This window comes from Carya illinoinensis, chromosome 9, assembly GCF_018687715.1.
Source record: "Carya illinoinensis cultivar Pawnee chromosome 9, C.illinoinensisPawnee_v1, whole genome shotgun sequence".
In the NCBI taxonomy this organism is placed as follows: domain Eukaryota; kingdom Viridiplantae; phylum Streptophyta; class Magnoliopsida; order Fagales; family Juglandaceae; genus Carya; species Carya illinoinensis.
Window position 1 is genome coordinate 6,874,190 of NC_056760.1, and position 141,174 is coordinate 7,015,363.

The 141,174-nt window shown below is 36.7% G+C and overlaps 14 protein-coding genes, 1 long non-coding RNA gene, 1 other non-coding gene and 1 pseudogene across 22 annotated transcripts; 8 read left to right on the plus strand and 9 right to left on the minus strand.

The window, feature by feature from the left end:
• Positions 1–2,885: 2,885 nt before the first annotated feature.
• Positions 2,886–5,495, minus strand: LOC122276013 (annotated as a pseudogene).
• Positions 5,496–24,387: 18,892 nt separating this feature from the next.
• On the plus strand, positions 24,388–27,223 carry LOC122277568 (pathogenesis-related genes transcriptional activator PTI5-like). The gene is made up of 2 exons (XM_043087598.1): positions 24,388–25,025; positions 27,071–27,223. Exons 1-2 carry the CDS (start codon positions 24,506–24,508, stop codon positions 27,115–27,117), a joined length of 567 nt encoding a protein of 188 aa, XP_042943532.1. The 5' UTR covers positions 24,388–24,505; the 3' UTR covers positions 27,118–27,223.
• LOC122277567 (ethylene-response factor C3-like) lies at positions 26,951–27,966 on the minus strand. The gene has a single exon (XM_043087596.1). The coding sequence runs from the start codon at positions 27,924–27,926 to the stop codon at positions 27,087–27,089; it is 840 nt and encodes a 279-aa protein (XP_042943530.1). The 5' UTR covers positions 27,927–27,966; the 3' UTR covers positions 26,951–27,086.
• Positions 27,967–29,555: 1,589 nt separating this feature from the next.
• LOC122277566 (GDSL esterase/lipase At5g45950) lies at positions 29,556–32,559 on the minus strand. Its single transcript, XM_043087595.1, has 5 exons — positions 32,176–32,559; positions 30,983–31,113; positions 30,652–30,885; positions 30,081–30,327; positions 29,556–29,929 (listed from the first exon to the last, which is right to left on the minus strand). The coding sequence occupies exons 1-5, from the start codon at positions 32,471–32,473 to the stop codon at positions 29,739–29,741; spliced, it is 1,101 nt and encodes a 366-aa protein (XP_042943529.1). The 5' UTR covers positions 32,474–32,559; the 3' UTR covers positions 29,556–29,738.
• A 3,264-nt stretch (positions 32,560–35,823) lies between these two features.
• LOC122277660 (uncharacterized protein At4g04775-like) lies at positions 35,824–38,528 on the plus strand. Its single transcript, XM_043087745.1, has 2 exons — positions 35,824–37,946; positions 38,054–38,528. Exons 1-2 carry the CDS (start codon positions 37,776–37,778, stop codon positions 38,402–38,404), a joined length of 522 nt encoding a protein of 173 aa, XP_042943679.1. The 5' UTR covers positions 35,824–37,775; the 3' UTR covers positions 38,405–38,528.
• A 1,961-nt stretch (positions 38,529–40,489) lies between these two features.
• On the minus strand, positions 40,490–42,815 carry LOC122276014 (protein FAR1-RELATED SEQUENCE 5-like). The gene is made up of 3 exons (XM_043085421.1): positions 42,780–42,815; positions 40,556–42,692; positions 40,490–40,503 (listed from the first exon to the last, which is right to left on the minus strand). Exons 2-3 carry the CDS (start codon positions 42,597–42,599, stop codon positions 40,490–40,492), a joined length of 2,058 nt encoding a protein of 685 aa, XP_042941355.1. The 5' UTR covers positions 42,600–42,692; positions 42,780–42,815.
• Positions 42,816–42,823: 8 nt separating this feature from the next.
• On the minus strand, positions 42,824–44,630 carry LOC122275560. The gene is made up of 4 exons (XR_006228592.1): positions 44,254–44,630; positions 43,200–43,274; positions 43,060–43,134; positions 42,824–42,914 (listed from the first exon to the last, which is right to left on the minus strand). It is a non-coding gene; the product is annotated as an uncharacterized LOC122275560 (long non-coding RNA).
• Positions 44,631–50,326: 5,696 nt separating this feature from the next.
• On the plus strand, positions 50,327–50,399 carry TRNAE-CUC. Its single transcript has one exon. It is a non-coding gene; the product is annotated as a tRNA-Glu (tRNA).
• Positions 50,400–52,442: 2,043 nt separating this feature from the next.
• On the minus strand, positions 52,443–55,476 carry LOC122275434 (peroxidase 19-like). The gene is made up of 3 exons (XM_043084486.1): positions 54,863–55,476; positions 54,476–54,676; positions 52,443–53,110 (listed from the first exon to the last, which is right to left on the minus strand). Exons 1-3 carry the CDS (start codon positions 55,130–55,132, stop codon positions 52,526–52,528), a joined length of 1,056 nt encoding a protein of 351 aa, XP_042940420.1. The 5' UTR covers positions 55,133–55,476; the 3' UTR covers positions 52,443–52,525.
• Positions 55,477–59,234: 3,758 nt separating this feature from the next.
• On the plus strand, positions 59,235–63,817 carry LOC122275094 (ATP synthase mitochondrial F1 complex assembly factor 1-like). Its single transcript, XM_043084043.1, has 4 exons — positions 59,235–59,859; positions 60,754–60,833; positions 60,980–61,038; positions 63,088–63,817. Exons 1-4 carry the CDS (start codon positions 59,542–59,544, stop codon positions 63,390–63,392), a joined length of 762 nt encoding a protein of 253 aa, XP_042939977.1. The 5' UTR covers positions 59,235–59,541; the 3' UTR covers positions 63,393–63,817.
• Positions 63,818–64,130: 313 nt separating this feature from the next.
• LOC122276506 (apoptosis inhibitor 5-like protein API5) lies at positions 64,131–70,773 on the plus strand. Of its 2 annotated transcripts, none has more exons than XM_043086290.1 (16): positions 64,131–64,529; positions 64,631–64,792; positions 64,987–65,086; positions 65,791–65,862; positions 66,220–66,317; positions 66,394–66,468; positions 66,609–66,758; positions 67,197–67,262; positions 67,351–67,416; positions 68,035–68,145; positions 68,379–68,468; positions 68,555–68,661; positions 69,477–69,591; positions 69,688–69,753; positions 69,840–69,943; positions 70,197–70,773. In XM_043086290.1, the coding sequence occupies exons 1-16, from the start codon at positions 64,440–64,442 to the stop codon at positions 70,384–70,386; spliced, it is 1,662 nt and encodes a 553-aa protein (XP_042942224.1). In that variant the 5' UTR covers positions 64,131–64,439; the 3' UTR covers positions 70,387–70,773. The 2 variants fall into 2 exon arrangements, with proteins under 2 accessions (XP_042942224.1, XP_042942225.1); XM_043086291.1 differs by having other exon boundaries at positions 64,132–64,529; positions 65,735–65,800.
• A 3,285-nt stretch (positions 70,774–74,058) lies between these two features.
• Positions 74,059–104,767, plus strand: LOC122276157 (probable pre-mRNA-splicing factor ATP-dependent RNA helicase DEAH9). 3 transcript variants are annotated; one of them, XR_006228774.1, is made up of 24 exons: positions 74,059–74,321; positions 74,392–74,536; positions 75,346–75,420; positions 77,748–77,837; positions 78,056–78,135; positions 78,545–78,614; positions 78,728–78,813; positions 79,439–79,508; positions 79,680–79,775; positions 80,700–80,805; positions 94,073–94,119; positions 94,228–94,311; positions 94,410–94,463; positions 95,896–95,996; positions 97,122–97,212; positions 97,831–97,995; positions 98,837–98,926; positions 101,268–101,339; positions 101,490–101,588; positions 101,873–101,959; positions 102,541–102,594; positions 102,768–102,847; positions 103,694–103,983; positions 104,492–104,767. XR_006228774.1 is itself a non-coding variant. In XM_043085684.1 (23 exons), exons 1-23 carry the CDS (start codon positions 74,215–74,217, stop codon positions 103,839–103,841), a joined length of 2,097 nt encoding a protein of 698 aa, XP_042941618.1. In that variant the 5' UTR covers positions 74,059–74,214; the 3' UTR covers positions 103,842–104,379. The 3 variants fall into 3 exon arrangements, 2 of the variants coding, with proteins under 2 accessions (XP_042941618.1, XP_042941619.1); XM_043085684.1 differs by lacking the exon at positions 104,492–104,767 and having other exon boundaries at positions 103,694–104,379; XM_043085685.1 differs by lacking the exons at positions 74,059–74,321; positions 104,492–104,767 and having other exon boundaries at positions 74,473–74,536; positions 77,752–77,837; positions 103,694–104,379.
• A 133-nt stretch (positions 104,768–104,900) lies between these two features.
• Positions 104,901–107,835, minus strand: LOC122276158. 2 transcript variants are annotated; one of them, XM_043085686.1, is made up of 5 exons: positions 107,203–107,789; positions 106,336–107,050; positions 105,614–106,159; positions 105,350–105,527; positions 104,901–105,214 (listed from the first exon to the last, which is right to left on the minus strand). In XM_043085686.1, the coding sequence occupies exons 3-5, from the start codon at positions 105,823–105,825 to the stop codon at positions 105,038–105,040; spliced, it is 567 nt and encodes a 188-aa protein (XP_042941620.1). In that variant the 5' UTR covers positions 105,826–106,159; positions 106,336–107,050; positions 107,203–107,789; the 3' UTR covers positions 104,901–105,037. The 2 variants fall into 2 exon arrangements, 1 of the variants encoding a protein (XP_042941620.1); XR_006228775.1 differs by having other exon boundaries at positions 104,916–105,214; positions 107,203–107,835.
• A 672-nt stretch (positions 107,836–108,507) lies between these two features.
• Positions 108,508–111,275, minus strand: LOC122276159 (RING-H2 finger protein ATL40-like). 3 transcript variants are annotated; one of them, XR_006228777.1, is made up of 3 exons: positions 110,273–111,275; positions 109,938–110,081; positions 108,508–108,720 (listed from the first exon to the last, which is right to left on the minus strand). XR_006228777.1 is itself a non-coding variant. In XM_043085687.1 (1 exon), exon 1 carries the CDS (start codon positions 111,036–111,038, stop codon positions 110,328–110,330), a length of 711 nt encoding a protein of 236 aa, XP_042941621.1. In that variant the 5' UTR covers positions 111,039–111,274; the 3' UTR covers positions 110,087–110,327. The 3 variants fall into 3 exon arrangements, 1 of the variants encoding a protein (XP_042941621.1); XR_006228776.1 differs by lacking the exon at positions 109,938–110,081 and having other exon boundaries at positions 108,511–108,720; XM_043085687.1 differs by lacking the exons at positions 108,508–108,720; positions 109,938–110,081 and having other exon boundaries at positions 110,087–111,274.
• Positions 111,276–113,766: 2,491 nt separating this feature from the next.
• LOC122276161 (protein IQ-DOMAIN 9-like) lies at positions 113,767–119,146 on the plus strand. The gene is made up of 6 exons (XM_043085690.1): positions 113,767–114,119; positions 114,884–114,996; positions 116,023–116,133; positions 117,636–117,863; positions 118,274–118,387; positions 118,478–119,146. Exons 2-6 carry the CDS (start codon positions 114,922–114,924, stop codon positions 118,829–118,831), a joined length of 882 nt encoding a protein of 293 aa, XP_042941624.1. The 5' UTR covers positions 113,767–114,119; positions 114,884–114,921; the 3' UTR covers positions 118,832–119,146.
• A 3,798-nt stretch (positions 119,147–122,944) lies between these two features.
• On the plus strand, positions 122,945–125,174 carry LOC122276162 (nudix hydrolase 15, mitochondrial). Its single transcript, XM_043085691.1, has 4 exons — positions 122,945–123,357; positions 123,529–123,671; positions 124,615–124,734; positions 124,828–125,174. Exons 1-4 carry the CDS (start codon positions 123,057–123,059, stop codon positions 125,050–125,052), a joined length of 789 nt encoding a protein of 262 aa, XP_042941625.1. The 5' UTR covers positions 122,945–123,056; the 3' UTR covers positions 125,053–125,174.
• A 2,078-nt stretch (positions 125,175–127,252) lies between these two features.
• LOC122276160 (magnesium-chelatase subunit ChlI, chloroplastic-like) lies at positions 127,253–129,447 on the minus strand. Its single transcript, XM_043085689.1, has 3 exons — positions 129,160–129,447; positions 128,808–128,920; positions 127,253–128,447 (listed from the first exon to the last, which is right to left on the minus strand). The coding sequence occupies exons 1-3, from the start codon at positions 129,260–129,262 to the stop codon at positions 127,395–127,397; spliced, it is 1,269 nt and encodes a 422-aa protein (XP_042941623.1). The 5' UTR covers positions 129,263–129,447; the 3' UTR covers positions 127,253–127,394.
• Between the last annotated feature and the right edge of the window lie 11,727 nt (positions 129,448–141,174).

The window sequence follows — 141,174 nt, forward strand, 5'->3', positions numbered from 1 at the left end:
TCCATTCCATTTCCCCACACTGATCAGTGATCACTCGCTTTAAATGTTTGCAGTACGTACTGAGTGGGATCTTCTGCTCCTCGGTACGTACACTCCTTGTATTTATTGTTTTCTTCCTATTTTTTTGTCATTTTCCTTATTAATGATCACCTCCTCTTTTCCGTTCCCACCAATCTGTCTGGATGGGAGTAGAGGCCTTATGTATTATACTGTATATGATATTATGCTGTTTCTTTGATGCATCAACAATAAGCATCGACATTTAGTTTTTCCTGCACGAATTGCCTTGTACGCTGCCCGTTGGGTGGAGCTAGATGCTTCCTACGAAAATAGTTTTGGGTCTATGGGTCATTCAAAACATACTGGCAGCTCTAGAAACAGATCGTCTTAACTGGGAGTACTTATAAGCACAGCTTATTGCATTAATTTTGGGTTTTGATGACCAGAAAAATCAATATATATCTCGAGTACTTGGTAGCTAATTTTATACAATCGAAACATGATCATCTGGCGTCTAATTGTCATGAAAGCAGGGTTGAACGGTTCACTCTATTCCGAATTTAGAACCCCTGCGCGCAACCCCCGTCTCCTGCACTACTACTCGGATTGTTCATGTGGAAATAAAACCAGCATATCTATGTTGTTTTGTTTGCCCTGAGACAAATGTCTCACCTTTAAAATCTTTATATATCCATAATCCAAACCGAATTCTCACTAATCTAAGCGGAACATGAGTACTTGGAATTAAAATATAGATCTGACTCTGGATTACGACCTTTCCTGACAATAATTAATGTTGGTATATATTATTTGTCTGATGATACAAAGAGGAAGTGGGTATCATGTGTGTGTCTTAGCTAAAATTGCGGCAATAACAGCAATATGCAGTAACTATATGAGAACGTGCAAGCAGTAAATGTACAACATGCTCCAAATAAAAGAAGGAATTTGGTGCACATGCAAACTTCATATAATATTATAGTACTTCGTTGAAAATTCTTGGGACCGTTCATATATAAGTACTAAGACACAACATTGGCACAAAAACTAGTGGAGCTAGCTAGAGAGATCTAGAGAAATGCAGATATGTTTGAATTCGGTTGTTAGCTTGTACTCCCCCTTGAGCAATTTCAATCCACTATCCAAAATCAATTGGGATTCTAGCTACGAAAGGAAGACTGTTTGAAATTATGTAGAACTTTAAGCTCTCCTTCTTGGATATGCCTTTTCAATTTGCTACATATAATCCAATGCAACCGAAACGATCATGTTTGATCATTAATATAATTAAACATGCTATAGGACTACTTCCTTCGGGATGAGTCATGGATTTTTTTTATCTTTTATTTTGGGTATTAAAACACACTTATCAAGTGCTTAATTTAATGCTGGGAATCCCAATTCTTAGGAAAAGAATGGAAAGAATGTCAACTGTAATTCACACTGTATTATTGGTAGTAGTGGGTTAAGATCCATATATATAATGTAAACTTAGGATAAGAAGAGAAGTGATTGGTGGTAAATACTAAATATTACTTTTAGTACTTGAGACATATTTCAATTAAGTGGTTGAGGAACCTTGATTCCTATGTTTCTGTAGATCATGAGTTAGAAATATCGAATTAGGAATAAGGAAATTAGCGTTAGCCATGCACCATTATTAATATTGGAGGAAATAGAGCTGCATGTCACGGGTTGTCAAACAAAACAAAAGAAAGCAACGCCAATAATATCCCACATATCATGCAGTCGATACGCGCGGTTCAGCATCAACGTACATACGTACGTGCATATCCTGCCAAACCAATGCGTACTTACCCTAATAATCAATCGGATGGGTCGTATTCTCATTGTTGCAATTCCAAAGCTAGCTAGGTATTGTTCAAGAATTGTCCAATATATTAATCACATCATAAAAGTCGTATATTTCGAATTCAACGACCTAGCTAGCTAAAAGCCCAACAAGTCAAAAACAACTGCCTTTAAGAGCCACATGATTTGACCATTTATTTTCGATAACCATGCTCTGAATATAGGTAAAACAAGCAATGGGAAACTCGATGTCCTGTTGATCGGTCCCTCTTTCTGTCTGACAATTTGGGCGGGTTAAAGTATCTGAGCTTTTTAATCTATTAGTAACAAATCAGTTTAGTCAAAACAGTACTTATAAACCAGGTCCAACATTCCCGAAATTGTGATTTTTTTTACTACTACTGATGAGTAATAACGGACAAAACTTGTTTAAGGTTTATGCTATTAATATTTCTTGGGATATTTTATTATTTTAAGATAATTTAATTAGAACATAGGGAGGCCACGAGTGTGTACTGTATAGCACAGTTTGGGCTGGTGATCTCTAGTAGATTATGGACTAAATAGAGCCCTTCTTTGTGAAAAGCTAAACGGGCCTAGAAAATGCATGCATGGGTAATAAACACAGTAAAAACGAACAAATCTATTCATTATTTTTTTTAATAATCTCCTCATCATCTCATGATATGAAATTAAATGATAAGTTTATAAGTAAAATATAATAAAAAAATTTTAATCATTTAATACCACATCATAAAATAATGAAAAAATAGATGATTAGTAATATCACTCCGTAAAAAAATAGTTGATCCAGTAGCTCTTGTTTGGCCATTAACATAAAACAATAAACTAAAGACTAAAACTCATATAGCAGCATAACAATGAGACTAGGATTTATATTGAAATCCCATCCCTATAGATTTTCCATATATAGCTCCAATCGGAAATTATATGAATCCATATATATATAAATATATATATTACATTCATGTGAGAAACAAAAATATGCTCTAATTGATCAGTGACAATGTTGGAGAAGAGAATTTGATATCGACGCTGATTTATATGTAGCATTAGAGGAAAGAACACGTTCTTTGCTTTCGTGGCTTCTTCTTTGGTTTTGGTGGCCTTAAAGCAACCTTTATTGCACTATCAAACATGGCCTTCATGTTTTGAAAAACCATAAGCGAGACATAATAGTTTATCAATAGCTTTGTAGGTTGAGGCATTTTACTTGAATTAAGGTCCTACCAAATGGCCTAATGTGTCCAATGATACATGATAGATGGGATAAGATTAGAAATCTGATTGATTTTCAAGAAATTTTGGTACCTGCTGAGTTTTGGAACTGCACTCTATATGTAGAACGACTGCACCAATCATTTTCTTCAGCTCCTCACCCTAATCATCATCAATCTCACTTTAATCCCACTGATATTTGAATGCAATATGTATATATAGTTGTAATGTGATTAACCATATTCCATCCCTGAATGACTTGCCTGAGCTGATGTTATTGGTGTTGCTCCAGGATGATCAACAAGAACAACTTATCTTCTTTTAAATCTGCCATTAGAAGTTGTCCCATATATAGAGGTACTTGATTTTAAGTCGAAGAAATTACATTGAAAATTTTGATGAACAATAGAAGGAAAGGAAAAATTGGGTTGAGGGAAAGTTTTGAAAGATTTTATTGTGTTTTCACTTGAAAGATCTGCATTCCAAGATGCACTACCTGGAGTCGAAGAGAAGTCATGAGAAGCTCATAAGGCCGCGGAGGCACAAATTGGGGGAATTTGACAAAAGTCTTAGAAAAACTTCATTGACTTTTTTTCAATTTATTGTGGATTCTCATTTGTTTAGGTATTAATTTTGCTTCAAAATTTGGGGAAAAATGATCAAATTGTCACAAATTCTACTCTTATATTGCTTAGATAATAATTTCAGGCTTGATCTCATCAATGCCTACCTGAAGAGAGTGACAAGGAGAAGAAGATCGAGTTGCTAGCATGTTTCATTCTTTTCTGACACGATTAACAAAATAAATATAATTTCAGCAGAGAAAGTTGTGCGTTAATAAACATTATATTAGTTGTAGAAGTTTTCATGCTTCTAGAAATGCTGAAAATGTAGTCAAATTATCATTAGATAAGCAGAACAGTGCGCAGCACCTTTAACAATTTGGGATTTTTCTCTTCAGTGTTGATGGCAACTTAGGGAACACCTCATGCTTGTAATGCTTCTAAAATTGGACTGTCTTACCTAGTTTGGTGCCCCCGAGTATGACTGTCACATTGGGTGCATAATGCTTTAGCTCAGGGATCCACTGCTAGACACGAATCCATATATCATTTGAATGTCTAGCAGATTGTTGATAACAACAATATTAGGAAATAAAATTTAATAAAAAGGGACTAAAACCATAAACCTTTTTAGAGATGTTCTCATAACCGGCCTTACTGATGAGGCCGAGAAGGCCAATAGAAACACATCGGCTCCTCTATAACTGAGAGGTCTTAGCCTATTGTAATCTTCATGTCCTGCAAATGCACAGATTCTACAGACTCTCTAAATTTGTGGAATCTCAATGTAATATATGCTAGAAAGACATGGAATCACCTGCAGTATCACATAGGCCAACATTCACAATACTACGATCAACCACCACATTGGCACTGAAGTTGTTGAATTGGAACATAATCCTACCAAGAAACAAGAACAAACAAAATAGACATCATGATTGTTGTACACAGATCATTATAATCGCTGGTTTCTAAAGTGAGCACCAGGAGGAAGAATCATACCGTTGGAAAGGTACTACTAGTATGGGAAATAAGCATGCATGTCTTTCCCACTGCCCCATCCCCTACAGTCACACACTTGAGAAATCTTAAGAAACTTTCCAGTATGAAAAGAAATAAAAGGGGGAGGCAGGAACTTAACTACCTACAAGCCCTATCACGTGCCCCACCCTGATTAAAACTCATCCAATTTAAATTGATTGCGTTTTTCCTTTAGGTGCAAGGCCAATGCCAGAGGGGTTAGCAAAGTAGGTTTGGTGCTAGTGTTGGTTGGTTTTTAAGTGTTGGAGAAGGGAGGGAAAGCATGATGAAGAAAAATGAATTGGTTAGTGGCTCTTCTTTTAAATTGCCTTCCAAGTGCAGGAGGTGTTCAACTTGAGTATAATGGGAGTCCAAGGTCAATTTCATAGAGATCAAGGCAATTCCAGTTTTGTTTGCAATTAATAGTCTTGGAATAAACAAAGTCAAGGAGGTGGAGTATTAGCTGAATGAAAATTCTTTAGAACCACAAGACAAGTTTAAGTAACAGGAATTGCTAGATTTAAAAATAAAACTTGCTACCCCTCTATAAATGCTTAATGAGAACAAGAAGTGGTATATTTTGAAACACTATGAAGTTTTTGGCCAAAATAGGTGAGAAACTAAGCTATATGCATGGACAAAGGAAGTCAAGTGAAGTTAAGTCTCTCAAAAAGAACTTTAAACAAGTACCTAGGCTATGGGTCCTCTTTGCACCAAGGGACTTCAATGGGGTTTCGGCATTTACAATGACCATCACATGCAATTTCAATCAAGAATAAAACATATGGAGTATATATATGAATTCAGTACTGATAAACAGTTTCTGAATAACCTCTCAGTTTTCATATCAACATTAGGCATTTATTAATCCGAACTTAGTGTTTGTGTCCCTTAAGCACCCACCGTGCCCAAAGTCAACAATGAGTCAAAAAGGAATTACAGATGAAACCCTAAACTCAATTTCTATGAAATTGATAGACATTCATAAGAGTTCAAATTAAAACCGAAAGAAATAACCAAAACCACCAAGCGAAACCCCACTGTGCAAAGGATTCCCTTAACCTAGGTCACTCAAAAATTACCCTTACATCAAGTATGAAAATAAATTGTTAAAATCCAAAAAGAGATGATTCATCACACCAGAAAATGAAAATGGATAAAGAAAATCCAGATTGGAAACGAAATCCTCTTTGAGTAATGTTTTTTAGCTTTGCCAGAAAAATCCTGCATGCCCTTTTCACACCCCATCACTCTCCTTTTAGCCTCTCCTCCTCCATCCTCTCCAATGATTCTACTGCACTCTCTCTCTAGGTTGTTACTCCCTCCAATTCCATGCGGTTATCTGAAGGGTGAAGTTTGCAATGTAGAGCAACAAGGGTTAGGGCACTCGAGAGGTTCTATTTTCCCATTTCTTCTAAGTGTCGGGTGAGAGTTAAGTGGCCGAGTGAATATTTCTCATGCATTTTTTTCCCATTTTGACCCTGTGATGCTTCTTATACAATGTAGGATATAAATGTGCATAAGTGACTTTTTAAGACCAAAAAAATCTTAGTTTTCATGCTCAATTTTCATATTATTTCCACTCAATCAGTTAGTTGGTTTACCAATATACAATGATGACTGAGATTAGGAATAGCCTAAAAAGAGTAAAAAATGTTATGATCTTAAAGTGTTCCGAAAAATGTTGGGGTGCACCAACGGTTAGAATTAGGGAATAAAACCAATTGTCCCAGTAGTAGGACCAAGTGTTATCATAGGCATTCCCCTTTTTATTGCTCGGCTTTGTGCTTCTCTAGGTCACTGACAATTACTTGTTTATTTTTTATTTCATGGAAAAACATCATTAATTCACTACAAGAAAAATGATCATTTGTAACAGATTATATGTAACAATAGTGACTATTAGCAACAAAAATAGACTCATTTTGACATAAAATAGTCATTTTCGTAAGAAATAACTAGTCACAATTGACCAATTTTCTTGTAGTGATATTCGTTCTAGATGAAATTACATCTATGACTTGAGGTATATTGGGAAATTCCTAAATTACAAGCCAACTATTTCATTCGAAGCTCCCTAGTACATAAATTTCTTTGTAACTGACATGATATTAACTGTTGTAAACTCTCTACAGACAAATTGTCTGAGATACAACATTTTGTCTAAAATAGAGTTTTCAAACTCCACACTCCAAAGAAGTTGAGGACATACACTCTACAGTCCAAGAGACAATTTTTTTATATTTACCTAAATACAAAAGGAAATAACAGAAAACAAAAAGATAGATGGGAAAATAACGTTTTACAGCTTGGATAACTGTAGATCTATCTTGTCAACCTTAAAGGAAATAAAATAAAACAAAAAAAATAACAAAAAACACTAAGCAAGGAGACTGTGGAGGTGCGTGTGGGACATGCGCCATGCTAGGAGTGTGGCAGGCAATCGAGTATGAAGAAATCAAAATCCCTGACCCAGAAACAATGCACACGGTTGCAACACAAGCTTCCAATATGATGACACATGGATGTCACATGCGAACTTTGACCCACGTGCGTAGCTTACACGCTGCTTTGTTTGACAAAACTCTTCAATCGTCTGAAGGATCGATGGTTTGAGAATCCTGTTGTGGGGTGCGTGGTGGTCATTGGGCTTCGAAAAACAACATATTGACTTTTCTCCATGCTTTGAACGGAAAATAGACAAAACGAAGGCAGAAAATACAACCTACACTAGTTTTGGTCTAACCAAATGGGAGGAAAGAGGGAGAAACTGAAGCTCCACCCCACCATTCTCTATTTTTTAAAATATCATTATTTTTAATAATTTATATATTCTTTTATTTTGTTTCTTTATTTTTGTGTCTTAACTCAATTTTGTGATTTTTTTCAGCATATATTCATTTTATAAATATTCAATTCTTCTATATATTTACACATATACATGATACACACTTACATATATATGTATTTATTTTATTAGTTGTTAGATTATATATACATATAAATATTTATATATAATATATAATTAATTTCGAAATGGTACATCCAAACATACCGGTATCGAAATATTTCGTTCCAGTACTTTAACCGAAATGGTTACCAAAATGGTATTCAAAACTTTGGTTGAAATCCCCACCCCCACATGGTGTGAAGCAGGGTGCGGAGAAGAGTCCCTCTGCCTGCATCATGCCGGTATCACCCTAATATTAATCAATTGATAATGCTAGATACAAATTACAATTTTAAGAAATGTAAATTTTATTTATTCCTTTTAAAAAAAAATGTAGTTTACTATTTTTTACTGCAAATTATAAAACTGTAAATATTATTTCTCTTAATTATCAGATAAACATGTAGACCTATCAAACGAATGATATTGCGAAGATTAGTTAAATTTCCAATTAAGATTTCCTAGAGGGCAGCTATCAGAATCAGATGATACCGCCATAAACCCTTGCTTCCTTTTAGGATTTGCGTTGCAAGATTACTCGTTAATTTGCTAATGTATGCTTTACAGACAGACTTGATAGATTACTTTATTGGTGAAAGAGTAACCAAATTTGGGTTTAGATTGGGTTCAGTATAAGGCGTTCTAGTTTTAATAAAAGCCCAACTTGACTCCATGCTAGCTGCTTAAGGTTAGCCGAGAACAAGGTTTCAAATTTGAAGTTACGGAGGCTTGAAGTCATGGAAAATTGGGCCGAATACCCAAAGCTTTATAGGCAGACTTGAAAGATTGCTTTATTGGTGAAAGACTAACCAAATTTGGGTTTGAATTGGGTTCAACGCCCAACTTGACTCCATGCTAGCTGCTTAAGGTTAGCCGAGTATAAGTTTTCAAATTTGAAGTTACGGATGCCTGAATTCATAGAAAATTGGGCCGAATACCCTAAGTTTTACAGGCAGCCTTATTTTAATCTCCACCACCCACGAGGCTTCCACGAAGAAGATTGTTGGGAATAGAGCTTTTCCCACAAAAAGGATGCTTTTTGCCAGCAAAAGCATTCATGGAAAAACATGGTATTTCTTGTAGTGTGCATGGTGAAAGAGTAACCAAATTTGGGTTTGGATTGGGTCCAGTAAAATCCGGCGTTCTAGTTTTAATAAAAGCCCAACTTGACTCCATGCTAGCTGCTTAAGGTTAGCCGAGAACAAGCTTTCAAATTTGAAGTTACGGAGGCCTGAATTCATGAAAAAATTGGGCCGAATACCCAAAGACATGTCCATACAATATACATCATCAATTCGGATTCAAGTATTGCAATTTAATTGTAATTAGGCTTAGACTTATTATGTAATTGTCTCCTAACCCAACTAAAAGTCCATTAAATTTCAAACGCGCGTCTTGATATCCCTTAAAAACCAATGGCCACGATATGCCTGACAGCGTTACATGTGATTCGGGACTCTGTTGATCTATTTTAAAACCTAGCCACACAAGTTTACCCACCGCCTCCTCCTTACTGCAATTCGGATCTATCACGGTCTTCCTAATCTATAGTTTTCTTGCTCCTTGCGAAGGGCATTGTACGTATTGGCTAACCATGTCTATGCCAAGGGATAGAGCCGAGGAGCCTAGAACCAACAATTATCGCCATGCATGCGCTTCGTGCAGGCACCAAAGGAAGAAGTGCGACAACACCTGTCTTATGGCGCCGTACTTCCCAGCGCATATGGTCGAGAATTTCCAAACGGTTCAGAGAATTTTTGGTGTTGGCAACGTGTCGAAGATTCTCATGAATCTTGATGTGCAGCACAGGGAACAGGCTGCTGAGTCCATCAAATGGGAAGCCTCGATATGGAGGCAGGACCCTGTTCATGGACCTTTGGGGAAATACCGGCAACTAGAACGTGAACTTCGGGTTCTTAGGAAGCAACTGATCACCCAACAAAAGATTTTGAACCAATGGAGTAGTAATAGTAGCAACCAAAGTGAAGTTGGAATGATGTTACCCAATTCTGAGGGTGGTTTAAATTCTGGTTTAACCTGTTCTTTACAAGGAGAACAAGAGATTGAAAGCCAAGGAGTAGTATCTTGCACTGGAATTCCTTATAATACTGAAGGTGGCCTTTTTGCATTCCCAACAGTCCCAGCGCCATCTCATCAGCCATTGCCACTGTCAGGAAGCCATGGTGAAATTGCATTTTATAATGAAAAGCTTCTACAGGGACAAGATAGAGCAAGACAATTAGGAAGGAGTGAAGCAGTATGTCAGGATCATATGATTGTAGGAAACATGGGAAATGATGGAATAGGTTGTCTTGAAGCTATATTCACTCAAGGGGTAGGTAACTTTGGAACGGCTCAGCCTGCTGTTGGCCCCAGCATGCGACAAGGGCAACCTAGAAGAAACCAGGCAGGAAATCATATGGCAATGACTTACAGATCAGATAGGGGAGTGTCACCATTTGGTCTGACACCTCATCATCATATGAATCCTCCCTAAAGCAAAGATTTAGACTGCCTCAGCTATCAATGGAATTTGCAGAGCACAGACTTGAACTCAAATTTACATTGTGTAAAATTTTTGGGTCTGTTGTAGGGTACCTGACTAGGATCTCTTAGGTTTTTTTGTTCGAATTATAATATTATGAAATCAGAGCAAAATATATACAATGCATTACTAACTACTATAACTATATAGTATCATTTCAAACACTTTTTATGTTGTTTTTAATTTTTGCCTATACTTTTGATTGATTTGTTTATGATATACTGTTAATTTAATAACTTCATGATTATTAAAAACATATAATTTTTTCTCATGTCAATCCAATGAATCATGTTAAGGATGTGTTATGCACCCCATCGTGCTTCGTCGATCACCTAAGGCAGAGAAGCTTGATTGACCCAGAGTGCTAGGAAGTGACTATAATGCCTAAGTTAGTTTGAGCGGGTGGGTTTGGGTGTTGAGAAGTGTTGAAGAGAGTTGTGAATAGTAATAAAAAGTAGGTGAAAAGTAATAATAAAGTAATGAATAGTAATAAAAAGTAGGTAAAAAGTAATGAATAGTAATAAAAGTAGGTGAAAAGTAATAATAAAGTAATGAATAGTAGTGAGAAGAGTTGAGAAGTGTTGAAGATACTTCAACACCCAAACACACCTTGTAAATTTAAAAGTTAGCTAGGATTAGATGATTAAATGATAAGATTTATCTTATCATTATATTTCTAATTTTTTAATAAATATAAAATAATTATCGACTTTATCTTTAAACAATATTGAATTTATTTAGAAGTCTTAAAAGTTGTTTAGATAAGTTATTTATGTAAAATTCAAGCCCATTAAGATATGCACTTATCTAGAATATAAGTTAAACAGAAATTAGTTACTACAGTGCACGAGACAGATTCTATCCGTCAGCAGAATCATTTTAAAATTGGAACTATTTTCAAATTATTTATTTAAAAGATCCTATTGGTTAGCATCTATATAGATTCCAATCTATATACTCTCTAAAGCACTTTCTAGTGAATATTTTGACGAGAAAATTTCTTGACAAGTTTTTATATTTTTATCTCTTATTGAGTGTAATCGTGCTCCAAGTTTAGAGAATCTTTTATTGGATTTCAGCCACTGGAGTTCTAGGAGAAAAGACAATATTTAAAAATCGCCAAATATTCTGACTGCTACCGCATTAGAAGACAGACAAACGAGTCTATCTTAGCAAGTAAGAGAGTCAAGTTGCAAAGATTTTGTAGTTAAGAATTATTTGTAATTGATTTTTAAACAATAAATTTGACTTTCCTATATTTGACTGTACCATAAGGTTTTACTTTTAAAAAATTCTTTAAATGGTTTTTCTTCATAATCAATCGTTATGTTATACAAGATTGTTTATTTATTTAAAGTATTTGATTGGTTAAATAATTACAATATTGAAATTTAACTAATTTATTTTAAAAAAATTGATAGATAATTTCATAAATTTAGATATATTGGAAATCAGATTTAGGATAAAAATTAAAAAAGGAAGTCGAGTTGGGGAGAAAAAATTAATGGAGCTTTTATAGTTCCCTATGTATCCGGAGCATCAAGTCCTGCCTCAGAGTGGGGAACCATCGCATTCAATGCAGTGGCTCCTATCAAGGATAGGATCCCCGGTCGGAATGCCAAGCTGACACCCCTAGTCGGCACAATTAACGTGGCTCCATCTATCTCTATGCTAGATGGTGGGCGTGCGATAATCGAACCTTGGGCGTTGCCAACCATACTCTGGGCCTAGCCCAACTAAGGGGGCATATGTCCCTCCAAATCGAATGGACAATTCTTATCATGTGTTAATTTGTCAATCAGGAATGAATGGTATATTAAGTTTGGGTTTTTTCTTATTTGGCAAATTCTATGAAATGTGAAGTTGGCAGCTTCTTAATTTGGTTACTTCTTTGTTCGATCTTTTATTATTTTATTTTTTTCAAAATCAAACAAATTTGAATGTTAGAATTGGTTCGTCACTTCATGTGGTTCCAACAAACACTCCTTTAGAGTGGCTTTTTAACCTTTTAGGTCTTATCCTTCAAAGTGACTCTTTAAATTATTATTAACTGAGTAAGATTCATTGTTTTAAATACCGTACCGGTATCGGCCGATACGCCGGTATATGTTGTACCAGTCACTAGTTTGGTATAGGTATTATACATGTTTCGTACCATCCTAAATACCGGCCGGTATTTCAGCTTCTATTTTCTTTTTCATTTCTTCAAACTGAAAGCTCATTTTTTGACTCACAATTCAGACTAAATTATTTATAATTTATATATATATATATTTATATATAATTTATTCATATATAGACTATTATTAAATTTATTCATATATAGACTATTATTTTAGAATATAATATATATTTATATGTATAATTTATTCATATATCGACTATTCCAAAACGGTACGGATATCGAAATATATGTATTTATATAATTTATTCAGACTAGTCTATTTATAATTTATATATATGTATTTATATATAATTTATTCATATATAGACTATTATTTTAGAATATAATATATATTTATATATATAATTTATTCATATATCGATTATTCTGCAACGGTATAGATATTAAAATATTTTATTCAAATATCTTGATCAGTATGATATTTGATATGGTATTCAAAACTTTAGTAAGATTACTTAGGAGAGAGAAGAAAAGAAAAATGATCTTATAACGGGCCTTATATAATACATACTATCTATGCCATTGCATTGGGTTGGGCCGCTACACGACGACAAGAAATTAATTAGTGATCCAGTTACTGCCTTCGAAAATAACCTCCGCAGAGAGATATAATGATTCCTCCCAAAAGAACTTCATGAATAGATAATAAGATATTATATTTTTCGCATAAAAATGAGAAATCTTCGAATTAAGCATTATCTAGCCCTTTGTGACCCAGCTCATCTTGAATTTTTAAGCCTTGACAACGTTACAGCTTGCGTTGTAATATTGAGTAATATTATATAAAGTTGCAAACTATGTATACGTCGTATAATAATTTTAAAAAAGAATATAATTTATTATTAAAAAATTAATTTTCTTTTTATATAGGTCTCGTATATATTTAATTTTTTTCAAATAATTGTACAATACTTACATACTCATGATTGCAAGATCATTTTCCTGTAATACTAAGATATTTTATTTTGTTCGGTTCAATTTCATTAAGGAACAAAAAACATAACAAATAAAAAATTGATTTTTTTCAAAAAATAAATGTTGCTTTTTGTAACAATATTCGAAACATTTGCTCAATCATCACGTAAACAACTTATCTCTAGTGTTCACCAAATCTTTCAAGGTATGCCCTACAGAATATATAGCTCCAACTTGCTTTTCTTTCTCGATTATCAATTAAATTCAAAATTTGAACTAATTAAGGTTAATGATTTGCCTGAGTAGAGACTTAGAGAGGTTTTTTTTATAGTTAAATGAGATGAGATAAAATGATTAGATGAAAATTGAAAATTAAATAAAATATTATTATTATTTTTAAAATTTAAAAAAATTAAATTATTTATTATATTTTATATAGAAACTTAAAAAATTATAATAATTAAATGAAAGGAGAATATTTCTCAATCCAATTGGCGTGATCTAAATGTGTTAATGAAAACGTTTTCCCAAAAGTAAAGATGCATAAAAACGGCATTGATCGACTATGAAGTTGATTGGTTTGGATCACTTAAAATGCTTGCTTTTCTACTCGATTTCCATTCCAATTCTCCTCCTACGAATTATTATATTACCTGTCTGCGTTGCCTGTGTTTCCACCATACCTTCATTGTGTATTTTATCACTTTGATTTCCTTTTCCTTTTTAAGTGCTACGAGACATCAGCCCACTTACGTATACATCTTGGTACCAACCACTTATTTTGCTAATAGCATTTTTATTGGATTATACACATATAAATTCAATGAAAAACGTAGTTAATAGAACTTAAAAATACTCTAGATTAGATTATCTAACTTCAAAATTTTTAACTTTTAATTAAAGTAAAATTAAGGTTTAGAATCAAATTTGATTGTTACTATTTTACATCCAAATGAATAAAAAATAATATCTTTATACACTTTCTCTCCCTCTATTCTCCATCCACATTCTCATTTTTTCTCCTGTCTTATTTTTTCATATTATTTAATAAAAAATAATAATGTATTTCCATATAAACTCTTAATTTAGAAAAAAAAATTAATAGAAAAACTTTTTTAAAAAAATATTATTCAATTTTTAATATTTTATTATTATTTTAACTAATAGATTGATAATTCAATGTAAAAATAAGTTTTGTGTGAAATCGATAAATGTAAAATCATATCATATTATACAAATTTTAAATTTATATTGGGATAATCTAATAAAAATGCTCTTACCGGCCTAAAAGTTTTCCATTGCCAAATTTCTACCTAAGTTTCATATCATTTTTCATTTTTAAAAAAAAAGTCAAATCTATAACTTATTGAAAGAATTTATTTTTTAATAGTAAATTCTATTTTTTTAATAAAAATGCGTGAGGCTTATACTCTCTAATATAGTAATAATATATTTAATAATAATATTCTTGAATGGGTCCAAAAAATCTTTGAAAGTGTGTATGTATACTCTGCACTTGTACGAGAATGTTTATGATCAAAAGATAAATCATAACAAATCAACTATGTTCTTGGCCAAATAGACTTATGCTTCATGCAAGACAATTGGTCTGCATGCTACTAGTTTTCAGGTGGGCTCCTTCCCCTGTTTATACTTGGGCGCCCCTATTTGTATAGGTAATACACGAGCTTCTCATATTGAGTTTTCAATTCATAAAATGCAAAAGAAATTAGCATCATGGAAAGGGGCATTGCTTTCCAAAGGAGGTAGACTTATTTTATTGAAGTATGTATTGTCCAGTATTCCCATTCATCTCTTAGTAGTGCTGAACATGCCTCGCAACGTTCCTCACAAATTAAATCAGCATTTTTTTGTGCCAATTATAAAGTTCAACATCATCCTTTCATTTTTCGTCCATGCTCTTATGAATCTCATTTCTAAAAAACTTTAAAACCGTTAGTAAGGTTGGTTCTTAGAGGTGCGGGCTGGATCGTTAATGAATGCAAGATATTTTTTTGGTTTGAGAATTGATCCTCATTGGGTATTCTGGGAAAAAATTCGGATATTACTTATACCTTGTTAATTGTGGCAGATTTATATTCAAATACGGGAGAAAACTGGGAGAGAATTCAAGGGCTTGTTGGGAATTCTCTATGTCAAGAGCTTAAACTTCAAATCGTAGTTGGATCACTCGTACTTGTAAGACTTTGGATCACTTGCTTCTTTTGGGTGAACTTTCCGCTTCAGTTTGGGGCATTTTTTTAGTTAGTTTTGGGTCTGAAATGCTGGCCAAATCGTACTTGAGGTGAAAAAATATAACAATGGTTCTCCAAAACTCAGGCAGTATCCCAACTCAGTGTGGTGGTTGGTCTTCTTCCTTCTTTAATAGGCCTGGGCTCCGACTCCGACGGAGTCGGAATTGCCAATTCCGAACTCCGACTCTGACTGGAGTCGAAAACGGAGTTTCACTCCGACTCCGATACCTTATTCGGAGTTCGAACTCCGATCGGAGTTCCGATGGATTCCGAACGGAATCGGGCTCCGACATCCGCCCGATTCCGATTCCGATTCCGAGTTTTTTTTTTTTTTTTTTTGAAAAAAAATGATATATAGATATATAGATATATATATAATACATATTACATCTTTAAGAAAACTCTTATACAATTGTCCAAAACATTGATAATAGTTTAAATGCTATTCCGAACATCTTCCAAATTCCAATACCAAAATAAAAACATCTTCCAATACAGAGGTGCTCCAAAACATCTTTCAATATATCGTGGTTTGTCGTTGACTCGTTGGTGATACCTGAAATTAAAATAAAAAGTCACAATCAATAAAAAGAAAAAAAATGATTAAATAAAAATGATTCAGAAACAAATGATTATCATTTCTCACCAATATTTTTTAATCGCGAGTTTATCAACTTAGCCACACCCCAAGTATCAGTCATCGGCAAGTATGCTAGGATTCACAATTATATCTATGAAATCATAAAAAGTATAAGGTTAATAGATTTATGAAATCATAAAAAGAATTAAATAAATCAATTGAAATACTCAAACAAAGTTACCTGATTCAAGCTTATAACTATCAGCATCAAAGCCAATGGTATCTAGTCCAATGGGCGTATCACTCAACCAATTCTGTGTGCAAACGAGGGCCTCCACAGTTGACGGTGACAATGAACTCCGGTAAGAATCCAATACTCGACCTCCAGTGCTAAATGCTGACTCAGAGGCAACTGTAGTGATTGGAATGGCCATCACATCTCGGGCAATACGAGAAAGGATCTGATACTCGGTGGAATTAACCTTCCACCAAGTTAAAAGCTGAAATGACTCGCTAGGTGCCTCGACCTCTTCCATAAAATACCGTTCAATCTCAGAAGTACACTGCATAATATTCCTCGTTGCAACGAGCTGATGATACTGATTCACAATGTTATAACCTCGACGAGGTGGATTTAATGAGTCATCTGAGCTACGATCATCGAATAGAGGTGTCAGCCTCGAGTGTGAGGTGCCCGCTGCGGATGAAGGCTGACCACTATTGTTGTAGTGAGAATATAAGTCATCAAGATCCTTTTTAAGCCTTGTAATAAACCGTGCAGCCTTCACTGCCCCCATTGTGGAATTTGCCCAAAATTCTATCAAGGCCAACTTATATCGGGGGTCAAGGATCACAGCCACAAAAAGCAATCTATTTATTTTCTCAACATCCCCCCAATATTTATCATATTTGGCCTGCATCCTCATAGCCATACCAGATAATAATCCACATGAACCCGTACAACCTTCTTGCAAGTGGTAGTGAAGCTCTGAGAGCTCGCTGAAGAATAAGTTTGCAGTTGTATATGCGGATCCAGATATCCGCATAGTCATATCACAAAAAACTTGTAAAAATCTCACAAAATACCCCACACTAGTCCAGTCATGTGTGTCTGGCGCACCAAGCTCCTTTCCTGCAGGCTCCAGCAAAGCATACTTAAGTGCCCCATCCTCGACCTCCATCCGCTCGAATGCTCTTTGGTACTTTTGTACCACATCCAACATAAGGTATGTTGAGTTCCATCGAGTCGGAACATCCAAACACAATGTCTTAGAACATTAAATTCCAAGCTGGCTTGCTATTTTCTTGAACTTTGACAGCCTTTGAGGGGAAGCCCTCACATACCGCACAATGTTGCGGACTCTGGTAATGGAATCATCAACCTCTTTTAACCCCTCACTGACAATAAGGTTGAGGATATGAGCACAACATCGAACATGAATAAATTCGTGGTTGCGGATGACATCAGCTTTCATACTCGTATTTCTCTTGAACCATTCAATTGCGGTGTCATTGGCACTGGCATTGTCAACTGCAATACATAAAACCTTTTGAATTCCCCAATCCTTCAAACAATCATCCATCAGTGCCCCAATTGATGCTCCCTTATGATCAATAATTTCTTTGAACCCAATAATCCGTTTCCTCAAATTCCATTCACTATCAATGTAGTGCGCTGTGATACACATGTAGGAAATGTTCTGTATGGAAGTCCATGTGTCAGTCGTAAATGACACTCTCTGGCTAGTGGTAGTGAACATCTTCTTCATCTCTGCCTTCTCTTTTGCATGCTTCTTCATACAATCCCGCATCACCGTATACCGTGATGGCAATGGAAATCATGGCTCAAGAGTCTTGACAAACTTTCGGAAGCCTCTTTTATCGACTGTGGTAAAAGGCATCTCATCTTCAATTATCATCTCTGCAAGCATATCCCTCACCAATTTCTCACTGTATTGAGGGATGACCATTTTCTTTATCTGTGTACCATCAGTGGCCGTAGAAGCTTCGTAACTAAGCTTGGTCTGATCAGTGGCTGCCTCTCCCTTCGACATTTTATATCGCTGGCAACCTTGGAGATGGGCTATTAAGATAGCGGTGCCGTGCTTCTTTGAATGACATTTGCAGAGTTGCCCACAGTGGTGGCATTGGGCCTGTGGGTTCTCAGGATTACCAGGAATCCTAGTAAAATGCTCCAATGTCCAAGACCTTTTTCTAGTATTTCGTGGTTGAGATGGAGTTGTAGATGGAGGTGGTAGATCCCCAATACCCATCTCCTCATCCTCATTAAACTCATCCTCCTGTTCTATGTCTACTGGCATTGGAAATCGGCTACTTGCATAAGAAGTAGCTGCTTTAGAAGTGGGTCTAGATCTCGGTGTCGGTGACGGGATTGTGGGGCTTGGATTCTCTTCTGACCTTCCACTAGGTGAAGCCTCCATATCTATAAAATAATGAAAATCACCATGTATCTTGTACCATTTTAAAAATAGTTATTTTCCCCCTTCGCCTTTAATAAAGTTCTCATGGTGCAATTTATAGAATAATGAAGGTTCACACTTTCTGTGGTGTGATAGGGCCCCATTTGGCAAATCGAGTTGGGATTCACATATTGATAGTTATGAGAATGAGTGAGAATGTTCCCAAGTTTGTTTCTCAAGCCATGTGGCTTGACAAAAAGTACTTGTAATGTTTCTTTCTATCAATGATATTGGTTTTATTAAGGATTTTCTTTGTTTTTTGTAGCAACTTTTAATTTTGGTTGGTATTTTTCAGGTTTTCCTTTTTTTTTTTTTCACTTTTTTATCTTTTAAACTTTTTGTAATCTAATAGGGATAATCTTTTTGGTTGAGAATGTATATAGGTAGTTTTTTTCCTTTTTAAGATTAAGGGAATGTACTGTAATTGTTTAGGTAAATTTGTGATGTTTGAGAAATGCGAAATGAAAGATTATTAGATGAAAAAAATTTGGTTTAAGTTAAAAATTTATAAGTTGACCTAGTTTAATATGTCTATTAAATTATAACAATTTTTTCATTATTGTAAAATAGATGTAAAATATTGAGTAACACATATATGATTATCATCGGGTAGTGGTTCTCAAATGACAGCAGCAGTAAACAAACAGCAATAGGTTCCCACGCACCAATTAAGATATATCACAAAATATTAATCCCTCCGGCTTGATAATGCAAGATCCATATTATTCACCAACAACATTTAAAGCAATATGATTCAAATGCCTATGTATATTCAAATTCTAAAGAATATTTATATCAAAGAATAGTTGATAATTTTAATTCGGCCTAACTAATATATATATATATATATATATATATTGAACACGACAAGAAAAACACAAGCAAGACATATATGGGCCATGTTAGGTTCGACAACAATGATGAGATTAATGGAGTCACATATCATATCAAATAGACTTAATTACTTGTGAATAATAAAAAGGGGGCGTGCACGAGACTTAATTTTTAGATGTGTTGGTCTATATTACTTTTGACTTTTGAGTATAATACCATTTAGATTACTTTGATTACTTTGATTAGAATACTTTCTTATTGCATTTGGTCTCATAAATCACTCTCACTCATGTACATAATAGTATAATACTTATTCATATATCTAGCAAGCATCTTGCTGCCATGTACTTTCCAACCTTCATTGCTGCAGAACCGAGAGGGAGATACAGATGGACCTCAAAGCTTTTTCAGGCTTTGAGGCATTTATTCAAACACCTGGCGCAAGAATCCATTTACACCTCAACAACATATGATTCTTACTGTAAATTTATCCTAGATACATCCAGCAATTTCCAAAACACATAAAGTTTAAATAGGACCTAAATGCATCCAGCAAAAATCAGTGGCCAAATTTTCATTCCTAGGCCTACGACTTACCAGTTTGTAATGGTGAATCGATGCAGGCGACTCGGCGGGCATTGTGTTGACGGCTTGGGAGAGCTTTGACTTTGAGGCGGCCAACGATTGAAGATTAAAAACAAGTCCGAGATTGAGAGAAGAAATGGGGATGTTTCAGCGTTTCGCGAATGGAAGAAGGGAGTTGAGAGTCCGAGACGAAGAAGAACTGAAGAGTGAAGAACCAGCCTCGGCCGGAGTCTATACCCAGCCCGCATCCATACGACGTCGTTCCTATCTTAAAGGAACGCCGTCGTTTAAATTAAGAATGTAAACAACACAGAAGCAAAACGACGTAGATCCAGACTCCGAACACCGACTCCGACTCCAACTCCGACTCCGTTTTCGGAGTGACTCCGATTCCGATTCCGAATTCCGACTACTCCGACTCCGTCGGAGTCGAATTCGGAGCGGAATTCGGAGCGGAGTCGGAAATCTCGGAAATTTGCACAGCCCTACCTTTTATCAGGCTCTGAAGATGTGATTTCGAAACAACTTGGCTTAATGAAAATGCTTGTCAGGTAGAAGACACTTCAGATTTTGAAATGAATGTTACTAGCTCAGGGTTATGCTAAATTTACTGTTGATGGAAGCAGTCTAGGGAATCCTGGAGGGTATAGGCGCGAAGGTATTCTTAGAGATGCGAATAGGCATATTATTTTTACTTTTGTCAAATACTATGGCATCAGTTCTAATAATAATGCTAAGGTGGGAGTTCTCTTGCATGGTCTTAATTTCTGTATATATATATATATATATATATATATATATATATATATGAATATTATGCATATCAAAGTTAAAACTGACTCTAAACTAGTGGTCAAGTGATGGGATCAGAACAACCAAGTCCCTTTGAGGAGTTACACGTATTGGCATGAGTCTAAATTGAAGGCTAGTTTGTTGATGATGAGGATCTCCCATATATTTGAAGAAAATGAATCACATAGCTAATAGATTAGCCAAGTTGGGATCTAATGAGAATGATATTTTCTTTACTAATAAACATGGTCTTACGAAAGACATTTTGGGCACTCTTCAAATGGACTAAGCTGGATTACACATTATTAGACACAGATAGTAAATTCATATAGGTTTGCTTTCTTTTATGTTTTGTCTTTAATTTAATTGGATTGATTGTTTTTATGCAGGTATGTTTGTCGATTTTTCTTAATTTGTCATTAATATTGATAATTCAATTTTTTGTGTGATAATTAGAGTGATTATAATAATGTATTTTATAAATGGAATTGAATTTTATGATTATTTGTAATCTCAAGTATTATGGTTGTAACTATAGTATTTCTCTATTATAAATGAGGATTATTAATAAAATTAAAATTTCGTGTTCTTAAATATATATATATTTAATGAAAAATGAGGGATGAAACCGTCTGGTAGAAAGCGGCTCCAAAAAGTGAAAAAGTTCTGACAAAAAACAGACTCCAAATAGTCGATAAGCCCAACACCACCTTTTTGATATGTTGGCTACTGCGCATGATCAGTCTCAAAAGGGGTTACGAGAATGGCGGTGTTTGCAAAGGAAAGGGATTGGGATCAATTTCATAGCTCTAAAATCTCCTTCTGAGTTCTGAAATCTCAATCCTCAAAAGCTGGCCCCCAAAATTTGAATCGTGGAAACAGCCCCTATTTGCACCTCTCTCTCTGTCTCTCTCTCTCTCTCTCCACCATGACCCTCGAATCCCAATCCCAATTTGCTATCATCACAGCCACTAAAAAAAACGGAAATAATGACTAGAAAGAAAGTGACCGTCAAGCCAAAGACCACAAAGAATGGCGGAGTAACCTAGTCGAAGATTTCAGTCTCTTTCAATGTCCCAGCTTTTTGGGGTTGGTTTTTTCAGGTTTTTACTTCTTGTTTTTTGTTGGGTTCTTCGTGTTTTTCGGGTAAAATTCTTTGTATTTTTATTTTTTTAATTTTTTCTTTATCTTAGCTGAGAGAAAGAGGAATCACAAATGTAGATGGGCTGCCTTCAATCTTCTATTTACTCTATTCAATGCAGCTCTATATTTGATTATTCTGATACTGACGTCAACAAATTACCCGGCCGTTATCCACCACTAATTATATGTAGAAAAATTGATATTTAATATTGCTCATGTAATGTTAAAATAACTAGAAATTAACTTTTATGATCTTACAAAATTAGAAAAATACGAATAAATTAACAGTCTAATAAATCTGAAACAGTTTTTTGTACGTGAAAGTCCTAATTAAAATTGATCTTTTTTTTCTTTTAAGTTCAGTTTGGTTGTTTAAATTTTTTATTTTAAATTTAAAATTCTCATTTTATCATTATAATTTTTTTAAATCTTCATATAAAATATAATAAATAATTTAATTTTTTTATTTTTTTAATTTTAAAATAATAATAATATTAAAATATAATATTTTATCTTAAATTTAAAATTTTCATTTCACGCAGAATCTCAGTAGTTTAGTATACGAAATTCATGACTCACGAGGTTGCCTTGTTTGAATGCGTTTGATTGTGACTCTTTCCATCTCATGACATACGCAGTCTTTTATTTATTAATTAATTGTCTAATTCAAACCACGTGAGTTACTCGGTCTTCAATTAGGACACGCTCTCTTTATCCAACGAAAAATATGCATGGACGCTCTTTAATTTCGTGGCTAATTTATGCTTTCGTCTCTTCGAGAAGTCAGAATAATGGAAGGCTGACGAAGGCGATGAGCTCAGATTGTACAAACTTTTCAAAATGTGGGGGTCTTGTCATCGCGCGAATAAAGGAGACGTCTCTTCATGGCTACGACCTGCTGTCGACCATGCCCAGGACAACAACCAATAGGACGATGCCTATTACAATCCTGGCCTAATCCTATCACCTACGCACTCTCTTCCATTTATTTCTTTTTCAATTGCCTAATTTGCGTTATACAAAGATAAATTGGCAACTTATAAAAGTTTCCAATTTCATTAAATTTATTTGTTGACTGTCTGCATTTCATACGTAGAGATATCAAAAGATATTTTAAGATGTTGATCATTGAATGCGTCATTTACTGGCCAGTAATTATCATGCCTTCCTTTCCCCTTCTCCTGTTACCAAAAGTTGTAACGTGACTATTATTGATAAATTCACATAAAATTCATTATAAAAAGTTTAATTTTTTATATTAATTTTATATTTATCTTTTTTTCAAAAAAATGCCATATTTTTAAATTTTAAAATTATAAATATTTTTTTCTAAATTTTAATCATAAGACCGCAAACTACAAGTTAAGAAAACTAGTAGTGACCTTAATAAATTTTAACTAAAATTTAATTAGATAATTCACTTTTACAAATTTTAATTAGTTACTTTTTATTATATTAAATAATAAACTCACCAAGTCTTTTACTATTCTATTAAAATATTAATTTTTAACTTTTTATTATTTGAATGACTGCAATGCTCCATGGTGGTTCCATCAAATTAGAAAAAAGGTAAAATCAAATTATGTCTGCAAGGGTTAATAGTCCAATAAGAAAAATACCAATAAACAATTGTAAACAAAATTGTACCAAATCAAGAAAAAAAAATTTGCAACCCACGAAAAGAAAAAAAATCACAGCCCACTGAAAAAAATAATCGCAATGATATATTATCTATCAATCAAATAAAGAAGTGGTAAAAGAAAATCGAACCGAATCTTAACATTGGTATTCTGGAAGATCATTTTTTAGTCTAAAAATAATATTTGACCCTCCAACTTAATAAATTTGACCAACTATATGATTTAAAATTAACAATATTGTTTATTTATTGAGCTTATTTTATTTGTTCTTTTAGTTATTTTTTAGCTAAAATTTAACTTTAACTAGTTTATTACTAGTGCTTAATTATGATCTGTTTGCATCTAATATCAATCTATGCATTAGAGCAGAAGTTGTATAAAGTACTTTCTAACTGTTTTCCATGATTCAGACTCATGTCCACATTACCCAGCCTAGCTGTAAGAGGGAAAATTCCAGATACGTAATATCCAAGGAAACAAATGGTAATGTTTATCAGTCTACCTACCAACCAACACGTAAGGAAAAAACAAGGAAAAAAAATAAAAAAATCAATCACCGTTCTGTTGGTTCCTATAGCCTTCGTCCTTGCAAAAGCTGGTACATCGAATTCCAGGACCCCACGTACGTACATGTGGCCAGCAGGACATATTATTATATTTCAAAGATAAATATTTTGAAAAACTTATCTCTATTTAACAATTTGTATATAATTATGTAATAAAATAATATTATTTTTATTTTTATTTTGATTTTTTTAATTTGATATATTTAAATATAATAAAAAAATATTATTATATTTAAAATTATGTATAAATTATGAATAAATTGTTGGTGTATCATTCTCCAAATACTTTTATCGAGCCTGCCTAACACAATTTCAGTTTTCAAAAACTCCAGTACCAAGAAATACCCACCCCCACCCCATCATCTAGATCAGTAGAACAAGGAAATAAGAAGGCAGTAGCCATGGTTTTAGCCGCCCAAAGTGAGCTGCCATTAAACGAGAACGACTCACAAGACATGGTTATATTCCATGTCCTAAACGAGGCCATGACGCTCAATGGTTCCTTTGTACCCCGGCAGCACCAAATCAATACGTCAAGCAGCAGCAGCAGTAGCCTAGAACCGGTCCGGAACATTGCCAAGAAACACTACAGGGGCGTGAGGCGTCGGCCGTGGGGGAAGTACGCGGCCGAGATTCGTGACTCGTCACGACATGGTGCCCGTATATGGCTAGGAACGTTCACCACCGCTGAAGAGGCTGCCTTGGCTTATGATAGGGCGGCTTTTAGGATGCGTGGCGCCAAGGCCCTTCTGAACTTTCCTGCCAAAGTGGTGGATGCATCTACCACCTTGCAAATATTTCATCCGAATTCCAGCATGATGAGCTCAAACAATAAGCAAGATTCAGATTCAAGTATTGGTAGCTCTGGTTCACATTCCGTTGGGACCTCAAGATCAGAATCGGAAAGTAGCTGTAGCACAGGTGGGGAAGCAAAAGACATATCCGGTTAGATTAACCCAGGATACAGGAGTTTCTTAATAATAGTACTAGTTCATAGTACCGTATTTCATGCAATACAAGGATAGAGCTGAGTGAATGCTTTTGATTTTATTTTATTTTTTGTCAGTTTTGCTTGATTTTGCCGTCTTTTTACGGGTCCTTGCGTATGTAATAGGTCTAGTCACAGAGATTGTGTTCCTTATAATTTGCTATGAAGAGTGACAAATCATGAACAGAAAGTACTAGAAAAGTCATCTGGTTATTGTTTGGTATTGTGAATGTTAATTGCTTTTGCCATTGGATATGCTTAAACATTAAAGCAGAACTTTTCTGCAAGCTAAGTTGCATGCAAATCGATCCACTAGCGGAAATTACAATTTTGATACCAAAGAATTAATTACCTTGAACCACCTCCTTGTCGGTGTAATTGGATTATCTATAATTTATATCAAGAGATAAAGTTTCTAGAAGTAAAAGTACACATTTATATATCTACAAAAAATCAATAGTAATAAAATTATTTTTGACTTGAATTTATCATGTTCTATATTATCCGTTCGAGAATACTCCATGAAAAACATAAACTTTGATCGTCTTATAGGAATGCAAAAATGAAAAATCTAGTTATAAATATAACTGCATAGTAATATATATATTAATTTAATGTAATTAGTCAAAAAATAAATTTTATTAAAAATTATGATAATTTAAATTTTAAATATGAATGAATCTATATTGATATGTAGATTAGTATGCGATTTTACTTATACGTAATAAAAGTCACGAAAGAATATATAGTACTTACCAATTACCATACTTGTGATCTATATATATTTACTTAAATCAAACCAAAAGTCTTATCTATATATTAAGAATCTTCTTTCTCGGGAAAGTCCATGTTGCTACCTACTCCCATGTAACATGTTTGTTTCTTTTCTTTGTTGTATCATGTATGTTGTTTAATCTTTTGTTAATCATGAGTACCACGACGGAACCTAATATTCCACGTTAAAACCTAGATAGAAGTCGGCTAAATTCAATCATTTATATATCTTTGTCCTGCTTTTTAATACTTAATTAACTAATAATTAGTGACTATAGGCCCGCCAAGATGTTTACTTTCTACCCGACTTCATAGATATTTACTATTTAGCGTATCGATCGTTAGTGATTATGAAAGTGAAGCTCAATCGCGGTAACATCTTTACCACCTTAAAGTAGGGAAGGCCCTCATTCCCTCTATGCTTTCTGATCTCTAAACACTGTATCCTTCATTTACTTTTTACAAAACATAAAATAAATGAGTGAAAAGCGGCTGTTAATGTTATGCTTTTCCTTCGTGTCCTTTTCTTTTCGGCCAGAAATTTTCCCCTTTGTTTTTTTCATTCCAATATAAATTTGGGGTGTTAATAGGTAATATGGGCGGACATAATTTTGTCAATCGAATTCTCGTACCATCATTGGTCTCTACGAACTTAAGGTAAATAGGACAGTATTTTCTTCATTTGACTGTCGTCTACCAAGGACTAATACGGTGGTCGTTCAATGCCTTTGGCATCTATATCGAGTGACAGTCTCATCTCAAACTGATCACCTTTGGTGATCTTTTTGGGAAATTATCAGGGATCCTAAAAAATATTTTAGTGTGGCTGCGGATTTTGCAGAGTGCTTTTGAATAGAAGTAGGAAGTTTAAATTCACTTGTGTTGTTGGAGAAATCAGCAAGCTAGAGACCTTAGTAGGAAATTATGTTTGGACAAGTGAACTGAAAACATTTAACTTAAAATTCGGTCTTGTCATGCATTTACATACTTTAAATCCACCACTCTGTCCTCAATAATGCTGGTCTATGAGCAACAAAACTTCAAGAGATGAATGCATGCCTAACTAAAAATAACCCAGACAATCTAATTCCCTATTTGGGATGTTGTGTATTGCAAAGAATATATCATCTACATGCGTCTGTAAATGTAATACATAAATACCGGTAATTGGGAATAACTTTCTCTTATCACTTTCTGTGGGCAGCTCATCCAGTCTTTATTCAAAAAGAAGATAGCAAACTGTCCAAGTAATCAGCCCCAAGGTCCTGAAACTCAACAACATCAAATTCATTCCCTAGTATATTTTCCGTCCTTCTTGTTTTCTTCAATGCAGGTTGTTCAATAATCATGTCAATATCTTGTTCAAACTCCCACGATGCTGATCTCTTCCTAGGATTGCAAACTTTCTCAGCACTACACCCAAGAAATGTGCAAGCTGGGTCCTCTCCTAGTCCTTGATTTGATATGGAAGAACAGGTCACATGATTTCCTGAGTAATCAAGTCCTAGAGCCTCGGCAACCGTCTCAAGTGGGAAATTGAGATATGCCTTGGGGCCTCTAATTCTCAAAGCCGCCTTGTCATAGGCCAACGCTGCTTCCTCTGCTGTGTCAAAAGTGCCAAGCCAAACTCGTGCCCCTTTTCTTGAAGAGTCCCTTATCTCCGCCGCATACTTCCCCCACGGCCGCCTCCTTACTCCCCGATAGTGCCTTGTAGCGGCCTTCTCTGCTCTTGCACTAGGCTTTTGTAAGGAGAAGCCAGTGCCACCATTGCTTTCTAAATTGTCATTACAGGACTGATCCATATTGCTTGCAGGGACCACAATCCCATCTAGGAGCGCTTCCCAGGCCTCGGCTCCCATTGATATCCACCTTCCTAGACTTGGCAACCGTCTTACAATTTCCTTTGAACCATCTCTTCTGTCAAGACTAGGAAGTTCTTCCCAGGGTCTGGATAATTCGGGTGTATATCTTGTACCCGGACCATCCCCACTAATAAAGCTCGCCCACACGTTTTCTAGAATTGCTCCGGGTGCTGGAGGGTCTTTACAATTCTTAGACATATTTCCAATTACAAGCTCTATATCCAAAAGCCAAGTAAGGTTAAGAAGAGAAGTGGGAAATCTTGGAATAAAGAATTATAAAGCTGTAGAGCTAGCCGCGTGATATCTTTACAGCTCAGCTATGCCTTTATCCTACTTCATAAATGGAAGGAACCCATTCGGAAACTTATGGTTTCATCCACTGACCAGCTAAAATCAAGCAGGAGAATAGGGTTCAAAAATTCAAACGCAGAGCAGAGTTCAGGTTGTATATTATATGTCAACTATGTTAACATGCTCATCATCTATTGGGCTTAATCTATGTTGATTCTATGTACTTTGCATATAATATTGGAAAACCTTCCGACAATTCATGATCAATTACATAAGAAAAAGAGAAGCAGAAGAAATGGAAAGCGGGCTAGAGTACATTACTTAACATTTTAAAGTTTGTATCTATACACATCAGTTGTCATTACCTTTCCTCAAATAGCAAGCCTACCTGTACACAGCTTCGAAAAGGGCGAAAAAAAACAGGTCTACCTGTATACAACTTCAATGACCTATTATAAATTGTTCTTTCTGCGGGTATTAATTATGTATTAATCTTAGAATGATGCATTTAAATGTTAATTGCATGGTCAGGCTCTAAGATTTAAGGCTTTTGAGGGCAATAGTCTAAAGACCTAGATAATTAAGGGTCTTTGTGCAAACCGCATTGACCAGTTCTTGAAGTTACTGGATTAACAAGGATAATGCTCGTGTAATTCTGAAAGAGTGTTGTGAGGGGATCGTTGATTCTTTGGAAATACACGAGAGGAGAACAGGGGCAGTATCTTTTTCTCATCTCTCAAATTCTTAGAATTGACGATCGAGGAGCATTTTCTCTTATCTTTTTCTTGGCCTCTTTAACAAAACCAAGTGCAGGCAAGGGGGAGTTGTTAATGTGCATGTTTGAAGCTCCAAACGAACAAAGACTGTGATTTGCTACTGCCTCTGCGATCGTAATGTTCCGTGCGTTAGAACTTCCATAACATGACGCACAGAGAGAGATCAGAGAGAGAGATTATGATTCTTCAAAAGGTACCTTAAACCAGTTTGCACGGCAATCATTGCGCTGGTAATTTCTTAAGTTCCAAGAAATAATGGTTTGGACTTTGGATAGATTTTTCCATGACATTTTCCATGAATGAATAGCTGGGAATACAAACCGCACGCGTTGCCTTGGAATACAACAACAAAAAAGAGTATCCAAAAAGACAAAACGAGGAGGTTTTTATGTGCTTAATATCGAAGCAAGGGATACTACAATACAAGGATGCAGCCATTTAAATTCAATGTATATGAGAGAAGAAACTTCAATAATCGGAACAAATTGAAAACTGTGGCCGCAAATTGACCTTCTTTTTTTTAATGTGCGGATTAATTTATAAGGAATGTTTTTGATGGAATAACGGCTAAAGGGTTTGACTTTGATCCTCGTGAATTTTTATGCGTTCCCTTTATAGAAACGTTAGTTCGAATACGTGGAGTGCAAATTAGAGAAGTTAGTGAAACTTGGGCCTTAACTTTCATGTGTTCTGCTCCGGGAGTAGCCCATAACACAAATTATCAAAGATGAGGACCGAGGCCCACAAAGGAAACAGCCCATCCAGACGAAGAGTCGAACTCTAGGATATGAAATTAAGTTAAAAAAAATTAAAGTCCGACGTATTATCACCACGCTTACAAATTAATTTGACACTCTTCGTGCATAGCTAGCTAGTTTGCTAAAAGTAGATAGAAATTTCAGCCACAACATGATGTTGTACGTACGTACGTCGACCCAATAAATTAGCTCGCGAGTTCTTGGCTAAGCGATTTAACAGCCTCATCTGCTATGATCTTGTACATTTTCTCCGTCGGATGAACGGCATCCCAAAACACGTACTTTGTTGGATCAGTACATGTACTTAACCCCTTGCATGTTTCTCCATACTCTATGACTCCTGTCCCGCAACACCCCTTCGCAGTTTCCTTTATATCTGCAGGTTTTTATTCTTTTTCAGATATTTCATTTCCTTTCTCAAAATTGGAGATCATGATCATGACAAAATACAAGATGAAAAAAATGAATTTCCTATGCCAGCTTGTATGTAAAAAAGCAAGACAAGCTCAAGATGGTTTACTAATTACCGTATAACATGGGATGGGATACTGCTTTCTGTAGGACACCGTATACATCAACAAAAGCAATTTTCATCCTTAAAGCTGCCTTGATGGTTTCCAGTCTCTTCTGAACCTTGGAATTGAATGAGACGACTACTTTGTTATAACTCTCCACACATGTTGTCTGGCCCATCATTGTCCTCACAAGTGGCATGCATCCAATAGGCGGTACCCCTACAACAACCAGTCTTTTGGCTCCTACTCCGTGCATTAACTGCAATTCAATACGAAGCATAGGTCGATCGCGAAATATCAGAGCATTTGGAACATCTGAATGAAAATAAAACAAGCTCGAGAAAGAATTGATGGTTGAAGAAAAAAGCAAATAAGATTTAACTCCTAATGGATATAAAAAGGTATTGAAAACTTATATATGCCTAGCTATGAAAGTACTGCTGCTATATGTATATATATATGGTCAAGAATAATTATCTGAGTACCTCAAATTAAAGCAATTTTTATGAAAGGGTCAAGCAAGCAAGCGTCTTTATTAATTAGGTGGAGAGGGGAGAGAGAAACAAGAGACAGAGAGCAGTACCTCAATGTCACGAGACATGGATGAGACCAAGAAATCCTGGTACTGTTGCACAGTGAATTGCTTAGGGCGGACTAATTCCAAGTAGTAGTTCTGGAGAAAGTCATTTGTGCCCATACTTATAACAAACACAGCACGTCTGATAATATCATTTGCCTTCTTCTCACCCACCAACTTTCTCAGATGGATCATGTAATGCATAAAATACTCCAGCTGCTTGGAAACGGGCAATACATTCTGCAAAAACCAATGAAAAACAAAGAGATCATGAATAACATATAAGCTGTACGTGGGAAATCATGACGTGGGTGGTGAGTTGGTCTAAAGACTTAACCGAAAGATTGGCAGTAAGGTCATCGTAACCTGAAGCAGCTGATGCAAAACTGACACCATGTAGCAGATCTGTTGGCTTTAAATTCGGATCAAGAAAGGCTGGAACTTGTTTTGTGAAGCCAATGGCCTCCGCTGAAAATTAACATGGATTCGCACGGCAACACAAACACTTCTAATTAATTAAGAGCGTGCTTTAATTTCAAGACATAATATTTAACAAAGACAAGGTCCTGAGATTAATAATATATGGCTTGCATCATATATAGGGGCATCATGCATAGTTAATATTAACAGGTATTTTTTGAAGAATAATACTAGAATTTACCTCATTGTGTTTGTCCCATCTGCTTATTAAAAATTTTATCTGCAGTCACTTTGGTATATTTCATATACATTCCGCTGATGTGATTGGCTGCATCACTTTTTTTTAATATAAAATAAATGATGAATTCCATCACATCAGTAGAGTGCGTAAAAAATACGTAAAAATAACTGTATGTTAAAGAATTGGTTAATTATTAATCTCGAAAGATCAATTACCTGCGAATTTGTCTTTTTATACCATGGACATCATCTCTTCTATCTCATAATTTCTTATAGTTTACTTTTCAAATAATATCACTCAATCATAAAATATTTATTAATTTTAAATATTCAACATTATTATCTAATTGTAACAACTTTTTTAAATTTCCAAACAAAATATAAAAATAATATAATTTTTTCAAACGCTAAATCAAAAGTACTATAAAAAAATTTATATTCAAATAATTTTTTAACTTTATAATAATTTTATTTAACATTTTTTCTCTTTCAAAATCCAATAAAACATCTGAAGTCAAAATATTTAATTACAATTTACAAAATTATCATCTCATCTCACTGCTACCATTTAAGAATTCTCATATCATTTCATTAGTAAGGATTGAAGTAAAGGATAATGACGTAGTTTGTAAATTATTCTTAAACACGGAAGACTGAAAATGGCTTCCTCTTTTTAAGCTTGTTATTTGAAGACCCAAAGAGCTAAAGACCCACACCTCATGTGCATTACAAGGACTCTTCTTTCCAAAAGCAATAAACTCCAAAAACGCCATGAAGAGCTAGCTAGCTAGCTTGTGAAAAGTACTATATATAAATCAAGTTGTGATGGGAGAAAAAAAACATTGAAAAGTACTGGCTCATGTGAATTACCAATGAAGTCCGTGGCGAGTCTTCCATTACAAAACCTTCCTGTCGGACGGCCATTAAAGAAGTCCCTCCCGTAGGGTGCGAAGTTGCCCTTCATGGTAGTTTGAAGAATGTTGTTATTGCCGGGATCGACGCTCGAATCTCCAAAAACAAGGATTGCTGTCACGTTATAGCGAACTGCTAATTGCCTCACCTGACCCATGTCCAGCGCTCGTGAAAGCAACGGCAACAAAGCCAATGCCAAAATCACTAGCATTCTCACACAGCTCGTTGCTTGCATATAATTGAGCGACATCATCATGAATTTAGTCGAATGTAAAATCAAAGCTAGCTAGCTCGCACTAGTGTTGGCGAGCTGAGAAATATAATTTATAGTTTCTAGATCATGTGCTGGCTCGAACTTGAATATATAACTCCCACCTCTTCATAAATAGGCCGGTGGGAAATAGGTGTTGTTTGTTGAGCATTTATCATATGTCTTAAATCATCTTTGAAAAAATGAATTTTCGTGGTTGGCCTGTACGTAGCTTGAAGCAGTCATGACGAATTGAATTCAAGCTATAGCTAGCTTGAGTAACAGTTAATGTGGCCGGGCATGCAGTACTGCATGTATAGCTGGATGTATGCGTATATAATGAATCTCATGCTCGAATTTCTATCCCTTTTTTTTTTCAAGCAAGAAAGTTTATAGATAAATTAAAAAGTTACATGATATAAAATTTAATAGGATAAGAGTTTTCAATAATCATTGCCAAACAAACAAATGTAATATTAGTGAAATAAAAAAAAAATGAATTTTGAGCTAAAAAATGACTACCACTCATTTCGGGAAGCCGCTTGAAATAATTTTAGAATAGTCTAATAAACAAACAATCAAACTGTGACTTTTAGTCGCAGTGAAACGAAGTATGCTGCATCTTATTTGTCTGGACTAACTTTAAGAGTTTTTTACAACTATTTTATTTTGATCATCAGTTAGAAAAAATAGGAATATAGAAACATAGAAACTGAAAGATCCGTCGATACACTAGCATAAAACCTTCACTGTCTATAATAGTACGTGATGCCATTATAGGAAAAAAGGTGGTGGTCGGTTATGAGAGAACCGAAACCACTAATCTTAGTGGTGACGCGAGTGACGGTGGCAAACTCTTTCTAATGCGGTTGCATGTGAAACTCATGAGCGATAGGAGCCACGCGTGAGACTCACGTGTTGTATTTTTAGATAGTTTTTCTCAATTATCTAATAGATTAGGAAAAATATAGTTGTAAGTATAATTGTGCACTAATCTGTTTATTAATGTAATGTGATTGGTCAAAAAGTAAATTTTATTAAAAACAGTATTAATTTAAATTTTAAATATGAATAAATCATTATTGGTACACAGATTAGTGTGCGACTGTACTTGTATATAACAAAACTTAATAAATTAATAGTTGGAGAGTTTGCTAGCGAGGTGCATGGTAGTCGTAGGAGGCTAGGAGACAATAGATCAATTTCTCTTAGTGCTATGTACGGAAAATTACTAAAAAAACATTATAGATAGGTTCGACTGTGGCTGGACAGGAGGAGGGAGGGAGAGTCGAAACTCCATCCCCCTTTCGCCCTTTGGGCGGAGGAAATGAAAGGATGAACGACGGAGAAAAAGTGACATCTGGATAGAGAAACGAAAAAGAACAGGAGAAAGCTTTTAAATTTCTATGCCTGCCCCCATATTTTTACATAATTAGTTTAATTGGCCTAGGTCAAGATAATTGCAAATCGGGTCGTTGCCCTATTGATGACTGGTCTTTATGAAGCCTAGTACTGCTAGAGTACTGAAAGCATGAAGAGGTAGTATTGGACCTTTCATTTCTCCATCTGACATTGCAAGAATATCTAGATGGAGATCTTCAAATTGACCCTCACACGTGCTTGGCTACTAAATTTGATCATATATACAATTGATCTTCACCTATCTTTATAATATAAAGTACCATTTCAACTCAAAAACTAATTAAGGGTGGTCGAATATAGGTCCACCCTAACTGGGGCTAAACATGTCAATTATTTTGAAATATTTCGTTTTCCACCTATTCATGTTGGATGGTGAGTTAAGGTGCTTGTGAATAGTAATATTGAAATATTTGAGTTGAGATGAAATGAAATAAAAATAGTTTGAATTAAAATATTTTATAAGATTTTTGAAAATAAGAGAGAAAAAATTGAATAAAAATATTATTAAATTAAAATATTATTTTTGTTTTAAAATTTAAAAAAGTTGAATTATTTTTTATGTTTTATTTGAAAGTTTAAGAAAATTATAATAATTAGGTAATCATTAGATGAAAAAGTTGAATATTTAAAATTAAAAAGTATTTACATTGTAATGTTTGAATATTGAGATAAAATTAGATCATATTAGATGAAATCTGATGAAATGGAAGCACCCCTTTGTCCAAACCAGGCCTTTATTTAATTTATTTAGTTTAATTGTAGTAATTCATGAAATGAATGTTATAGAAAAAGGAAAATTTTATATACTATACTACCATCTCATTTGTATCTTATTAAGTTAGATGTGACATATTTATCATTATTAAATAATTATTTATTACATATTTTTATATTATTAAATGATGATAAATACATTATATCATATATTATAAAATATAAATAAAATAATAGTGTAATGTATAATATTATTCTATTGACCTCCCGGGCCTTGTTTGTTTGTTTTTGTGTGAACCGATAAATTTGAAGTCAACGGTAATAAAAGGCAAAGAAACACATATGATTTGGTATTAATCAGGTACTTCTAGCTAGACAAAGATTGGCAGATTGCATTCATGCTAACCCTCTAATTGAAATAGTTAATCAGTTAAAGGTACGCACAAGTTCCCCATGGTGACTTTAATTATTACAAAAGATCAAGGGTGTACGATGCTAGCGGTCTAAGAAAGGAGCTATTAGAAGAGAGTAATGTTAGTCTTCAGATACACTTTTGTGTGGTGTACAAAAATCACTCGCTCAATTTATAAAAGGAAAAATATAGTTGCAAGCACAATTGTGTACTAATCTGTGCACCAATATGATGTGATTGGTCAAAAAGTAAATTTTATTAAAAACAGTGTTAATTTAAATTTTAAGTATGAATAAATCAGTATTGGTACACAGATTAGTGCGCAATTATGCTTGTATGTAGCAAAACTCTTTATAAAAAGAGCAGAGCATAATATTAAAAAATGGATTATTACACGTGGGTCCGAAATTTGTCTAGTTTTAAAATAAAAATGTATAAGGTTTGCATACCCTACGAGCATACATGACAATACTTTTCATAAGCAATCAATAAAAAGGAAAAGTCTTCTTGCAGGCGTGTTGCGGACGAAGTCGCGCACCATCACTGACGTGGCTAAATGAAACGGGGCGTTTTGTCTGGGCGGGAATGAATTTCGTTCTCTTTCCCCAAGACTTCCCATTATCCGAGAAACACTTCTCCTGCCTCTCTCTCTCTCTCTCTCTCTCTCTCTCTCTCTCTCTCTCTCTCTCTCTCTCTCTCTCTCTCTCTCTCTCTCTCTCTCTCTCTCTCTCTCTCTCTCTCCCTCTCCATTCTGTTTGCTAACCCGAGTGTCGCCATTGTCGTCTTTCTCCCCTCCCGGCAGACTTCTCCCCTCCCGGCCGGTTTCCTTTACCCCTCTGTTCCCATTTTCCGAGAAGGACTTCTCCCCTCCCGTCCGGTGTGAACGTCCCCCTCTGTTCCCATTCTTCGAGAATACCTTCTCCCCTCCCGTCCAGTGTGAACGTCCCCCTCTGTTCCCATTCTCCGAGAAAGACGTTTCCCCTCCCGGCCGGTTTCATCTCCCTGTTCTCTCCCAGTCACTACTGCCGCGTATATTAGGGTTCCGAACCCTAACCCAAAATAGGAGTGTCGCTGCTTCTTCATCGTGATTTATCGTGCTTGACAGGTTCACTCTCTCTCTCTCTCTCTCTCTCTCTCTCTCTCTCTCTCTCTCTCTCTCTCTCTCTCTCTCTCTCTCTCTCTCTCTCTCAGAGCAGTAGTTTCATGCTAGTTTAGAAGCTACTCTCTGGTTGCTATATAATCTGTATATAAGCATGTATGTGGGAACTGGTGGACTCTCTGGTTGGTATTAATTTTTGAGGAATGTTCTTCTTTGTGTCGATGTCACGCATCTAGAAGTTGTTCATGGTGTATCTAAGTAACTTGGATCTTAATTAGCTTTAGAAGGATTAACAGCAGGATGTTAATCCCTACGACTTGCTGGATGAATAAACTAATACCATGTATATGGTATCGGGATCTTCCTCAATAGATATGGAACTATTAGTCTTGGTTTTAGTTGATTTTATGAGCTGAGAGGGTGAAGATTTGCTCACTTTTCACCCACTCTGTTTTAGTTTTAATGAAATCGGGATGCAATATTTGGGGGTTTCAAGTTATATTTGGGTTAAGTGTTCATCCTTATCCCCAAAATACTCTAGGCCTCAAAAAGTGAAAATAGAAACCCAAGTCGGTTTTAATCATTTTTTTTTATATGAACTGGTTTAATCATTTTAGGTGTACAGCATGCAGTATATTAAGAAGTACTATAATATATAGTAGCCATTAAGTCATTTTCTTGGCTTGGAAGGAGGACACTGTTTAAGTCTTGAAGGGCCTGTGTCTCACTCTCCATGTGGGAACAAATGTTTTGGACACTTGCTCCTGTTCTTAACCTATGCTTGAAGCCACCCATATCCACTCTGTTTCCAACCAATTGTGTCCCACTAAGCAGGCACGTGATTCCTATTATTGCATGAAATTATTCATGAAACAACCTGATTAGAGTTTGTGTTTAAAGTAGTTCCATTTGTAAACATTTCAGAAAAGTAGTTCCATTTCCATTTTACCCGATGTACAGTTGTTGCCAATGTTTGTTGCATATTTGCATGTCATGCAGATGCGGTTCCTTAATTCATCTGTTTTTTCTGTTAAATCTTGTTGAAAACTCATCTTGGGTGGAAGCGTAAAATCCATCTGCATGGCTATTGCAGAAAAATCTATATGAGAAATGAAGCGAATAAAAACCATAAAGTAGAAAGTGGAGTAGGATTTGTAAGATTTTAGTTTTTTTCCTTCTTGAAAATTTTATTGTTTCATGGGAAGCACAGTGAAATTATCCCAATTTGTATTAAAATAGCCTTGTCAAATCTGGGATAATAACCAATGCTTCTCAAACTGTTTGTTCCTAAGTCGTGGAAATAGAATAACCAATGCCTTTTATATTCTAGTCATAAATATGATTAAATCTATTAAAACCTTTGATCCTTTTTTGCAAATATTGACCTCCACACATATGCAGAAAAGCCCATGTATGATCTTCCTATTGTAATAGAAGTAGTGGGGCAGGACCGTATCTGTTTAATAAATAATGCTAGTTTTCATTAAATAGTTAACTTGTTGTAACTTCATGCATTATCTTGTTTCCAATATAAGTTCACTAATCTGCACAAACACTCCACCTCTCTTCTCTAAAAAAATGAGTCTAAACCCCAACAGACCATAGTGAATGAAAACCAATTTTTTTTAGCAACAGTTTACTCCCACCTCGTATGTGGGAACATGTCTGAACCAGAAAAGGTTGCATCGTCAGCTTCTTCATCTGAACTCACTATTCATACTTTGAGAAACAACCCAGTGTGCACTTGTGGGTCACCTGCTTCACTTAGAACATCAAATACACCAAGGAACCCAAGTCGAGCATTCTTTGGATGTTCAAAGTACAATAAGAAGGTACTTTTATTGTTTATTCAGTTCTCGTCATATTTCTTGTACGCATTTTGGTTTGACTAAATCTTGTGATATTGTTACATTTACAATATGCTACTGGGAATATACAGGGGTTACCCCACTGCGACTATTTCAAATGGGCAGATAGTGATCAGGCAAGCGAAAATGAACTGATGAAAATATTTGGTGAGATGTGTCAGAAGGAAGAAGAGCTTAGGAAAGTGCAGGTAGAGCTTCGAAAATTTGAGGAAGAGGTTCGAAAAAGAGAAGAAGAAGTCCGGAAAAGAGAGGAAGAAGTTCGAACTTGGATGGAAGAGGCTCGAACTTGGATGGAAGAGGTACGAAAAATACATGGCAAAATTGTCAAGCGGGACTCGGGAGTCCGGTGTGAACGTCCACATCTGCGTATTTATTGGGCGATCCCTATATTACTTTATTTATACTTGACTCGATCACAGTGACTTATTGGACAACATCTGATTGTATAACTCTGCCCATTATTGAATCTGGAATTTATTTAGAAGTACTATAAATGTTGCTAGTCATTTTTGAAATTGTGGGACAACACTTTTGGGGAAAAGCTTTTGATTGTATATATTGACAAGTATCGGGTTAGGCTTTGAAATTGAATCCGGCAAGTTTTTATGTTCATGTAGTACTATAAAAATATTTGACTTGTATGAATGTTCCTGGATCCATAGTTGTTTTTATGGAATATGAGTCTTTGATGTTGTGCCTGTTTTGTCTGAAAAAAGCATAAAGGGGAGCTGACTTGTCTATAACACATGGGAAACAATGTACCCATCAAATCTGGAATTGACTTTCAGATAGCATTAATGAAGTGGCTAGTTACTAACGTGTGCAAATTGCTGCCCAGAAAACATTGATTGTGTCATTAAAGGCAAGAACTTCACGAACGTGGCCTACAGCTCCTTGACTTTTCTAATCATGTATAAGGGAGAGTGCAACTTGTATATATTGTAGCATTCGGCTGGTCAATAAACCAAGCCGTTACTCTCTAACTACAAATACAACCTCAACTTTTCGGCTACAAATACAACAAATACAGCAAACAACCTTAATTGTACAGAATTGACTAAAACCACAAGTCTACACATGCGTTACTCTCTAACTAATACCGTAATTACAAATCTGAAATTGAATATCATATATTATGATCCATCATACAGTGAATACATGCTACTTTCCAGATTTGCTAAAAAAGTAGCAAATCAATACAACAAAACCATATCAGCCCCTCACTTCCAAAAATTCCAACAAAAAATAATGACAACCTGTGCAGCTTTCACCACCCATCAAAAAATAATTACAACACATACGCTTTCACCACCCATCAAAAAATAATTACATCTTCTCAATACCAACCATACAACAAAAACATTTGTACATCTAAAGTTGGGCATTTACAAAGAGTGGTTCCACTAAAATTCTCCCTTTACATAATGACCCTATAATTGTACACCGAGCTGCTCGAATTGAATGTCGTTCAAGCCTACAGCTTCCTAATTTTGTACAAAACTCCCATGAAGCTACCCATTTTCGAACTGAAAGCAAAGCAAACCAAATCAACCATATACAGTCAATAAATAGCATGAATTACGATCAAACTAGATGTATACGCAGGAAATTTTTTAGCTCCTCCATTTGTACCCAATCCCAACATAATCACAGCCATAAAGAAGCCTAGTTTCAGCTCAACATCTTGGCTAATACTCCACCACACCAGCCGGCCATATAAATTATTTAAAAAGTCTCTCACCTTTAAAACCGGGTATACATATTTGCGAATTCTAATCTACTAGATTAACATGCATGTACACACACCCCATTAGAAAGTGATTTATTTTTCCCCAAGCTAAATTAGAAAAAATTTGTTAACTCATCAACATTTAAGATACAAACCACGTCAAGGGACTTATTGCCACGGTTGTGTCCCAGGCGTGCTATCCGGCTGGCTTCCATCCATCTTAAGTTGCATCTGTGAACATAACATAACAGTTAAAAATCTGAAAAAGCTTTTGAGGTAGTCGATGCTACACTTTGATGTATGACATCATTAAAATAGGGGGTTTACACTTTCTTGCGTCTCATTCACTGCAAAGCCTAACTCGGTCACACTCATGTCCAACACTTCGGATGTATAGCTTTGCGGCTAACAATACATAATCAAAATATTAGATAGCACACATCTTTATTTTATATAGAAGAATTAAAACAGCATCTTAAACATAAAGAGTGGGAATTGTCCTGGCATTATAACAGCGTATGTAACCTGAACGAGGTTCAAGTGTTGTGTCCCAACATCTGTTTGCTGAAATAGTGACCTACAAGTGGAGAGGGATTCGCCTTCTATTCCATGCGGCTACAAAGAATCCAATAAAAAATTTAAAAAGTTATTACACAAAAAATCTCGACTTCCTAAAATGTTCATAACCAAGGGGGGCAACTATATACCTGTTTTCGTTTTCCTTTCTGACTTTGCTTCTTCGTCGTAGGTTTAACTCTCTCAACCATTGATTTTTTCCTTAAAGATGGCGGTCTGCCTTTTCCCTTAACTACTAGGGGACTCAATACTTTCTTAGAACTCCCACCTTCTATTCCCTCGGCACTTGTAACTGCAACCTTCGAGGGCGGCTTGGTGGTGCAGTATGCTATGTTCATTGCATCTAACTGAACTACCATGTCTTCAGTATACTCATCACATGAAGCAGCATTTGTGGCTACTTCGTAGCATTTCTTGATGATACGGGAATACCTTCTAACTTCAGGCCTCTGATCAACCATGTCATAACTACTTCGTATAAGAGTGTATGTCCTTTTAATGTCTTTCCGCCATCGATCTAGTATATACTTTTCTGGCATTGAACGGACTTTGTTAACTCTCATAATGGCTAATACATGTCTACACAATATGCCTCTCATCTCGAACAACGCACATGAACACTTCACCTCGCACTCCGCCTCATTAAAGTATACCTTGTGGGTCACCTCCTTGATAAAACCATCAACATCTACTTCATCTTCTACAAGGTATGTTGCAATTACCCCATCCTTCTGATGTAGAGTGAAAAGAGTTGCAAGCATCCCTATAACTTCTTTTTGAACTTCTCTAAATTTGTTGCAAGTGTAGATATTCTGAAATATCTTCTCAAGTGGAGAGGGAGAGACAACAGGAATAACCACGTTGAATGATTGGAAGTCCGACGCATTTTCATTCTCAATCTTCTTCCTCAGCGCATTATCAAACTGATCAACAAACTCTTTTAAGTTTGTTTTGGCATGAACATACCCATCAAAAAAAGCATTCATGCTTTCGCTTCGTTGGGTTGTACTCATTCCCGCCCAGAAAACATCTTTCATGAATACTGGAGCCCAACACATACGCTCAGCATATAAGCTCTGCAACCAAACATTCTCTTGCAAGTTGTACTTGGAAATTAACACATCCCAAGAACTCTCAAAGTCCTGTATTGTTTGAGAGTCATACACACAGTTAAGCAACTCAGATTTCAACCCTGTTTTGTATGCACCATGTGCACCTAACTTCTCAGGTAATTTTTTCAATATGTGCCATAAGCAGAACCGGTGTCGGCAACTTGGAAAGACCAGCGCAATTGCATTTTTCATGGCTCTGTCCTGATCCGTGATAATAGCCTTTGGAGCTTCACCATCCATACAGTTCAACCAAGTCTGAAATAACCAAGTAAACGTTTCAGTATCCTCATTAGATATTAAACCTGCCCCCAACAGAATTGACTGGCCATGGTGGTTGACACCAACAAACGGTGCAAACGGCATCCCATATCTGTTTGTCAAATACGTCGTGTCGAACGTGACAACATCACCAAAATATTTGTAGGCTGCCCTACTTCGTGCATCCGCCCAAAATACATTCTTCAATCGTCCATCATCGTCCATATCTATTAATGAAAAGAATCCATCATTCTTATATTGCATCCTGGCAAAATACTCACGGAGGGCTCCAGCACCTCCTTTCCCAAGTCGAAGATGCCGTGCCTTATCTATATAATTCCGACAATCTTTTTCATTGAATGGTAAGTTTTCAAACCCACCCGCTTCTTGAACAAGAGAGGCGAAACTCTTGTTCATTCTAATCCCAGCCTGATCATTTATATCTAACACTCTTTTAACAGATTCGCTCACTTCTCTATTGCAGCGAAAGAATCTTGACTTTTGGGGACTTAAGCCGTGATTATGGTGATTGTACACACTCGACACCTTCAACACCCCTTTTTCTAATGTAGCATTTATCCTAGCCTTACAGTCAGTCTTTGAAGTCGGACGTGGCCTAATGACATTTGACGTACGATTCCGAGCCTTCCCACCACGGGCACAACCCAATGTCACATATCTAAGGCTCCCATCCTCAAGTCTGTGACTCCTTTGTGTCATTACCCCGAAACCACACTGTTGTCCATATCTTTTATAATAACCAAGTAACTCCTCCTCAGAATTAAACACCATATCCAATTTCGGCTCCTCAACGGTATCAGTCCCCTCGGTATGCACAGTATCAACCCCCTCTTTATGAACAGTATCGGCCCCCTCGATATGCACAGTATCGGCCCCCAGGATATGCACAGTATCATCACCATGGGGCGTAGAGGCAGGCATGGCATCTTCACTTTCATCGACATTACTTGAACTTGCGGAGTGTAAATCAATCGGAGGGGTAGGTGATGAATATGTTGGAGGTCTTGGGTTTCCCTGCCGTTTGCACCCAATGAAGCAATTAAATCGATTACAACCATGATAAAAAAATTAGTGCGACGGTTTAATGAGTAAAGTTATCACCTGACTAGTCCATGTAGATGGGTTGGTATCAGGACGATCCAGCAAGGGTGGTGGTAACCACGAATACCCCAATGGTGGATGGTGCCCATGCATATAGTTTGAGAAATCCATCACAAAGGGCGAAATTGGTATCACCTAACATAACCGACGTCAGTGGATTGTGTCAATTGTTCCGGAATTACATGCAAAACCATTAAAAATGAAGCTATGAAAACAAACAAAATAAAGTACATACATTATTATAACAAAAGCCAATCCGGAGATTTAACAAGAACATCACCTGGGTTGGTAGATTGGTTGATGGAATAGCAAGAGGAGGTGTTGACCCGAGTAGATTGAATGGTCTTGGTATCATCTATGGAACAAAACCATTCATTATAATTAACTCAAAGTGAAAAAGCAGTGTTAATCAATGAATACCTGGGTGGGTGGATTTGAGGAAGCATCTGTGGTCGTCGGTGTTATAGGAGATGCATGCTCCTTTCCTTTCTCCATCTAATGAAAGATTTACAACATTATAAATCATCTTTTATAAATTACACCAACCTTTATCCTTAGTAACTATTAATAATAAACAAGTTGGTGACATGTGAGCTAGTTTGGTTAATTCTAGCGAATCCTACCTCCACAGAAGTACTATAATGATGTTTCAATAATTAAATCTGAAACATTAATACTCAGATTGTGCATTACTGGAATAATCAAGTTGAGTATGATAGTGTATTAAAAAACCATATATTTTTATTAAACCCATTTATTAAAAATTATACCACAAAGAAATTAGTGGTAGGTATACTATGATTTGATTAAAAAGCCCAATTGTCCTGTGGGCTGTGAATCTCAACAAAAGCATAGATTAATTCTTCCATGCACCCAACTCCCAATTAATAATCCACACATAAGCACATGATTAGCTTTCTCAACTGACCAGATTTAAATGAACTTACACTTAATATTTTCAATACATTGCTAACCAGAATTAATGATCTATATATAGGAAGATGCATGGTGGTAACTCTTGATGACAAGTAAAATCTGAATATAGGTTATATATGTAGTTATATAGTTGTCGGAAATTGAATAATTACATCTAATCACTTTCTTGAGTCAAAAAATCCAATACTTCTTAATTTCTTGCATACTAGATTAAAAATTATATGCACACGGTCACAATCAAATTATACAACTGACCTCCTTAGATGCCTAATATAATAGTTGGTTATGTGTGTATTTTTTAAGCCAATACTTTTCATCCATTTCTACTCTCAATACTAAGCACAAATACTTTTCGTTCCTTTTTTTCCTTTCTTAACTTCTTTTTTTGTGGCAGCCAAGACACTCAATCTGGGAGATTTCAGCTACTTCAAAGCAACAAAAACTAGTATTTCGTTTATCTTCAGCAACAAAAATGGATCATAGCTCCTCCATTGTTTTTTCAAATAAACATAAAAACTATAAATGTCGAAAATATTACCTTTTCGGGAAGCCGGTTTGATCAAGTGAGAGCCAGGATCGAGTTTTTGTCTCTTTTTTTTTTTTTTTTTAGGACGGCAGAGGTGGTCCCGGAGGCCGGAGCAGGTGCTCGCGGAGGACGGAGGTGCTGCGTGGTCGTTGGGTATTTCGTGCCGGAGGTGCGGGAGGGAGACGGGAAATCGCAGGGGAGATGTTTTCCCTCTTTTTCCGTCTTTTTTTTTTTTTTATAGGACGGCAGAGGTGGTGGCGGAGGCCGGAGCAGGTGGTCGCGCAGGACGGAGGTGCTACTCGCGGAGGACGGAGGTGCTGCGTGGTCCTGCGTGGTCCTTGCGTATTTCGAGCGCGAGATACGGGAGAGGCAGATGCGAAATGGGCAGATTTCGAGTATTTCGAGTTTTCCCTCTTTTTCTGGCTTTTTTTTTTTTTTTTTTTTTTAAAAAAAAATTTGACCTGCCACGTCAGCAGGTGGTGCGCAAAATGGTGTGCAATCTGCCTGTACGGAGAAGAACTCCAATAAAAATGCCTACGTAAAATCTAAGAGTGAAGATAAAAAAGAGAAAAATCAGTTGAACCGATCAAACTAGTGGGTTCAGTCTAATTTCAATTCTGGTTTTGGAATTAAATCGAAATCAGTTCAATTTAGATTTTCACCTTTTAAAAATTGGTTTGAAACAAATTGGACTGGAATATAAATATTTTTATTTTTTATATTATATATATTATATACTAATTAATATAATATGAAATTTTATTCTTATTATTTATGCCTATTAATCTTATAATATAAAATTAATATAAAATTTGATATAGCACAAAATTAATCTTATAAATTTTAACATAATAAATAAAATTTAATCTTTTAACATAAATTTAATATAAGATAAAATTTTAATTTTAAACATAAAATTAATATTAAGTTATTTATATCAATTAGATAAAATCAAAAATATCGAAAATTATGGTTTCAATAATGAACTGTTTTGTATCAATTTTTAGATTTTTAAAATTAAAATATAACAATTTTAAAATATATCTAAAATCATATTGAACTGAAACTTTAAGGTGTCAAATCGTGTTAACGGATCGTGTCAAAGTATGTCTATTATACTATATAGGTAAACCCTAATCCGATTAGTTGAACTTATCGTGTCAAAATTTTAAATCCTAATACGACCCATTAATATAACGTGTTGTGTTGTATCAACTCGTTTTGACCTATTAGTAAATATTATTAAATAAATTGACACGACACAATACGACCCGTTTCAAACTATTTATATAAATTGGTTAAATAGGCATGAAATTAACCTGTTTGACTTGATTAAATTTAACATAATTTTTTATAAATGTTAAAATCATAATATCTATAAAAATTATAAAACTAACTAAAAGTCCAAAATTATAATCTAAACAATAAAAATATCGAAATTAAAATTCTAACAATTTTACTTTTGGATATAAGGGTATAGTTATAACTTTAACTTTTTTAATTTATCATATCGGGTTAACCTATTATCTATCCGTTAAGTAATCGTATCTTAACGGGTTAATCTGTTTTTATTCGAATTCTTTAAAACTAAACCATAATCATCTATTATCGTGTCATGTTCGTGTTGGGTTAACGGGTCGTATGACATACTGTCACCCCTACCGAAACCCATTATACCCAATAAAATCATGCAATATCACCTATCTTTACTTTTTTTTGTTCTCTATCTTAATTGTTAGAATCGAAAGAGGGTACTAAATTTATGAATTTCGAATACTATACGGAGGATACAATAATAGAAACAATAGATTTCTAGGTAAGCTAACAAGATTTGCGGCTGAAAGCGGCCTGCATGCATGTCACAGCTAGATATGTGGTTGGTGATTGATTTTAGAGATGTAGCACTAGCTCGGTTTCGAGGAGAGCAAAATTTATTTTTATTTTATTTTTTTTATATTTTTAAATATATTTTTTAAAATTTATAATATCATTGAAATATAATTCTAAAATAATAAAAAAGTAATCGGAACTCGGAACACATTTGTCGGTGCATTTCGTTGATTTTAATCGTGCAAAAAGCGATACATATAGGTGAACCAAGCCTAGCCAGCTATATAGGTTTTAAATGACTATCACTTTAATTGTAGCAGAAACTGTCCAGCTAACACGTGATTCCAAGGGGAAGGAGTCTAAAGGCCGTAGAATACGCAAATTCTGTTAGGTTTGGATAGCGACATCAGAATTTTTAATTTTAGATAAAAATTTAAAATATTTTATTATTATTATTATTATTATTATTATTATTATTATTATTATTTTAAAATTTAAAAAAATTAAATTATTTATTATATTTTATATAAAAATTTAAAAAAATTATAATGATGAAATGGAAATTTTATATTTAAAATAAGAATTTTAAACTACTAAACCTCCATATATATTAATATATGGTTTATTATTTTTATTATTTTATTTAAAAATATATATTTATCATCTTATGTTATATATTAATATATGGTTTTTTATTTTTATTTTTTATTTAAAAATATATATTTATATAGAAATATATACGTATTTAAATATAAAAATAAAAATAATAAATCACATATTAATATATAATATAATAAATAATTATAAATAGAATTTTTGCCAACGAGGAGTCCGGTGGCGGTTGAGGCCATTTACTCTCGACATATGGATGGATGGATCAAAGACTTTTTACAACATATATTATCTAGTTGCCTCTGTATATATTAATAATGAACAATGCTACATATATTAGCAGGTATACCTGAATGATCTCCACGTGCTTAATTTCAGAGTAACCCCTGGATGCAAAAGAAGTAGAAATATAAGCCAGGTTGGAGCCACTGTTGATTGTCAATCCTAAACATGACTTCCAACTGAAACATAGCGATTATTTGGATGGTCGGTCGGTCGATCGAACTGTACGTAACAGCCTGGCTCTGATCTAATATACGTACATGGAGTGGGCAGGTGGCCACAGTTGCTTGCGGTCAGGTGTCCTGCACGTACTCTGGTCCACTCCATTTCAAATGCGGCTAGACTTTAAGCATATCATGGGCGGCCACATGTCTTCAAAACAGTGGGAAAAAAACACAATACAACTCAACCCAATAGAATTCGATACATCTCAGGATATCATGGTATCACTTGCCCAACTAGCAAAACTCATATGTATTGTGTTGGCAACACAAATCAACTCATACAACTAGCAAAACTGAACACGCTTCAGATGCTTTGAACTACCAATTACAAGCTTCAGATGCTACCCCAAGTACTACTTCATCTTCAATGTCATTGTTATCTTCATCATTATCAGGTCTTATATCAACAAAATCGTTATCCAAGAGCTCTATGTCGGAATCCATGCCAACTCAAGTGGAGGAGTTTCCTTAGCAACCATTATAAAAAATGTTGGTTGAATATTAGTAAGTACTGAAATGTATGTGTTTATTACATATAATGGAAATATATAATCTTTCATAAGAGAGAGCTAATAAATATAATTAATGGATCGAAAACAGACTAAGAAAGAAATAATAAGCATAAGCAAACCAACAAACAAATAACTACTACTCCAAATGGATACTACCAGCAAACCAACAATAAGCATAAGAATTGAAGCATGAAAATAGAGAAATTCAACAATTACTACCAATCAAACTATCAATCTAGGAACATATCTCAAGAAAATCATAAAATAGAAAAAGTCTAAAATTAAGGAAACTGAAAACACCAAACAATCATAACGAGGAACATGTCTAAAGAAAATGTCTAAAAACAAATAATAAGCATAAGAATGAAGCCAAAACTTTTTCTTTTTTTGTAGCAAATGTGTGTTATAATACAAATTTACAACTGCGCGCCCTACACAAAGTTTGAAGGAACACAAGTTTTTAAGACATTTTTTTTAATAGTTTACACAAAGAAAATTACCAAGATAGGGTAAATGATGAAAAAAAAAAAACAATAGACACGCCAAGAAAATTGTTACGAGGAATATAAACGATCGATGCTAATGCTACCAAGAAACGATGCTATGGTTTATCTACGGAGACCAAAACCAAAACGATGCTATGGTTTTGGTTAACCAAAATTAAAAAATTCATCTTATCTCATTTCATCTCAACTCATCATTCTAACATTTTCAAATTCTTATACAAAATATAATAAATAATTTAACTTTTTTAAATTTCAATACAAAATTAATATTATAATAATATTTTATTCATTACTATTTAAAACATCTCATCTCATCTTATCTAACCAAACGGGCCATAAATTTATTTGTTCTGACTTTGTAAAAGTAAAAAGAATCACAACTCTAGTACCTTTAAACGAAATCAAAGTCGGTACCTTCAGACGACTTTCACAACCAAACCCAAAACAATGATAGATACTGCTTCTTCATTTACTGAAAAAAGGAAAGGGTAGTGCTCCCAGCCGGTCGGGTGGGAATTAAGCATTTACACCTGCCAATCAGGTGCTGCCACATAGGTGTCTTAAGAAAGTGGACGTTGCACCCGCATAAAGGTGATGAACCGACGTCCCTCTCCTTCTCTCTCCCTTCCCCCATCTGCACTGAACTGACGTCCCTGCACTGAACACACCCAGATCTCACCCCTACAAAAATTGGTCATCTAATCTTGCCCCCAGAAAAATCGCCATCGCCCTTAAAGAACCCAAACAAATCAGAGAGAGAGAACCCATAAACCCAAACAGATTAGAAAAATCGTTATCATTCTTGGTTGCTACACATTAAGAAAAATCGCCATCGCCGATACTCCTTGCTATAGGTTTCTTCTCAGATCTATACTCCACCTACAGATATCAGCAAAGTTTTCACCTTTTGATTGTATCTCTTGTTCTCCCTTTTTTAAACTTCTTATATGTCCTTTAGAAACAATGAGTTTTCACCTTAAGTAGAGTCTACCCATATGTTGCATTTTTGTGTACTTCTTCTTGCTTGAAACTAAGGGTGTCCCAATTGAAGAGATGGGCAAGGTTTGGAAGACTCACGACTCACTAGTACTGGTCCAAATTCATGAGTGAGGATGAGCACCCTAACGTCTATATGGGTATGGCGGCAACCGAGGATATAAAAAATGTGTGATTCTTCCTCTATTTTTAGTTCAATGTTTGAGTAGCAATACATACTATTTGCGCTAGGAGAGCTGATCTCGTCAGAATATTTCATTGAAATCATGTTCCGATGGAAGGGGAGATGAAGGGTTTTGAAGGGAAGGGGGTTGTGATTCCTGCATGCGGGTGTACGTGTCTAGAGCCTGCATCTCCTACGTGGTCATTGGTTATTGATTGGTGTCAAAATCAGATTTATACCCAACCGGCCTTGAGCTTTTCTCAAAAGGAAAATACTAAATTTAGTTGAAAGAGAAATATGCACAACATAGAATATTAGAATTTAACATGAGGAATAATACCTGCACAACATATTTCATAACATATATTTTAAGATGAAAATATTTTTGTAAAGTAATATTCTTTTTATAAAATATTTTTTTGTTTTAAAATATGATTATGTAATGTGTGGTAAAAAATGATGTGTTTCTTATTTTTTATAGAATATTGCTATAGTGCCGCCCTCAATGACAGTCGGGCGGGCCCTCTAGGTAGAACTTACATTTTTAATTTCTTTAGCTTTTTTTATTTATATTTTTTAACACTTTTAAATATTTTTAAAAAATAAAAAAAAATCAATATACTAATAATCACTTTTTTAATTAGTAGGTAAAAAAAAAATAAATAAATACACGAGCGGTCAAAATGAGAGAGCAAGATGGAGGGGTAAAGTAGCATTATTAATTTTTATATTATTATAATGAAAAATTATATTCATCATTCCCACACACCACGCACCATATTAATTATTATTATTATTTTTATTTTTTTCTTACAAAATGTGTGGTATATGAATAATGAGTAGAATAATTTAATTAGTTAAGAAGAGTAAAGTCAAAATTGTTTTATTTTTTTTTTAAAAAAAAAAAGTATAGATAAATGGAGATGAATAATACTAAATCTTTATTACAATTAGGGCGATTCCGTTGTAGTCTAGTTGGTTAGGATACTCGGCTCTCACCCGAGAGACCCGGGTTCAAGTCCCGGCAACGGAAATAGAATTTTTTTTCAATCGGGGGATCACTCGGCGGGAATGTTAACCTTATTCTTTTTATTTTTCATCTATGTTTGGATATTCCCGAGTCCCCGATCAATGGATAATCGAATCGAATGCTGAAATCAAACAGAACCGACTGTGCTTGTTCTGCGAATATTCGTGCTGCTTGGTCTGAGTTCTTTCGTCTCCTCATGATTTTGATTGGTGCTCATGGATTGCTTTTCTGGAAGCTGTTCGTGCTGATTCGATTGTTCCAGAAAGTGGAACACCCCCAACCAAGTAATTCTCTGTCTGCCCACGCGCGTTTATTAAGATTATTTTTTCTTTTGCTTTTTTTCAGCTCTGTTTTTATCGGTATGCCGATGAAAGAAGACTTGGTATTTTATAGATAAAAAAGCCATCATTTTCATAATTTTCTAGAGAAGATATTGTTAAATATTTTAACATGAATATTAATAAACGGATCTTCGATTTCATATGATCCACAATAATAAACAGTAATAAATGCGTATCTTTCTCCATCAGTTTGATGAAGAATTAAATCTGAATATGAGAGAAGGATCACCCTAGCAACTTCGCCTCACAAGTGTCTCACGATGGCAAAAGGCACTCTTATGTTGTAGGTGAGAACCTTTTAATCCCTCAGTGCTATTTATAGATTTCTGACCATCAAGAAATCTAAGAGTTTGTATCTGACTATAACTAGAGATAGAGTTTTAATCTTATCTCTTAAGATTTCTCTTATCCCGTTATCACTCATCTTGAATCTGATAGACTTGAGCTATTTCAAATTCTATTAAGATGGGTGTGTGGGACATAGAGTTTAAATAAAACTCTTACATTTTCCCACTTGGCCCATACGCCCATAAAATAATATTTTCCGTTCATGGGTTTATTACAGGAATTAACCATACTGCACAAATTCATTTCCTGAAACTTTCATAGCTCAAAGTACATTACATGAGTTCTGTAATATCAATGTTAAATCAACTACTGATGCGAGTCATGGCGGTCCTTTGTTATATAATCAACAAATTCCCTTCCATGTACCACAACACCAGCAACCAATTTTACATGATCTTTAATTGGGATAATTAAGGCTAATACCGTAATGCCTTGGGTTCCAATTCATGTCTGTTGTAGACATTATCTTGTCACCATTCTTCCAAACCATTCAATGTACAAAGAATTGGAAAGACAAGAAAACAGAAGGATACACAGTTGCATATAAATGCCAATCAATTTTTGAATGGAAATTTACCACATATTGATGAGTTATGTTTATCCTTGTCTGAATGACCTCGTTTTGTTTTCCTTTTACGTGAATTTTGATGTGAAGCAAAATGTGTGCGGCAGGGTTCCCCAGATCATGAGAGTTGGGAAATCTATTGAACTGATTATGGCGAGTTTTCAGCTTTTGAGTGAACTAGATAAGGTGTTAATCAATTGTCTTGTCCGCTTTTGTTTCAATATATTTTTCTGATTTAAAAGCTACATTCGCAAATTCCACGTAACTCTAAAATGCAGCGTTACCCTCGGGTGTATTTATCTGTGATTCAGATGAATCCAAATCATCATCTAATGCTCCGTTTGATCAACTGGTCGTACGGAGATTATGGCTCTGCTTAATGTTTTTCCTCATCCTTTTATTATAACGCACATGCATGTTATTTCAATGCATATGTCTTACTTGATAATCAAACTTGGTGTCTGCTTGCAAAAAACTCTGGTTGTATGGTATATTTGACTTCTCTGTGAGCTTCCTGAGGGAATCTTTGCTCAACATACTTCTGGTATGCTCGTCCTTCAACCCATGAAGATTAAGGGATTATTTTTATTTCTTCCATTTTCAGTACATGGTCATCGAGCCATTTTTATATCACGTCTCTTGCATTGTCTTGCTTTACACTCTGTTTTCTCTTACCAATTCCTCGTGTTGGGAGGCGCTATTCCATGCTTATTTGTGGGAATGTGAGGATTCTATGTTCGGAATTTTTGGAACCCTTAGAACATAAACCTCATTGAAACAAAAATGGTTATGTTTGGAAAAAAATAATCCTTTTTTTCTTTTCTCCGATCATTCACAAAAGGCTCATCTACACCTAATCCCCAATACCAATTCCATCAGGACAAAAGAATACTGCTACACTCTTTCCTTTTCTCTCCATGTGTTCCTCCCCTCTTCACACCAATCGAACCCATTTTATCCATAGCCGCGGCAAAAGCTTGAAAGAACTTTTGCTTATCCTTTGCCAAAGTTTGAACAATCGATTTGGTTCGGGGGTCCAAAAATAAAGCTTGGTCAGAGGCTAGTAAGCCTAGTTTACCGATCAAATTCCCATAGTAAGCGTGGTCGAACAAGAATGGGGTGGTAACATCAAATGGAGCAACAATGTCTTTGTTGCCACCAAAATGGGGGCATGACATTCTGAGTGCCTTGAGGAGTCTTGGATCGATGGCTGGGTCAGGCTGCTTGGTGCCATGATAGTCATACAGCCTGCTTATGAAGTTGTCACAGTGGGCAAACCCTATTGTATGTGCACCCGAGAGGACAACCAGGTCCTCTAGTGCTAGCCCTTTTGAGTTAAAGAGTTTGAGCAGCTCGTCGACCGTGGAATTTGCGCGCGGGATATTGGAGGGTACACTTGATGCCATTGATATTCTTCCATCCCACCTTCCTTTTTTCACTTGGTAGTAAGGGCCCCCGGCCTGCAGCACATAAATTGGATATCATTTGAGAAGTAAGGGTACTTGGATCGTGCTGTTTATGGAAAAAATATTAAAATATCTATGGTGCTTATTAATTATTGAAGAGGGTTGGAGATAAAAAAATCAAGTATTCAAGTGTAGAAAAGACAAAAGGTTTCACAGTGGACCGGCCAGGCTAGGTCTAGTAAAGGGCAACCAAGCTCCACACAGATAGAAGTATGTCCACTTCCTTAATATGGAATAAGTCTTTGGCACACGAACTGAACAAAACCATGTTTCAGCCATCAAACTACAGCAAGGGAGGCGAAGTGATTGGGTTAGAAAACAAATTAGTCAGAGGTTAACAAATTTCTATGAGACAATTACGTTCTTCTTTACTGATGCATTTTGCATTCCTATGATACAGATACGGACGAATAGTACTGGACCAGTTTAAAGCCAATAAAGGCGGGCTGGCATGTAGCGAGGGCGAAGTGATTGATCTAGAGTCTAGACGTTCATAACGACTGACAATCACTAGTTTTGGAGGTAATTGTCAAAACCAAGACGAAATAAATATAACGACAAATTACGCACATGGTCATGGAACCCTGCATTAATCCAGCTGTAACTTGTTTATTTGCTTTCTTTACAAACAATGGCTAAATAGTAAATACACCTTCTCTCAATATCTTTCTACTTTGTAAGCCTCGTCCGTATCCAAAAACATATCATGACGATGAAGAAAAATGGGAAAAAAAAAAATGAAAGAAGTACCGGAAAAAATCAATGCAAGAGATATTGTTGCAGAATGTGCTACACTCGAGGACAAATCTTCTTTTGACACGCAAAAGCTGTTTATAGACCCAACAATGGACAAGGCCAGGTCTTCATAGAGGTTTTTTCTATTCGATTAACCAGAGTTTATGATCAGTTGAAAAACTAGCTCAGGTATGTGACGAGATCTCCTGATTCCTCGGCTTTTATATTTCCTAGATCTATATTGAATAAAATCGCAAGGAAAGCGTCGTTCTTGTACACCAAGGTACCCGCACATGCCTGCCATTACTGGTTCTTTCTAGACCATTAACTCATGAGTTATGGAGTGCGGTGTATATTCACCATTTGGAGTCAAATTGTGGACGCATTTTTTTAATGCTCAAATTGAGCATAGAGGAGTAGTAAATAATAAGATACGATATTTCTTAGAACTGAAGGGTTCTAGCATTTACGGCGTAACGGCAGGACTTGCGGCAAATACCTCCATGTTTTCCCTTTTACCCTCCAAGAAGAACACTTGCATTAACTCATATGCAGCAAACTTCGAGATCGGGAAAGTGAAAATAAAATGATCACAAAGAAAGTGAACAGAAAGGAGTCACTCACCAAATGCACGTAGTCTCTGGCTGCAATTGCCAGAATGTCCGCACAAGACACAACACCAGGGCACTTGCTCTCTACCAAGACTTTGGCCTTGCTTATGGTTTCAAACCCCTCCGCCCTTAGGTCCTTATTATCCTCTGCATCCTTCTCCGCCAACATTTTGCTTCCCGGCTTCGATGATATCAATATTGATGCATCACAGCCCTTCCATCCACCCATGCATAAATTGAGAAAACAAATACTCAACACTTCGATTTCATGTCAAACAAAATGCATTGAATGAACACATTCTCATCTAAGATGCATCAGGGCGATGATTATAGTATCATATTAAAAAAGGGGCATGCATGCATGCAAAATCAATGCATTCTGAGGAATCCTGCAGCTCACTTCTACAAAGCAGTCATGGAAGAAGAGACGAATGGTAGCAGGCCCGGAGACTGGTTCTTCTTTGAACTGTTGGCTGGTGACGGACCCAATAAGCTGCTCGAGTTGAGGGCATGATTTGGCGTAATAATCGACGGAGAGTTGCCTGGTTTTACGAGTGGTATTTGACAGTTTGGCTGCACAATTTGAAGGGTAGGGAGTAAGCAGGAAGACGATGAGAAAACAAGTGAAAACAAAGATAGACGAAGAAGCAGAAGAAGAAGATACAGCCATGGTTTGGAGTATGGGGTAGCTAAATTAGGACAAAAAAAGATGAGTGGGAGTATAAACAGGAAGACCGGGTGTGAAGGTTTGGGAGAAATTGCCATGTGAAAAATAGAGAGAATCAAGACCCGTGAAGCCCAAAAGGCCAAAACATTCAGGGGGGATGCTGTGGAGGAAGAGAGAGATGATGTTGTAGGGGGTAGACCAGATACGGCGAAGGGAAAAACATGATGTTGAAAAGGTTCAGAAAGAGCCAAAAGAAAGCCTCTTTTAAATTACTTCAACAAATTTAAGCTGGATCCAACCTGATATGGTTTGGTGACAATCGGTTTCATGTTTGGGGGCTTCAAAGTCAAATAAAAAGGTGAGATCTGATATCTAGATATGCTTGTTCTCTCACGGTATACCAAACAATACTTATTATTTAGGATGCGAGATCAGAATCATCAGATTACTCATGGGTATGGTCAATTTATTGTCATGCCCAAATCAATCTTGGTTTTAGACAAAATTATGACCTAGCAAGCATCTTAGGGCTTTCTTTTATTAAATAGTAATAAAAATATAGGTAAAAAGTAATAATAGAATATTAAATAATAATAAAAATTAATAAATAATATGTAATAAGTAATTATAAAATAATAAATAATAGTAAGTATGCTGATGACTGTTAGGTATTCTCGGTACCAAAAGCTAAAAGTCTCTTTTTGGGGCCACGAAAAGAAAAACCAAAGCGAGATGTTTATGTTTTTTACTCCAAAAAGAGAATGGTGTGCAGAAAGAACTGGTGGGAATAGTCAAAGAGTGAGCTACACGGGAATAGTCAAAGAGTGAGCTACACGCATGAGTTCTCAAATGCAGGCAGGCATGTGCAGCATCGGGGACCTCGACAAAAAAATAGGGTAATGCTACATATTCATGGAGATGAGAGCATTAATAGTATCCTTAACAAATTTTAACTAAAATTTAGTTAAAAAATCTATTTTTATAAATTTTAGTTAATTATTTTTTACAATACTAAATAATAGACTCAATAAATTTCTTATTATTCTATTAAAATATTAATTTTAAACTTTAGCTAGTCTCTTTTATTTAATAAATTTAACTAATTATATAACTAAAAGTTAAATTTACTATTTATTTATTAAATTTATCGTAGTATTTTATTTTACACTTTAATTATTTTTTAATTAAAATTTAATTTTATTAAGTCTACTGCTAATGCTCTGAATGGCGAGTTTACTTTTACCTTTTTAAGCCGGCAGCATGTGGAGCAAGCCTTTTGCTGTGAGAACGGCAAAAGCTGGTGGACCATATTGTAGTGTCGTTCCTGGCATTAATTGGTACGGACCAGATTTATAGCCCCGAAACTCCTCCGGTTGCCATTCAACTTGGGAAGGATTTTGTCTTGTTATGGGTAGAAGGCCTGAATTTAGCGAATCTGTCATCCATATTTAATGGGATTTTTATCATATTTTATCAATAAACTTCATAACCATTTGAAAAAGTTATTATTTTTTAATTCACTGAATACATACATAAAATACCCTCCAATTTTAAGGTTATAAATGTTTGATCGTATGGGTTTGTTTCCAGGTATATTTTATTTGTAAGTAATGCAATGGATTGACTTCTCAGAGTGCTGCTTAGCATTGCAAACGCACGAGAGCCAAGGAGTAACAAGAAATTGAATTCTTCCCTGTGTTTTGTTCATGTGCGAGCTCATTGTCAACCGCTGAGTTTTGTGTGTTTCCCATTAATTTGTTTTGTTTTTCCTCCTTGTTCATTTCATTTGTCTTGTTGTTTTCCTGCTACCTTGAGGGCCTAGAAACTAATGATCATGGGTCAAAACAAGAAGCAGAAAAGCAGAAACTCTTTTTTCACTCTCCTCCAAAACGTTATCGACGCCAAGTAAAGCTGGCCATTCCGTGTTAGCTAAAGCTTATCAAACAGTTCATTTTCGGATTTGATAAACATTTTTCTCCACTTCTCTCCTACTTTGGCCGTCCAGTACCACTGCCCTTGACGCTAGGCTAGTCTACCACTCCCATTGAAAAAGGTAGCAAAACCACGACGTTTTGTGATGCGGATTTGAGAAAATTGTCATCCACAATAATTCTTCCTTATTGACCTATATCTCTCTCTCTAAATCATATTTCCTTTATACATGGTACAAGGGAATGCTTATGAATCTTTCAATTTTAATTCTTTATCAAAGCAAAGAAAAACCAAAGTGGAAAGAGGACAAAGGAAGGGCAGCTATGATATTCCTTTTGGAAAATAATCTACTTATAACTATTTTGTAACCACTTTACCACTCTATATAGAATGAAGGGTAATTTTATAATATTGAGATTTATTTGAAATGAAATAAAATGATTATATTGATTGATTGAAAATAAATTATAAAATAGTTGTAAAAAAGTTTTAGGTATATTATTACCCATTCGTAATTTCCTTATGTCATTTTGCAGAAACCCATAATCTACTAATTTTATCTATATTTTTTTAGAAGTATTTTAAAAAGTTTTCATAAAAATAAACATATAAATTGACGTGGACACATTTAATCTACTTGATCTATTTTATAATAAAAATAATTTTATAATTTGACGTATTATATCAAGTCACGTTAGTTCACGAGTTTATTTTTATATAAGATCTTTGTAGTTAAATTACTTTTAAATTTTAATAATGATTTGTACAAGTTTAAAATAAATAAGCCATGTGCAATCATTTTGTAAAAATTAAATCTCATCATGAAAAAATAAAAATAAAAAATCTATGCTTTTTGAGGGAAACTTATTTATTTTTTTTAACAAAAAAATTGCACAAGAGTCGCACACTTTAAACTTACATTAGCATTATTATTATTTTATTATTATTATTATTATCAACAGCTTTTTATCTTTCCTTAACTGAAGCCTGAATTCTTTTGTATCAGATCTAACATCGATTTCCAAGTACTTCGTACAGATGCGTACCATAAAGGAAAAAAAAATGATGGTTGGTTGGGATTGCCCGTCAACTGCAGTGTGCACTCTCATCTTCTAACGTCAGCACCTGGACTGTATTTTCCAAAGTCCAGCCCACTCTGTTCAGCTCATTCGGCCCTGCGAAGCCCAGCCGTTCTCCTACTGAAAACGCACCTATCTGGGGGGAGTTCGGTCCGGTTCGGTTCGGTCCGGGAAGGTTTTGTGGACCGGACCGAACCTATTCGGTCCAGGGTTTTCTCACCCTGGACCGGACCGAACTCCCTCAGGACCGGTCCGGTCCGGTCCTATTCGGTCCGGTCCGGTCCGGTCCATTCGGTCCGGTCCGGTCCGGTCCATTCGGTCCAAGGTTGACTTTTTTTTTTTTTTTTTTTTTTTTTTTTTTTTTTTTTTTTTTTTTTTTTATCTAATGACATTTTTTTTAATACTTATGTAATTATATTGTAATATATTTAATATATATATATATAGTATACTATTATATATATATATTAGTAATATGCTAATACTATTAGTCTATTAGTAATAATACTATAACTAATAACTATATGTAATAATAGTTATAGTGATAACTATATATGTAACTATATGTAATACTAATAATTAATACTATTAGTCTATTAGTACTAATAACTATACTAGTATTAATAACTATACTAGTACTAATACTATAACTAATAACTATATATAATGATAGTAATACTATATGTAATACTATATTAAATAATAGTAATACTCTTATTACTAATACTCTATGTAGTTATAGTGATTTAATACATATTATAACTATAGTCTATATTAGACTATTAATATTTTTTTATACCATATATAATTATATAATTAATTATATACAACTATTATATAAATAATATATATAAATATATTTTTTTTTAATTTCTATTCGGTCCGGTTCGGTTCGGTCCGGGGTGAAAAACTCCCGGACCGGGACCGGACCGAATCCTCTCGGTCCCTTAAAAATTAGACCGGACCGGACCGGACCGGTCCCAATTCGGTCCGGTTCGGTTCGGTCCAAACAGTGCCGGTCCGGTCGGTTTTGCCGGTCCGGACCGGCCGATACTCACCCCTACACCTATCCGCTCTTATGTTATTGCTACCTTCTGTACCCGGTTTGTCTCGGCCATCTCCCTCGAAGGCAAGATTCGTGTCTCGTACACCAACCGTTTGATCAAATTCTTCAACAAGCACGACATCGTCTCCCTTGACTTATATTTGCTAGCTCTGGAGCGACGAGTCGTGGTCATAAATAGAACCTCAAACCACAGTAACTCGTCCGCACTCATTTTCAACCCCAACTCACATCCGGTTACCATTTCAATAGCATCGTATGATCAGTTTCAAGCTCTAGCATTTAAAGCCTCCCAAGCAATTCATTTCTGACGAAGTTTACGTTTTGAGTCTTTGACCATGCAACGCTTGACATCAAGAATTTTAAGGACTGCGGCTTCTTATTCTACATCAACAACTCTACTCAACCATGCGTCATCGAGCTGTGTTGTCCAGAAACAGTCTTCCCGTGCCTTGTCTTTTCAACCAAATCTCCGAAAACTGCAAGAAATAGCCATCCCGGGAGATTTTGTGAAATGGGGGTCTCTTGGTTTCTTTAGGACTTCTAGGTTTGCTACTGGGTTCGCGCCATTACAGCCGAAGCCGTTAGACTCGATTATGGATATCGAGAGGGTCAAGGATCGCTCGGCCGAGGACATCGCCTCGATTTGGGATGATGTAATGTCACATATTCTCAATTATATTTTCATTGACCATGACTTGAATTTGCTAACCTTGCTTGCTGAAGGAATAATATCAAGCTTATTTTAATGATGCACTGTAAATGTATCCGATACGGTTCTCATTGATTTACTCTGATAGAGATAGATGGAAAAGATCCGGAAAAACTTATATTATGTTTTGGGAGTTTTATTATGTGTAGTATGGCGTGTCCCATTACTCTAGGGGTTGAGGGCTAGGCCAAATTTAGGCCATTAACCCCCCTTTGGCTAATTTTACTCCCTCAATATCAAGGATTTCTTATAGCAAATTGGTCAGTGTTGGCTTAAGATAAAAGACTAGTACAGGTTCATTTTAGGGTCTTTAATGGAGTGCGATTAGATTATTTTTTTCTGTATATTTTAGCTTTCTACTCTTTGGTGTCGTTACCTTCCCTTTTGAGATCCCAAAAGCACATTTGAAAAATCAAAATATGTTTCTCTTTTGTTTCTTGGGAAAGAAAATATCTTTGTGTACATGACTCATCTTTGATTCTTATTTGCTTACTTCTGAGCCTATTCACATTGTGGTTAAAAGTAGAACAGGTCTTGTTGAATGCACTTTATTTCCTTGAACAGCTATATAACTCCGCAGAGTGGCGTCTGAGGATTTCCTTTCTGCTGTCAATCTCTACAAATGGTCGTTTTGAGTCTCTTTAGCCTGGACTATGCCTTCATGTTATTTTGGGAAAAAGAGATCTCTTATGGCAACTAGCATTTTCATGAGTGAATTGATTGTACCTTTGTTATTTTGAAATAAAACTGTAACAGCATAGAACTCTAGGACCTTATCTTATAGATACTTTTTTCAATGTATGTAATTAGTTATATTTGGATGTGTTATGTCTTTCAGTATCACTTGGGAAGAGGCCATATTGGGGCATCTATGAAAGCAAATCTTTATTACTTGTTGGAGCAAAGAGCTGCAGATTGGTAATCCATTTTGATGACGTTTTGTGTCCTTTGGAACCTTTTTTATAATTAAATTCCTACTTATAAAAAAAAAAAAATGATGTTTACATTTTACGTGTGTCCTCTTTCTATATTTTGGCTAGTCATACTCCTATCTGTTTTTGCAGCCGGTATTTTGTCATTCCTTTGTGGAGAGGAAGTGGCTATACAACAATGTTTGCTCAAGGTTTGGTTTCTAATCACTGGCTTTATATCATACATTTTGTTGTTAATGATTGTTAGAGATTGCCTCTAGGTCAAAATTGATTTAGCATTATTCTAAACAGCAGCCGGTTTTATTTTTTACACCACACACCGGTTTAATTTTTCCACCTCACGGTTCAGTTTAAAACAAAAACCCACCTCCTCTGTGAAGCCACTTCTGCTAAAGACTCAAGAAGCGGAACAACCCACTCAGTTTGGTTCCCCGTGCGAATACCTCCCAATGCTAGAACCATAAGACTGAAAATGCATTTCCTAACGGCAATGATGATTTTCTCCAAGAATCAAAGACACACAAACTGTATCTAGATGTTGAAACCCACTTCCACGTGTGGGTATCAAGATCAATCTGAGGCAAGGAGAAGTTGAACTGGCCTCACCAAATGGGTTCTTCTCCCAAAAAAAAGAGCTCCCTTCCCATAAAAAAAAAAAAAAAATCTCCAGGTACAATGTAAGATGCAATTCCTCCCCTTGATTTGGAATGAGCTTTCACAGTTTTGGAGAAAAAGCCCCCAACAATCTCCAGTTGGTTTTGGAGATGCAATTCTTCCCCTTCATGGTTTTACTTTTACTCTCTCCCGCATAAAGAAAATGAAGAATTTGATGGCTGTTAATCTGCTAGATAGCCAGAGAGATTGTCGATGTTGGAAAAAAAATGGTGGGTTTGCATTAAAGGAGATGTTTTCAAAGAGTGGGTTTGTTTGAAAATGAGTGGGTTTACGTTTTGCTTTGAAAAAAAAAAACACGATGGAAGCATTAATTTGGTGTGCGGTGTATAAGGCTGTTGTATAGTAGTTCTCATTGATTTATGTGTTATTCACTTGACCTTGTTTGTTGAGTGGTATGCCTTTGGAGATGAAGTTATATGATTATTCACACTACCAGTCTATTTAGTTAATGCAAATGGAGCTTATCTTCTAGTTTGGGTCCCTGTCCTTAGAGGAACCTACTAGACAGATTTTTTTTAATGATTATTTATATTTGTTAATTTGGCCCTTAGTAGACTCAATAACAAGATATAAAAGTTAAATTTGTTTTTTTAACTGAGTATTATAATTGTCTGTTGCCTTTGCCTGGTTCCTTCTAATCTAAGTGTTCCATTGATGAGAAACGTTCCTGATTAGCGTACTCTGGGAAGAAAATTTCGAAAATGCTACTGTTACCAAAGTTCTTTCCCAGACTCATTTAGTCTATATTCCCTGTCAAGGTTGTGCCCCTAATTCTTTATTTTATCTTTTGCCAGTGTTTTTCCCCTAGAAAATTTAATTACATAAACCTTCTAGGGGCTATGTAGGAGTGCTTGTTTGAGGTAATACCATTAGCAGTCTTGTAAAGTGCTATTTTGACTAGTGCTTTCAAAATGTTTAAGAATGCTAAATGCATTTTCATTCTTACAGAATTGATATTTCCCATGGTACTCCTAAGATAGCTACAAGCACTCCTCTGCAGACTACATATCCAATTTAGTGGGACGCCCACATAATTTAAAATCACCATTAGACATAATGCTTTTCACATCAATGAAAAGAACCAACTCTAATGGAATTTTCGGCATAATTAAGAACGTGCCATTTAAAGTAGCAATTAAGACAAAAAAAGTCCAAAACAATAATCGTCACTATGCATATATATCTTTACGCATATTTAAGTAACTTGTGGTGCACAGTGCATGTAGATGGGAGCTGGTCAAAATCATTATGAATATTAGTGATGGATATTAAGATTGTTAGTTAATATCTTCATCTGCTACACAATCCATGTAAAAAACTATGCAATTGCAAGGAGAGATGATCTTTATACTGAGATCCTCCCCTTCTCTTATGGTGAAAAAGTTATCATAAGTTGTACATATCAAAAAGAAAGTTTTCATAAGTTGCATCAGCATCCGTGGCAATGTGCATTCAGTTCCTTGCTATGAATTTTTATGACGTCAATAACAGTGATAAAACTAATACTTCATGACTACCACTTTTTTGCTAATTCGCTCCTCTGTTCATTCAAACTTTTCTTGCAGTGCAGATGCCGCACATTATTTTCACAGGCCTTGAAGATTACAAGGCAAGAGGAACTCAAGCAACTCCCTACTTCACGGTTTCTTTTCACAAAGAATTTGCTGAAAGCAAGGACTTAGTACTTGTCCGCGGTGATGTTGTGTTCACAAGCAAGCTTAGTGACAAAGAGGCAGAATGGCTTCTGGAGACTGTCCAATCCTTTTATCTGAATGATATGAGGTACAAGCTGGTCGAGCGCTTCAACAAAGAAACCCATGATTTTGAGTTCAAGGATGTCTTGCAAGCACTAGACATGCCTACTCTGTGATCAGCCAAAAGACAAACTTTGGCTAATAAGAGGGTGAAAGAGAGAGGATTTTAGTCGGTAAAGGAATTGGCATCATTTAAAATGCAACGGGGACGTTGTCAGCATGCAATTCATGTTAAAAAGCGGAGTGAAGGTTCTGCTTTTTGATGCAATTGATGCAGTTCCTTTTTCTACCAGTCGAACTGCTGGTATTTAATTGTTTTTTTTTTTTTTAGCATTATTGTACTCTTGTGAGTATTTTGTTTTCGTTTTTTCCTTTACGTCACGTGCCTAAAAAAAGTGTTGCAACAAAGGGGGTTTTGGAATGGCATTTCAAACATACTCACTGCAATCGACTACAGTTTGAACTCATGGTAGAGAGGACGGAGCAATACAATTAAACAGGACGGAAAAGGGCACTTCGAAATGAATGCTTGCTTGTTTCAGATATTGTCTTACATTGAAAGAAGGAAAAATTGTCATTCGAGGGTGCGAGTTTGGTTACAATATTTTAAAAATTAAAATTTCATTGGAATTATACGATTGAAAAATTAATGGACAAGATGTTTTTAAGTGAAAAAATAATTAAGGTTTTTCATCCACATCTCTGTTGTTTTAAATTTTTTCAAGACGACGTATCCAGCGAAATTTTGAGGGAAGCCAAAGCTTAAGCTGCAGTGGAAATTCACGGAAAAAAACACAAATACGACGTCGTTTTAGCAAGATCAGATAAGATTATGTAAGTAACGACGCCCCTGGGATGGGGACAGCAGAGTCTAAAGAAGGTCCTTTTTTTCGTATTTCTTCCTGGCGATTGGCGAAGTATCCATAAGAAACCCTTGCGGAGTGGAGACGAGAGCCCTCTTTTCCTCTTCAAGTTCAAGTAGAAGTAGAGCTTGAAGTAGAAGTCCTCCTCGCAAAGTCGTCTCCTTCTCTCTCTCTCTCTCTCTCTCTCTCTCTCTCTCTCCCCCCCCAAAATCCACCAATATCCAGTTACTTAGTAAAGCAAAACCCTCGTTAAATCCATTTCCCACATCCTTCTTAAATTTATCTTTGTTCTTTATCACAATGAGTGACTCGGCCGCAGATGACTCCAAACACATCGAGGAGCTCTACCTGTACGTCGAGCGTCTCAACGAGGCCACGGACAAGTCCCAGGTCCGCTCTACTCCCCTTTTCTGCGTTTCTAGGGTTTACCCCGGCCACAACCTGCCTGGCGTTCCTGTGTGTGATCGTTCTCGTTTTTCCGTTATTTGCAGAATGTGAAGGACTACCAGGGTATCATCGACACTGCCAAGTCCAGCATCAAGGCCAAGCAATTGGCCGCTCAGTTCATCCCCAGGTTCTTCAAGTTCTTCCCCACTCTCTCGGGCCCCGCCATCGACACGCATCTCGATTTGATCGAAGAAGAAGAGCTCGGGGTCAGTAACTTATTTATTGACGTATTTATAGATGTTGTAGTTCTATTTGCTTGCTAATATAATGTGAGAAAGGAAAGCAAAAGAACATGATTATCACGTCATTTATTGAATATTTGCGCCTTTCTATTTGTTGGAAGTGATGCTTTATTATTTTAAATCTCAATGGTGTTTTCTAATGCTCATCTATTGTACAGGTACGGGTGCAAGCAATTAGGGGACTTCCCCTTTTCTGCAAGGATACACCAGAACATATTGCAAAGATTGTAGACATTCTTGTGCAACTCCTTGCATCCGGTAAATTATGGATTTTGCATTGCTTGTTCTCCTGGTATTGTGCTTGTTTTACACAGTATTGGAGCTAATGATCTAACTATTTGGGAGAGTAGGAAAAATTAAACTAAAATGATAAAATATGCACTTTATTTATTTTGCTATTTCTAGTACCAAAAAAATATCGTAAACAAATTCAAACCATAATCAAATTAAGTGATGATTTTGAAAAAAAAAAAAAATTACAGAAGATAGATAAACCTTGATAATTTACCTTTTCTTAGATAGAAGCATTGTTATCTCTTTGCCATGTGATGAGAAGCCCAGAAGCAGAGAAAAAAAAATTCGGATAGTGATAAGGTGGTCATGGAAAATTTTTTTGGTGAAAAATCAATTTAAGTAAAATGATATAACAGCTTGGTACTAATTGGATTGTGACTTTAGTTAAATGAAAGTGAATGCTTTGGAACGTACTAAATGGAATTTGTAGTTTTAAAACGAAATAAATTGATGGGTATTATATGGAGAAAAACTTGATTGGGGTCGGGTGGGGGGACTGGGCTCAGAAAGTACACTCATTAGAGCTTTCTTAAACATTTATGTTTATAGAATTTCAACATGTGGTTCCTCTCCGGGGTTAATATGAAACTGATACTAGATTTTGTCTTTTAGAGGAATTTGTGGAGCGTGATGCTGTTCATAAAGCCCTTATGTCCCTGTTGACGCAGGATGTGAAAGGTACCGTGCTTTATCTTCTGGTTTGGTGATGGTACCTGAGTGCAAGTTGTGCCATGTAGGAGGTAGTGCATAAGCTTTCTTCCTTTGGACACCAGAATTTTATGCGTTTGTTTATTTGTATACCTTTTTAAACTATTGGAATATGTCCAAGAAAAGTTTTTGCAACAATTGCGATGGAAGATATTATCTGTTGTTGTGTGCAGAAGGAATGAGCTTTTAACATGTATCATTCAATCATAACTACTGGAAAATGTTTATAAATATATGTGTTTCTGTTAGTAATTCTTTGTACGAACATCTCATGTCAATGTGCTTCTAGTGTGATACATATTATTTGTTATACATATTCCTTGTCATATTTATAGCATGCATTTCTAAGGGTTAATTTTTGGTGTAACTAAATCTTCTTGTTGATGTAGCTTCTTTGACGGCCTTATTTAAGCATATTGGGAGTGTTGATGAACCAAGTACGGATGAAGTTATTCGTGAGAAAGTTTTAACATTTATACGAGATAAGGTAAGAAGACTCACTCATTTTATTCGAATTGTAACTTTTTACTGCATTTCATTTTGATAAGTAATTGGGTCTGCAGGTTTTTCCCATTAAGGCTGAACTGTTAAAGCCTCAGGAAGAAATGGAAAGACATATAACTGATTTGATAAAAAAGGTGTTTTCTTGGTTTTACTACTTTGATCAATGCTTTTGTCCTTTTCCCAGTTCAAAGTTTTGACTTTATTGAATCTCAGTTTTTGTTCTGTTGTTCAATTGGAAGATGTCTGACTAGTATGATTTGAGTTCCATTATCAGAGTTTAGAAGATGTAACCGGCGCAGAATTCAGGATGTTTATGGACTTCTTAAAGAGTTTGAGCACTTTTGGAGAAAAAGCTCCCCCTGAACGCATGAAAGAACTAATTGGAATCGTTGAAGGACAAGCTGATTTAGATGCACAGTTCAATGTGAGTACTTGTTTCTTTGTGTTGACACTGGGGGCATTTAAAGGAAGTAACTTTTGAAGTCCAGGATTTATTAGGGTACATTTAAGGCTTTGAGAATGTAATGTTGGAAGAGTTCAAGGATTCAAAAGTGGAGACATGCATTGTTCTCAAGGGATTTGTAAGTACTGTTTGAGATTTTAAGAGGTTGACAGTTATAATCTTGAAAATGGGACTTAGTATCCTATATTGTGAATGGTGATTAGTGCTATATTCTTGTCCCAAATTTGCAGTGATCATTCTGGGGAATACTTAGTCACTGGTGGTTGTATTTGTGACTAACGTTTGTTTCTTCCTCCTTTTATTGTATTCTATAGCCTTGGTAAATAATATCTTTTGCTTTATGGCTCTATGAATAAATTGTAACAATTTTGTTTGAATGGATTTAAAAAAAAAAAACAGGTTTCGGATGGGGACCATATTGACAGATTAATATCATGCTTGTACATGGCTCTTCCACTTGTTGTGGTATGGACTATGCGCGATATTACTTTTCAATTTAAAGGGCTGATTGTATGTATTTCTGACTGCCTTATGACTTTAATTTGTCACACAGAGGGGTGCTTCAAGCAGCAAGTTTCTCAATTATTTGAACAAACACATTATACCTGTATTTGATAAGGTAATTGCTTATGAAAAAACCTGTATTTGATAAGGTAATGATCACTTCCTTGTCTTGAAATAGTAAGCAGGTGACGCAAGTTCATTGGTCTTTTGGATATTTTCATTTAAAAATTTGTTGCTTTCAGTTCTAATATGTGCTTGCTTATGCTTAGGCAGCGTTTGGTTACCAAGCCTAGCCCAACTCAATTCAACTCATCTAATCTAATGATTACAACTTTTCCAACTTCCAACACAAAATATAATAAACAATTCAACTTTTTTAAATCTCAAAATAATAATAATATTGAAAAATAATATTTTAAACTTTCATCTCAACTCAATCCACTATCCAAACCGGTAATTGTCTTTTATACCAGCTATACTTTTTATAAGTAGTATCAAGATATCTGGGATTAATTAGGAGCTTTGTTCTTTGACATCCAGTGCCAATAAAAATAAATAAATAAATAAGTAGTTTGAAGATATAAACCATGTTCTAATATATTTTGATCTTAAGCTACATCACTTCCGTGATCATAATTTTTTTATTTTTTGAATTAATTCAAATGTCTACATGAGCTCTAATCATCTTTTATACCAGCTATATTTTTAATTCATTGGTGGTTATTTCTTCCAGCTTCCGGAGGAGCGAAAGCTAGATATGCTCAAAGCCCTTGCAGAAATTTCTCCTTATACAACCCCACAAGATTCTCGTCAGATTCTTCCTAATGTTGTTCAGCTATTAAAGGTACACATTTAAAATGACAGGAAAACATGTACATGTATGCATTTGTCTCTATGACCGACACACAGAGAATTGATATTCGTTCATTCACAAGAATTTTTGTTGTTTATACCTGCTTGGATATTCTTTACTAGATGTACTAAATGTTGAAGCCTTGCTTGAAGTGCACGATTTTTTTTTTGGACTAGAAAATCTTTTTGCCTCAATCTCGTAATATGTTCCTTCTCCCTTCTCAGAAGTACATGCCCTGGAGGAAGACAGGGGAAGAGATGAACTTTACTTATGTTGAGTGCTTGCTGTACACATTTCACCATCTAGCTCACAAGGTTGATTTCAGTGATGTACCTTTGCTAAATACTCTTCTGTTTGTTACTATTGGACAATACTTACCCTATTTTTCATTCTTCTTCAGGTTCCCAATGCCACTAACAGTCTATGTGGTTACAAGATAGTGACTGGCCAACCATCAGATAGGCTTGGGGAGGACTTCTCAGAGTTATATAAGGAGTTCACTGAAAGGTAATTGATTTCTTTTTATTAAGTTATTTTCTTCTATATATGTTACAAAGAAATTGCTTCTTCAAATTATTAGCTTTTGGGTAAATGTTTACTTTAGTCCTTGTAAATTACATTAGTTTCTGATTTGGTCCTTAACATTTAAGAAGTTCCGGTTGTATCATTAAATGATCTTTAAAATGTACTCATAAAAACAATCTAAAAAAGTGTAACTAAACTTTGGCATCAATTTGACTAGTAATAATTGATAGTGTCATGTTTTTTATTTACCGATAAAAAGAAATTGATAGTCATGTTAGTTTCTCATGCAGCACTTGATATGGAAAATGAAATTCAACTTACACGTATGAGTGTTACCTCATCTATGAGAAGTGAGGATGTGGATTATTTTTTCCCTTCATTCTAGTATTTTTGATAATTAAATTTACCAAAAAAAGAAAGGCTTCTCTAGCAAAACGACCTACATGTACTCGTCAAAGTAATAATTAAAAAAAAAACACACACACACACACACAAGGACCTGTTTACAACGTTTTGATTTTCTTGAAATCTTGATTGTAACTTTTTGAACTTCCACCAAATTAGAAATTTGTGTATTTTCTGAGAGCCAAAATTGATGTTTGCTCTTACTATTTCTTTTCCTGTGGAGGGTTCATTCTCTATTATGGGGAGCAAATATAAAATTTCTGAACTGGCCATGCCCTGGAGTTTGCGACCTTTTTTGTTTTGGTCTTGTGTGTTTGTTTGTTTCTTTTCTTCTACTATGTTGTGTGTGTACTGTGTGGTTTGCTTGTTGAAAATTTATATTGTTCTTTCAGATTGAGTAATGTCGAGGAGTTAACCAGGGCTACCATGAAGAAATTAACTCAGGGGATGGCTGAGCACAACAAAGCCATGGCTGCTGCCAAATCTGATGAAGCAAAGGAAGGCATTGTGAGTTTGTTCTCAATAGATCCCAGTCTCTGGTGGAGCTTTTATTTATTGATTTTCTTAATATTTACTTTATGACCATTTTCCTGTAATGAACAGAAAACTCAAAAGCAGAATACTACAACTGGGTTGCGAACCTGTAACAACATTTTGGCAATGACAAAGGTGAAGGGAAAAGATTTATTTGTGTTTCTAATGTACAGGCCTTTATTTATATATGTAAAAGCTGATCTTTAATGACTTATATCCAGCCGTTGCATTCAAAAACACCTTCATTTACTGGAGATAAAAGCATCAACCTGTCTTGGAAAGAAGCAACAAAACCTTCTATTCCCACTGCCACAGCTACAACTGGGTAGGATGGATATTTCTGGTTCTGTTCTTCCTCTTCTCTTCTCATCACTCTCTCTGTCACCCCCTCATCTTTTCTCATGCAATAGAATGTTTGATCTTTTATTTCTTCTTTTATTTTATGGTTTCTGGCGTTGATAATCTTCCTGTCTTTGCTGAAAGATCTATATGGGTTCATTCAATCAGCATAAGCATGCACAGGTTTTATGTCTTTGATGGCGGACACATTTTTATTTTTTCATGAACTTTGTGTGCAGAGGAAAACGGCCTGCTAATGCTACTAATGTATCCAGCAATGTTACATCCAAAAAGGGCCGTGGAGGTGGTGGTTTACCAAACCAGCTTGTTAACAGAGCATTAGAAGGTTTGTCTCATGGTGGGAGAGGAGGGCCTAGGGGCAGAGGCAGGGGGTGGGCTGGACGTGGAAGAGGAAGAGGCTACCGGTAGCCTAGTTGCTTACTGGACGTGAATTCACAAATTCAACGTCCACCGGGAAGTATACGACTAGAAGCCATTTGTTTATTCTTGTTCTCTGTTGGAGCTAGATTTGATTCGTAGAGGAAGCTGAGTTCTAGAGACTTGTTTGTGGTCTAACACTAGGAATCATTCTGGTCTGGAGCTTATCCAGTAGCTTTTAGTGCCTCGAGAAGTTATTAATCATTTCTAGTTCAACTGATGAAAGCAGCAGCTGGGATTTTATGGAGTCTGTGCATGCCTGTCACTCCGTGTATGCATATGATAACTTACATTCCGAGAAATGATTTTACAATTCTGAAAATTTGTAGAATATAAATTGTTTGGTTGAATGAGAACTTGAGAAAACTGATACTGTTCTGATGAGTGTCTTTAATTGTTATATAACATGCATGGCCTACATTTACAGAGAAGGAATATTTAACAGTCTGAAAGACAGCTTTATATTGAAACAAGCGCAGCTTTGATCTCAGCCAATTTTCTTGTTGCTGCTTTTGAACATTCAGGAATGCATGGCTTCAGTTTATGCAAGCGAGGGGTGACGGATTGGGGATAGCAGAACGGCAGGCTAGCATTCATTTACATCCAATTTGAAGTTTCTTCATTTGTACTGGATGTGTCCGCCAGATTTGGAGTTCTTTGATTCTTGGTATGGAACTGTCTGATTAGTTTAATGGCCTTCTTCCAGACGCTCTTATCGCCTGGAGTATTCATGAGTAGCAACATTTCCTCGGAAAGCATCTTGATTTCGACAAAAAATCAGGGATAGCAGATAACAGATGGTAGATGTAGAGACAGGATATTAGATGGAGAACCCAAAAGCTCTGGATGCTAGGCTATTGGGTTTGTTGGAAGTAATGTTGGTTGAGCGCTCATGTGAGGCAGTCGGCAATTGTTCCCCCAGTTTCTTAAATTCTCCCGTCTCTGACAGCTGTAGAATGGCTGTAGAAAAATCTAATTGCCAGACCCTTTCTGGAAGGCGTGAGTGGGGAAACAACAGAAAATTCCCTTTAGGTTTTAACCTAGTAATAATAATAAAGCAGCAATTTGGGATGGTCAGTCGGGAAATTGAAAGGTTTGGTGTAATGTTTGAGTTACTCACAAAGCCAAATCTTCCGTATCTGTTGGGGGGCATGGTGGTATTGTATCCCTTGCAGTAACTTATTCAGAAAGACTTTCCTGTATGCGAGTTCCAGAAAGGCCGCAGCTATAGTTTTGTTTCTGAATTACTCTAGGTATGTGTGTGTATTCATCGCTTACATTTACGATATTAGCTGGACTAAACTCGAGCCTATTCTCCAGATATCTCTTTGTAAACGAATTGCCACCACAACCAACTTTCAAGTTCTTCTTCAACCACCAGATGTGTAACATCTGATTCTAGTTGTTGCGCGGTGAGCATTGAAGATAGACTAGCAGTGTAGCTTAAGGTTAGGACCATGACCTGAGGTATTCATATACCAAAAGCAAGAGCACATCAATAAAACTTGGGGGGTATGGCCTCATGTTTGAGGGACAGAAAAAGGTTAGGACCATTACGACAAACAGCCACACTACAATCACCAAACGTGTAGTTGTCGTAGATTTTCTGCCCTGCAACGTTCAGCGATTCAGCCATTCAGAAACATTCTTATGGAATTTAGAACTCTTGTAAGTTTTTTAGAAAGTAATGCAGTGAGGTGATGATTTTAGGGGCAGAAGCCAGTAATGCAAAACTAAAAACTCTCTGAGATTGTCTCCCAACAGTGTTGGCAACTTGGCACTACCGTTGTCCATAGATAGGCTTCTACACAACATAATATATAATGTCATTAGCTTTTACACTGAAATTGATTACTTACTATGAGCAAAGAACAGAGAGAAGGTAAACCAAAGAGCAGTGCTGATCTGATTCTTCCAGGGGCTGCTAAATTCTGGGGATTGGATAAGCGTTCCAAGAACCAAACTGCCAGCATTGTGTACATCAAGATGGCACCAGTGATCACCCACAATTCCCAGGTTAAGGGCTCCGTAAACATCAATTATGGCCCTGCAGGTTTTGCTGGAATTGTAGTCACCAAACTTAGTATAAGGAAGAGTATATCGACGTGCTGCAGACGGTCGGATAATATGGTCAAGTCGCCAACGACAGCATCGCAAGTCTTTTGTAGTATTCCATCCACATGACAACCATAGAATCATAATAAAAAATAAATAATTGTACCCATGTAAAAGAGAAAAGGAAAGGTTTAATATTAGCTTGTCAGATTAGTTCCAAGTCATTGATTCGTTGCTCTTCTCAGGGATCTCTGTCTCTCTGGAAGTACTGTGGATGGTGGTGTAGTGAAAGAATGGGGTTCATTAAACTAGAACTTAGGAAAAATGGCAGATAAAAGTTGTTACCACATTATAGACAAGCGAAACCAGCTGATCGTACGTTCCATTATGTGTTTCAAATTAGCAAGGCAGATGATAGTCTACATTATTGAAAACTCAATTGCAAAAGCCGTCGTAATTGTTAGAATTCGGTTTCTGCCCCATACGTGACCTTCACAAAAGCCTCAAATGTTGCTTTACCTGGAACAACAATTCGCAGTGGCTTTGCATTAGTAGGCATTTCCCAACCTCTTGGATTCCGTTTTGAGTTTCCAGGCCAAACTATCGGACCGGACAGACCTTATCTATGGAACTGCTAGCCGAGAAGCCAAACTCTGGCGTCCAGAAGTCTATTTCTTTGTATCTCTTTACGACCGCGTCCACAATCCTCAATATAGGACTACCTGAGAGCTGGCCTTCTTCAAAATGTATTTTGCCACTTAAACCTGAGAAGTAGTCATTCTCTCCGATATTGCTTGTGTAACAATTCTAATTATATTCCAGGGTCGGAGTTATCTTCTTCTGGGTATTCAGCTCTGAATATTTTCCGGAACTGGGCATAGAAATCTAAATATTCAGAGCTGCCAATCTCGGAATATTTGGTCATGATTCCCAACGCCCCTTCCATATATGAAATGACTGAGTTGTTGACAGAGTCCAGCAAGCTTGTAATGCTTTCTGGCATTATCCAAGCTGGAGTCTGTCCCTGAAAGTCCCATCTGCTTAACTTCTCTAAACAAGTAAGTTGCCATCTATAATGATGAATGAAGTACGATAAAAACCCGAGACTGTGTTTTCAGTAGCGCAATCAGCTCTTGTTGGAAAACACTGTTGGGATCAGACACAGAAGATAATGGTGGAAGAACCAAACGGTACTCAATCTCCAAACCAACATTTTGAGGAACGTCGGATAAAAGTGATAACATGCTGGAATCACTTCCACATGCTTCATTTTCGTAAATGCCATAACCGTGGGAATAAGTTTTTAAAAAGAATGGTGGTATATATGATTAAAAAATTAATTTTTTATATGAAATTTATATTTATTTATTTTTTTAAAAGGAGTGCATAATATTTATGCTCTCTAAGACACATTAATATTTGTATTTATTTATTTTATCTTTTTATTTAAATATATATATATTTACATATTAATGGTGTGTGACGTAGGAGATATAAGTAGATTAAAAAAAAAAAAAAAAAAGGATTGATGAGCTTGGGCTTGTTTAAGGGGTTTCAGGCTTTGCAAACCGGGCTGGCGTTTGTCCTCACACCCGCTCCAATTGGGGACGGGTCATAACTTCAGTTAAATCAGAAAATCCTGCATCTCCAGACTCCGTCTCCTACGGCACGAACTGGCTTAAAACTTGGAAGAGTGGCAGTAGCAGCAAACCGAACCAATAGGTCCAATACGACGGCGGGAGTGAAAGTTACGCGTAAGCAACAATGGCGCAGTTCTGGAAGCCTGGCACCGAAAAGCCTCGCCTGGTCGACGACGAAGAGGGTGGAGTCCTCTTCTTCTCGTCCTCTGCCTCTTCATCTTCCTCTTCTAGGTATTCTTCTTCTTCGTTATGATTGTATTTCGATTTTCGTTTTTCTTGTCGCTGATTTAGGCGTGTTTAGATTTGGGTATGCGAGTATAGAGAAGCAGAGGCAGAGGCTTCCAGTGTACAAGTACCGTACTGCGATTCTATATTTGGTTGAGAAGCACGCAACTACCATCATTGTTGGCGAGACCGGTAGCGGCAAGACCACCCAGATTCCTCAGGCACACTTCCCTTACCTCTAAACTCAAGCGAACCTATTTATTTCTGCGGAAAAACGAGAGATAGCTATAGAAAATGTTATTTGTTTAAAACTATACCATGCATCTATTGGTGCCGAGTGCCTGTAAACTTTATTCTTCGTTATTATTTTGTAAGAATTTTGGAGTTGATCTATTCATCAAAAAAAAAGTATTTTGGAGTTGATCTTTGTATTATTTGCATCACTTGCTTTTTTTTTTGTTTGATTGCTGAGAAAGCGGAAAAAGGGAAAAGAAAAGAAAGTTAAAACTATATAATATTCAGGGTTTTTATTTTTTTTTTCTAACCCGCCTTTTAATAATTACTTCCAGCCTTTTACTTTATATATCGATTCCCTTAGCAGTTTGGCAACCAAACAAAGCGTTGGCGTGTCTTTGATGTGGTGGAAATTAGGTTGTTTGAATGGGTTTAACATATAGGCACCGAAAGTGAGGTCTTGATTTCTTTGAGTACAGCATGTCTAATTATCGTATCATGAAATGATATTTTTTGGATTTGATCTTTTCCAGTTCCAAGGCTTACGAATAATATTTGAGTTTATTTCTATTGAATGACCAAGAGATACCTACCCCATTGAATGATAATCGTTTTGGATGTGCTTTTATACTTTTCTTTTGTAAGTTCTTTCAGTTTTAGATCAATAACATATCTTCTTACTCATTAAAGAAAGTGTTTTCAGTTTTAGATTTTGTTTGGGCAGCATTTTAAGATTTTTTGAATGAGTTAGCATATCAATAAATCAAATGTCGACCCTTATTTGCTGAAACTGCAGTACCTCAAAGAAGCAGGTTGGGCGGAGGGTGGGCGTGTAATAGCTTGCACTCAACCAAGAAGACTGGCTGTTCAGGTAAAATTCTTGTCTGTGCTACTGCTTTAGATTTTTTTTTTTTTTGTTGGGATAAGTAAAAAAGAGGGTGCAACAGGAGGACTTTTTGCTTTAAATTTTACCTCATCATATTTACAGAGTAAATTGTTTACTTGTGTCTTTTTGTTGCATTCTATTTTAAGTTGCTTCTAGTGCTCTGAATATGAAATTGCTTGCTATAATAGCTTTTGTGATGTTTTCAAACACACTTAATTGTCAGTAATTAAAAAGTATTACAAAATTGCTAATTTAAGTTTTGATGTTTCAAAAGTGACTTATAAATAAAGTGTTTCGATAGTGACTTTTTAGTACAATTATTTATTGGAACATCATCTTGAAATGAATCTGGTAGAGCATTGTAGTTATGCTACTGCTAAGTGTACAATAGGGAAATATCAAACTGCATTATCTGGGGCAATGCTGTCCTAAGCCTTCTCCATCCAAAATCATGTGATAGGAACCTTCATAAGTCTATATTTATTGAGTAAGTTTGGGTTTTCCGGTCATTTATGGAGGAACTTAGAAGTCTTTTAATATGTTTTGTTCTGTGGGCAATGGCTATAGATTTTAATCGGCTTAAGTTTCATGATTTCCTCATATCCATTTTTTGTTCTAACCTTGTGTTTTCTCTTGTATATGTCTTGTATACTTGGGTTATGCTTAGTCTTCTATTAGGATTAATAAGCTTTTTACTTGTAAAAGAGAAGTATGTTTGATTATTCAACTATCTGAAACATAAGACGGCTGTTTTGAGCATACTTCCTTTCGCCTATTTCATTCGATGAATAAAAATGTCTTTCTTACTTATATGAAAAAAAAAAAAAACGGCTGTTTTGATGTCCGAACCTTTTGTTCAGCATCAAATTAATTGAAGAGCAAAGGTTATGGTGTCAATCTATATTTATTGTCTCCTTTGAGGAATAGGTTATCAAATCAGCGCATGCTTACTTTCAGCATTCTGTTTGCACTTCTGGTTAGGGCTGCTAGTATGGTGTCGTCCTGACTGTGGCTTCTTATTCTATATCAGTAACAAGGTGGGTAACAATTGGGATGGCTGTTGGGAACCTTCTATTAGATTCCAGAATATAAATTGGGTTGAGCTTATGGGTTTTTTTTTTTTTTTTTTGCCTGTGTCATTTTACTAATTAATAATTTGTATCCATGTAGCGCTATGATCTACAATGGAATCAAGCAATTTTCAGCCCTGGTGATTGATTTGATTTCTGGCTGAAATTTGACTTGTTGAAGCCATGGAGACTCAGTCACATATATACAACAATATGACACAATTCATTTAAACAAGTATACAAAAGAAAGGACCATTGAGAATATACAAGAGAATGTACCTAATTAGGAACTGGATAAAGATTTTATGTGGGTGGGTATAGGGAGCTTAATGGACATAGAGTGTATAGTGCATTATAACATCCCGTCCTTTCTCTGGGCTAGGGAAGGAATGATTATCCTATTAATCTTATTATGCTATTGTTGCTGTTGATCTTTGTGCTTCAGTTATATTAAAAAAAAAAAAGAAAAAACTATGTGCTTCAGCTGTTGGGAGGTAACATTTAGCTTCAATGGGCAGATTAGGCTAAAATAAGTTTTGCATCCATTTTAATGAAAGGCTTTCAAGGATAATAGTGTATCATTGTTTATTATTCCAAATTGTTCTTCTTACCAAAAGAGAGAAAAAATAAATTGGAACTTGTAAGCCCAAATACATTTTTTTTTTTTTATAAGTAAAAATATTTCATATATCAAAAGGAGTAACCAAGTAAACTGAACGTATACAAGAAAACACCTAGCCCATAATAAAGCGCTCCTAATGACCCAAAAACAACCCACAATACACTAATCCCAAAACTACCCAAAATACCCAAAAATTACTTTGAACCTCAACCCCTTGTTTCCCATATAACTAATACCCAAGCCAAACCCCAACCCCTTGTGGTTCCCGTCTTCACATTAAGAGTAATTCTTTCACTTTCCATTTTGTGCACTTGCATCATGTCCACGTTATGGTAAAAAAAATTGGATTTATCAGTTTGACCTTTTGGAAGGGATTCGTATCATTTCCAAAGAATCATCTAGGACACAAATATGGGGTTATGAATTTCCTATGGTGATTCTAAATATCAGTTGTATTCCTTTTTTGTTGGTTTTTTTTGGATGAGAAATACTGAGCCTCCAATGGTGCTGTTGATTCTGTCTCAATTACCTATGCTCAATTTTCTTATAAGCTGTAGGCACTTCAATGATGTTATTAGTGTATTATTTTTCTAAGAAATAATAGCTGTATTGCTGCATAGGCAGTTGCTGCAAGAGTAGCCGAAGAGATGGGGGTCAAGCTTGGAGAAGAAGTTGGCTACACGATTCGATTTGAAGATCTTACAAATTCGGTGAGATTTTTATTTTCTTTTCAATCTATCAATCATTCATTCATTTATAGGATATCTTCTCTTGTTGTAAGGGCTTATTCTACGTCAGAATACTTGTGAGCATTGACATATCATATGTCTACGGAGTTCTTGTCATAGGCCAGTATTTGTGTGACATCATCTATTTTTTTAAGTTCCTTATCATGAATATGGGGAATTTCCCCGTTTTGGCAGCACAGGGTACCACTATGATAAAGTTTCTAACGGATGGAGTGTTACTTAGGGAAATGATGGATGATCCTCTTTTGACCAAGTACAGGTATTGATTGCTTTCATTCCTTTGTTCTTTCTTTATTGCTGCTGTTGGAAACTTAAGAATTTAAAAACCAACAGTTTTTTCAGTTTTAGCTGGTCTGCAGAAGCACATGCATGCGAATTGATCATTCATTAAAGGAAGCAATGTAGTCTGAGTTTTAAGTTTTTAGACTAAAAAGTAATTTCACTTTATTTTTGTTTTTGGTTTTTTTCATGATTCTGCGAAACTATAATTTTTTTTTTTCCTGCCATCTTCATTGTTATTAATACTATTACTGGTAATACTGCTGTTACTACCACTACTAGTAGTTTTTTCATTTTTTTTTTTTTTTAAGTGTAGCTTTGTCATTATTATGATTTCTATTAGTATTGCAACTATAACATTTTCCCCTTAAATTTGACTACTGTTTTAGTGTCGTAATGGTTGATGAGGCTCATGAGAGGTCTATTTCAACTGACATATTACTCGGCCTACTAAAAAAGGTACCCTGGGATGTATTATAGATGGTTTGGGAAACAAAAGAAATGTATTTTTTCACTTTTCTCAAATTTTTAATTCCTACCTTGTTGTATATATCCTTATCACTTATATCTAGATTCAACGACGTCGACCTGACCTGCGTCTGATTATATCCTCTGCTACAATTGAAGCGAAATCAATGTCTGCTTTCTTCCAAACCAGGTTCTCTTCCAAGCCTCTGAGGGAAGTTGGATTGTGTACTTTCTTTGTTTTGTTTTTGTTTTTTGGCATGTTTCTGGTCTTGGCAGACCCTGTGGAAGTTCTTTTTGAGGCACACAAAATTTGATGTTGAACTTAGATTTAATAATCAATTTTTTTTCTTCAAATAATTTTGTTTCGAGTTATTTTTTAAAATTGGGAAATTTTGCTCTTTGCACTGTTCCTCCTGGATGTTATGATTCTTGTGTATAAAAAAGCACAAAATAATAATTATTTCAAAAATTGAAAGGAGTGTTCGGTGTAAAAATTTTTTAATTGTATTTTAGTTTGCTTTTACAAAAATTTATATAATCATGCAAATTGTCACTATCTTTAAGCATGGCTCCCTTATTGTCATTATTCATTTCACTTGATGACCTTTTAATTATTGCATAGCTTTGTTTGTTATTTTATTTTTATTTTTTTCCATTTATGAATCCAGTAAAAGTTATCTTGATTTTCCTTTGGCTGTTACCTTGAGTTTGGTTGATCAACACTTGTTTTATCTTAGTAGGTTGCCTACAGCCTAATGCCATTTATCAGTAGAAAATGTCAAATATTACTTTAATTTCGTTTTTATTGTAAATAGCAAAAGGCGTCGAGCACTGGAAGGTGAGGAGCTTCGACCAAGGATGGACCCCGCAATCCTATCAGTTGAGGTATGTTTTCTGCCAATTCTCTCTCTCTCTCTCTCTCTCTCTCTCTTCTCCCTCCTTTACGGGGAATTCAAAATTTATAAGGTGGTCTCATTATTTTTGTGATAGAAGTTATATTTATGTAACAAGGATATTACAAATCTGGGGAATCATTGTATTCTGCCTAACTTTCAGGGTAGAGGCTTTCATGTACAGATTCATTTTGTTGAGGAGCCTGTCCAGGACTATGTCCAGGCTGCCGTTTCAACAGTATTGTTAATTCATGATCAGGTACTTGTAACTTTTAAGAGGATCTCTTTTCCACCTGTGTGTTCTAGAGCATCTCTTTCTAGTAAGAAAGTTTTTCTTAGTTACAAAAAAAAAGAAGGAACATTTCCAGTTTAGATGTTGGACATCTTTTTTTTTTTTTTTTTTTTTTTTTTTTTTTTTTTCCCTTCTTTAGATTTCCTTGTTTCTTTGCATTTTTTATCTTTGGATGACCCCCTTGGCATATTTTTTTAATAAATGTCTTAACTTATCAAAATATATATGGTGTAACCCTTGCTTCTTTAGACATTACCTTTATCTCACATTCATCATTGCATCTCATATGAAGTTGGATCTAGGTGGCACCTATGCTAGTGACATGCTTAGGGCGATGGTCCTACGGCAAGAACTACATGAGTAAGTTCATAATAAATGTATAGGGGAGGAACCAAGTTTTTTTTTTCTCAGGGAAAGGCATTGAATCTTTAATTCTTAAAATAAACTGTGCCTACAGTGTTATTTTTTGTGACTGAGGATACATTGATTGACTTCTTTGCCAAGTGGTCATAATTCCTCTGAGATTTTCATTTTTGCCGCTGTAGTATGGTTGCACGAGACGTACATTGAAGTGTTATGTCATCTTTCTTGAAAGTTTATCTTCATCTTTGTTTGCCTTTTTTTTTTTTTTTTTTGTCAGTGTGTTTCCTGGCTACCATTTTTGCATGGAAATTAACAAAGTGGGTAATGCTATGTGATTTAACAATTTTTTCCCTCTTGTAGACAAATAGACAATGTTTTGATTTTTTAGCGAACTTTCATGTAAGACTACCCTTTTTATTTTCCAAATTCGAAGACTATCTTTGGGCGGTTTTTCTTTCATTGCTTAAATATGAAGCAAGTTTTATGGTTTCATGAACATGTATTATATGTTATATGTATTGGCTATAGGAACCCATGGGCGATATTCTGGTGTTTCTTACTGGCCAAGACGATATTGATGCTGCCATTCACTTGCTAAATGAAGAAGCTCAAACCAATAGAAAGCACTCTTCAGGTTTGATTGACAAAGCAATTATATCTAGACTTTTACTTTTCTACATTCATGCATCCAAAAGGAGTTGCAATTTACTATAGTGAGTAACATGTATATGTTTATAGCTGTTGAGGGAAAAATGAGCGTATTGGCATATTCTTGTGAAAACCTGTGTAAAATAGTGTTGTAACAAGTGTTGTTGCGGAAAGGCTTGAAGTGTGCTCATTATTGGTCAAAAGAAAGTGATTTCGCTCGACCCTCGCTCGACAGAGCGCTCGAGCGAACTTGGGCAGATTGCACCGCTCGACCCTCGCTCGACATACAGCTCGAGCGAATTCAGGCAGATTCAACCGCTCGACCCTCGCTCGACATTGAACTCGAGCGAACCCAGGCAGAGTGTGTCGCTTGACCCTCGCTCTACACTGAGCTCGAGTGAACTCAGGCAGAGTCAACTGCTCTGATATCAATTGAAAAAGTAGTGGTTCTACCCAACACTACACCTAGAGGGGGGTGAATAGGTGTAATCCAATTTTTATGGCCTTTTGAAAATTAGACAAACAAGCAGTTAATAAATGAATCAAATAACACAAATAATCAACACATGATTTTGATCATGGAGTGGAAACTCATTTGAAGAACATATTCAAAATCTAAAACTACTCCGGGTTTAAGACACCACCTCAAATCCACTATAGAAATTTTAGTTTGTTACAACCAATTTAGAGACACTCACAAAACCTTTGTAGTAGCTAAACTTGGCTTGCAACACCACGAGTGACCCACTCGATCTCTATACGCATGTAGTGTCGGAACTCCGACCTTCCTATAGCTTCCCACGAGAACTTCTCGATCTCTGCATCAACGTACCATGTCAAAGATAAGATGAAACTCTATGTGAATGACCGAATGAATTGGCCTTGAGATTTCTGTTTATTATATAAACTATGCCACCGAATACTATACATGGAAAGTCAATTATATACAACAAACAGTGCCTAACATTCCTCCATAATTCTCTTAATACGGTGCCTAATATTATTCCTCGTTGACAGCCCCCCTCAAATTGATGCCCGTAAATCAACAAGCATCAATTTGTTACTTAAGAAGTAATGTCGATGACGAGTGAGAGCCTTGGTGAAGATATTAGCGATTTGAAGTTCAGTAGAAATATGTGGAAGAGTGATAACGCGAGCGTCAAATGCTTCACGGATAGAGTGACAATCGACTTCAATATGCTTCGTGCGCTCATGATAGACAGGATTGGCCGTGATCTGAATAGCACTCGTATTGTCAGCATGTAGAGGTGTGGGATCGGTCTCTGAAAAATCTAGTTCAGCAAGCATACCTCGAAGTCAAATAATTTCAGAACAAGCTAAAGACATCGCCCGGTATTCAGATTCTGTAGATGACTTAGAAACTCTGTCTTGCTTCTTACTCTTCCAAGAGATCAATGCATTACCTAAGAACACACACCAACCAGTGATGGAGCGACGTGTATCCGCACAACCAGCCCAATCAGCATCGTTATAAGCAGCAAGACGAGTAGAGTTGCTAGCCGGGAAGAATAAACCACGGGCAGAAGTGCCCTGAACATAGCGTATGATCCTACGAATAGCAGCCAAATGAAGATGGCGAGGAGTCTGAGGAAATTGACTGACTTGCTGTACAGCAAAAGAAATGTCTGGTCTAATAATGATGAGATAAACAAGGCTACCCACCAACTTTCGATATAAACTGGGATCAACAAGTAAGTGACCCTCCTCTTTGCGAAGCTTGACATTTAATTCCATAGGTGTATCAACAGAAGTAGCCTCCTGTAGGCCAGCTGTAGCCACCAAGTTACTAGCATACTTATGTTGATTGAGTGAAATACCAGAGGGACTATGATGCACCTCAAGACCAAGAAAATATGTGAGAGATCCAAGATCTTTCATATGAAATGACTCTAAGAGATGAGTCTTGAGCTGGTCAAGTAAAACAGAATCGGAATCACTGATCACAATATCATCAACATAAACTAAAAGAACAACAATACCCTTGTCTGATTTTCGAAGAAATAATGAAGTATCATACTTGCTCTGCTTGAATGAAAATTGTAATAAAGTTGTGCGGAATTTATCAAACTAGGCCCTTGGAGCTTGTTTGAGACCATAAAGAGAGCGACGAAGCTTACACACGTGAAGTTGGAGAAGTGAACAATCCCGGGGGTGGCTTCATATAAATACACTCTTTAAGATCCCCGTGAAGGAAATCATTCTTAACATCCATCTGATGTAGTGGCCAATCACTAGAAGCAGCAAGAGCTAGAATCGTACGAACAGTAGTCATCTTAGCCACAGGAGCAAAGGTCTCTTCATAATTGACACCATATTCTTGATTATTCTCAAGTGCAACAAGTCGAGCTTTGTAACGATCCAAACTTCCATCAGATTGGACTTTGACTGAATAAACCCACTTGCAACCTAGAGGAACAATGGTGGGAGGACATGGCTCAATGTCCCAGTTTTGATTGGCCTCTAAAGCGGTAATTTCTTCCTGCATAGCTTGTCGCCAACAATCATGCTTGACAGCATGTGAGTAGCATGTGGGAATATCAAAATTGGATAATGCAGCAGTAAGAGCAGAAGCAAACCACCCGTACCTATCTGGAGGTACTGACACTCGAGAAGAGCGACGTACCAAGTGCTCTGAAGGTTCTGATTGGTCTTGGAGCGTGGTAGGATCAGATATCGGTTGAGCCACCGGAAGAGACTGTGGGTGGGAGCGTCTCGTATACACAATACTTGATTTAAAACGAGAGTTGACTGGATGAAGATATGAGAACTGCTGTTCAAAAGGAGGAAGGACCATAGTAGAAGAAGAGGGTATAGAGGACACATGAAAGAAATGTTGATTTTCAAAGAAAATAACATTTCTAGAAATGCATGTACGATGTGAAGTAGGATCATAGCAAACAAATCCTTTTTGACACATTATATTCCAAGAACGCACATCTAACTGATTGAGCAGATAATTTATGTCGCTCATGAGGAGGTAAATGGCCAAAACATACACAACCAAAGATTTGGAGATTATCATAACTAGGTTGTTTAGCAAACAAGCGGAAATAGGAAGACTTCATGTGTAAGACTTGGGACGGTAAACGATTAATCAAGTGAGTAGCAGTTTTTAGAGCCTCGACCCAGAACATGGATGGAACAGAGGATTCTAATAAGAGAGTACGTACCACATCAAGAAGATGGCGATTCTTGCGTTCAGCTACTCCATTCTGTTGAGGAGTAGCAGGACATGAGCGTTGATGAATAATACTTTTAGAAGCCAAGAATGCCTGAAACTCAGTAGACAAATATTCACCACCAGAATCTGTGCGTAATGTCTTAATAGTCGTAGAGAATTGGTTGTTAATATATGCAAAAAACTCAGTGAAAGTACGAAAAACTTCAGATTTAGAGCGAAGAAAATAAACCCAAGTGAATTTGCTATAATCATCAATGAAAGTCACATAATATTTAAATTTTTCATGTGAACTAACCGGGGAAGGTCCCCAAACATCACTATGGATAAGATCAAAGCAGTGAGAAGCTCTACTAGCATGAGAATTGAAGAATTGGTGGGCTCCCTCCAAACATATGAACATACTCTTCCAATGGACAAGAAGCACAAGTCCATAGCCCTCCATACTATTACAGAGGAGTCAGATGAGTCATCTGATGATTTGGCTATGAGTGACAAAGAAATAGCATTTTATGCTAAGAAATTCAGGAAAATGTTTGTGGCTAGAAATAAAAAGAATCAGAGCCTAGAGAAGAAAAAGTTTGAAAGATACAACAGAGGCTCAAGTTCAGGGAACAAGGATAGAAACTCTGAGAAGCACACTAGAACAAATAGAGACAAGGGTTAGTCCAGTGTGCAGTGTCATGAATGCCATGGTTTTGGACACATTCGCCTGGAATGTGCAAACTACAAAAAGGCAAATGAAAGAGCAAAAATTGCATCCCTAAGTGCGAGTGAATCAGAGTCAAGTGATTCATCAGGGAACTCTTCCCCAAAAAGAAATCTGAATTACATGGCATTCATTGTCTCGGTAGATAGCAAGAGTCAACATAGTGAAAATGTGTCGAATGATGAGAGCAAGTCTGGAAATGAATCTGAACATGAAGATGAGCTGCAAGAAGTTTATGAGAAGTTATACAAGGAATGTGTTAAATTGAGGAAACTCAATAAAGTGCACATTGAAGAGATAGACTTCATTAAAAGAGCAAATGAAGAGCTTCAAGGCAAATTAACTGAGGCCATTGTTCTAGCTGATCAGTTTAAAATGAAGAAGGTGTTTCTGGAAGATGAGTTAAAAACTCATGAAAGTGAGATAACCTTGTTGAAAGAAAAGCTGAAATCCTTCTCCAGCGGGAAACAAAAGTTGGATGAAATCCTAAGTTTTGGAAAGTCCCCTAGTGACAAGAGTGGACTAGGATATGATGCAGTAAACTCTGAAACTGCAACCACCTCAAAGGTCTCCCACAAAAATGAGAAGAAGACTGTGTTTGTTTGTGAATCAGCTGTCAATGGAAAGACTAACCCATCTGACAAGGGCAAGAAATCATCTCATGTCCAAATGGGTGTTCTGTCTCATGTGAAACCAAGAACTAGAAATGCAAGACCTATTTGTCATCACTGTGGTAAAACAGGTCATGTTGTAACGGAGTGTTTTAAGCTGAAAAGATACATCGCGTATGAACATGCACCTTCTCAAAGCAAAAGTATGCACCCTTCAAACATGGGTAAATGTCTCATAACTGCTCCTAAGTATACCTCTTCATCCAGGAGATAAAGAGATAGCAAAGAAAACTATGTGTGTCATAATTGTGGTAGGGCTGGCCACATCCGACCAAATTGCTATGAGCTTAGGAAGAATCACATGAAAAATGGAGATAAACAACCAAGAAGAGGGCATCTGAATCTTTGGAGTCAAGTCATGGCCTTAACTAGGTAGAATGAGATGCTGAATGTCAAGTTAGACCAACTGTCAACTACCAAAAATGGTGGTTCTCCAAAAGTCAGAAAGATGTGGGTCAGAACTGGAGAAAGAAACACATGTCATGTGGCACACATTGCTCTAAAGACTAGAGACACATATATGTGGTACCTTGATAGCGGATGCTCACGTCACATGTCAGGTGATAGAAGTTTGTTTAAAACTGTTGAGGAATACAAGTGTGGAACAATAACTTTTGGAGATGGTGGAAAAGCTGATATAATTGAAAAAGCAGTGGTTCTACCCAACACTACACCTAGAGGGGGGTGAATAGGTGTAATCCAATTTTTATGGCCTTTTGAAAATTAGACAAACAAGCAGTTAATAAATGAATCAAATAACACAAATAATCAACACATGATTTTGATCACGGAGTGGAAACTCATTTGAAGAACATTTTCAAAATCTAAAACCACTCTGGGTGTAAGACACCACCTCAAATCCACTATAGAAATTTTAGTTTGTTACAACCAATTTAGAGACACTCACAAAACCTTTGTAGTAGCTAAACTTGGCTTGCAACACCACGAGTGACCCACTCGATCTCTACACGCATGTAGTGTCGGAACTCTGACCTTCCTATAGCTTCCCACGAGAACCTCTCGATCTCTGCATCAACGGCAGTTCCGGACTCTTCCGGCCAACAAAAATGTCCACTTCAATGGACTCAAGTAAGAGTTGATTTTAAATGTGTTGTGGTGGAGAAATATTTATCCAAGAGAGAATCAACCAAATGGGGAAGGGTTTGCTCTAAGAAGTTCTTGGAGGCCCTTAGGGTTTTTGCTCTGATTCTCCACACCTAGAACAGAAGTTAAGCTGTTCTATTTATAGTTCCCATCAAATGAGACGTTCAAAACCCTACATTGTAAGTGATCTGGAACATTGGCTCGAGCGAAGTATCGAGCGAAGGTCGAGCGCGACAATTTGCCTAAGTTCGCTCGAGCGCCCTGTCGAGCGAGTATTGAGCGGTTGACTCTGACTGAGTTCGCTCGAGCTCAGTGTCGAGTGAGGGTCGAGCGACACACTCTGCTTGGGTTCGCTAGATCTCAGTGTTGAGCGAGGGTCGAGCAGTTGAATCTGCCTGAGTTCGCTCGAGCTGTATGTCGAGCGAGGGTCGAGCGACACACTCTGCGTGGGTTCGCTCGAGCTCAGTGTCGAGCGAGGGTCGAGCGGTTGAATTTGCCTGAGTTCGCTCGATCTGTATGTCAAGCGAGGGTCGAGCGGTGCAATCTGCCCAAGTTCACTCGAGCGCTCTGTCGAGCGAGGGTCGAGCAAAATCACTTTCTTTTGACCAATAATGAGCACACTTCAAGCCTTTCCGCAACAACACTTGTTACAACACTATTTTACACAGGTTTTCACAAAAATATGCCAATACGCTCATTTTTCTCTCAACAATCTCCCCCTTTGGCATTTCTGTGACAAAACTTCTAACATATACATATGACTTCATCCTAGCACACCCAACTAGATCCATATTCTTAAACATGTTGAAATATTTCTGCATAGGCTTGGCAAACGATTAAACATACCCTTTCACATATGCGCAAAAACGTGTTTGCAATTCTTAAATCATAGTTCATGAACAGTCATGTCAAGTACAGGTTTTAGAAAAGAAATATTTCATTAAGCAACAAATCAGAGATTGAGTTCAAGAAACATTAGTCAAACAACAGCAGCTAACAAGAGATATAAATCAACAGACATAACCAAAAGCTGCTGTTCCCAAAAAAAAAAAATGTGTTAGTACAAGTAACACTCCACACTCCCCTTGAGTTAATACTACTGTACTACTCCCCCTCAACAATATCTCCCCCTTTTTGTCACAAGAGGCCAAGGGTCTCAATCACCACCATCGGCATCCTTTTCATCCTCATTAAGCTGCCTCTCGATGTTGTTGAAGCGTTGAGTCACAAGTTGCTGCAGGTTATCAACTTTCACATCAAGGCTGTGAACCGTGGCATCTATAGTATCGAACCGGGCGTCAAGGCGGGCTAGATACTCAAGTACCTGTTAAAGACTGGGCTCCGACGAACCGGGGACTAAAGAGGATGGCTGAGAGCTGGATGGGGCCGAGGTAGACGGCTGAGAACTAGATGGTCGTGAGCTCGAAGGCTGAGAGGAGGGAGCGGGAGGGTGCTCAACACAGAGAGGGTGTGGAGTTGTGTGAGCACGACTCAGCTGGACCGTCCTACGACCAATAGGAGCCTTAAGTGCAATTCTAGGCTTCTGAGGATGTAAAGCAACAGACTGAGAGAGGGCCAATCGGGTGATTAGACACGGTAAGGGCAAACCAGTCCGTGTTTTGGAGGACCGATACGCTTCAATAATAACCCAAAACAGAAGACTTCCTAGATCAATGAAGACACCATTGATCAAGGCATACAGCAGAATGGCACGGTCAAGACCCACATCACTATTATGACCAATAGGATCTAAGTTCGTAAGAACAATCATACTGAGAATGAGGTGATCAAGTGTAAAACGAGCAGTTGAAATAGGGATTGTCCCTTCCCAACTACTAGGCCGACCACAAAGACAACTAGCAATGACTTGTGGACTGGGAGGAGATGTCCGTGAGTAGGGAAACTCGGGATAGGACACACGAGGGGCATTTAGCAGAATCGCTATCATGCCCGGAGTTACTCGGAAAACAACGTTCCGGAGACTGACTTCAAACGAGTTATCAACAGACATGTCATGAATGTTGGAGTAAAACTCCCTAACCAACTCCACAGAAGGAGTGGGATGACTAGTTGTCAATGCCTGCCATTGACGAGACTAAAAAATGCGGGGAATGATAGTTTCGGTAAGCTCACCTAAAGCCACTTCACGCTCGCTATGGGAGTACGATGCGAGAAGTTTTGAGAATACAACTCCTGGGCTCGGGACTATGGAAGTGAGCTTGAGCGGGTGCAGGGGGGTTTTGGCGAGGACGAACACATCGAGACATGGTTTCGACTATAGACAGAGTCAATGACGTTAGACAAGGCTAAGGCAATGTAAAGACGTGATGAATGCATGCTAATCATGCTGACACAACAATGCCAACCGACAATGTAAGACTTGGTGCATGCCCTATGTCACTCTTCATTTTTCAAAACAATGATAAATGCCTAGTCCAAAGTGTCCCATATGCATGCCAATGCCAACTCATGTGCATGACCAACATGCATGCTAATGCCAACCAATTGCAAGCCAACGCCACTTCTAAACTAAACAATGCAAGCTTAGTTAGACGATGTCCCAAAATTAGGATAAACATGAAATAGATATGGGGACAATGCTATGCCAATGCATGATGAAAAAGAGAAAACACAATTCATTTAGGCATTTTATCGAACACTTGGAGTGCATCCAAGTGAGAAACTCGGGCATAAGCCCATGGGAGTTTCAAAAACCTCCTAAATACACTCAAAATCCTAACAAAGACTCCACAATAACCTCAATAAACCAAAAGAAATGGAAAACAATCGAAGAAATATCTCAAAAACCGAATCCGAAACCCATATGCACAACACACGGAAAACAACCAAAATAAAAGCACCAAATCATGAAAATACAAAAGAGAAAGGGCTTTACCTTGATTTGGAGATGATTTCGGAAGGAAAACACACGATTAAACGAAGAAATTTGAGAAAAGAAGGAAGAAAATCGCACGGGAGGGGGAAAAACTGGAAAAAGCCACTGTGCTCGAGCGGCGCTCGAGTTTTATAACAAGCGTTCGCTCGAGCGAACTTAAAACCCTCGAGCGGCTGTCGAGCGGTTTTCGCTCGAGCGGAGTCGGGCAGAGTCAACTGCTCTAATACCAATTGAAAAAGCAGTAGTTCTACCCAACACTACACCTAGAGGGGGGGTGAATAGGTGTAATCCAATTTTTATGGCCTTTTGAAAATTAGACAAACAAGCAGTTAATAAATGAATCAAATAACACAAATAATCAACACATGATTTTGATCACGGAGTGGAAACTCATTTGAAGAACATCTTCAAAATCTAAACCCACTCCGGGTGTAAGACACCACCTCAAATCCATTATAGAAATTTTAGTTTGTTACAACCAATTTAGAGACACTCACAAAACCTTTGTAGTAGCTAAACTTGGCTTGCAACACCACGAGTGACCCACTCGATCTCTACACGCATGTAGTGTCGGAACTCCGACCTTCCTATAGCTTCCCACGAGAACCTCTCGATCTCTGCATCAACGGCAGCTCCGGACTCTTCCGTTGGTATCAGAGCAGGTTCACTCCGCTAGGATTTAGTTCCTGAGTGTGATCCTGCTGTAGTGGTTTAAATGGATAGGTCTCAATCACTCACATCTCCACCATATTTTGATGGAAACAACTATGCTTATTGGAAAGTGAGAATGAGAGCATTCTTGAAATCTGTGGATGAACGAGTATGGGTTTTCATAACAAATGGTTGGACAGAACCAGAGGTTCTCATTGACGGAGTTCGAACTCCCAAAAATGTGGAAGATTATTCTAGGAATGAAATAAGTGAGTGCGGTTGGAATAGCAAAGGGTTTAATGCGATCTTTATGGCTGTATCCCAGGAAGAATTCAAACGGATATCAATGTGTCAAAATTGCAAGGAAGTTTGGGATATTCTTGAGATTACCCATGAAGGTACCAAGGCTGTAAAGAATTCTAAGTTTCAAATGTTGACTACTAGTTTTGAAGAGTTGAGAATGAAGGATGATGAAACATTTGATATTTTCCATGCCAAACTAAATGATATAGTCAACTCTCGCTTTAATCTAGGAGATAAAATTCTTGAGAATAGAGTTGTGAGAAAAGTTGTCAGATCTCTTCCTGAGAGATTTCGTCCTAAGGTTACAGCTATTGAGGAAATCTCAGATCTATCCACATCTTTGCTTTCCTCAATAGCATTGTCCCCATATCTATTTCATGTCTATCCTAAGTTTGAGACATCGTCTAACTAAGCTTGCATTGTTTAGTTTAGAAGTGGCGTTGGCTTGCAAATGGTTGGCATTAGCATGCATGTTTGTCATGCACATGAGTTGGCATTAGCATGCATATGGGACACTTTGGACTAGGCATTTATCATTGTTTTGAAAAATGAAGAGTGACATAGGGCATGCACCAAGTCTTACATTGTCGGTTGGCATTGTTGTGTTAGCATGATTGGCATGCATTCATCATATCTTTACATTGCCTTAGCCTTGTCTAACGTCATTGACTCTGTCTACAGTCGAAACCATGTCTCGACGTGTTCGTCCTCGCCAAAACCCCCTGCACCCGCTCAAGCTCACTTCCATAGTGCCCGAGCTCAGGAGTTGTATTCTCAGAACTTCTCGCATCGTACTTCCATAGTCGAGCGTGAAGTGGCTTTAGGTGAGCTTACCGAGACTATCATTCCCCGCATTTTTGAGTCTCGTCAGTGGCAGGCATTGACCACTGGTCATTCCACTCCTTTTGTGGAGTTGGTTAGGGAGTTTTACTCCAACATTCATGACGTGTCTGTTGATGACTCGTTTGAAGTCAGTCTCCGGAACGTTGTTTTCCGAGTAACTCCGGGCATGATAGCGATTCTGCTAAATGCCTCTCGTGTGTCCTATCCCGAGTTTCCCTACTCACGGACATCTCCTTCCAGTCCACAAGTCATTGCTAGTTGTCTTTGTGGTCGGCCTAGTAGTTGGGAAGGGACAACCCCTATTTCAATTGCTCGTTTTACACCTGATCACCTCATTCTCAGTAGGATTGTTCTTACGAACTTAGATCCTACTGGTCATAATAGTGATGTGGGTCTTGACCGTGCCATTCTGCTGTATACCTTGATCAATGGTGTCTCCATTGATCTAGGAAGTCTTCTGTGTCGGGTTATTATTGAGGCGTATCGGTCCTCCAAAACACGGACTGGTTTGCCCTTACCGTGTCTAATCACCCGATTGGCCCTCTCTCAGTCTGTTGCTTTACATCCTCAGAAGCCTAGAATTGCACTTAAGGCTCCTATTGGTCGTAGGACGGTCCAGCTGAGTCGTGCTCACACAACTCCACACCCTCTCTGTGTTAAGCACCCTCCCGCTCCCTCCTCTCAGCCTTCGAGCTCCCGACCATCTAGTTCTCAGCCGTCTACCTCGGCCCCATCCAGCTCTCAGCCATCCTCTTCAGTCCCCGGTTCGTCGGAGCCCAGTCTTTAACAGGTACTTGAGTATCTAACCCGCCTTGACGCCCGGTTCGATACTATAGATGCCACGGTTCACAACCTTGATGTGAAAGTTGATAACCTGCAACAACTTGTGACTCAACGCTTCAACGACATCGAGAGACAGCTTAATGAGGATGATGAGGATGCCGATGGTGATGATTGAGACCCTTGGCCTCTTGTGACAAAAAGGGGGAGATATTGTTGAGGGGGTGTAGTACAGTAGTATTAACTCGTGTGGAGTGTTACTTGTACTAACACATTTTTTTTTGGGGGAACAGCAGCTTTTGGTTATGTCTGTTGATTTATATCTCTTGTTAGCTGCTGTTGTTTGACTAATGTTTCTTGAACTCAATCTCTGATTTGTTGCCTAATGAAATATTTCTTTTCAAAAAGCTGTACTTGACATGACTGGTCATGAATTATGATTTATGAATTGCAAACACGTTTTTGTGCATATGTGAATGGGTATGTTTAACCGTTTGCTAAGCCTGTGCAGAAATATTTCAACATGTTCAAGAATATGGATCTAGTTGGGTGTGCTAGGATTAAGTCATATGTATATGTTAGAGGTTTTGTCACAGAAATGCCAAAGGGGGAGATTGTTGAGGGAAAAATGAGCGTATTGGCATATTCTTGTAAAAACCTGTGTAAAATAGTGTTGTCACAAGTGTTGTTGCGGAAAGACTTGAAGTGTGCTCATTATTGGTCAAAAGAAAGTGATTTCGCTCGACCCTCGCTCGACAGAGCGCTCAAGCGAACTTGGGCAGATTCAACCGCTCGACCCTCGCTCGACACTGAGCTCGAGCGAACCCAGGCAGAGTGTGTCGCTCTACATACAGCTCGAGCGAACTCAGGCAGATTCAATCGCTCGACCCTCGCTCGACACTGAGCTCGAGCGAATCCAGGAAAGATGTGTCACTCGACCCTCGCTCGACACTGAGCTCGAGTGAATTCAGGCAGAGTCAACTACTCGAGCGAACTTAGGCAGATTGTTGCGCTCGACCTTCGGTCGATACTTCGCTCGAGCCAATGTTCCAGATCACTTACAATGTAGGGTTTTGAACGCCTCATTTGATGGGAACTATAAATAGAACAGCTTAACTTCCGTTCTAGGTGTGGAGAATCAGAGCAAAAACCCTAAGGGCCTCCAAGAACTTCATAGAGCAAACTCTCCCCCATTTGGTTGATTCTCTCTTAGATAAACATTTCTCCACCACAACACATTCAAAATCAACTCTTACTTGAGTCCATTGAAGTGGACATTTTTGTTGGCCGGAAGAGTCCGGAGCTGCCGTTGATGCAGAGATCGAGAGGTTCTCGTAGGAAGCTATAGGAAGGTTAGAGTTCCGACACTACATGCGTGTAGAGATCGAGTGGGTCACTCGTGGTGTTGCAAGCCAAGTTTAGCTACTACAAAGGTTTTGTGAGTGTCTCTAAATTGGTTGTAACAAACTAAAATTTCTATAGTGGATTTGAGGTGGTGTCTTACACCCGGAGTGGTTTTAGATTTTGAAGATGTTCTTCAAATGAGTTTCCACTCCGTGATCAAAATCATGTGTTGATTATTTGTGTTATTTGATTCATTTATTAACTGCTTGTTTGTCTAATTTTCAAAAGGTCATAAAAATTGAATTACACCTATTCACCCCCCCTCTAGGTGTAGTGTTGGGTAGAACTACTGCTTTTTCAATAGCTATATGTGTTAATATAGCCGTGCCCGTGTTTGTGCATGTTGTGATGTATTAGGTCCCGGTCTGTGGGGTTTTGTATTTGAAAGTTCTGTGGCATAACCTCACAACTGATCCACTTCATTTAGATCTTATGTCAGCATGTCCCCTTTTTTCCCGTCCTTTTCTTAGTTGCTGGGCATTCGTATGATGATATTAATTTATTTGTCTCATGGCCCACCTTAATTTATTTGTATCAGCAAAGACCTGGGATCCTATATTGTTCCTTTCACGGTGTTAAATTGATGAAATTGTTTGTCTTGCAATGCAGTGTTTAGCATTTTACTTTATTTGATGTATTCTTACCTGTTAGGAAAAGTATTGACACGATCTTGAGAATAACTTCACTTTTCAGGATTGATTGTTTTGCCTCTGTACTCGGGACTTCCACGTGCGGAACAGGTTAATGATATATTAATATCATATCTAGGTGCATTAAACTGATCTTTTTGGAGAGTTTTATTTAATCAAATTTGTAATTTACTGACTACCTGCTTGCTTTCCTTTTAGGAGCTGATTTTTTCTCCAACTCCTAGAGGGAAGAGGAAAGTAGTGATATCAACTAATATAGCGGAGACATCTTTGACTTTGGAGGTAACATCCCTGCAATCGAGCAATTTTTGTTGGGTGTGAGTGGTTAAAAGGAACCAGTCAGTGCTTTGCATTCAATCATCCTTCTCTTATACTTGCAGGGAATTGTCTATCTTGTTGATAGTGGCTTCTCAAAACAGAAATTCTACAATCCGGTAATGTCTTTGTCGTTTGATGCTTAAAATTATATATAGTAGTTTGATTGTTTCCCATATTCAAATGTTGTATTAAATGTTTTTGCGATTCAAAATTGTTTCTTGAAAATATACTGATCTTGTGTAATGTTATCATTGACGTCAAAATACTTCCTTAGATTTATTGTTTACTACTTGGTTACAGAGTTGATCTCCTAACAATTTCACGCAATACAACTCACTATGTATTATTTGCTCCCTTGATTTTGTTGTTATTCTTGAGAAGTGTTGAGTTTACTAAGAGAACTACAAAATATTAATTTATGAACTATGTGGGTTAATGTGTTACGTTAGATTGTAAAGTAAATCTAACATAACACATCAAGCCACATCAGCTTGTGTAACACCCCAATGGAAGGCCCAAGCCACATGGCCTATACTTTAAAAGGACTAGTCAATGATACAATTGGAGCACCATTGGAACATTATAAAGAGCAAGAACTTATCCTTTCCAAGTAATGTAAAATCTCATACAACACCTACTCTTATCACTTATTGGAATGGGGTATCACAATTTTCCCCCTCCCTTAAATTCCAGACATCCTCGTTGAGCCCGTTCGTCGCAGATAGCATGGCTCAAGTCCCACATTTATGGTTGGGATAGGTTTTGATACCATTGTGTAACACCCTAATGGAAGGCCCAAGCTACATGACCTATATTCCAAAAGGACTAGTCAATGATACAATTGGAGTCCCATTGGAACATTATAAAGAGTAAGAACTTATCCTTCCCAAGCAATGTAAATTCTCATTCACCACCTACGCTTATCACTTATTGGAATGGGGTATCACAATTTCCCCCCTCCCTTAAATTCCGGGCATCCTCGTCGAGCCCGTTCATCGTAGATAGCATGACTCAAGTCCCACATTTATGGTTGGGATAGGCTTTGATACTATTTGTAACTATCCAATGGAAGGTCCAAGCCACATGACCTATACTCCAAAAGTACTATTCAATGATACAATTGGATCCCCATGGGAACATTATAAAGAGCAAGAATTTCTCATTCCCAAGCAATGTGGGATCCCATATACCACCTACCTTTATCACTTATCGTAATGGGGTATCACAGTTTGTAAAATAATTTTTTTGTAATTCTTTTTGGGGACCAAGCATTATTCTTTATTTTTAGTGTGTTTTTTTTAAGTGGGTTAGTCCTTAACAATGGATTGGATCTTCTATAATTTGAATTGTTCTTAAACGTTCCAATTGTCATTTCAATATCATATTCTTTTAATTTGTTTTTCCCTGTATAATGGGTTGTTTATAAAATTTTGAGTCCATAATTATTGATTCTGTTCACATCTAATATCATTTTTTCTATCTACTTTTTTTTTTTTTTTTAATTACCAAATGTTTTACCTTTTTAATCATTTCTTCATCTCACTACAGATTTCAGACATTGAGAATCTGGTAGTGGCACCTATATCGAAGGCATCTGCTAGACAAAGGGCAGGTAGGGCTGGAAGAGTTCGACCTGGGAAGTGTTACAGGTACAATCCAACATGCAATATTTAAGATTAAGGGCTACTAGTTTCTTTAAGGGAAAACACAAAAATCTCAGTCAAATTATCACTTCATTTTGCAGTCACTCTAACTATCATTTTGACAATCACCCTCTCAAACTACCAAAAATTGTTATTTATCCCCTTTTTAAAAACAGTGATCTCCATTCTGATGAATAAATGAAAAAAAATCATAAATATTATGCATAAGGTGCAGTTATGTTTTTGTGAATGTAGCATTGAAAATGTGTCTCAGTTGCAGTCTTCACTTGTAGAAACTACTGTATGTGTGAATTGTGTTTATCTCAGCAAAATTTCTTCTTTTTTTTTTAATCTCTGACCAGCTAGATCTGGTGATTTTGTTGCTTTCTAAATATATTTTTTTTCAAATACTATGTGGTATGTACCTCATTTTTTGTCCTTCTCTTTGTATACTTCCTTCGTACTCAAGCTTTGCCTATTTACATGATTCAATAAAATGTTATTTTACCAATCAAACAATATTGTCCTTTGTTAAGTGCAAGCAGTAGTGTAAATGGTGCTGACCTCTCATATTGGAAAAGTTTTGGTCCAGTGATCCATATCTGATTTCCAGCTCTAGTGTAGCATTACAGAACTTTAAAATAAAAGTTTGAGCATATTGTAATGATATGGGTGTATTCTGATTTGTAGGTGCACATTTTGAACTGCACACAACCACATTTTGTTTCAGTTTATTGATTCATGAGTCACCGATCAAAAACAAAGTTTGTTGGTTCATGAGTCTCTGAATCTTTGAGAATTTAACCATATCATCAATTTACTATTAGCGATTCATTTTACTACAATTTGTAAACTGCTGCATAACATCACATGCCTTTTACCATGTAATCTTTAAATTTCCCACTGTTTGTTTCCTTTTTTAATCTTTAATAACCATCTTATTGTGCATTTTTCCCAAGATGCAATAGTTTGTTTAGAATGGTATATGACTTGTAACATCTCTTTTGCTGCCGTTCATTGTTTCCTCGATATTAATCATTTTGGGAACTTTTATGCACGCATCCTATTTTTTATCAGAAAATACCCATGACAGAGTTGCATTGTGACATTGTCTCCTGTGGCTGCAACCAGGCTATATACTGAAGAGTATTTCTCCAAAGAAATGTCTGCCGAGGGTATTCCGGAGATGCAAAGATCAAATCTTGTGTCCTGTGTGATCCAGGTATGCAGTTTTGTTGAAACAATTTTCATAAGGTGTATGCAATTTGTTTCCTCTCCTTACCCTTTTCCTCCTTCCATTGTATGGTGCCAAAACAAATGAGGTGATGGACTTTTGTATCTGCAACAGTCAATTTTTTTTTTTTTTCCTTTTTTTAAAGAATGCTTTTTTTACTTTTCTTAAAATGATATTCATCTGATTTACGGTAGAGGTTACAAATTGCAGCATGAAAAATGGTGGAAGGAGAGGCATATCTTAAAGGGCTGGCATCTGTTCACACCATTCATTTTCCTAGTGGATTGTTCCGTTAAGAATTGTGAAATATGCTGCGTTAGAAACTTGTATAGAGATTTTATTCTCTTCATGTTTGTAATTGGCTGAAATGAAAGGTGCTATAATGGCTGTAAGCATGTAAATAGTTTTAGTAGGTTATATTTTGCTGTGAACTGTTTTTATGCTTCTCTGCAAGCAAGAACTTAATAGAGTAATTGTTAATCATGAACTCTTTCGTTGAGGTCAGGGTATTTAATTTGGTGTGGATGAAAATTGAGAGATAGCTTTGAAGAGTTTTGTATTTTTTAACTAAAGTTTAGTCGCTAATTATTTTGTCTGATATCTCAGCTAAAAGCCTTGGGTATAGATAATATCCTGGGCTTTGATTGGCCAGCATCTCCATCTCCTGAAGCAATGATTCGAGCTCTTGAAATACTTTATTCACTTGGAATCTTGGATGATGATGCCAAGCTTACTTCACCAGCTGGGTTTCAAGTAGCAGAGATTCCATTAGTATGTTTTCAATACAGTAATTTGTCATAGCGGAGGCATATAAATGTTCATGCATTTATTCTTCTACATCTTTTAAGCATTTTCCGAGTTTGCTGGACTTGGAAATGGATGTGACAGTGTTTCTAAAATCCACCCGGGCCCCCCTACCCAAAAGAAAACAAAAAGAAAAAGAAGAAGAAAGTAATACCTTTCCCATAAGCACTCCATGTAATCCTTAGATCTCTGGTACTTCACAGCCTTCTTTTCATTTCTATTTTTAATCAAAAAAAATTGTCAGAAAAACTTGATTATAACTCCTTTCATGATTTTATTTTGTCAAATGATATTGTGCTCGTTATTTTTTGGTTATTTTGTTCTTTTTTATCCTCAGGATTAAGAAAGCCTATTCATTTGTTTAATGTGAAATATTTTATTGCTGTTATCCTTTCTTGATTCTTGTTATTCAAATCATGTATTTATTGATCAATTTGGAAATAACACTATGAAGCCAAATGCCTTGGAAATATATTGTTCGTATCCGTCCAACATTTAGTTGTTATTTATTCTCTTACAATATCATTTTTTAACCTGTGTTTCTTCAATTATATGTCCAAGGTTTTGTTGATTTTACTTTAGAGTTGTGCTTGATTCATAAAGAAATCTCACAAAAGTAAAAGAACAAACTGACATTGCTTGATGCGGTAGGTTGATTGTAAAGTACCTTCTACTGTAAATTAGATATGACGCATCACATCAAACCACGTCAGTTTATGAATTTACTTTTGTGAAATCTTTTTATGAATCTAGCATTTATTATGGTTCACAATATAAATAAAAAATGTCAAAATTTTGTACTTTGTAGGAGCCAATGATATCGAAAATGATCCTTTCTTCAAACGAACTTGGGTGCTCAGAGGAGATTCTCACTATTGCTGCTGTTCTCTCTGTCCAAGTAAGTTGGTTTATTTATTTATATATATATGTTTTTTTTTAATAGGTAAAAAAAAAATTATTCATAATAATAGGCAAAGTCCAAGTACACATGGAGTATATATGAGAAGTACCTATTTAGAGTTTACAACTGAAAGTAGAAAGTCATGGACATTTAGTCCGTTACAAACAATGGCACCCACGAAAACGATGTTTTAAAGAAAAAAAATTTCAGCTCCTCCATTGTTCTCTCGTGGTTTTCGAAGCTTTTATCATTTTGCTCCTGCCAAATACACCAACATATACATATGGAGACCATTTTCCAAATTGCTGCAACTTGTCTATTTCCTTGTAGACCTCTCCATTATGCAAGAAAATCCACCAATCTATGGGGCATGACCCATGACAATCCAAGTCCTATAAAAAAATCAGCCTACATGATTCTAGCCACCTCGCAGTGTAGAAACAGATGTTCAACTGATTCACCATCGTTCTTACTCATGCAACACCAGTCCAACACCATTAACTGACTTCTTCTTAGGTTATCTGTGGTGAGAATTTTGCCCAATGCTGTTGTCCAAACAAAAAAGCTGCTTTTGAAGGAGCTTTCGTGTGCCAGATGTCTTCCATGGAAATGTAGGCAATAAAACTATGTGAAATGATCTGACTTTGAATTTACCTTTCTTGGAAGGGCTCTAAAACATCCTGTCCATAGTACCCTCAGTCATACATACGGAATACAGTGCCGCGTAGAAATCTGTGATAAATTCCAACTCCTAGTCTTGGGCTGCCCTAGTGAAGTCCACATTCCGTTGAGGGGAACCACTAGAAAAAGCCAAAAGATCCACTATCATTGCATCATTTACTCGTGCTAGCTCAAATATGGCGGGGAAAGTGTCTTTGAGACATTGTTCACCGCACCATTTTTCATGCCAAAATCTGACGCGGGAGCCATCACCCACTACAATGTGTATGTCTCCTGAAGGTCTCCTAACCCTTCCTAATGTTTTTCCACTAACCCACCCCATGTGAGCCATGTACCTCATTTGAGCACCAACCACCCCATGCTTCCCCAACCTACGCAACTATTATAGACTTCCATAGGGCCCCCCTTTCTCGTTGGTACTGCCACAACCATTTACCCAATAGGGCTTGGTTGAAATTTGTCAAGTTACGAATCTCCAATCCACCCCCAGAAAATGGAGTGCTCACCATGGACCAATTGACCATATGGAACTTAACTCAATAAATAACTCGTCCCCCAAACCACTTCACAAGAAATCACGTTGTAGCTTCTCAATACGGTTGTCAATCTTTGTCAGGAGTGGGAATAGAGAAAAAATAGGTGAGGAGGTTAGAGTGAGTACTTTTAATCAACGTGAGCCTACCACCTTTTGATAAATACAACCTCTTCCAAGATGCCAACCTATGCTCTACCTTTTCAATCACATCATTCCAAATCTACTCTAATTTGAAGGAAGCACCCAAGGGTAAGCCAAGATATTGAAGAGGTAGAGAAGATACCTTACATCCTAAGAGAGAGGCTAGAGCTGCTGCTTCAGGAACATTCCCCACCGGTACCAATTCTGACTTTGAGAGATTAACTCTTAAACCCAAAACGGCTTCAAAACAAAGAAGTAGAGCCCTTAAAGATTGGATATGCCCGAGGTTTGCTCCACAAAATATGAGTGTCATCAGCAAACAAGTGAGAAATATTTAAAGAGTCGTAATTACCAATTCCCACCGAGAAACCTTAGAGAAAACCACCTTCCACATGGCCTACAATCATCTTACTGAGAGCTTCCTTGATGAATAGGAAGAGTAAGGGAGAGAGCGGATCTCCTTGTCTCAAACCACGAGAGGATTCCATGACAAATAGCGTGTAAGTTGTTTTATCCCTCATAAGTGAGTTAATAGTTTTATCACTTTCTCAGGCTCTATGATGATTAATGGTGAGCTTTGGATTTTGAAGTAGAAACATGGGCGAAAATGTTCTAATTGAGGAAGCCATAATAGCTATCCTTTATTCTCTTCCTTCCTCTGATTATGTGGAAAGAGAACGAGGGAAACAATAAACCATGCTCGGTAGCATGTCCATATTGCCAAAGAAGAAGTTCGATAATGGTTTTATTTAAGTACCTAAGCTATCATGGAGTTAAAAGTACTCTTTTGGAGTGAGCTTGGGGCTTATGCTTAATGACCCCTTCTACTCCTTTCCCACCTCCAAGTACTCAGCCGGAGGGAGGCATCTTATAAATAAAGGAGTAGATGTCCCTACAGCTAATACAGGAAAAAAAGAAGAAGAAGAAGAAGAAGAAGGTAAAATGCAAATTTTATTTCACACATAACATTTATTTTTACAGTCCATTTGGGTGTACGAGAGGGGAGTACATAGGGAACTGGATGAAGCCAAGTTGAGATTTGCTGCTGCTGAGGTATTTGATTTTAATTTTCAATTCTCCAGGACAACTTTAAGTTTTATTGCTGGATTAAGTTTACCCTGAATGGATCAATAATTCCCCTTTTTTGGGAGTGTTGGATATGATATCTTTCTCTGCTCAGTAATTGTTATGTAATAAATGCAGGGTGACCATGTGACATTCCTAAATGTTTACAAAGGGTTTCTTCAATCTGGCAAGTCTTCACAATGGTGTCATAAGAATCATGTGAATTACCATGCCGTGGTGTGTATCTCTGTTTAGCTGCTTCAGAAAATTTAAGAGATGTCTTTTTATGGTTAATGTAGCTCATGCACCAATAAGCTCTTAACCTGTGACCTCACACTTTCCCCGGATTTAAGGGACAGGGAGATGCCATTTGGTTGACCAGGGGCCAATTTAAGAAATGGTTTACTCTTTCACACTTCTAGGTTCCATGCACCAACTTAGTTGTACATGCTTTAAAATAGTATTACCCTGTACACAACATGTGCATTGTTTTTGTTTATATAGGTGTTAATGTTGTGCAGAAAAAAGTTGTTGAAATTAGAGAACAACTAAGAAGAATAGCACAGAGATTAGGCATCGTGTTAAAATCTTGTGAAAGAGATATGCAGGTAAGTTCTAACTCTTCTGGATGTGTAATGATACTGCCCTCTAAAAGATTTAGGCCTGGTTTATTTTCACATCACATCTCATCTTATTTCATCTAATCATTACCCCAAACTCCCAAACAAAATACAAAAAACAATTCAACTTTTTCAAATCTCAAAACAAAAATAAAATTAAAAAATTATATTCTAACAATATTTTATTCAACTTTCATCTCATCTCATCTGTGTAACCAAATGAGGCCTTATGCTCACCATAAAATTGTCAGTGGAACCCAGAAATATTTCATTTTCAATCCATCCATGGCCTACACAAAATCTGCATTTTTGTTCCTCAATCCCCATCCTGTTGGTATCCTTACCCGTGCATGATTAGAAGCTATAAAGAGATATATGCATGGGGATCGCTAATGTTAGTTGCCCCATTCTTCCGTGGCTTCACTCATTTCATAACTTTTTTCCTTAGATCTTTGAAATAGTAGTTGATTTCGGATATATATTATAAAAAAATAAAAAATAAAAAAATGTTTTGCTATGTCCTGAGCAGTTTGCATGGTTAATTTTCATTTATTTTTCATCTCTTCCAGGTGGTAAGAAAGGCAGTTACTGCTGGTTTTTTTGCAAATGCATGTCGATTAGAAGTGAGTATTTTCCTCATCACAATTTGAATGCACCCCTTGAATTTTATATTTTGGAAGAAAAAATTAATTTATCTTCATTCTTTTACTGAAGAAACTCACATTCATTCTCATGTTGCCTTTTAACAGCTTTCTGGCTAATGCCCTGATATATTTTTGTGGTTTGTTGTTTAAAGGCATTCAGTCACAGTGGAATGTACAAGACTGTTAGAGGCTCTCAAGAAGTTTATATTCACCCATCATCTGTATTGTTCAGGTTGGTGCAGAAACTGGATTGATATTCGATTAGATACCGTGAGCAAGAACCTTTCGTTTTTTTTTTCCTTCCATTTTATATATTAAAGCGATTTTTTTCTGTATTTTAAGCATTTATACATTGTTTTCTATTTCATCTTCATAATTAATAGATTTATATGATATGGAATTTGATAGAAGTATATTTACATGTCTCTGCTTCCTCTTCACCTGATAATTACCTTTCAGGATGGAGACTTGTGTGATTAGTTGAAGAGGGCTGATGGTTTTGGTAGATATTAATGCATATTTGTGAATTTGTATTCAGCACAATCCGTTTCTATAGAGTATACCCTTCCTCTAGTAGGGACCTTGAATTTTCTCATTTGGTGGGTAGAAGTAGGTAGTATAACTTTTATTGGTTGGTTGGAAACTCCCTCCTTTTGTCATTGCATATATAATTCCTTCCATGATTAGTTAAGGTTTAATTCTGCAGTATCAGGAATAGGTATCCCTATTTGATTACCTGCTCGCAGCAACCTACTGTGAAAAGTAATATAGGGCACTGAAACTAGTCTTCTTGATTCTCTCTTCTCAGACACTGCTACTGTTTCAAATATAGTAATTCCTCTGACATTTTATTTGGGCTAAGGTTCCAAAATTTCTGGGAGACCCCTTCACTCATGGTTTTTCTTTGGTTTCAACCGGTGCCTTTTCTTTTTGGTCTAGATATATTTCATCTGTGTTTGTTTTTATATTCATGCTGCAGCTCTGTCTCACTATGTTTTATCATTTGATTGGTATGTAGTTGGTTGTGCTCATATTATAGCTGTGACGTTTTATCTTGAAGCTTTTGTTTTGTGTGCAGAGTTAACCCGAAGTGGGTCGTATACCATTCTCTTGTCTCAACTGATCGGCAGTACATGCGGAATGTCATCTCCATTGATCCTTCTTGGTTAATAGAGGTTGCTCCCCATTTTTACCAGCACCATGGGCGGAACTCTTTTGGTCAGTGATCTTGCTATTGGAGTCATTCGGGAATAGGATCAGAGGGGGAAGAATTTAGCATGGACTGTATCAGCTAGCCCTGGGCCTTGGAAATTTCTCGTTAATGTAGAAGACCATCGAACCTTCTGGTACTGCCTTGATGAAGACAAGGTATGGTGATTTGGGAATTGTAAGCATAGATCATGAGAAACTAAGCAGTCACGAATGAGCTGCCAGCAAGATTAATTTCTGTTTATAAAGTGCCTTTAACGAAAATCTGGGCTTCTTGATATTGGTTTTAGGATCAACTCCGAGAAGTCTTCGGCTTATATATGGGTAGTTTTTTGTTTTTGTTTTTGTTTTTTTTCTTTATGACGGTGAGAACCTGAGTAGGTGTTACATGAGGTTTGTATTATATCGCTTGAGTTCTTAAAAGTGTCCCCTTCTGTTTTTCTGAGAGGGGAAGAAGGAATTGTTACTGCATGCTGACACAACTCATGTTTATATATGCTTTTAACTATAAAACGGGTGGCCCGAAGCCATTGTGTAAAGAAGCATGTTTGGTAAGCTGAGTTGTGTTAATAATTTTTTAGACGCTTTTGCAAGTCTGCACCAAGCATCTCAAAGTTTGCCTTGAACATGAATGTATGCTCAATTTTAACCCGCTTTGGAATTGCAGGCTCTGCAAAGATGCATTTAGAAAAAAGAAAATTGGAGAGGCACCGGGTGTTTAGAACAAATTCCTAATTGATTTCGGAGGTACGCATGTATTTGCTAATAAGTCTTTTGTAAGTGTAGATTGGATAATTGGAAGAGAATTTTCCAATCTGGAACAGTAGAACAGTAGCATTGACCAACCCTTCTGTGATGATCATGGACGAGTAGTCGTCCCGCCGACGTCCAAAACCGTAGATAAAATTTCATCTAAGTGGATGTCAGCAATGACATTAGACCATTTGAGTTGGGTTTGCGAAGACAAAATTAGCAAAGATTGATGTTTGTGTACTAAAGGTTTTCCCCCTTTTTTTCTTTTTTTTTTTTTTTTTTTTCATGATCTATAATTCGTGGAAGCAGGTAAAGAAAAAAAGAAGAAACTAAATTTCCTTCAATTACAAGAAACAAAGTCGTCCACATGATCTCTCTCACGCACACACAGACGCACCCTACAACATTCCATGCAAATGTTTCTCAAATGCTTGATCATATACCTTGATAGGCTACCCTCCTAGAGTTTGAGGTTGAGATCAATGTCATCGTCTCCTTCCTCATTACCCTTCTCATCGTTTGAGCTAAGGGTAAATTCTTTCCAGCCCATCTGCTCCTTTGGTTGGAAAAAGTCATGAAAGGATTTTTCACTATCTAATCCACCCATTCCTGACCTTTGATCTGAGTCCTCGCTTTCCTTCAAGTTGTAATTTGGGTAAACATTATACAACAAACCAAAATGTCATAATCAATAAAAAAAAAAATTAACTTCATTTGATTTAAATTCCCCTGGGATTTGCAATTGGCAAAAGATGGTGGAGTATAATCTTACTTTGGTAGCAAGCTTGTCAAGTTTGGAGAACTCCCTTTCATGAAGACTCTGTGCCATAGGAGCCGGAGGATGATTAGCAAGGCAGCCAAATCTGTACAAATTGTTATCGGGTAAATTATTGTATGTAGTACTTAACTTCTTCGAGTTGATATCCGATGGGCCATCCCCTCTTGTACCTCTGAGATCGGTAGTAAACGGAATTTCAGGCAACAAAATTGAGACAGATTGAAAAGAGTGAACAAATGAATATAAAGCTATACCAACCTGAAGACTAATTTGTTACTGGGGCCAACATTAGATGCACTGTAACTATACCACGAAGACGATTGATCTGGTGCGGAGATGCGAGGATCAATCACCCGAGGAACTTGAAAATGAAGTTGAGGACCAGCTGCCTTGTCTTCTGAGAAGGGCTTTGGCCTCGTCATGACATGCACCTGTATAACACAGCAACCAAATATATGTGTGCTCGCCATAAAAGATTACTCCACTTTTATGCACGCTTCCTCTTCTTTCTCAATTATATAAAATTGGGGAAAAAACTCGAGCGGAAAAATCCATAACAACAGAAAAATCAATGAAATCAAAGGAGGAAAGTATCATGTCTATGCTGGAACAATCCTACAACATAAATTAGCAGAACAATTTAAATTATTAGGAAATCGGACTCGCCTGCACTTGCTGGGGCGAAAGAGACGTGTAATTGTAACTAGATCTTTGGTTTGAAGGGTGCTCTATATGATTATACGGTTTGGCAGGTGATACATCTGACGAAGATGGTGTGGCAGAACCAGGAAAATTACGATTTACCTGTTATTAGTTGCATGTGTTAACATTATTCTTCAAACAATTAATGAAGTGAAATCACATCGACTACCGAAAATCAACAAGCCAACCACCACCCTAGACACTGGTAATTTAGCGTCTCATGGGAAAGGGGCAGGAAAAAAAAAACATGCAGCTGCAGGAAACTGATCTTTTGTTACCGTTACAGAAGGATCTTGGCAATGTCTTCTTTGCAGTAATTTAGGGGAAGGAGACATTGGAATGGATTCATTGGCAATATGAGTTGGTAATGGTATACCAGAGTCTGAGTTGCTTCCTTCCACCCCATCCACACTGGACTTGCTAGAAGCTGCCCACGTTATGGCAAATAAGGCCTTCTCAGGCAGAGCCACAGTCGCCCCGCCAACCACAAACACGCCACCGCCTCTTCCAATTATTGTATTACTGCTATCATTGCCATGAACGGAAGTCATTAATGGCGGATCAGGTGGTGGTGGGCTGAACTGAGCAAGATTTGGTACTAAACAAACATGTCGAGACGGAGAGGAACAGATAGTCGGTGTCGCCGGGTGCATTGTAGTTGTGATTGGAGGTGGCGGTGGCCGAGGAAGAGAGTTGATCAGGGATTGAGAATGATGATAAGGGTAGGGAAGAGAGGAAACGAAGCGCGAAAAATGGCCATCCAAGTTGGCATTCTCGGCAGTAGTAGCGCATTCTTTCTTTTCCTGTTCTCGTAGGATCTTCTCCAGTTCAGCCACTCCTGGTCCTCTTCTCGGGATCTTTGGGCCCTTCAACCGGTTATACGACCCCGGCGTCCAATCACCAAGGTCGCCAGCACTATCAGCAGCACCACCGCTGCTAGTATTGCTACACATTACTCTCCTGATGATCTACAGGTATTTTTTCTCTTTAATCCTGTGTATCAACATGCATTGAGCAGAAGTCCATAAATCCAATGTATAAAATATTAAATATACAAAGCGAAGCAAACCCTAATGAAAGAATGCAGAGAGTAACAGGAATCCCCATTCTCAAGATCCCATATCTAAAACAAGTAACAAAGATACCGAGATATATGGAAAGGAAATCTCAAAGGATGTCGGTGTAGAACTCGGACGAGTGGCTAAGTTCAATGAACAAGCGCAGAACAACAAAGGACACCCTAGTTTTCGGCGCAGAAAGATCTTCGTAAGTGAGACAGAGAAAGTGCCCGAACGTCCGGGATTTTCTCAGTTCATATGCTTTCTCCAAGAAAAACGTACGAGTTTTCAAAGCGCGGAAATCCAAGCAATCATCATAATCTTCTCATATCTCGATTCTTTCGCCCAACTTCTGTCCCTCTATCTTTTCCCGTTTGAAAGCAAGATTTCCCTGATCATGTACATGAGCAATGTCAACCTCAGGGCCTCAGACACACATTGCATGCATGCCTTATTTTGTCATCCAAATCTCCAGAAATCTTTGCCAAAGTGGGCGCCCAATCCAAATCTCCGTGTAGAAGTTTGGTGTATGTTTCGCTATATATCATGATCCCCCCTAGCTAGTTTAAGATAAGCATGCATGCAGGAGGTGCCCCTGCCCGGGATACTACTTCTATAAAAATTACCAAGCAGAGATCCTACGACTTTACGTACTACTTGGGTCAAGGGTACTACATAGTAAAAGAATAAGGGATTGTTTTGATAATAGATGAGATGAAATAGTTTTAATTAAAAGTTAAAAGTTGAATAAAATATTATTACAATATTATATTTTTATATTATTGTTGTTTTAGGATTTGAAAAAATTGAATTGTTTATTATATTTTATATGAAAATTTGAGAAAATTGTAATGATGAGATGATTTATCAACCCAAACGGTCACGGGGCTAGTTTGGATCTCAAACTCATCTCGTCTAATAATTACAACTTTATCAAATTTCAACATAAAATATAATAAATAATTCAACTTTTTTATATTTTAAAACAATAATAATATTAAAAAATAATATTCTAATAGTATTTTATTCAACTTTCATCTCAACCTAACTCAACTAAACTCAACATCCAAACGGTTCCTAGCTAAGTCATAGACATCCAAACGGTTCCTAGCTAAGTCATAGACATGCATGGAGGTCTTAAATTTTGTGTTAATCTTTGATTGATCTTGAATTAGCTAGTGAATACCTTATTCGGTAATAATGCGATGTGATCTCCAACCTGGCAATTAATTAAACCGGCCCGTACGTACCATTTAGCATGTTTAAAGAGTGATCATCAGTATCTTCAAAAAAAAAAAAATACACACTAGATCATAATATATATAGTTGTATAATAATGCCCAAATTTTCTGAAAACGAATTTAAAACTTGATTACTCAATTAAAAGTATAATCTTTCTGCCGAGTGTCAAACTTACATCACGTGAAGCTTCATTAATATATTATACAAGGGAATTTAACAGTACTTTCTGTTGAAATCAAGCGACTTAATTTGGAGGACATTCACATGGGTTGTCAGATTATAATCTTGTTTCATCATGAAGAGGATCCCAACTTCATCCCCAAGTCCGTTATCATCATGAATTGCTCTCGCGGTTGATTGTAGCTGCAGATTGCAGATCAGTACTCTAATTAGAGAAAAATGATCATAAACACACAATCTTTTTAACAACACTTTACATAATTACATCTTAAATGAATTAAATTTTTATAAAATAACTTATAAAAATGTATATCCCCATCTTAACTAGAAAAATACCCCAAATTTAAAACGTACATAATTGTGTAAAAAACTGTAAAAACCGAAAAGAGCTGTGTTATATAGGTTAAAATTACTGTTTATGAAAGCTAGCTTCGAAATTCATATATATTTTTGGGTCTCTTTTTATGTGGGGTGCATCTATATAATAAATGCCAGCCGAGAGAATTTCCTGTACAGGATATGATCGATCGATCAGCTAAAATATGAGTCAGTAGTACTTTCATCATGTGATGGTAATTTATCAATATTATATCGTACTAATACTGATTCTGATTAAAAAAAAAAAAAAAGAAGATGCTAATTAAACTCCAGTTTGACCCAACTCGAGCTGGTGAGTACTTTGGCATCGATCTCACTTCATTTGAAATTTATAGGATGGTTGTGCGAAATTCAGTGTAATTTCTGGCTAAAGATCATTCAGATCGACGCTTGCTCATGATGTAGACATCTACCTATCTTAATTAGCACCGCCAAAGATTCTCACCAAGAACTAAATCTGTTTATTTTATCAAGTTGTTGGTCAAATCCCATCAAACGAGTCGACGTTCCATCTTACGATAAAGTAAAACTCTGACCAATTTGTTTTTTGCAAGTCAATGATCATTTAGAATTTTCAGCTTGTTCTTTGGATTCATAAATTAACCAAGCGCCCTTCCCCTCTATCCTGTGAATCCAAATACATTCAAATGCTTGACCATGAATGTGGCATATATATATATATGAAATTTTTTATATATCACACTTTTACCACATTTTCATTTCTTTATATAAGATGTAACACATTTATTACTATTGGATGATTCTTTATTCGATACTTTTTTATTATCTATTAATGGTAAGAAATGTGTCGGATCTTATATAGTGAGATGAGAATATGGTGTATAACATTACTATATATATATAATTAATCATATTCGAAGATCCACAAATTAATATGTCAAGGAGGACTAGAAAGATATATAGACTCGCTAGCTTCTATATATCCATCTATACTGTAATAATTGTCTAGAAAAGAAGACACCAGTAATTAAAGTATTGATCGGAATTTAGATATCACTCACATACGATGCAATTGGGCAATATTTAGACCTATAACTTTGCAGTGGTCTGATTGAAGTGATAAATTTCCACAAAATGAGGCAGATGTCCTCTACGTGCATCAATCGCAACATTCTTTAATTGCATACAAAGATGAAATTAGAAAACTACATCAAACGAATAAATCAATCAGTACCAAGCTGGTCATATATATGTACAAACTGGAAAGGAAGCCGTAAGTACGGCCAGACGTGCCTCATTATATGGTAGAAATTAAAGAACTTCATATCATGCATCATCCAACATAATTTTGGAAAACCCCATATATTTATATAAATCATATTAAAATTTTATTTACCTATAGTACTAGCTTGTTTATGATCTTCGATTAAGGTGATATCAATAGGAGGCAATCATTGTCTTTCTAGATCTTCCGAACCCATTTCATGATGATCTTCAAAACTCTGAATCCTCCTCGACGATCTCCCCCTACTAAGCATCCTACGAAAAGAGCTTAATCGTGAGCCTGATCCGGATCCACCTGCCTTCTCCAACTCGGCAGCACCATGCGGTATAGTACTATTCTCTATTGGTGGAGCTGTGGGACGTTGAACCCCAATAATACCTATGTCATTGCGTTCTGGCTGGACCTTAGGATCAGCCACAGTGCGGCAGACGGGGCAAGTTTTGTTTGAGTTGAGCCAAACATCGATGCACTCCACATGAAACATGTGCTTACAGTTTGGTAGAAGCCGAACCATGGCCTCCTCTTCTATGCTGCTCAAGCAAACTGAGCACTCTATAACTTCACTTTGATCGAGGGCATCAGCTGCTTTGTAGGTGAACTTAGGTAGTGAGGCTATGACTAATGGATCGAGCCCTCCGGCAGTCTCGGCCGGTGGATAGACAGAATCCGCCAAGTCGACCGATGCAATTTGAGCTAGTGTACTTACCCTATTCAAGATATCACGCCGTGTTCTTTCTTGGCTTCTTGAGAGATACCTTGCATATGTACGGAGGATGATGATAAAAATCAATACGGCAAGTACGGAGAATATAGCAGCGATCAAGATCTCCCGGCCGACAGCAGATTTGCTATCTATATCATCGTCCTCAGAACTCATCGTTAATCCCAATTTGAATGATCGACCAAGGTGTATGCCTTGGCCTTGCCTCTCTTTCTGTGATGATCAACTTCTCTATACTTGCTTGATTAACAGCAACGAGTTTTATTTGTTTTACGTACTACTTTGTTCTCGCAAATCGTGGAAATGTCAATTGGTGGGGTTTCGAGAAATTTGGTGGGTATGGAAATTTTGTACCCCATGCCTCTATGAGGTTTGACATTTTTGGAGCTCCGTTTAGCTTCTTGGTGATTTCACATCTATAATTCCTTGTTTTTTGGTCCGACACGAGGAAAAAGACAAATATAAGAAGCTTCTCCTACGTTTGTCCCTTTGCCCACGCAACTCCCACAAAGACATTAAGGAGCCGAAAGGACTTTGAAAAAGACCATATATATGTATTATGATGCCGGATGTTGAACCAACTGCCCCACGTTTTACGGAACTAGAAGCCTTTGAATTTCCCAGTCGAAAGTTTTCTGAGTCCACAGGATTCCATTAAAATCAAACAATTTCAGCCTTTAGCTTTCAAACCCTGAGAATCGATGTATGGATTAATGTTTGTCTTTCGAAAAAAGGAATTAGAATTTGGAACGTTTGATTATTATTCACGTGGACCGGGGGGGGGGGGGGGGGGGGGGAGAGTTTGTCTTTCGATTTGTTTTATTTCCCGAATTCCTAAGATTTCCTAGGTTTAGTAGATTTATAGGTAGCCTATACATAAAGGCTTGTAGTAGCGAAACTTATTTTCATGAAGTTTGTTGTAGTTTAATTTGTTTGATGAATTCGAGCCATCCCTATCGAGTCAATATTACTTAATTAGGCCTTTTGTAATATGGGGACCTCGATCCGATCGTACCTACTCTCTAGAAGAATCAACATGCTTGAAGAAGATTTTCAAGGAAGTGAATCAACAGTATTATATATATATATATATATATTGATTTTCTCATAACATATATCCATCACAACCGCAACCCTCTAACATCACATTAGTAGTTGGCTACAAGCAAGAAAACAGATGCGCTAACGATCGAACAAGCAACGGCGCGAAAGCCGTTGTGCCTAAAATGACCTTAAATACTAGTTTAAAGTTTAAACACGTGAAGATGAGTCTTGAGAATTAGGCAAAGATGAACCAACAGGCAACAGCTAATGCTGTCTAACAGATAAATTATATTAGATTTGTTGATCATCATGATCATGGACATATCAACTAATTAATAATAAATAGTGGGAAACGTCAGAATTGATCATTTTGTATTGGGTTGGTCTATCTAACAACCCATTTCTTTATCAATGAAATTTTCTAATTTCAACTAAAAATCCTCAACAAATTCTCCTGATATGACTTGCTGGCCATTTATGCTGACTACTACTATTTTAAATTTTAATAAGGGAATTATTATATCATATATATATATATATATATATATATATATCATAGATTGTCTTCTATTTCTTTTCTCCTAAGCTAAAGATTGTGGCATACATGACAATGATGACATCCTTGTAACGTGCATATGCAATACTCTCGATTTCTGACTTTTATTTTTTATTTTTTTTTATAAAGAAGAGGATGGTATTCTGTAATTCTAACTCTCGTCTGATTGTGTTATTGATATTATTTTTTATTTAAAAAAACTAATTTTAGTTTTAATCCCATCAATTAATATATATATATATATATATATCATGTTTTAGTAGGGGTGGGCAGCGGGTGCCCGCCACCCGCTGCACTGCACCGTTCGCCCCGCCCCGTAAGAAAGGGAACTGCAGAGGCGGGGGACGGAGGGGGCTCAACCCCGCTCTGTAAATCCCCCGCCCCGCCCCTGCATATATAAGGACCCAATTCTCTCGACCACCCTGCGTCCGAGTACGCGTCGAAATTATCCCCTTTCATCTTTCGCTTGCTTAGCCTTCAACCTCTTGATCAGAATCTCCAAATCGTCGACGATTTTGGGACTCGATTGCGCCAACGCCGAGGTCCTCTGCTTCTTTTGGGACTCGATTGCGCGCTCATCCGCTATGGAAGACGAGGACGCTCCAGAAGAGGACTCCAGAAGGTCAAGCCCTTCTCGCCGTCGATGAACTCGCCGTATGTCCTAAAAACCTCGTCGAGAATGGCGTTGATTTGCTCTTCGCTGAACTTAACCCTAGGGTTCACCGCCACGACGAGAGCCTCCATTTCGTCCCTGTTGAGACCTCCGTCTCGATTCGCGGAGGGCGGACGGCTAGAGGTCCACCCCCGCACCCCCGTCAGCGGACGGGGTACCCCGCCCCCGCATGGACGGGGGCGGAGTCCGGAGATAAAATCCCATCCCCCGTTCATGCGGGGGCGGGGGGCGGAGAAGGGGTGGCCCCGCCCCGTAGGGGGCGGGTAGCACCCCTATGTTTTAGATAGTTATTTATTTATTTATATAAATACTTGATTTATAAAGTTAGTTTTCTATTATTTTTAAGTTACTTTATTAATTAATTTTACTCAACAAAAAAAAAAAAACTTTCTTAATTAATTTTTGCCAGTCATCTCCAACTCATACAAGGCCCAATAAACTTTGACAAATTCAATTCGCAAGGAGCTCCAAATCGCAGCCGATACGAAAGGCAGCCCATCGCCATCAAATCCTGTCACAGTTTGTTCTGACGTCGCTGTGGCCTCCGTTGTAGGCTGAGCATTAAAGGAAAAAACAAATATCATAATATTCACATTCGTCGATCCACGAGTTATAGCGTTGGTTAAGCCTTTGATTAAGGAGGGAGAGTCAGACAGAACAACGCACAGGAGAGAGAGAGAGACATACACACACGCAGGGGGATTTTATCATTTAGTACTATGATAATTTTTTTTGTTTTTGTTCAACATCTTTCGAGGAAAAATACAAGTAAAAATAAAGAAATGCAGAAAAGCTGGTGTTGGGCCATGGCAATCCCCATTGCTCACCCACCTTTTATTCTTTTCTCAAGCCTTTCTTCTCCCTTACTTCTACTAATACTATTGCCATCGCCTTTTTGCTCCGAGATCTTGAGTGCCCATTTTCTAAAACGGTCTGTTGGACCCATTGGAGGAGCCATTCTCTGGTATGTCATACTTACCCGGATACTCTTCTTTTGCATTTTTTGTGGGTTTTTCCCTCTGTTCTGGGATCCCAAATGTGACCTTGAGATACGTATTTGATGTTTGGGAGGGATGGGTGGGATCTGGAAGCTAATTGTAAGCAAACTAGAAGGACTAATGCAGCTTGTTATGGAAATACGTCGTTATTTTCTGCCATTTGTCGGTTTGGATGTGGTTTATTTTTAATCATATTATTTTTATGTTTTGAATTTTTGGCGAGTATGATAGTGTATGGAGTCATGGACTCGTCTAAAGTTAGTTAATGATCAATTGGTGAACTGTATTCGGCATATTTGTTGTGGAATTATGATTCTTCTCATTTGAATTGAATGTAGTTAATGATGCAAATTTTATTTTTAATCATTTTGTTTAGAGGACTGCTATAGCCACAAAGAGATTATAAAAGCAATCCCACAAACTGACATGATTTTATGTGATCTTTTAGATCTACTTACAATAAAAGTAACTTTACAATTTGATGAACTCCATGAAGCCACATCAGTTTGTGAGATTACTTTTGTGTAATCTATTTGTGTCTAAATTATTTCTCTTTTGTTTATATTACTTCTATCGCTGTTTTTTTGTAACAAGATATAGCAGCCTCATATTTTGTTTGTTGCTGCGAGGTCGAGGAAAAGAAAACCTGAACACTATAAATGCTAAAACTTGGTCTGTTGGATGTCTTTTAATGGCGATTTTGATTAGATCCAAATTGGAATTACTTCAGGGGCATGTTAAATCGGACACAGATTCTTAATCACAGAGATGGGTTCTGGAGATTGGTTTAAGACTATAGTCAGCCTAAAGAAACCGAAAGATGGCAGGTCAAAACAAGTGAAGGTACAGAGCCCTTTAATTGCAAACTCATCGATTAACTTTAACTTGGTTGAAGCCAAGCTATGTATTTGCTTGATTCAACTGAGTATCCAAACTGTCAAGTTGTTTATTCCAAATCAAAAACTTATTTGTTATTCCCTTGAATGTCCTCGTGAATTGTCATATCTTAAAACTAGTTTGCAGTGCCTCTAAACAATGGCATTAGCTCCTTATTAATTTAGGCTCAGACCTGAAACCGAGGAGCTGTTGTTTCTACCTTATATATACACATATCTCTGTGTATGTGTGTGTCTATATATATATATATATAGTTGAGGGTTGAGGCAATAATTGGGTAGGAATTTAGGAAACCCAAATAGAGTTTGTCAAGGTTTGGATTTTTAGGTATCTCTTTTTCAGTCCTGTTTTTACTTGTCAAACAAGACATGCTAGAAGGTATGGCTTAATCTACTATTGGTATGATAAATATGAAGGATGTTTAATTTTTTTAGTCATGGATTGAATCCTCTTAACTGATCATAAAAGTCATATGATCTCAATCAATTGGTAGCATTGTTACTCAGAACTAAAGTTGGTTAAACTTTATCTGTTGGGAACGATAAGAAGAAAAAGTAACACGAAAAACGAAATCAATCACACACGACACACTAGATTTACGTGGTTCAATAATGTGTCTACGTCCATGGAGCTGCAGAGGATTTTATTCTCTTGAAAGTCGAATATACAGTGCGAGACAATACAATATGTGGCCATGCGGAATAGTACAATATATAGATGCAGCAAAACCCTAATTAGGGGTCGGGTCGGATTGGTTTAGGAGCTAAAATATCCCAAGCCTGCTCCCCATTGCCCAAACTCATTGAAAATACACCAAAAACCGCAACAAATTTTTATCGGGCCAGATCATCAAATTGACCGCCACAACCACAGTCCACACAAACAAGCCCAACATTATCATCTACTTGATACCCCAGTATTGAATCCAATATAAATTTGCTATTTCTCATGTTTTCTGGTGCTTTGTTACAGGGCTCCTCAGCTTCTGCAAAATCAAAGAATCATCTGCGGAAACAGTCTCTTGGCAAGCCAACTGAGGATATTGCTGCAACACGTATTCAGACTGCATTCAGGGCTTACATGGTATTCTAGTCATAAACCATACACACTGAAGTCATAAGTATATAGATCTAAGATCATTTGTTTTTTATGTATATTTTCCTTTTGCTTTCTTGTGGTACCAATCCATGAGCACTTTCACTGTTTGGTTTGCATGGGTACTAATAATTGCATATACAGCAACACATACACACTGCCACATTTATAAAATATTCTGTAAAAAGTGTATCCACATGATTATAAAATCGGTTTAACATCATGCCTTGACAAGAAGTTTTAATTTGATTGTATATGGTTAACTGTTGGAGATCCAATTAAAAGAAAAGAAGCGTCAAGTGGAGGTCTGAAATCCAATTAGTTAAGTAGGCTGGAATTAATACTGAGCTATTTCTTTGGCAAATGATGTCAAACAATAGTGTTTTGGTTGAGTGGACTAAATCAGATCTCATTCCTGCATTGTGAATTATGAAACACGGTTGAAAGAAAGTGAAGAAATCCTAATTGGTTAATCCTTACAAAAGAATTCACATCAATTGACAATTGAACAGGATATCTTTGGCCCTGTTATGAGCGCTAAGAAACATGCATGGAGGAGAGAATGCTGATATTTTCAGAATTAGGTAAAATGATATACATCTTCTGAGTTTTCTAGGCATATGCCTGAACTGGATTGTAGGTATATGGTATCTATTTAAGTACTAGAAACATGTTTCTTTGTATTTTTTAGGGCATTATGAAGTTAGTGGGCAACGGTTAGTGTTGGTTTATTGGGGAAGATTTAAGGATGGTTCATGTCAATTGTGATCTGCTTCTGACTAAGATTAGCAGATTGGCATGATTTATTAAAACAAGATAAACATTCCCCCTCTTTTTACTGCTCAAGAATAGTGCACCTATGACTGTCACTTTTTTCTGCTTAAGAATGTGGCATGGGAGTTATTTCAAAGGCTTCAAAGCACATTTCCTCTCATTTCAGGACATCCTTTCACAGTTTTAGCAAATTTTTGGCCCACAAAGATGGAGCCTGTTCTCTATTGGAACTTTTCACACTTGATGGGGATCACTGGAAATGTCTATACTCCCTGATATCCAAGCAATGCTGTTCCTGCTTTTTAGTTTCACATTTTTGCCTTGTTAACTGTAGTTACAGAGGCTATATGAATGATGAGCAATTTGCTTATTTATCTTCTAGTTTCAGAACTTGTAATGGATCTTTGCCATATAATTGGTGATAAGTTTACTCTACTAAACCTCGCTACTAAATACTGCGTTCAGTAGCTGGCCACTACGCAGAGACTGGGCAAAGAAGAACCTTACAGTTCCTTCTAAACAAATATCAGGTGGCTGTCTTATCTACTCCTATAAGAAGTTAAAGAAACCAGAAGAGGAACTGTATAACCATTCATTGCCAATTATTGGGGCCATGAACTAGCTCCATTTTTTTTTTTTTTTGGTGTGTTTTTTTTGGTGCTTTTGATTCATTTTGCTTTATTTCATGTCTTGGGGATTTATTTTGTTGCTTGCAGGCTAGGAGAACTTTACGTCGTCTGAAAGGGGCAGTAAGACTACAGGTCCTGACCCAAGCATATTCTGTTAAGAGGCAAGCTACAACAACGTTAAGCCATCTTCACACTTGGAGCAACATACAGTCCCATATAAGAGCTCGTAGACTCTGCATGGTGACAGAAGGCCGACTTAGACAGAAGAAACTAGAAAATCAGCTAAAACTTGAGGCTAAGCTTCATGACCTAGAGGTTAGACCACCTGCTCCTTGTGTGTGAGGACTTGCATCATGAACTTGTGATTGATAGTGCCAAATTATCGTTGGACTGAATGACATCTCCTTCCTTTAAAAGGCTATGTTGTGTTTCTGAAAATGATATTGAAATTGCTTGGTTCCCACATCAAGGAACTCTTGGTCCTTTAGAACTTACCATTTCTCAGGAATCAGGATACAAAGTCCGAGATTCTTGATCCTTGTTTTGTAGCACTTTCTTCAAATGGAAAAGGAAAAAGAAAAGATTTAGACTTAAAGCATCCAGTTTACCGACTGTTGCTAGGGCCTGGTCTCTGATTATTATATTTAATACATGGACCTTTCTGAACGCAGTTAACTCATTCTCTTTTGAATTCTTGAGTAATCAATAGTCTGAATGGATAACAGGTAGAATGGTGTGGTGGCCCTGAAGCGATGGAGATAGTTCTTGCAAGGATACATCAGAAAGAAGACGCAGCAGTTAAGCGGGAGCGTGCTATGGCATATGCCTTTTCTCATCAGGTATGTCATTCTCCAGGATGAAAAAGTGTCATTCTCATTATTTAGGCTCACAGGACCAATTGACATGCATACAAATCCCATGATTTTCAGTGGAGGGCCAACTCCAGTCAGAATCATGGGCTGGGTAATTATGAACTTGGTAGAACTAATTGGGGTTGGAGCTGGTTGGAACGGTGGATTGCTGCTCGCCCATGGGAAAGCCGTGTCCCTTCCAAGTCTATTACCCCAAAGAAAGCCCAGAGTAGGCAGCCTATCAAGGTTGGTAAAAATGTAAATTCTCCGACGCCGAAAAAAGATGTTTCGGTCAAACCTACTTTGACCAATGGGAAGGGAACCACAAAGGCCCGTAGATTGTCTTACCCTGTTGTTGAAAAATCATCTGCGCATGAAGGGAGCATTAAAGCTGAAGACGCAAGCAATAAGAAAGAACAGTTGGTTTCTTAGTACCAAACCAATAATATGGAATTCGAAATTGTTCTATTGGATTTTTCGAGTAGTTGAAATGCTGAAATGTGATGGAAAGCAAATTTGTTATTTATGTTTCTGATATCTGATTTTGTGCCTAGGAGAGTGGCTTGGAAGCAAATCTTGTTTTGTCTGCGGTAATAGAATGATTGGAATGATCTGGATATGGAACTGACCTAGTCATTGTTTCCTCATCCTTATATTTGTTTTTTCTTTGCCCACGATGTATATAATGAAAGGAAGACAATATATTATTTCGTTTAGAATGTAGATGTTTGTTGGCGATGTTTCAAACAATGTTTGTGAAGGCTGTTATTGCTTCTAATGTTTGCTATCCTTCCATACATATGGGGTAAAGGTATTCCCATATTATTACAGTTTTCTCTCATTTCTCCACATATAAATAGAAAACCAAATTTCCAAACATTTTGGAAAAAAAAAAAAAAAACCCCTCGATTGGTTCATGATTCGCATCACCGATATGGTCTCTAATGCCCAAGTAGTTCACACCCACGACGTCCAGGAATTTCCTGTTTGGTTACCCGAAAATGGTGGAAATAGAAAGAAAAAGTTGGGAGTTTGAATATGTTGTTCTTGGGATTTTCATGAGCTTAAATTGCACTCATAACTCATTCAGTAACTAAATGGGTTCTCATTCATTAATTAAAAAGGGCATTGTTTTGCTCGTAGAATCAAAATGCAGTTCAAAGTTTGCCGAGGAATTGCGGGGTTGAATCGGTTAATGCAGAATTAGAAGTTTTGGTATCAAAGATAATAATCTCCAAGTTTTGTACTTTTGTTTCAGGGGACATAGGCTTGGAGGAGGGAATCTTCCCCCTCCGCGCTCTCCTCTGTGACAATCCATGCGGAGAAAGACACCGGATAGCTGAGGAAAGACACTGCTTAGTCTTGCTTTAGGGGGAGGATATTCCATAATGGCACTGTGTGTAATGAAGAAGAAGAAGAATCCCTACTCCGTTTATTCTTCAAGTGTCCTATTGTTAGGATTTTATAGAGTCAAAGCAGCTGGCCTCTAAACCTCAACTCTCTGCGGATAACTTCCATGAGAGATTGGGTGCAAATGATTATTAATCCGGAACCAATGTTGGGATTAAATAATCCAGATATACACCATTTTCAGTAATTTGCAGCAACAATGTTGGACTTTATTTGGAGATAACGGAATGACATGGTTCACAATGGCACGGCCTCTCTTAACAAAGCAAAGGATCAACTGGAAAGAACATACCAAGCATATAGACACGCATGGGAGGAAAAATTAAAATTTCGTCGAAGTCTTAAGGTGGCTCCCCTCCCCACAGAATTATTGGAGTTTCTCCTTTGATGTTGCGGTCAGAGATTCATTCTCAACAACGTCAGCTATATGTCAAGATAGTAAGGGTGAAATCATAAAAATCTAGACTTCAAAAATCCAATCTTGCAATCCAATGATAACCGAAACTTCAGCAGCTCTATTAGCGTCTCAGTTTGCAAAACATCTTCATAAAACTCCATCAATCCTAGAAGGCGTGCAAGTGGTTATAACTGCTATTGCAAAAGAAAATTCTTCCCCAACATGACAGATAACCCCCGTCATTGAAGACAACTCTCAAAGGTGCCCACCAAACTTACTCACTCATATATTTTAATTTTTTTCAATAGTTAAGGAAATGACTATCAATGAATTTGTATTTTTTTTAGTTTTTATTTTATTTTTTTCTTGTTAATAATGTCTAAAAAATGCTTAAAAGAAAAAAAAAAAAACATTTGTGTTGGTGTGCATATTTGGAGTGCACATTTGGTGTGCACCATAGCATTGTCCATTTTGGAAAGAATAAATAATTTATATGAGATAATTGGGAATAAATAAGAAATAAGAAATAAGAATAGATATTTTAAGGCCTTTATACTACACATTATCCATAATATTATCTCAGATTTACTCATCTTATTAAAAAATAGTGTGCGAGATTTACACACACTAAAACTATATAAATCATTTCCCATAAATTAAATACGATCTCATGTCATCTGGAAATTTTATTAAGATTTTAAGGTTGTGTTTGAGAGTTTAGACCATTTGAGACTACTTCACTACTATTTATAAATAGTTTATTACTATTTACAAACATTTAACTGTTATTCACAAATTATTCATTACTATTTATAAACTATTTTATTACTATTCATAAATGATCTGAGATACTCTTAACTATGGTTGAAAACCGAGCCATAATATTAAAATAAAGAAAAACTAGAAAATGGATCGGTACAAAGTTTTAGATTTGAAAAAGATGTACAGAAAAAGAAAATAAATAACAAAGAAAGCCTTAGTTAAGAGCCTGAGAACTATGAAGATGTCATCTCTAATTAGAAGTCTTAGTGGTGATCGTGGGTGTAGGTGAATAGCTAAGGGATAGAGGTTGGTGAATAGCGATAGGCTCAAGGGGATAGACTCAATGGGTTGCGCCATTGTAGGAATGGGAGACTACCGAGTGCCGATTGGAGTGGAGATTGAGAGGGGAGGGGGGTAGGGGGAGTTTCAGAAGTGAGAAGAAGAGCCTAGAGGGAAGTTGAAGAGAAGCCCAAGGGGAGGGATGCTGGGGGTGTTTAAACCCTGGGTTGAAACGATAATGGTGCTATTTTATTTATAATTTTTTTTTTCAAACTAATGTCCTAAAATGATGTCGTTTCACTTTCTTAAAGGAAACAATGTCGCTTTATATATGTATAATTAATATATAATTATAGGATCGATCGGTTCAACAATCTAGTCCAACATCAAACTAGGATCGAATTGGCCAATGATGATTTTGACAAAATTCTATTGATGGCCGACAGGTTTTACGTTGGTTTCGGCCTGTTCTAAGCTCCGGTGACTAGTTTGAGGTGATTACAATCGATTCGACTAGTTTGTGTATGCCCCATACTCTTAACATCCAAATGAACTATTTAGTCATAGTTTTTCAAGAATTTCAAACTTTTAAGTATGAGTTATGCTATGTACAAGTAAAGTTGTGTACTAATCTGCATACCAATACTGATTTATTCATATTCAAAATTTAAATTAGCACTGTTTTCAATAAAATCTACTTTTTGACCAATCACATTAAATTAGTGCACATATTAGTATACAGTTATGCTTGCAACTAGATTTTTCCTTTAAGTATATATGAATGTGAATATTGAAAGAAATATTAGATTTCATTGTATTATTATGATCATTTGGATTAAAGGTTTAACTAAACGATTAATGCTAATACAATCGTGGAGTATACAAGCGTTGCATAATTATTTTAAAAGAGTGAAGCCCACTATTAAAAAATTATTTTTTTCTATGTGAATCATGTATTAATTCATTTTTTTAAAAATATTGACGGTGCTTGTGCACTCTATGACTGTAAATATCGTTTCTTTTAATCAAATTAGTATTCAAAAATCTTAAGACTTTTGGATCAATATTTAGGTCTTTAAAAATTAGTATCAGGGCAGGAAACATGTCATGAGTTCAAGTCATGGAGGGGGTGACCTATAGGCTGGATTAAAATATACCAGTACTATATATGTGCATAATGTTAAGTCATTGAATACTAATATATTAGTGAAGCCACCAAAAGGGAAATGGCTACCATCGAGTCAGTATCGATAGAATGGGCCACCTTGGACGTTGAATTCAGAAGCGTGATAAAATGTTATGATCACGATGAATTGAAGATTTAACCAAATTAGTATTAATAGTTTTAAGACTTTTAAATCAATGATTGATATTTCGTTTGGTTATGAAGTTAAGATGAGATGATATGTTTTATCGAAAGTTAAATAAAATATTATTATAATATAATTTTTTAATATTAATTTTGTTTTAAAATTTAAAAAAAATTAAATTATTTATTATATTTTGGATAAGAAAACAGCCATCTTTAATCCATATAATATTTATTTAATTTTAAATTATTAATGTAAGAAGAATATCCCCATCTGCATGTCAAGGGTATCAAGCGGACGTTACAACGTGTGCTGATCGATTAGTCTCGGATATCAAACTCATAATAATTGAAAACTCAAGTAATATTTTTTAGAAGGAAATCTCAAGTAATTTGTTCAGTAGTTTAGACCGAATAAAAGCCAACTGGAAAACACATGATTGGCCCAATATTGGAAGCGTATCCAATTTGTACCCTCCCCAAGCCTGCTCTTCAAGCTCATGGATCCGTCCAGCTTCGTCGGATGTTCTCCGAGACTCGTCGCCTTGTCCCAACAGCTCCGCCTTTACAAGCCACCGCCTACCTTCGAGGACTCCGAGGAGCAGGACCTCGAAGGAAGCGATGTGAAAGTGGTTTCCCAATCCCAAGTCGGTTTTGCGGAATCGGCCACCCCAATTGTACAAAATCCAGGAAGGTTTAGACCCAAGAGAGCCGCTGTTTTGGTCTGTCTCTTTGAAGGGGATGCAGGGGATCTGCGTGTCATTCTCACTAAGCGGTCTTCGAAGCTGTCCACGCACTCAGGTCAGGGGAACTGAGTTACATTTTTGTTTTGTTACTGAGAGAAAGTTTGGAATTTTCGTTCATTTTCTCGGGACCAAACAAAAATAATCTGATGATTGTGATGTGAGATTGTTTAAGATAACCAGATTGATTATTGGTTATTGAGACTCCTTGCTTGTTTCTTTGCTGCAGGTGAAGTATCATTGCCTGGTGGGAAGGCTGAGGAGGGGGATAAGGATGATGGGGATACGGCCACAAGGGAGGCAAGGGAGGAGATTGGGCTGGATCCTTCACTTGTCAATGTTGTCACAGTACTTGAACCATTCTTGTCTAAGGTATCAACTTTTCGCATTCTTTTCCATTGTCATTTTTTTAAAGCGACTGTTGTACGTATTGATTGAGATCAAGTTACTATGTCCTGTATCAAATGGGTGAATGCAGAACTTAGTGGGTTCCAATCATGTAATATTTTCACATTGTCAAAATATGATCGTTCGATTTTACCTGTAGGCAGTTTGCAACGTTTATTCTTTTTTTTTTTTGGGTTATTGTACTTGGGAATTGAATGCTGCTGGGAAATGAACTAATCCATGGATCTTGATTATGCCTGTTTTATATAGGTTAAAAATCTTATCTACATTTTAGGGTTCCGGTTTAGAAAAGAGGGGGGGAATGGCTAGTATGTGGATATGAGAAGTGGCTGACTGTTGAGAGGTATCTAAACGACTATTTGCGTGGCAAGACCGCTTCAACTTTTTTCCCAAAGTTCATCTTGAAGACTATTTAAATGCCTGCCCTGATTGATTTGGGTTACACATGTTTCTCAGTGTTTCATACTTTTTAAGTTCGACTAGAAAACCTTTCTACTTTTGATTGGACGTTGTGTTGAGATCTCTAGGAATAATTTTGAAGCCTAGGTTGAAACTCAAATTTAACTTTGCATGAGCATGAAGTGCGTTATCTTTCAAAAATTTGGAGCCTTGAACATTGTTAGTGAACAAAATAGTGGTTCATGAGTGATAATCATTTGGAATTTAATGATGTCATCTTCAACTGCTGATGATGGGTACCAGAGTTATTAACATTTAAATTTTAATGATTCACCTTTCCCTTTGTGAATCTGTGATTATAGTTTATGCGCTTTTGTTTCATGATAAATTACAATCCATGCATGCTATTGCCATAGAATAAGTTTGAAGCACGGAAAACTACATGTATAGAATGCATTAGGTTCTCCCCCATTGGGTGGTTCTTCTACCATTGGTCTTTTGTTTGCAGCACCTCCTGAGAGTTGCACCTGTTGTCGGCATACTTAATGAAAGGAACTCATTCAAGCCTTCTCCAAATCCTTCTGAAGTGGAAGTGATATTTGATGCTCCCTTGGAAATGTTTATCAAGGTTTTTCTCTTAACTTTTGCTTCTTGACTTAGGGTTATGTAATTATATTTAAAAAAAATCTTTGATGTTCTCTTTATCCCATATTTGATTCAGGATGAGAATCGGAGAGCAGAGGAGAGAGATTGGATGGGACAGAAGTATATCCTGCATTTCTTTGACTATGAAAATGAGAAGAAGAAATACATGATATGGGGTTTAACAGCTAGCATCTTGATACGGGTTGCATCAGTTGTATACCAGCGGCCACCAGCTTTTGTGGAACTAAATCCCATTTTCAAGTTTCCGAAAGTTATTAATAATGATACTGTAGTGCCTTAAATTCAAGCTAGATGTTTTGGGTTGTAATTAACCGTAATCATCATTCCTGCAATAATGTCCCCACAACTTGCAGTTGTTGGACTAGTATTTTGTGTTGAAGATAAATTTAAATTTGATGAAAACAGGGGAAAAGCTCGATCATGGCTTCAGGGGTGGAAGTTTAAAAGCTAAAGAGGCTGAAAATACTTTAGACCCAAGGAGGCAACCGGCTAAAATATCTATGCGTCTTCGCTGAGAATAAATAGTCTGAACAACTATATTATGGAGCTGCCCGCCTCACCTTTCTTCAGGACAGTTATGCTGCAGGACCTGATCTCATGAACGAAGAGATTATCCGGTTACTACATATTTCACAAGCTTATCTGCATCAATAACTTTTCCTCCTAAAATTACAGAGGGCAGAGTAATCAGGCCCTAGGGTAATGTTTTTGTTAACACGACATGACACGACCCGTTTATATTAATGGACACGAACACCATCTGTTAACTCATTTGACCTGATTAATTTTATATAAATATTAAAATCACAAAGTTTATATAAAAAAAAATAATACGAACTATAATTACAAAATTACAATCCAAAAATAAATACACTGAAATTAAAATGAAAAGTCCAACAATACCAAATATAATAAATAATAAAACAAAGTAACAAACTCACAAAGCCATGCAGACTGCATAGTGCATTGTAAATATTAATATTATAATCCAAAATATGATGATACACATACAAATCTAAACAAATTATGAACTCACAAAAGATCGTGTAGCGTCCTTATTGCTCTTGTTGATGTTCAACTCCATTATATCTTCAGTTAACTTGTTCAAATTCATATCTTGTACTCTTATAACCAAGTTATCCGTAATTCTACCATCCCATAACTAAATATTTTTGTTTATCCAAAGTCCTCATTGTTTACAAATAGTATTGCAATGCGTGTGAGGTTATAAACAAATCACAAAAGTTTTTTGTTTTATCTTTTTTATGTTTTTAGATAGAATGGCAGAAGTGTAATTTTTATTTTCTTAACGGATCAACCCGTTTTGATCCGAACCCGATAAGGCTAAATCTGAACTCGCTTTTATCGTGTCATGTTCATGTTGGGTTAACGGGTCGTATCACATATTGCCATCCCTAGATCCTATAATTGATGCTAGTGTGTCGATTGTCAATCTTTTTATTCCTTTGCTATGACAGTGAAAACACATGCAAAATTCTCCTTTGTTATCCTATGTGATGAATGATAACATACATGGAACGAAAATATATAGGTACAGAAAACATTGCGAGCAAGAACGCAGAAGTAAAAGGAATATGAAAAATTGACGTGGTTTGACCTTCACGACCTTTGAAGTTGGAAAAGTTGCATGTTTATCACCAACTTGATATATTATGGATATCAAAACAGAGGCTTACAAGGGAAATATATGGTTAAACGGTCTGTACAAATGTATTACATGTGTAGTAACTATGATAGATATCGTATATGTACGATATTTAGGATGGTTACATTTTTTTTTTAATTTATTAAATAATATTATGAAAAGGATCCAGTTTAGTTGAGACTTCTTAAAAAAGCCATACGATTTTAGGTATAAGTTAGGGGTTTAAAACCAGGTTTTATACCACATTTGGGCAGGAGCAGTTGCTCCCTTATTAGCAACGCCTGCATTTTTAGGTTGTAACAAAGATCTATTGTTATTGCGTTCTAGACATTCCTGCTTTTCTGGAGACTCATAAGATCATATATGGTAACAACTGGATGCCCAGAATTTTAATCTCATATCAGCAGGGTGACAACCCACTGGATGTCAAGTATGATCATGTCTGAAGTTGAAAGTTTATTCACAACATTTTCATGCATTTGTTAGATCATTTGTTAGGGCTCTCTTGGAAAGTCATCCGATCCTGCACTACCTTTCCTTAGCCTACAAGATATAAGGGAAGAGATTTTATTCTCTGAGGGATGGGTAATTTAGTTACACACTTCAGCTGAGTAATCGAGACCTCATTTACTAGAGGGTTTCTTGACCTGGTAAATGGTTGGCATTTAGCAACCTCCATAAGCTCAGAAGAGGAACCTCAGAATGGCTTGGTTTGGCAAATCTCAATATCACAAGCTCGTTTTTAAGAAAAGGACCTCTACACATAATGGATTCTCCAACTTCATGCCCCCGATACTGCAGTGAAAAATTAATATCATGCAAAGAAGTCCGAATTTTTCTTGCGGGGAATATAATTGGAAATTTCCACAAAAGACTAGATGAAACAACAATCTGTTGAGAAAAACTTAAAAAGACAAATCCCTCACTACGTTGCTCGAGAGGGAAAAAAAACTCCCTCAGCTAAACACCTCATAGAATTTTTCAATGACGAGTAAACCCGAGTCGATGGACTCCAAGGGATCCTTCCGAAGGCGGTGTCTTAAGCAGTTAGGAATCACGGTAGCAATATCTTCCGACGTTACCTTATCTCTTCCCTTCAGAGAAGCTAGAGCTTTTGCAGCTCTATTTGTCACAATATCTCCTCTCAACCCATCAACATTCAGTTCTGAGCAAACCTTGGATATTTTCACCTTGAGATCATGATCAATCTGAACGGAGGAGAGAGAACTCCTAGCTGAGGAAATCTGTTGTTGAAGCTTTTCTTGCTCTGCCTTGTAAGAATGCCTGAATTCCTTGGGGTTTCTGTCAAATCTAGCTCTCTCCTCCACAATCTTGACTCTCAGCTCTGCATCCCTGACGGTCCCCACTTGTGCATGCATTCCAAAACGATCAAGCAGCTGTGGCCTGAGCTCCCCTTCTTCCGGGTTGCCTGATCCAATGAGAATAAATCGAGCAGGATGTGAAATCGAAATACCCTCTCTCTCCACTGTGTTCCAACCTGAGGCAGCAGAATCCAATAAAACATCCACCAAGTGGTCATCCAAAAGATTAACTTCATCCACATAGAGAATTCCTCTATTAGCTTTAGCCAGAAGACCGGGCTCAAAAGCCTTGATGCCCTCAGTGAGGGCTTTCTCTATGTCAATTGTCCCACAGACCCTATCTTCTGTAGCACCCAGTGGCAAATCAACCATGTTGATTTTGGCCAACACGGTAGGTAGTTTCTCTCCTTTCATAATGCTTTCTCTGACTTCCATGCCCATGGATTCTGGATCTTCTGGATCTGAATTATATGGATCACCAGCAACCACCTTGATTTCAGGAAGCAGATCCACCAAAGATCTAACAGTAGTGGATTTTCCAGTTCCCCTATCACCCATGATCATGACCCCTCCAATCTTAGGATCAATCACATTTAGCAGAAGGCATAGTTTCATCTCATCCTGTCCAACAATAGCAGGAAACGGATATACTGGCCTCTGGCTTTCCTTTGCAGCAAGCTTCTGGGCCTGGAAATCATCAAATACGCTCCTTAGTTTTTTTTATTTTTTACATTTTTATAGGCCAAGTAAAATACCTTCAGCAAAAATTTTCTTCTAAGAAACAAATTCTTCCACAGGTTTAATTTCCCTTTTTTTTTTTTTTTTTTTTTTAACTATGCTAAACGCGTTATTCATTAACCAATAAATCCTTTCGACAAACATCTAGAGTGCGCAAGGTCCACAAATCTTATTCAAACACTAAACAAGAACGCGGAGTACTAACAATAATTCGAGCAACGGATTAGCTATAATATATGCACATACGGAAAAGCTAGCAACAAACCAAAGTTTGACACCAATAGCATAAATCAAGAACATTAGTACCACCTCAGCAGCGTTGATGTCAGTGGCAACATTTGTAATTGCAACATGGAACCGAGACCTCCCCTTCTTACTATGAATCCCAATCCCTCCATAAAATTTCCTCCCGTTGCCCAGCCCTGAAAACTCATAATTGTCAAAATCAATAGTAATCCACTGATAAAGATAAAGCAAGACACATATCTTATGATCATTGCCAACGCCTAAAAATCAACAAATTTTAAAGATTGAGAACATAGAACCATAGACAAACTGGGTCTGTCGCATATGTACTCAATAAGAGGATGAACTCCCAGAAATTGGTTTTAGAAACAGAAAAAAACGAAGCGGGGTTTAGTTTCTTTATTCAGTGACGTGCCTGGGGTTAAAGTGAGAGTGGAAACGGAAGGCTTTGGGGTTGGAGAAGTAAAGGGCCGTGAAGCCAATATTGCAGTTGCGGAAGTTCCCAGTACTGACGCCATGGGCAAATGATTATGGGTGCAGTCCGCGTCACGGCGTTTCTTGACCTTCACAGCTTGACATAGTTTCTTACTTCCTTATTGGTTCGTTAGGTTGAGGATAAGACGATGGATAATAGATTATCAATGGTACCAAATCTCCTCTGCTCTTTACGTCTGCTTCGTCATATTTCGCTTATGATGTTTTTTTTTTTAATACGAAAAAAGAAAAGAAAAGGAATTACAGTGCATTGCAGGGGCAAAAAAAAGCAAAGGAACTTTGAAGACGTAAGAAAGGGAAACAGTATTAGTTTTTTCTTTGGCTTTTTATAAAAAATAAAATAAAATCAATCACTATTAAAATAATCAAAACTTTATATTATAAGAGACGAAAAAAGCAGTGTACTGGTTGACCCATGATCACACTCTCTAGATCCCTTGGTGTATACATTGATAGTGGCGGATAAACCATAAACAACACTTTTATCTTTTTAACACCCCCTTCTATATTAAGACTGTGCATCCAAATCTGGTCTAGTCCAAAACTCAAAAATTCGAGTGGATCAGTATAGGTATCCAGGTGGATAACCCAGTTATGAATGATATCTTTAATTGTCCGAATCCGGTTATAGATACGAGTACTAACTTAATTATCCGTAATTGACTATGTTTTAAAAAGTTCCAGACATGAGAGTTTGAGACAGCCGCATCATCTCTCTCTCTCTCTCTCTCTATTAGAACCCTAGATCCTTGAAACTCTAGATCCCTCATCCCTCTCAACTATATGTTTTTCACACTCTTATCTTCTTGATGGTGTCCTTGATCTTTGCCACCCATTGACCGGATGACCTTTGCCGGATGTCAACAAATCGCTTTCAAGGAGTACTCGTAAAGGTTTGGTTTCTATGCTTTTGTTTGTATTGGTATGATGCAATTTATACGAAGGAAGTGGAAGATCCTGTCAAATGAAAGTAGAGAGCTAAAAGGGTCTTGTTGCTTTTTGTTCTTGTTTATTTGTTTCTTTATAATTTTGCCTTTTATGTCGATCCATGTGGAGGCTTCTCTTTCAAAATAAAGTGGAAAACTGACCATCTAAGTGCTGCAAATTGCAATTTATTGAATCTTGCTTTGACCAAGCCAATGGGGTACCTTATAATTAGAGTTTATTTTCATTGATATATATATTTACAGAAATTCTAAAAGCACCTGAGATTGCGTCCCCGCCACAGTTCTAGTATGCCACGTCAGCCAACTTATTAAAAAAAAAATGCCAGAGAGAGACGAACAAAAAAAAATGCCACAGAGAGAGAGAGAGAGAGAGAGAGGTCTTCGTCATACGTCTTCTATGGTCTAGGGTTCTCCCGAAGCCATTGTCATCCTTCATCTTCGAATACAGCCTTCATCTTCGACCCTTGCAAACCCACGAACAATAGCAACCATCGTTCGACCCACCTGTCTTTGACCCAATGAAACAAGCAAGAATCAAGATAGCTCAGAGGCCACTGTTGGAGATTTTCTTGGAAGGTTAGCTTCTGAACCGAATGGAAGTATATAGTAGTAAGCAAGAATCAAAATATCCCAAGTCATTTATAATCTTCCTACTTTCCTACGCTTTTACTTTTTCTCACATTTTCCCTTATGTGGGCTCTACAATAGTCAATCTTAGTACTTCTAAAGTACTCTTTTTCCCCGACACCGAAAGTAGCTGTAGAATGGTGCTAAACATTGTTTTTGAGAGAGTCGTTTTTATCAATTACAAAATTGTGGCAAAGCATTTTCATTTATTTATGACAACAACCGAAGTTATTGCTTCCATCTATTTTACTTTGCACAACAAAGGCAAACCATTGATGCACGGGAGAAGACGAGGAGAAGATGAAGCACGGTCCAAGATGAAGCTCGGGAGTAGCGAAGATGAAATTGAGTTTTTGAACTAGAAAATCCATTTCATTTCCCACTTTCTTGGAGCCGCAGCGGGAATGCAACCCCGGTTGCCCTTAGTTTTATTGATATATATATTTATTTTTAGAATGGAAACCTAAGCTGCCTGAATGGGTTGTTGCACTTCTCTTGTAATGTGTTTTTCATAGGTTTGGGTTTTATTTGCTAGATCTGGATTTTTTTTACTAGATTGTTTTGCACAGATCTGGGTTTCTCTCAACTTTTGAATAGAATCCTTTCATATCACAGATTTGGATTTCTCTCAACTTTTTAATAGGTCTAGGTTTTTTTTAGGCCAGCATCTTTTCTTTGCTATTGCTTTCTTTTAGAGGCTAACCATGTGTGAAGTCAACATTTTATATGTCAAAGAGTAGTGCTAGAGACGGGCACAAATATGTGCCTGTCTACGAACTCCATTGACATGGCAAAATGCCACGTCAGCATTTATATTAAAAAAAAAGAACCAAACCAGCGGGAATTACATTTCAAGTTTGACAGGGATAGCAGTGGGAAATACATTCAGAGGCAGAGCATTGCAGATCTCCTCTCTCATACCTTTCATCTCTCAATTCTTATAAAAAGTGTTCAAGCTTAGCAGGGGAAATCATAGTCTTCTCGGTTCAAGAGGCAGAGGATCGACAAAATAAAAGCTAACCCAGGAGGTAATCTTCTCAGATCTCATATTTAGAAATTTTTTTTTTTTTGTATATTTCTGTCTCTAGATTTTTAATACTTATTGATGGAGTATTTCTATGGAGTGAGAAGGTTGGAGAAGTGAATATAGAAGGAAAATGAAGGAGAAGAAAAATGAAGGAGAAGAAGAGCATTGAGGAGGCCTTCATAAGGATGTTCCTGTTTTAGTTCAAGAGGGGGAAAACATAAAGAGGTAGTAGATTCACTTAAGAATGGTTTTAATTTTTCCTAATTATTTTAGTCACTAAAATTAGATAAATGAGAAGGTAAAGAGGGTTCTAAAAAATTTGTAATGAGAGAGAGAGAGAGAGAGAGAGAGAGAGAGAGAGAGAGAGAGAGAGAGAGAGAGAGAGAGAGATGGGTAATGGAAGAGAAGGAAACACTTTCATACATACCCATTATAGATTTTGAATAGCTTATAGTGAAAGGAATTGAATTTCCTTCTAAGCTGGTTTGTAACTGTTGTCTAATGATTATTCCCCTCTCATTTTATGATAAAATCAGCCTAAACACCACAATATAAACAAGACATATTATATTATTTAAACTATAATTGCAAAAGCAAAAGGTATCACTACCAAGAAAATATACACTGTTTTTCTTTCTAACTTTAATGTTTTTAAAAAAATTAGATGGAGTTAAAAGGAAATTCTAACAAGTGATAAATAAAAAATTTGGCCGCAAACGGCAAAAGACCTGATGTGTTGTAGTGAGTAAATATAGGCCCAGTAAGGAGGTAAATAAACAATGGTACATCAGCCAATGATTTGTCAATTCAATGCAACATAGAGCGTAAAGAACAATTCATAAATTTAGTAATAGCCAAAGATTATTTAGAGTGACAGAGACTTAATACAATCAAAACAATATTAATTAAAACAATAAAGGCGGTGCGATCATAATGACCACATATTTTGCTTTATTTTTTCCAAGCCAAGACAGGCATTTGAATCATCATGTCTACTAACTTTAATTGATCTTCTATTGTAGAAACACCTCAGCATAAAATAAAGGAGGGACACCTGACATAATAAATGTTGTTTATAACTGGAACCTAAATTACCTTTCTATTAAGGCCAGTTGACTCAAATATAGTGCGATCTCCTGCATAAAGAAGACCCTAAAAACCATGAAAGTGTTGGCAAGGCAAATTAGAAGTAAAGATGTGTGATGCATGATGCACCATTTGCATCTTTACTCGTGTGTGCATGCATCGTGCTTTCATTCTTGACAACCACCTACTTGATTTCATTGTTGATGTAGTTTTATTTGGAATTAAATAGATGGAAAAAGAGAAAGAAAATGTATCCTGCATAGCACCTACTATCACTAATCCATCAACTACGGTATTGTATACCTCTTTCAACAGTTGGCATGTGTTTATTTTATGCGTAGTCATTGGCTACTTGGGTTGATTAACATTATGTTACTACATGTTAGGACATATCACAACCACTTTATCCAGGCGTTTCAAACTACATGCCAAGTTACTACGGTCCAGTGTTGGGGTCCTCGGTCTAGACCCAAAACACCAAATCCTCCACGCCAATGGTGGCCTTGTGATGACCGAACCTTGGTTCCTCTCTTACTTGGCTCACATGCAAAGGTGGTCAATATGACCACTTGGAGATGGTGGGGTTAAGTGTTTAGGCTAAGATGGGTGTATGGACTAATGGAAGATAAAGAGTGATGGTGTGGTTCAAGGGTGATGGGCGCACGACACGAGTGAGTGCTATGGTGTAGGCGTCACTTGGAAGATAGGCTTAGGGTTTGGATGATGTGTTTAGGGTTTGGAAAAGGTAAGATGGGTGGCTAGGATTGAAAATGAGTGATGTGGAGGGAATGGCTAGGGCTGGCCAACATTTGATGGAGGAGAGATTTTAGGAAGTTTCCTAAAATCTTGAAAGATGATTTCCCTCAAATCTTGGAGATGACTCTCCTAAAATCTTGGGATATGATGGATGATGTGTATGGCTGGCTATGGAGTATGGAATGGGTCAACTAGGGTTCCTAAATTATAGGAACCTTGATTGGCAATTAGGGTGGGCAGCTAAGGCATGGAAGATGGAGCAAACTACTATGGAAAGTGGACTAACACTTGTGTGGAGCGATTTTGGGGCTTGGACGGATTGAATGAGCCAACTTCAATAAGAACACCTCAAGAACAATGATGAACATGCATGAACAAAATGAAGAACATGCATGAACGATGAAGAACACTCAAGTGCAAAATGAAGAACGCTCAAGAACAATAGCAAAATACTAATGAACTTGAATGAACAAACACATAAAAAGATGAATCAATACTTGATTCATGGATTGCACAAGTAATGAATCAACCTCATATATTGATAAACACAACTTGGATTCACGAATTGCACCAAGTTGCAAGAACAAGATAGATTGAATCACACTTATTCACGAATTGTAAAGTGTGATTCTCCCTTTGGGATTCACGAATTGCACCCAAAAAGCCTAAGTGCAAAGGCACTAGTTTGTGATCTCTCAAACAAGAGTCTTCCCTCTAGGAGTTTTGCCAAAAGATCCTAAAGCAAATGAAGGAGGTCCTATTTATAAGAAAAACAAATTGGAAACCCCCAATAGATCCCTAGAAAATAAATAAATAAAACAAATTAAATAAATAAAATAAATAACAAGATAATGGCCATGGACCAAGGCTAGCCGTGGCATGCATGGCCCATGGTGGACTAGGTGGTGCACGGTGGTCAAGTTGGTCCATGGTCAGGTGGTGTGGTTATAGCTTGCTGGGTGGTGAGCCACGGTGGTGCGCGGCATGGCTGGCTGATGGTGAGCCAGGGTGGTGCGGCATGGCTAGCTGATGGTGAGCCATGGTGGTGCACGGCATGGTGGGCATGGCTTGCTGAAGGTGAGCCATGGTGGTGCACGGCATGATGGGCATGGCTTGCTGAAGGTAAGCCATGATGGTGCACGACATGATGGGCATGACTTGCTGAAGGTAAGCCGTGATGGTGCACGGCATGGCCCAGGCTGGTGGCCTGGGCGTTGAGTCTGCAAGGCATGGGCTGGAGCCATGCGCTGGATGGCATGCCTGGTGGGCATGCCACTGACCTGCTCCGCAAGGCATGGGCTGGAGTCATGTGCTGGATGGCACGCCGCGAGGCATGCCACTAACCTGCTCTACAAGGCATGGGTTGGAGCTGTGCGTTGGATGGTGTGCCTGTGGGGGCACGCCACTGGCCTTACTAGGTGGTGTGGGGGCACGCATGCATGCACGCAGATGCACGCTTAAGGACATGCTTAGGCCTGCACGCATGGTTTGCGCGCAATCAGTAGCCTCCATGCTCGCCCGCTGCGTGTCATGGTTTGAGCCAAGACATGCAAACAGACTAGCCATGTGACTGTCCTGACCCTCCATGGGTCGTGCCGAGGTGTGGTCCCGGGCAAATCTTCTAGGGGTTGTGACACTAGTGCCTTATGCGTGGTTACCACTTTTTATGCCTCCTCAAAGTGCCAACCCATATCCATTGAGCAACCAGGTGATCGTTTGATGATAGTTTTAATTTTATGAACTTGAATATTTGGTCTAATTGTTGAACCCAAGATTTCAAGTTTCATGTGATTATAAATCTACATATGGATTTTGATGATAACAAATGAATTCAAAGAATAAAGGAGTTTCAAACTCAAGTTGTCCACACAATGGAGTCAAGCACATCAAAGAACCAAGCATGAGCAAGAAGGAAACAAGTTCACATTAAAGTCATAGAGTAATGTTGTAAATCTCTTAAATTTCGAAATTAGGATTAATGCTCAAAATTAATATTTTATCATGAAGCATTAAAGTACATTTTCCACATGTGCATGAATATTTTTGAAAATTAAATTTGAAAATTTTGAAAGATGATTGATTGTCATCTTTTACATGTGCATGCCTTGATTAAAGGGTTGAACTTTGAAAATATTAAAGATGATTGATTGTCATCTTTTACATGTGCATGCCTTGATTAAATGGTTGAACTTTGAAAATATTAAAGATGATTGATTGTCATCTTTCACATGTGTATGTTTTATTTGAATATTTTCAAAAGTGATTGATGCTTTTTTAGACTTATACAAAAGGTAGATGATTTTGTTTGAAAAATTTGAAAAGTAAAGTGTGTTCCTTTTGTCATATACAAAAAGCAAAAGATTAGGTTTGAATTTTTTGAAAAGGAAAGTGTGCTCCTTTTGTCATATGCAAAAAGTAAAAGATTAGGTTTGAATTTTTTGAAAAGGAAAGTGTGCTCCTTTTGTCATATGTCAAAAGTAAAATATTAGGTTGATTTTTTTGAAAAAGTGAATGATATTGTTTTTGACATGTGAATCTTTTTTAATTTGAATATGAAGTCTCATATGCCTATAAATAGATCATTTGAGAGCTTCACATTAACAACACCAAGAGCATACAACATTCATTCAAAGCTTTCATTCTCTCTTCTCTAAGCATTGAGCCTTAATCTTTGTTCATTTTGAGAGATATAGTTTGCGCTGTATTGTTCTTATTTCACTCATTAAGGAGTGTTTTTTGATAACCTACCCACTATCAACTCTTGTATCAAAAAAAGGGTGTGTATAACCCTTGTACGTGTAGAAAGTATTCTACACGGGGAATAGTTGAATCACCACGTGTAAGGTGATTGCAAGTGTAGAGGGTGTTCTACACGGATCCTTTGTAACGGTGTTGTTCAAATGTATAATAAGTTTCTATCTCCACCTGAAGGAGGTTGAATAGTGAATTTGGGAATCCTCAAGGGGTAGCCTGAGGCGAGGACGTAGGCAGTGGGGCCGAACCTCGTTAACATACTGAGTTTGCTTCTCTCTTACCCTTACTCATTATATTTATTGTTATTTCATATTTTGTTTATATTTTATATTATATATTTGATTTATAATTGTTATTTTTTTAATACAACTCAATTCACCCCCTCTTGTGTTAGTCATCTGGGCAACACTAATTATTTATTTTAATTTTTTTTTAGATAACTACAGCAACAACCATGGAACTCTATTTTCGCTGCTGCGTTAAGTACTGCTGCCTTGAGTAGTTTCGCTACCTTGCATAGTTTTGCCATACCAATGATGGGACCTCCTCTAACTGCCTACCCATATCTATAGAGCAACCAGGTGATTATTTCTTGGAATATTTATTGTAGTTAGTGTGTTTTAATTTTTTTTTTCTATACAATATTTGGTTTAAGTATTTATATTAAATTTTTATTTGGAAAACTGCAGCAACAAACATGGAACTCTATGATCGCTCCCATGTCTAGTTTCCCAACTAATGTCAGGTCTAGTGTAACTGCCAGTTGTAGAGTACAAAGCTGCGCTAGTGTAGCCTCTAGCTCTTGTTCAGCTTTACCAGCATTTGTTCCTCCGACAAATGCCAACCCATATCCATGTGGCAGCGAGCTAATGTGTTTGATTTTCTATATGCGTTGTTTTTTACATTATTTAGAACATATATTGTCATATAATATTTTTTTTCTCCTAATTTGTAGGAAAATAAAGTGCAGCAAAGTAACTCTATTGAAGAGATTAGTGAGGCACATTAGAATCGATAGACTGTGAAGAGCAGTCTACTGCCTCTTTGGGTAATATTGTTGAAACCAAAGAGGCTGGCAGTTTTGGGTCACTTCATGTCCAGAAAACTAATGGAGGTGATATTGCTAAGGAGCCAAAGCCAGGGATGTGCTTTGAATCGGAGAATGCGTTGATGGCTTATTATAAACATTATGGAAAACAAGAAGGTTTTCCGGTTATGACACAAAGGAGTAAAAGAGAGAAAGATGGGACTATCAAATATGTTACTCTGGGATGTGCACGAGGTGGGAAGGTACGAAATACGACGTCAAATGTCTCGAAAACTCGGCCAACAAGCAAGACAGACTGTAAGACAATGATGAATGTGATGTTCAAGAATGGGAAGTTATGTATTACATCATTTTTTAACACACACAATCATGTACTCAATCGAAGAAAAGCAAGATTCTTTAGATGCAACAAAGAAGTTAATGAATCAGTTAGGAGGGTGTTGGATACAAATGATCAGGCTGACATACAGATGAATAAGAGTTTTCAAGCTCTTGTGACTGAAGCGGGTGGGTTTGGGAATGTACCATTTGGAAAAAAATATTGCCGTAACTATATTGATAAGATACGACACCTGCATCTTGGCAAAGGTGGTGCTCAAGCATTGTTGTAATATTTTAAAAGGATGCAATACAAGAATGATAGCTTTTTCGGCATCATGGAGGTAGATGATGAGGATAAGATGAGAAATGTGTTTTGGGCAGATGCCCGTAGTAGAAAGGCCTATTAATATTTTGGAGATGTGGTAACATTCGATACCACATACCTGACAAATAATTATGGCATGCCATTTGCACATTTCGTGGGTGTAAACCACCATAGACAATCAATCCTTTTGGGTGCTGGCCTTATTTCAAGTGAGGATACATAATCATTTATATGGTTATTTAAAAGTTGGCTTGATTGCACAGATGAAAAATCGTCAAATACTATTATTACAGATCAAGATCGTGCAATGAAAAATGCGATTGTTATTGTTTTTTCCAACACACGACATAGATATTGCTTGTGGCACATATTGAAAAAGGTCTCTGAGAAACTTGGTTCCCATAGTCAATACCAATTTGGCCTAAAAAGTAAGTTATTATCTTGTGTCTATGACTCCCTTACTATCGAGGAGTTTGAGAATTCTTGAAATATCCTCAAGGATACATTCAACTTGCATGAAATTGCATGGCTGCAAAGTTTATATGCAGAGAGAAAGTTTTGGATGCTTGTATATTTAAAGAACTCGTTTTAGGCTGGAATGAGTATAACTCAGCGCAGTGAGAGCATGAACGCTTTTTTCGACGACTATGTGCATGCCAGGACAAACCTTAAAGAGTTTGTTGATCAATTCGACAAGGCATTGAAGAAAGAAATTGAGAACGGAAATCAAGCAGACTTTCATTCTTTCAACTTCACCATTCCTTGCATATCACATTTGACTCTTGAGAAGAAGTTTCAAAATGTGTATACAAATGAAAAATTTAGAGAGATACAACAAGAGATAATGTGAATGATTTATTGTCATTGTCGTTTCTAGCAAATGGATGGAGTAATCACAACTTACTCGGTTGATGATGAAGTTAAGGCTGAAGATTTCATTAAGGAGGTTACTTATACTGTTTTGTTTAATGAGGTCGAGTGTGAGGCGATGTGTCTTTGTGGGTTATTTGAGATGCGAGGGATAATATGTAGACAAATTCTTGCCATCTTTTCGGCACGAAAAGTCCGTGAGTTGTCGGAAAAGTTCATATTGGACCGATGGAGAAAGGACATAAAACGTAAGTATACTATTATTTCGAGCAGTCATGACGTTCCTGATCAGAGGCCAGAAACTATTAGGTATAAACGTCTATTGAAGATTTGTTATGAGGTAATAACAAATGCTTTCACTTAAGATGGGCATACTGAGGATATGGTATCAAAGTTGTATGCAATGAATGGGGTATACTACACCTCGAAGCCCTATAACATAGATTCCAATGTTGGAGTAAGTACTATGAATGCAGCCACGGAAGGAAGTTTGAAAAAGGTGCTAAGTCCCCATGTTGTCAAAGGAAGTGAAAGACCCCTGTGTAAGAGGAGAATTTTTTAGTGAACTTGCAAGTTTTTTAGTTAATGCAGCAGTCCATAGTGTTGGAGTAACAGAAATTCAAGTTTGCTGTAGTAGACTTTTTTTTTTTCACCACATGCAGTTTGCAGATTCTTTTTTTATGCTCCTATAATGCAATAGTCCATAATTTTTGTAATGCACATGTAGAATGAGAAAAATTTTTGAGTGAACTTGCAAATTTTTTAGTTAATGCAGCAGTCCATAGTGTTAGACTAACATATGTTCAAGTTTGTTGCAGTAGATTTTTTTTTTCACCACATGCAGTCTGTAGATTTTTTTTTTTTTTTTGCTCCTATAATGCAACAGTCCATGGTTTTTGTAATGCATGTGTAGAATGAGCAGAATTTTTGAGTGAACTTGCAAGTTTTTTAGTTAATGCAGCAGTCCATAGTGTTGGAGTAACATATATTCAATTTTGCTGCAGCAGATTTTTTTTTTCACCACATGCAATTTGCAGAAAGTATTTTATGCTCTTATAATGCAGCAGTCCATTATTTTTGTAATGCACGTGTAGAATGAGCATAATTTTTTAGTAAACTTGTAAGCTTTTTAGTTAATGCAGCAGATTTTTTCTGCACTGTGAATGACACAAATTTTTCCTTAAAGTTTGGATTTTGCAACACATATACTGATGAATATGCAGCTGCCTTCAAACCCTGTTAATAGTGGCTATCTATAGAGCATATTTTTTTGCTAAAAAAACTCATGTTGGCTCAAAACTGTGAGACAATGAATTTATAAATACAAGCTTTGCATTGAAAGTCTCAATAAATACAAAGAGTTTTGACAAAATGTAAAAATATTCAACATATATGAGAATACCAACTTTGTTAAAAAGTAGTGAAACATTAAAAAACAAAAAAAGTCTAGACTTTTTACAAATAAAGTCTCAAATACATTCATTAAAGTCTAGACTTACAAACGCTAAGTTCCTATCAAATACAAATACAAAGTGTTCATCACTTCGAGCGTATCAAATACAAATAAATAACTATGGACATTAGCCATTGCTCACGAAATAGTGTGCATGCATGCCGCATATCGGCTTCTTGCCTACGAAGCTGGGCTTTATCGTTGTGGAGTGCCAACTCCCTCTTGTCAATCTTTTTTTCTCTCTTTCGAAGTTGGGCTTCATCATTATGGCGTGCCAACTCTCTCTTTCCAATCTCTTATTCTCTCTTTTTAATTTCTTCATCTTTCCTTAATATTTATGCTTCTCTCTTTACAAGGGTTTGCTCTTTGTATTCACTACCATCTGCCCAATTAAAATAGTTGCAATATGGTAACCCCTGTGTGTCACATAAATAATTAAGTATGTTTGATGTCATAATTTTTAATAAAATATTAATATGTAAATAGAAACACACAAGTACAGTTAATTGCATTTACCTCTTTGTTGTACAATGGACATCTAAAGAATGCTCGTTCAGGATTTTTTGGAGTATTTGATATTCTAAGTACAGCTTCTTTCCCATAACTGCACATTGGGACAGTACTCAATGTGCCATTAACAAACAATGCTGAAGAAACTGATGATGACATCCTTAATTCTTTTTCCTGATGAATATATAGGACTATAGGTTTGGAACTTGAC

What these genes read in the sequence shown, in the direction of transcription:
- LOC122277568 (XM_043087598.1), top strand. Translation starts at nt 24,506, where the DNA reads ATGGTTTTAGCCGCCCAAAGTGAGCTGCCATTAAACGAGAACGACTCA. An exon ending in GGAAAGTAGCTGTAGCACAG is followed by an intron (nt 25,026 to 27,070) that starts GTGGGGAAGCAA and finishes TTCTGTGGGCAG; the next exon opens with CTCATCCAGTCTTTATTCAA.
- LOC122277567 (XM_043087596.1), bottom strand. Translation starts at nt 27,926, where the DNA reads ATGTCTAAGAATTGTAAAGACCCTCCAGCACCCGGAGCAATTCTAGAA.
- LOC122277566 (XM_043087595.1), bottom strand. Translation starts at nt 32,473, where the DNA reads ATGATGATGTCGCTCAATTATATGCAAGCAACGAGCTGTGTGAGAATG. An exon ending in ACTCGCCACGGACTTCATTG is followed by an intron (nt 31,114 to 32,175) that starts GTAATTCACATG and finishes GTTAATTTTCAG; the next exon opens with CGGAGGCCATTGGCTTCACA. An exon ending in ACCTTACTGCCAATCTTTCG is followed by an intron (nt 30,886 to 30,982) that starts GTTAAGTCTTTA and finishes TGGTTTTTGCAG; the next exon opens with AATGTATTGCCCGTTTCCAA.
- LOC122277660 (XM_043087745.1), top strand. Translation starts at nt 37,776, where the DNA reads ATGTCTGAACCAGAAAAGGTTGCATCGTCAGCTTCTTCATCTGAACTC. An exon ending in GTTCAAAGTACAATAAGAAG is followed by an intron (nt 37,947 to 38,053) that starts GTACTTTTATTG and finishes GGGAATATACAG; the next exon opens with GGGTTACCCCACTGCGACTA.
- LOC122276014 (XM_043085421.1), bottom strand. Translation starts at nt 42,599, where the DNA reads ATGCCTGCCTCTACGCCCCATGGTGATGATACTGTGCATATCCTGGGG.
- LOC122275434 (XM_043084486.1), bottom strand. Translation starts at nt 55,132, where the DNA reads ATGGCTGTATCTTCTTCTTCTGCTTCTTCGTCTATCTTTGTTTTCACT. An exon ending in TCCATGACTGCTTTGTAGAA is followed by an intron (nt 54,677 to 54,862) that starts GTGAGCTGCAGG and finishes GGTGGATGGAAG; the next exon opens with GGCTGTGATGCATCAATATT. An exon ending in CCAGAGACTACGTGCATTTG is followed by an intron (nt 53,111 to 54,475) that starts GTGAGTGACTCC and finishes TATGTGCTGCAG; the next exon opens with GCCGGGGGCCCTTACTACCA.
- LOC122275094 (XM_043084043.1), top strand. Translation starts at nt 59,542, where the DNA reads ATGCAACGCTTGACATCAAGAATTTTAAGGACTGCGGCTTCTTATTCT. An exon ending in TCGCCTCGATTTGGGATGAT is followed by an intron (nt 59,860 to 60,753) that starts GTAATGTCACAT and finishes TATGTCTTTCAG; the next exon opens with TATCACTTGGGAAGAGGCCA. An exon ending in GAGCAAAGAGCTGCAGATTG is followed by an intron (nt 60,834 to 60,979) that starts GTAATCCATTTT and finishes CTGTTTTTGCAG; the next exon opens with CCGGTATTTTGTCATTCCTT.
- LOC122276506 (XM_043086290.1), top strand. Translation starts at nt 64,440, where the DNA reads ATGAGTGACTCGGCCGCAGATGACTCCAAACACATCGAGGAGCTCTAC. An exon ending in TCGAAGAAGAAGAGCTCGGG is followed by an intron (nt 64,793 to 64,986) that starts GTCAGTAACTTA and finishes TCTATTGTACAG; the next exon opens with GTACGGGTGCAAGCAATTAG. An exon ending in ACTGCCACAGCTACAACTGG is followed by an intron (nt 69,944 to 70,196) that starts GTAGGATGGATA and finishes CTTTGTGTGCAG; the next exon opens with AGGAAAACGGCCTGCTAATG.
- LOC122276157 (XM_043085684.1), top strand. Translation starts at nt 74,215, where the DNA reads ATGGCGCAGTTCTGGAAGCCTGGCACCGAAAAGCCTCGCCTGGTCGAC. An exon ending in TACTCGGCCTACTAAAAAAG is followed by an intron (nt 78,615 to 78,727) that starts GTACCCTGGGAT and finishes ACTTATATCTAG; the next exon opens with ATTCAACGACGTCGACCTGA. An exon ending in CAAATGCATGTCGATTAGAA is followed by an intron (nt 102,595 to 102,767) that starts GTGAGTATTTTC and finishes TGTTGTTTAAAG; the next exon opens with GCATTCAGTCACAGTGGAAT.
- LOC122276158 (XM_043085686.1), bottom strand. Translation starts at nt 105,825, where the DNA reads ATGGCGAGCACACATATATTTGGTTGCTGTGTTATACAGGTGCATGTC. An exon ending in AGTAACAAATTAGTCTTCAG is followed by an intron (nt 105,528 to 105,613) that starts GTTGGTATAGCT and finishes TACCGATCTCAG; the next exon opens with AGGTACAAGAGGGGATGGCC. An exon ending in TTGACAAGCTTGCTACCAAA is followed by an intron (nt 105,215 to 105,349) that starts GTAAGATTATAC and finishes TACAACTTGAAG; the next exon opens with GAAAGCGAGGACTCAGATCA.
- LOC122276159 (XM_043085687.1), bottom strand. Translation starts at nt 111,038, where the DNA reads ATGAGTTCTGAGGACGATGATATAGATAGCAAATCTGCTGTCGGCCGG.
- LOC122276161 (XM_043085690.1), top strand. Translation starts at nt 114,922, where the DNA reads ATGGGTTCTGGAGATTGGTTTAAGACTATAGTCAGCCTAAAGAAACCG. An exon ending in GCAGGTCAAAACAAGTGAAG is followed by an intron (nt 114,997 to 116,022) that starts GTACAGAGCCCT and finishes GCTTTGTTACAG; the next exon opens with GGCTCCTCAGCTTCTGCAAA. An exon ending in CTAAGCTTCATGACCTAGAG is followed by an intron (nt 117,864 to 118,273) that starts GTTAGACCACCT and finishes AATGGATAACAG; the next exon opens with GTAGAATGGTGTGGTGGCCC.
- LOC122276162 (XM_043085691.1), top strand. Translation starts at nt 123,057, where the DNA reads ATGGATCCGTCCAGCTTCGTCGGATGTTCTCCGAGACTCGTCGCCTTG. An exon ending in GAAGCTGTCCACGCACTCAG is followed by an intron (nt 123,358 to 123,528) that starts GTCAGGGGAACT and finishes TCTTTGCTGCAG; the next exon opens with GTGAAGTATCATTGCCTGGT. An exon ending in CCTTGGAAATGTTTATCAAG is followed by an intron (nt 124,735 to 124,827) that starts GTTTTTCTCTTA and finishes TATTTGATTCAG; the next exon opens with GATGAGAATCGGAGAGCAGA.
- LOC122276160 (XM_043085689.1), bottom strand. Translation starts at nt 129,262, where the DNA reads ATGGCGTCAGTACTGGGAACTTCCGCAACTGCAATATTGGCTTCACGG. An exon ending in CACTCTCACTTTAACCCCAG is followed by an intron (nt 128,921 to 129,159) that starts GCACGTCACTGA and finishes ATGAGTTTTCAG; the next exon opens with GGCTGGGCAACGGGAGGAAA. An exon ending in CTGACATCAACGCTGCTGAG is followed by an intron (nt 128,448 to 128,807) that starts GTGGTACTAATG and finishes GATGATTTCCAG; the next exon opens with GCCCAGAAGCTTGCTGCAAA.